Genomic DNA, 121,896 nt, shown 5'->3' with positions numbered 1-121,896 from the left:
TAGAAATGTTGGGCGTGGGGCTCCCCAGGTGATTCTGAATCCCACTAAAGTTTGAGAACCATTGTTCTTAACCACACCTCCTAATCCCATGCTCTTTACCAGTAACTGAGTCAGGGCATGGTCTTCCCCTGGCTACTGTTAATGTTCCAAAGATGGACATGTAACCTAAGTGGACCTCATCAAATGAAGGGCAGAAATTTTATTCCAAGGTTGGAAGAGAGATTTTCTATGTCTCATGGAACATGAGGAAGGAACCGCCATCTTAGAACTTGGAGAGAAACCTGAGGACAAAGTCAATGCAAGGTAGGGCCACAGACATTTCCAAGATGCAGAGCAGAGACGGCTTATACCTTCCTGCATCCAGCCCTACCTACCTCTAACTTACAGTTCTGTCCAATGCCAGGTTTCCCTATTGTTTCAGCCATCCCAAATTGAGTTTTTTCATTCTTGCAGCTGAAAGCATCCCATTAAATTTTTTTTTTTTTTGGCTGAGTTGGGTCTTCGTTGCTGTGCGCGGGCTTTCTCTAGTTGCAGAGCACAGGCTCTAGGCCTGTGGGCTCAGTAGTTGTGGCTCGCGGGCTCTAGAGCGCAGGCTCAGTAGTTGTGGTGCACGGGCTTATTTGCTCCGCGGCATGTGGGATCTTCCCAGACCACGGCTCGAACCCGTGTCCCCTGCATTGGCAGGCGGATTCTTAACCACTGTGCCACCAGGAAAGCCCCTATTAACATTTTATTACAATTTTTTAAGCTTAAATCTGAAATCTCCCAGGAGGTTATATTCCTACTATCTTGCCTCTAGTATAGCGGAGCACTCAACACTTTTTTTATTATACCAGCAAAGCAAGTTTATTTGGGAACAGAAAACAACTGCAATTCAAGACACACAACTATAGTAAACCACATGCAAGTCCAGCAAAGAAAGGAGAAGAAACTTTTTGTTGAGGAGAAGGGAAAGTTGGGAGGGGCTGTTATAAACAGAAAGTCCACTAGAGCAGGGGTCCGCAACCCCCGGGCCATGGTCTGGTACTGGTCCATGGCCTGTTAGGAACCAGGCCGCACAGCAGGAGGTGAGCGGCGGGGCGAGTGAGCCATTCATCTGTATTTACAGCCACTCCCCATCACCCTCACCACGGCCTGAGCTCCGCCCCCTGTGGGATCAACCTCGGCATTAGATTCTCATAGGAGCACAAACCTGTGAACTGCGCATGCGAGGGATCTAGGCGGCGCGCTCCTTATGAGAATCTAATGCCTGATGATCTGAGGTGGAGCTGAGGCGGCAATGCCAGCCCTGGGGAGCGGCTGCAAACACAGAGTATCATTAGCAGAGAGGTTTGACTGCACAGAGACCACAATAAATAAATTGCTTGCAGACTCATATCAAAACCCTATCAGCGAGTGGCAAGTGACAGTTAAGCCGCATCTGGTGGCAGGCTTTAAGTCAGAATTCGACACTTATTTTAGTCCACGCATGGCCTGCCCATTATTTTATTTACCACTTCCATCTGCGCCTCTTTCCCACACTGTGCACTTGTCTCAGTCACAGTTTTGGTAAGCCCACAAGCTAACCCTAGCCAAAATGAGTAAAAAAACAAATGTTGCTGGAGAGCTTCTTTGAAAAGGGGGACGACCCAATGATGAGACAGCAGAAGACTCTAGGGCTGCCAACAAAAAGAAAGCTGCATTTAAAAGAAAATACCAAGAGTCCTACTTAAGTTACAGGTTCATTGCAACAGGTGATTCACATTCTCCAAGCCCACTTTGTATAATATGTGGCAACCAGCTATCCAACAAAACCATGAAACCTTCAAAACTGCGCATCTATCTCAGCTTTCAAAAGAGTTTGAGCATTACTTCCCAAGCACAAAAGACCCCCGAACTGGGAAGGAATGGATCTGTGACTCATTTGTGAATAAACCAGGTGAATCGACTTTGTCCGTGCTAGAAGAGGATCAACTGCTTGAGATCGCAAATGACGGTGGCCTTAAAAGTATGTTTGAGACAACTTCAGATCTCCGTACGTTCTGGATTAAAGTCACGGCGGAATATCCTAAGATTGCCACAAAAGCACTGAAAAGCCTGCTTCCATTTCCATCACCCTATCTTTGTAAAGCAGGGTTTTCTGCAGTGACAGCAACCAAAACGAGATTACAGGGTAGATGGACATAAGCAACACACTTCGGGTGTCCCTGTCTCCCGTCACCCCCAAACGGGAACATATAGTTGCAGGAAGACAAGCTCAGGGCTCCCACTGATTCTGCATTATGGTGAGTTGTATAATTACTTCATTATATATTACAGTGTAATAATAATAGAAATAAAGTGCACAATAAATGTAATGCGCTTGAATCATCCCGAAACCATCCCCCTCCCCACCACGCCCGGTCCGTGGAAAAATTGTCTTCCATGAAACCAGTCCCTGGTGCCGGTTGGGGACCGCTGCACTAGAGGAAACTGGGAGTTCGAGGTATAGTGGCTTTTTTTTTTTTTAACATCTTTATTGGAGTATAATTGCCCCACAATGCTGTGCCAGTCTCCGCTGCACAACAAAGTGAATCAGCCACATGTATACATATATCCCCAGATCCCCTCCCTCTTGCGCCTCCCTCCCACCCCACCATCCACCCCTCTAGGTGGTCACAAAGCACCGAGCTGATCTCCCTGTGCCATGCGGCTGCTTCCCACTAGCTATCTATTTTACATTTGGTAGTGTATATATGTCCATGCCACTCTCTCACTTCGTCCCAGCTTACCCTTCCCCCTCCCCGTATCCTCAAGTCCATTCTCTATGTCTGCGTCTTTATTCCTGTCCTGCCCCAAGATTCATCAGAACCTTTTTTTTTTTTTTTTGGATTCCATATATATGGGAGCACTCATTATATTTGATGAGTAAATAGGAATAAACGCATGCATGTATGAATGGATAATCACATTCAAGGAGCAAGCAGACAATACCATTTTCATTACTCTTATCAAATACAATTGATTCAAAGTCATTATGAGATTCCACTAATGCAAGCAAAGAACTGACTCGTAACCGTAGTTTTAACACCATTTTTGCTGCAACTAAGTGGAATCCTTTCCAACTAGCTTAAGCAAAAATGAGGATTATCATATCGAATTCTAAAGCTACTGAAGTGTCTCATGGACTATAGATTTCACCCCCGACTCTTTGCTAACAAGAATATGTGCCTTTGGTGAGGGGAGTGTCTGAAAGTTCCCATTTCTCTATATACTAGCCAGTATTTGATATTATCATACTTCTAAACTTTTACTAGTCTGATAACTAGGAAATGGTATCCCATTATTTTAGTTTCAATTTCTCTGATTTAATTCACGTTACTTGGGATAAATCTTAACATTTATTTCTTAGCAATTCAGACTTCCTCTTGGGGGAGTGGCTTATTCTAATCCTTTTTTTTTTTTTTTTTTAATCGGGATGTATGTTTTTTCTTATAGATTTCAAGGAGTTCTTCTTCTGTTCTGGATACTGATCCCTTGCCAGATTTATGCATAGAAATTATATTCTTCCTGTATGTGACATTTTCTTCCACTTTGTTTAGTGTACCTTTTGTTGAATAAAAGTTTTTGTGAATTTTCAGTAGGTGAGTGTATCAATATTTCTTCTTTATGAGTTGAGCTTTTGTGTTTGTTTGAAAGAAATATTTTCCTACACTGAAGTCATAAATATATTCACTTATATACTTATATTTTCCTCTAAAAGATTTATAATTTTGCTTTTTCACGTGTAGGTTTTTAATTCACCTGGAATTTAATTTTGTATAAAGTGGGAAGTTTGAAATAATATGGTTTTACTATATGCTTGCTGTTTTGGAGAGAGGAGAGGAAAAAAACCCTAATTCTGACCTAAATTGCTTAAAGCATTTTTTTGGTCTGGTGGGAGATTTGCATTGCAGGAGATTTGTTATTAACAAATTATCCTCTTTCCAGCATCATCTTGCCATGGGTGCCACAACTTTGAAAGAATTAAATAAAAAATCCTTTACTTATTGAGCTAGCCAGTAGCTGACAAAGTTTTGTTATTGCCTCACATGTCACTGAGATTTCTTTCAGTTTCCATACTGAATACGCTCCAGCATTCCAAACGTGTGCAAAAGACTTTATCTCCAGTGAACGGAGAAATAAACTCCTAAAAGCTCTGGTTCAATTCTTCTTTAATGTATAGTGGAGGGGTGCGATTATTCCCCGTGTTAATGTCCCCTTTCTTTACATCGAACCTTGACTCCCAATTTAAATGTTTTGCTTAACCTCCCTTTACTGGTCTTTGCCATTTTGCATTGGGAAATCAGTGTCTACAAATATTTATTCTGTGGTCAAAAATGGTTCAGGATATCACAGTTCAGATAAGAACATTTTCCTCCCCTCTCCAAACATTTCTTTCTCTCTTCTTTTGCTTTCTGTTCTCCTGCCTACTATTTCTTCCCTTTTTTCCCCCCTCTTAACTTTACCTTGAATTTGTCAAAGGAATGAAAGATAATGTTTTGTCCCAATGGAAGTATAAAGGGTCATATTATGACTGACCTTTTCATATATGAAGAAAAGTTAAACAGTTCTGTTTTATGGTGAACAACATATCTTCTGTCAAGTGTCAGGCCTAATTTTACATTTACCAAGATGTAATTTACATTTTACATTTTTACCAAAATCTCACATTTTGGTAAAATTCCAAATTTAAAATTATATATTAAAGGTTGGAATGGGGTCAATTAGTCTATTTAAACATCACAGGACCAAGAAAAGTATCTTCACATACACCGACTGCTTAAGACAAATATTATTTGATAGCTTATGGATACCTAACCCACACACGACATATTAATACATAGACAAACGATGTCAACACATACTGTGCCAAATATAGCATCATTCTCCCTTCTCTGTCCTAACCTAAACTGCATCCAAGGCAATTCTTACCTATATTTTATTCATTGACTGAAAGGTAACCATGAAGAAATTAAATTGCAAATTTAAATGTAATTGGCAAATTCTTTAGCACTAACTACTATGGCATCTGTAATACAATTAAAATAGAACAAATTAGTCATATTAGCTCTGCTCTTTCCAAATCTGTGGCATGACTTTGAGGCTATTCATAAACTATCTGCTACTTACCTAAAAGATGTCGGGCAGTTTACATTACTATGAAGTCGCCAGTTCTTCAGTGTTCACTGTTCAAACCCGACTGCAACTTGGGTGTATTTTCTTACCTTGAGGAGAAAATAAGAGATGGGAAGAAGTGATGGACCGTGTTTCCTGATGAACGCAACCGTGATGTGACTGATTTAATGGGGCTGAGTTAGGCTTCTCTTTGCTATCAGTGGAAGAGGGAAAAGATGTTACCAGAATAGCTCACGTTTATTGAGACCTTACTGGGTTCCAGGCAGTGAATTCTTTCTAAAATGGAACATTTTAAATGGCATAGGTACTGTTATTAATCTCCCTTATCTAGATGAGGAAACCAAGCTTTAGAGAGGCTAAACACCTTGCCCAAGACCACACGCTGGGAAAACCAGGGGTCACCCCCCAGTCAGTTGACTCCAAAGCCTTTGTGCTTCATCACGGATATTTATAATTGGCGAAAACTTGGAGAAGAGCTTTTAAGATGTCCAACATGTTATTTTAGGGAAGGTAGCCAAGTACGTTAAGAGGACTGTTTCTTATACATGAAACAGCTAGCAGCAGAGTAAATGAAAACATTGGGTTAATTTCCTCTTAAATGAGTGAATGTATGTTTACCACCCAGAACATTGCCTGATACATAGTAGCACTCAATGCATGTGAGCTATGGTACCAGTTAGGATTGCAGGTAACAAAACCTGGAAACAATGGCTTAAATAAGTGAGAGTCTTATCTCAGAAGATAGAAGTCTGGAGATAGGCAGAACTCCCCTGCCAGAGGGGCTCAAGAAAATTGCTAAAGATGGGGTTCCTCTGGCTTCCTGGGCCATCATTCTTAATGGTCACAAGATGGCTGCTGCTGTCCGTCATTGCATACGCATTTCAGGCAGAAGGAAGGACAAACAGGAAAAAGAAAAGCCTTCATCTCATGAGGTTTTATCTTTTTACTTGGTAAGTGACTCCTTCCTCAAATATTTCTACCTACCTCTCATTAGATGCCCAGCAGGCTGGAGAAACAAGTATTTCAATACGCTGTTGTATAAAATAAGCTACAAGGATATACTGTACAACACAGAGAATATAGCCAATATTTTATAATAACTGTAAATGAAGTATAACCTTTAAAAATTGTGAATACTATACAGTACTGTACACCTGTAACTTATGTAATACTGTACATCAACTATACTTCAATAAAAACATTTTTAAAATAAAATAAATAAGCTAACATGTGCAGAGCACTTAGTGCAGTTTCTGGCATATAGTAAGCATTCATTAAGTATTTGCCATAAAGATAAACGTTAACATTTCTTTAACATTTATTGATTTTTTCACTCTATGCAAGGCATAGAGTTAGTTCCCACAGAGATGAAAGAATTGGAGGTAAACTGATTAAATCCTATGAATTGAAAACCCTGAAGAGACTGGAGCAATGACCCACAGGTACTATACAGACACTAAATGTTTGTTCCTGCTGTTGCTGAGGTGGTAATGAGGAGTGTACTTTCATTTAGTTACATCTGGAGACTGAAGAATGGGGAGCCATAAATCCATATTCAACTTAAAGGTTTGATTTGAGCACTAGAAAGAGATTGGCCATGAAAGAGATGGCCCATGAATCTGGAGGTAAGTTGGGAGGTCAATGAAAAATAAGTTAAAGTAATGTGGGCATGCAGCTCCTAGGGCTAATGTGGTACTCAGAGCCCACATTAAGAGCTAATGAGGAGGGGCTTCCCGGAGGGGCTTCCCTGGTGGCACAGTGGTTAAGAATCCGCCTGCCAATGCAGGGGACACGGGTTCGAGCCCTGGTCCGGGAAGATCCCACATGCCGCGGAGCAACTAAGCCCGTGCGCCCCAACTACTGAGCCTGCGCTCTAGAGCCCGCAAGGCACAACTACTGAGGCTGCGTGCTACAACTACCGAAGCCTGCGCGCCTAGAGCCCGTGCTCCGCAACAAGAGCAGCCCCCGTAATGAGAAGCCCGCGCACCGCAACAAAGAGTAGCCCCCGCTCGACACAACTAGAGAAAGCCCGCATGCAGCAACGAAGACCCAACGCAGCCAAAAATAAAATAAATAAATAAATAAAAATTTAAAAAGAGCTAACGAGGAGAGGGGTCAAGATGGAGGAATAAGAGGACGTGAAGTTCACCTCTCCCCACAAGTACATCAAGAATACATCTACAGGGACTTCCCTGGTGGTCCAGTGGTTAGGACTCCAAGCTTCCACTGCAGGGGGCGTGGGTTCATTCCCTGGTCAGGGAACTAAGATCCCACATGCTGCACATGGCTCGGCCCAAAAAAAAGAAAAAAAAATCTACAAATGGAACAATTCGCACAGAGCACCTGCTGAACACTTGAAGAGCTAATGAAATAAACTATTTAAATCATACTGCTTATTCTCAGATTTGAAAAAAAATTCAGTAAGACATTTATGAAAAACAAAACTCTGGATGATCATTAATATTTTGACAATATTTTTTCTAGGTAAGGCAAAGGAGATTCCCCTTTAAAATGCAGAACTTATTTGTTGACTCAAAGACCAATACTATCTCAAATGTCCAGCTTCTATTTCTCCCTCCCTTCACTGCACATTATTCCTCTTATCAAAACTAAACTCAGTTTCATTTGAATGCATTATTGCTATGGTTTCAAAATTTGGAAAGCTCTTGGGATTAGATTTTGAGAATGGTAAAGGTTGAGTGATAAACTCACACCTGATTCAACACCAACAAAAAGATCTTAGGTCTCTCCGGGCCTGTGGATTGCTGGTTCCCAGTTTGAAATGCCCTAACACAGGTTGGTGGAGCTCAGGGGCTAGGACCATTAGTATTCGCGATTGTGCCTTGTGTCTGGAAAGACATGATTCTGCAAAGTCCACCTAATGAAAACCAGCTACTGAACAATGGGTATCACGTCAAAAGGAATGCCTTTCTTCTACCTAATACTGGAAAGGTTTATTATAGTCAGGGAGGATTGATGTGGTGGGTCCACAGGTGTCAGGGCTCGAGAATTCTTTTTTTTTTTTTTAAATAGTTAAAGTATTTTATTTTTTTTTAACCTCTTTATTGGAGTATAATTGCTTTACACTGTTGTGTTAGCTTCTGCTTTATAACAAAGTGAATCAGCTATACATACACATATATCCCCATATCCCCTCCCTCTTGTGTCTCCCTCCCACCCTCCCTATCCCACCCCTCTAGGTGGTCACAAAGCACCAAGCTGATCTCCCTGTGCTATGCGGCTGCTTCCCACTATTTTACATTTGGTAGTATATATAAGTCCATGCCACTCTCCAATTCGTCCCAGCTTACCCTTCCCCCTCCCCATGTCCTCAAGTCCATTCTCTACATCTGCGTCTTTATTCCTGTCCTGCCCCCAGGTTCTTCAGAACCTGTTTTTTTTTTTTTTTTAAGATTCCATCTATGTGTGTTAGCATATGGTATTTGTTTTTCTCTTTCTGACTTACCTTGCTCTGTATGACAGTCTCTAGGTCCATCCACCTCACTACAAATAACTCAATTTCGTTTCTTTCTATGGCTGAATAATATTCCATTGTATATATGTGCCACATCTTCTTTATCCATTCATCTGTCCATGGACGCTTAGGCTGCTTCCATGTCAGGGCTCGAGAATTCTAAAGTATGTTAAGAGGCAGAAGGAAGCTCCTCGCCTTCGGATCTGCTCCTCCAACACTCCACATCAGGTGGGAAGGGTATGTTGCAGTCCCTTTCCCGCCCTGGGAGAGGATAGGAGGAGCGGACGGACCTTGCCGCCCCAGGCCCCGCCCACAGATGCTCTGGGTCCAGCAGCCTCCTGGACAGCGGAGGCTGGGGGCGGGGCTCACCCTTGCCCTCGGGGTCCCCCGGGCTCCGCCAATCATGGAGCGCCCTGTTGGCCGGCGGCAGCGCCCGCCCCCTCTTCCTTCCGCCGGCCTCCCGTTTCTCAGAATCCAAGATGGCGGGATCCAGGCAAAGGGGTCCCCGGGCGGGAGCTCGGCCGCTGTTCTGCGCTTTGCTGCTGTCGCTCTGTCGTTTCGTCGGGGGCGACGGCGTGGGAGGCCACCCGGCAGCTGACGGCGCCACGGGCACCCTAGGCGCGCAGCCACATCGGCGTTTCGAGTACAAATACAGCTTCAAGGGGCCGCACCTGGTGCAGAGCGACGGGACCGTGCCCTTCTGGGCCCACGCGGGGAGTAAGCCGGGGCAGAGGTCGGGGGTCCCGGGTCCCCTCCCCGCCTTGAGCCTCCTCCTCTTCACCTTCTCCCCGCTGCACCCCGTATGCGCGGTGGAGGGGACCTTTCTCAGCAGCCTCGCCTGCACGCCGGCTCTGGTCCGCAAGGTTCCCCCCGCCAGCCCCCCAGTCTTTCCCACATTCTCTCCACTCGACCTTCCTCCTCCCTTCTTTGATGTCGTCTGTTCTTTCCGTTTGGGCTAGAGGTTCTTCGTTAGTTCCCGCACTTCCAAGTACTCACTTGAGCTCGCTTCTAGGCATCACGTCTCACCCCAACGCCACGTCTCCTCCGAACCTGAGACCTGGTCTGGCAGCCCTCCACCTTCTTTCCCGCTCCCCCTCGGCCCTCCCCTGCTTTTTCTCCTCGGTGTTAGCAGTGGGTAATGCTCCAGTTTGTACCCGATGCCGCCTGACGGCTTCAGAGGTGGCATGTGTTGGCTTTAGAATAATCTTTAAGTCTTTATGTCGGAGGACATTCTTCTCACCCTCTTGGAACTGTACGTTAAGTTTGCCTTTCTCAGTGACTTGGTGTGGTCTTTGATCTTTTCTCTTGTATTAACACAGTGGGTAATTTAATAGTCACACTCGTTGCTTTATTTAGTAGAAGAAGGGATGGGGGGTTGTTGATTGAGAACTTGAGGCTAAGAATAGCATTATATATACAGCTGTTTTGTCTTTAGTTTTTTGCGGGGGGGGGGGAATTGAAATGACCTGTGCTCCATGTTTTATTGATTTTATGTGTTTGGCACTGTTAAGCACTGTTAGTGGGTAAGAGAGCCTTGCTAGGTATTTACGTATGTGAAAGGAAACATATCTGTACTTTAGTGCTGATGTGTCACCTCTGACTAAGGAATCAGCCGTAGCACTTGGCATGCTGTAAACTCTGTTCAGTGACCATCAGATGCAACCTTTGAAACAAGTGGCAAATGCCTTTATCTGGGGTAAGAAGCGCTGGCAGTTTGAATTCCATCTTGATGTGTTATTAAGCAGTCATTTATGTAAGGTTTGTGTACATCGTTTTAGATTGTTGAGTGCTTGAAACAAAATGTTCCATTTCTAGAAAGTAGTTGCTGAATAGGAAGCACACTTTTAGGAAGTGCTATTTCACTGAAATTAATGTATAATTAAAAGGCATAAATTTCAATTTGACTTAATGACCAAGTCATTAAATATTTGAAGTAGAGTGCATTTTGTTACTCAGCGGACATTTATTATATGCCCACTCATCAAGGGTATGTAGCTGGACAACTGTTATCAAGGTAGCATTGTTTTAATACACAAAGATGATGCAGGTGTACCAAACACAGGTTTGGGGGATTTTTGTTTCTTTTCTTGGAATGACGATGAATTTTTCAGTAGTGGTGGTAAATGTGTTGACATGTTTTCACTTCTGCATTTCTCCATTGCCGGCTTGCTCTTCTTTTTCTCACGCTCACACCACATACATCAGCCAATTAGGAATGTTAATCAACTACTTAAATTAGTCACGTTGACTCTCTTTTCAGAACCTGTAACCAACTAAGCTTTTCTGCTGCAGAAATGTCAGATAATGTACCTGGGTGAATGAAAGTTGTATGGCTAGATTGAATTTGAAATAAAGAGATTAGAATTTTAGCTAGTGACTTTTCTGTCTGTTGACTCTGGGAATCACTGCTTATGGGTATCCCTTGCTTTCATTATCACTGTAATTTTTACAGTCTCACAGCTTTCTTAACTCCACTGATCATTTTTTCCCCTTTCATTTTGCCCTGAGATCCATTGTTTAAAACAATTTTTTTAAATAGAGAAATTTTTAAGATTTAGTTTAAACGTGTCCCCTTACATCATCCCCAAATTAAGACCAAATCTATGGTGTTTCTTTTTCTTAACTCTCATGTTCTTTTGTACTGTCAGTACACATCCTTGGGTCCATAAGGGCAAAAATGATAACAGCAATTTGTAAGCCTTTATAGCTCTTGGAGCTCTTTCACCTTCTTCATGCTCTGATTAGATCCTTGGTAGGCAAGGCAGGTGTTATCTGTTTTATAGGTGGAAAAAAACTGATGTTCAGAAAGGTTAGGATTCTTGGAAAAGGTTACATAGATAGTGTCAGTAGAATAGTACTCAAATCCAGGTCTTCTGATTTCTATATCCAGTGCTTTTTCTGTGATGACTGCCCCAAACCTTTAAGTGTTTGAAAGTGATGGTGACAAATAGTGGCTGAACTTACTAAAATATCTCAACTTGTCTTTCAGTCAATTTTTCCTACCTGTAAAGAGACAATACAGTTATGTCCCAGCGTGGACGTCAGAACGTCAGAACTGGTTAATATCTGAAAAGGTGTGCCAGAATTGTTCAAATTTAGACCTCATAGGTGCTTTAATAATTATCTAGTCCAATAATAGGAACAGCTAACATTTATTGAAATATTTATATGCACTTATATAAGCACTTACATGCCTATGAGGTTGTTAGAGAAATGGAGTAACTTGCCTACGATCAAACAGCTAGTAAGTGAATGGAGATGCAGACCATCGTTTTGGGGATCACTGTTCTCTCTGAGAATCTCCTGATGCTGAAGAACTGATTATTGACTTGAAATTCAGTTGATTGACCCTCTCCCTAGAAGAATGTATATATGCTCAAAATTTTGCATATAACTTTTAGGGTGTATATAAGTGATTGAGCCCAGCCCCTTCATTTTACAGGTGAACATATGGTGAGCCCGAGAGAGTAAGAGAATTATTTGCTCAAAGTCACACAGCTGAACTGAGACTAGGAATAAGTCTCTTGATTCCTAGTGGTGTGTTCTTTTCACACTGTTTGAGCTTTCTAACATTTGTAAACTGGTTAAAAAAAAAAATCGCAGTTTTAAAAAAGAAAATATGCAAATTTTTCAGGTATTTGAAAAAGAATATCATGAGAATTAAATAGTTGATTTGCCTTTCAAGCTGTAATTTCCTCCCTGCTGCCCCTTGAATTTTTAGTGTTTGGTTGCAGCTTTAATTCTTTTTGCAGAGATATTGCACTCTTCAAAAGATAGGAGGGGGTATCAAAACCTGCTAAAATTTAAAAGCTGAAACTGTCAACATGAAATTTTTTCCTAACAAAATTACTGTACAGGTAACTGAGTTAAATTTAGGTCTCAGTAGGTATATGTAACAGTTTGGTGGTGACTCATTGAGTTTTATCTAATTACAACAAAACTTTTCTTCCCTGATTTCTAGATGCTATTCCAAGTTCAGATCAAATTCGAATAGCACCATCTTTAAAAAGCCAAAGAGGATCGGTGTGGACAAAGACAAAAGCAGCCTTTGAGAACTGGGAAGTTGAGGTGACATTTCGAGTGACTGGAAGAGGTCGAATTGGAGCTGATGGCCTGGTATGGTAATTTCTTTAACTTGGAAAATTTGTATAAATGCATATACCACTAGTCTCTAAATGTCCCATGTTATGTATTTACAGGCAATTTGGTATACAGAAAATCAAGGCTTGGAGGGTCCTGTGTTTGGATCAGCTGATATGTGGAATGGTGTTGGAATATTTTTTGATTCTTTTGACAATGATGGAAAGGTATATTTGTTTTCAGGACTGTTACCCATTTTAATATATTTGCTAAAAAAGTTAGGCTGTGAACAATATAGCTTATTTAACACTTTTGTCAGTTTAATAGTAGAGGACTCCCCAAACTGTATTTTAAGTGTGATGATTAGTCTTTATATAGCTGGGAATTTATAAATTTAAAGCTAGGAGTTCATGATTTGTCATCTACCAACTTGAGGTAACAGTGGAACCTCAGGCCTGAGAACTTTTCAGTACCCACCTCCCCATCACCCTGTTTATGCTTAATAATTTTGATGGATCAGCATGAGTCATTTAGATGTAGGTGGTGAGACCAGTAGTGTTTAGAAGATTATTACTGTTTGTTTTCATGAAAATATGTGCATAACTACTACTAGCTCACATGTTGATATGTTTTCATATATGTTAATCACACTTTTTGATCAGCCGATTTCTCTAAAACAGTTAAGAGCAAAATGTGCTTACGAATTGGAAACATTAACTTGTGCTTTAGCAGCCCTAAGACTGATGATCATTGTTTCAGTCAGTAGTTTGTCCACTGATTATCCGAGGGTCGTGATTAGCAATTTAAAGGAGAGCTTTAACATTGAGCTCCTTGAATGCTGAGGCCAAGTTAGTCCTCCTGTTACTGAGCTCCCATAAGTCCCACACCAGTCCCACGCTCACAGTGTCCTAGGATTTTAGCGATGTAAGAGAACTTATAGCACACCCAGAATGATCTATACTTCTTTGATCTAAGGACTTTAAAACAAATACATTCTCTTTATTTATAGAAAAATAATCCTGCAATAGTGATTATAGGCAACAATGGACAAATCCAATATGACCATCAAAAGTAAGTGTATATTTTTTACATTATTCCTAATTTCAGCTTCTTTTTAGAAACCTTATAAAATATATTGTTTCAAATCTGAACATTTTCCAGATGAAGTAAGATTATTCTTTTCCTTGAGATGTTTTTTGTAACTTAGTGGAAAGGTCTTATCTTAATTTGGTTTTGCTTTAAAGTTCTTTCTATGGACCACCTAAATTTCAAACATAAAAATGTGTGGTAGTTAACCTGAAATTAAATAGTACCTTTAAAGGTTGCTAAAACATTCCTGGCTCTCAGTGATAATAATAGTCATGTTTTTTCACCTTTATTAAGAGGGATCTTTAAAAAATAAAGTTCAGAGCCTTAACCAACCTAATGAATAAGCAATGTGTGCCATGTCATTCAACCTCTGTATTGCTGTATTGAAAAGATTCTCAGTGGGCTACAAAACTTCCGAGTGTTTAGTATATTTATAATGTGTATGAATCAGGTATGTACATTTTTAATTTTCACGTGTTTGTTGGGGGGGGGATTACCTTTTAGCCAGTCAGTCAACTGTAAGAAAAATTACTTTCCTACCTTAGTGATTTGTAACTCTGGTAGTTCATCATGATCACCCATTGAGCTATTTAAACAAGAGGTCCAGGCCTCCCCCTTGTGATTCTGCTTCAGCTGATTGAGGGTGGGATCTAGGAATCTGCGTTTTTGAAAGCACCGTATGTGACTCTGACCCTGCCCTAGTCTTGTGGAGAGGAAGAGTATCCCTTCCCCTTGCCGGCAGGCAGCCGTGGTAACATTGGCTCCTTTTGTTATCCAGAGTCCTGAAAAACTCATGTGTCAACTTGGTGTTTTCTGCATAAATAACTTCAAATATCCCAAGCTTTGTCATAACTTGATTTTGTTTTGACCTTTCTGGGCATTAATCATTTTAAATAGTGAGTTTTTAACATATCGAGAAGCTTTAAGTTTCTTGTTTGTCTTCCTTTCCCTCACACTATAGTGATGGTGCTAATCAAGCTTTAGCAAGTTGCCAAAGGGACTTTCGTAATAAACCCTATCCTGTCCGGGCAAAGATTACGTATTACCAGAAAACATTGACAGTAAGTAACATGCATTTAGAGATAATCAAATGAACAATATTCTAGATGACTTCTCATTCTGAATCTTTGATAGAAATTCAATGCATTTTAAATGTGGATCTTGTTCGCGTACTCATCAGAGTTACTCTGAGAGAGCAGAAGTGGCTTCAGAGCTCGGTGTAAGTGGTCATGTGTTGTCAAATTTGCCAGTAGGTTTGTGTTTAGTCGGTGAATGTTTAGGCATTCTACTGTGTGCCACACAAATATGAATAAGACAAAGGTCATTTTCTCCAAAGAGCTTGTCTGATGGAGGTGACATTATGTAACATTATGCTTATGTAACGTTAGTATGCTATGTGATAAATTTAAGGGATCAGGAGGTTAGAATCCTGTAACTCTGCCAGGCTGGAGAGGTGAAAGTCAGGAACAGTTTCTCAGAGTTGAGCTGCACCTTGAAGGGGAAGTAGAAGTTTCCTAGATGGGGTGCATATTCCAGGCAGAGAAAACAGGCATCGGGACTGTTGAAAGATTTGGGAAAGGCAAATAGTTGGTATGGCTGGAGGATAGAGGAGATTTGGAGAGTGAGGTTGAAAGGTTGGCAGTAACAAGTCTCATAGGCCTCTGTGTAGTTTATCCTGTAAGGAACAGTTTACAGAGTTTTAAGCAGGAATGTGAAATGATCAGGTTTACAATTGAGGAAGATGACTTAGGCAGCAGTGTTTTTATAATGGTATTTGTGAAAGGAGCAAAAAATAGGATGATTTTAGCCCCCTTGCTGTAAATGAGCCACGACCTGTACTTGGTACTTTACATGCAGTTTCTCACTTTTTCTTTTTTCTTCCAGTTTTATTGAGATATAATTGACATACAGCACTGTAGAAGTTTAAGGTGTACAGCATCATGATTTGACTTACGTACATCATGAAATGAGGACCACAATAAGTTTAGTGAACATCCATCATCTCATATAGAGAATTAAAGAAATAGAAAAAAAATTTTATATTAGAATTTTTATATTAGATTAGAATTTTTTATTAGATCATATTTCGTGCATGATTTCCAAACTGAAATAAAACTGCACATGTAAAATAAAATTTAAAAAATAAAATAGTAATGTCAAACTTTTTTTTCCTTCTGATAAGAACTCTTAGGATTTACTCTTTTAACCATTTTCATATGTAAGATACGGCAGTGTTGATTATACTTACCATGTTGTACATTACATCCCTAGTACTTATTTATCTTATAACTGGAAGTCTATCCCTTTTGACTGTCTTCATCCAATTCCCCCACCCCAATCCCCTACTGCTGGTATCCACAAATCTAGTGCTATAAGTTTGTTTGTTTGTTTTTCAAGTAAAATTGACCTATAACACTATGTTAGTTCCTGGTATACAATGTAGTGATTCAGTATTTCTGTACATTTCAAAATGACCACCGTGATAAGTCTAGTTATCTATCACCATACAAAGATATTTCATAATTATTGACTGATTTCCCTACACTGTACATTTCGTACCTGTGACTCATTTATTTTGCAACTGGAAGGTTGTACCTCTTACTCTCTCTCACCTATTTCTCTCCTCCCCCCCAGTTCCCTCCCCTCTGGCAACCACCTGTTTGTTCTCTGTGTCTGTGACTCTGTTTTGTTCTGTTTGTTCATTTGTTTTTTAGATTCCACATATAAGTGAAATCATACGGTACTTGTCTTTCTCTGTCTGACTCACTTCACTTAGCATAATACCCTCTAGGTCCATCCATGTTGTTGCAAATGGCAAGATTTCCGTCTTCTTATGGCTGAGGAATATTCTGTTGTATATATGTACTACATCTTTATCGATTCATCTCTTGGTGGGCACTTAGGTTGCTTCCATATGTTGGCTATTGTAAATAATGCTGCAGTGAACGTAGGGGTGCCTATATTTGTTCTCATTAGTGTTTTCATTTTCTTTGGATAAATACCCTGGAGTGGAGTTGCTAGATCCTATGGTAGTTCTGTTTTTAATTTTTTGAGAAATAACCTCCATGCTGCTTTCCATAGTGGTTGTACCAGTTTACATTTCTGCCGGCAGTGCACAGGGGTTCCGTTTTCTCCACACCCTCTCCAGCATCTGTTATTTGTTGTCTTTTAGATAGTAGCCATTCTGAGCAGGTGTGAGGTGATGTCTCATTGTGGTTTTGATCTGCATTTCCCTGATGATGAGTGTGGTTGAGCATCTTTTCATGTACCTGTTGACTGTCTGTATGTCTTTGGACAAATGTCTATGCAGATCCTCCACCCATTTTTTAATCTGGTTGTTTGCTTTGCTGATGTTGACTTGTATGAGTTCCTTGTATATTTTGGATATTAACCCCTTATCAGATATATCATTTGCAAATATTTCTCATCTATTCCAACAGCCCTGTGGGGAAGGCATCCCCGTTTCATAAATGGGGAAATCGAATATGGGAGAGTTTAAGTAACTTGGACAGTGTCTTACCACATAAGTAACAGAACTGTGATTTGAACCCAGCACTGTTTTAGCGGCAAGACTCCACTTGCGGTCTGAACGAGGGTAGAGGAAAGATAGAGAAGAGACGATTAGGAGGTGGAGACTGCAGAACTTACTACTAGTTGGCTTGGGGCTGGGAGAGTGAATATAGTTATGGAGTCAAAGATAGTTCCTGAATTTCTGGCCAGTGTTCAACTAAATGGTACCATTAACTAGCCAAAAAGCAGCACGTTTCTTTGTGTTTGAGGGAGGAGTGGGAAGGCAGACAGTTGGTAAGGAGTTTCGTTGTAGACAAATTGAGTCTGGGTTAATATTTAGGTTAGGTGGATATACCCAGCAGGCAGTTATAATAACTAAGGTCACTAATACCGTGTGAACATTGCATTTTTAACGATGCCATCAATACCTGGTTATATAATGCTTATAAGTAAAGAATATCTTATATACATTCTTCTTTTCCCTAAATCATGAGCTAACCTTGCACTCCTTTGTATAAACTCTGAAAAAGACAGTTATTTGGAAAACTTTGTATTGGCTCAGTCTTAAATTCCAAACTAATTTAGAGACCTCAGAATAGAGGCACTGTCCAGTCTATTATGACTAACTTGGATTTGAGTTCCGCTGGAATTATTATACATCCTGTACAGTTTCATCAGGGGCATCAGTAGGTCACGCTTACCTTCATGTGGCAGAACCCAGACACCAACCACGGCGAGTACAGACACACATCTGAGTACACAGATCACAGGGAGGCTGCCTGCACGACCCCACGCAACGAGGCCGTCAGCCCTACCAGCAGCTCGCACAACAGTAATCCTGCAGAACCCCAAAAAGAGTTCTGTGGTCAGATGAGATTGGGAGGTCTGTGCATACAAGCACGTTGAAGACGCTGGGAAGTCCCGAAATAAAGAACCTTTATTAAACCCCTCATTCTTTAGGCTTACTGGGCCATGGAATTCTCTTTTCACTTCGTATCTGTGAATGTCTATAGAGCCAGTGTTCTGAAGAATACATTTTAGAGAGACTTGGCAGGACATCTGGTTGTGACTTAACGGTCCTAGCCTTTGTGTGCTTGCTCCGTCTGCTGTCCCCTCCTGTAATACGCTCCCCTGTCCTCCCTACCTGGCAGAGTCGTGCTCATTCTTGAACATACTAGTTCAGGATCCCTTTCCATCAGATTTCCCAAACATCAGCTCGTAATGATCTGTCTCACTTAAAACTCTTAAGTGTTTTTTTTCCTCTGGTGCTTATTTGCCCTTTAAAATATGTCGTCTTGACTTGCTAGTTAGTTATGGTTTGTGTGTCTTTTCTCATCAGTATGATTGTACACATCTCAGTGCAGGCACTTTACCCTACCCTCCTCATAGTCCCTAATCTTGTGCCCGTGTTTAGTACTCAAGGAATGTTTGTTAAATGTACTTACATCTTTAGCTCCCAGTTGTTTGAGCTTTGGAGGGAAAAACAAAGTAAGGAGAAAAAGAAATGCTGTTAGTGGAGGAAATATGTCAAAACAAGGTATTATACACTTTTTTTTTTTTTTTGGCCACGCCGTGTGGCATGCGGGATTCTTAGTTCCCCCGACCAGGGATCAAACCCACGCCCTCAGCAGTGAAAGCGTGGAGTCCTGACCACTGGACCGCCAGGGAATTCCAAAACAAGATTTTAAATACTGCAAGCATGGTATTTAACGGGTCGAAACTGTAAGATGAATAAGGGATGTTATCAGTAATCTCAAAGAAGCGTTACTGGTATTAATCAGTGGACATATTGTACCTGTACAGTCACAGCCCTAAGGTTCCTCCAAACTCATTGTGCAGTGAATATATTGTACCTTTTTTTTGTTTGTTTAAAGAATTAGAATGGAAATATGTTAATATAAATGTTTCAGACATTAAAAAAAAAAAAAAAAAAAAAGAATTAGAACTGGATAGTAAATACTCCTGATGGATTTTCAATTTCTTAGGGCTCAAGGAAAAAATACTGAACAGTTGAAAGTTCTTAGTATTAATTTTAGAGTATGATTAACTTAACACTTCTTTTTTTTTAATCTCTCAAAGGCAAATGTCTTACTGATTGGCGATTTGAAAGACTGTAGGAGAATCAGTTGTACATGCTGTAAACTCAAATAGGAACATTACTGAGGAGAGGAAACAGAAATATTAATATTAGTCAACTAAATGGCAGGTGATTTTTTAAAAATTGGTAGGAGTTCCCATGTTGCCATCCTACATTATATAGAGATTAACCCTTCATATTGCCCTGTCCCTTACACTTTTGCTAAAAATTTGGATCAAGTACTGTCACATTTTACCTGTATGATTTTACCTTAACTGTCACTAACGAAACTTTTCATCTGGAGGTAATGATAGAAGTGCCCTTACTCTGGTGCCGTGTACCTACTCCCTTTGCTTCCACTCTATCTCAGTGGCTCTTCTTTACGGTGGGGCTAGTGGTTGGGTTGCTAGAAGTGAAAGGTATTGAAGAGGCCAGACCACTGCTTGACTGGGCTCATGAGAAGAATATTGATGTGCCAGGTGGATTCCTGTGCTTGCTTAGATTTCCAAAGTTCGTTTAAGACATGTAGGGTCATTATTTCAAAAATACATTCTACAACGTAGAAGCTTATGTGTCTTTCTAGTTTTTTCATTTTCTGCCTTTTTTTGTCTATATGACTTGTTACTTTTGCTGACTCTCTGCTAACTTAGTACAGTCCAGTTACCCCCCTAATTTAATGAAGAGGAGCTCACTACTTGCTGAGGCAATCTGTTTAATTCTCAACTTGCTGTAGTAAAAATTGTCAATTTAACCTATTCGTTGTAGCTCTGTCACTGGAGTTTCAGACCAAGCCTGATCCCTCTTCTGTAGGAACCATTCAGAGAAAGTAATCATGGTTGGTTCCTTAAGTCTTCTCTAGAGAAGGTGAACCACATTCTATTTTAAAAAGATTTTCATGGAAAGTTACCCGATTTTTATTTTTAAGCCTTGACACACAGTAGGGCAAAAACCATTTTCTGAAGTGAACTATCTCATTGTATAATGATACCAAATAAGTGAGTTTATTTAATGGACAAGGGATTACAGCTTTTTAATTTTTTTTATTTTCATTTTTTCTTCCAATTTTATTGAGATGTAATTGACATACAACACTGTGTAAGTTTAAGGTATACAGCATAATGATTTGAAGCTGATAGCTTTTTGGTGGTTATTAGACCAAATATAAAGATCAAATAGTCATAAACTGACTACTTGAGATTCATTTTACAAGATCTTTGTAAAAGCTATAGCTACAGTTTGTCTTTCTAGGTAATGATCAATAATGGCTTCACACCAGATAAAAATGATTATGAATTTTGCACCAAAGTAGAAAATATGATTATCCCTGCACAGGGGCATTTTGGAATATCTGCTGCAACTGGAGGTCTTGCAGGTAAAATGTTGGTATCTTTTAATATTGAAAGGTTGTGAATTGAATTTTATTGGGAATAATATATTTTGGAGATGGGTAGCGTTGTTTGCTTTTAACCTTTTAAGACTGGTTGTAACCTTCCATGATCTGCGGTGCCAGTCTTTTTGGTCTCTTGGGACTGCTGATTCTCTACTTACTTTCTGTAGGTTTACAGTTGGCTGGGGCTACGTGCAATTATGTAAATTAGACTGTCAGTTTGGGTGTGATATTTTATAGTGAAGGAGACATATTTAAAAGGTTAACTGCCAAGTGTTTTAGGATCCTGAGAGCTGTCACAGCACATTTAAATGAATTTGGTAGCCTGAGGAAATATTATTGGGGGCTAAACTTTAAAGAAGACGTACTTACCCTTTTTTTTCCATGAGTGGTGATAAATGAACTTATCATTGGATGTTAATACCATCTTGTGTTCATATTGTATAATATTTTTATTATTTTCAAATATGTGAATTTTTCTTTACAATAGAACAAGGAGGGAAGGAGAAAGGATAGATCATATTTACCCAATTTTTAGGTGACTTTGCCAAATCTTGGATTAAAGGGCTTTCTAAAGATCACATGGCCAATAAATCAGACCCAGGCAGGACTTGGTTTAGATTTCTGGCTCCTGGGTCCAGGGCTCTATTAACACTGCATGACTTCTCCTAATGTTACCTAACCTACACTATGGTATTACAATTTTCTCTTTAATCTGGCTACATATCTAGATCTCCATAAAAGTAGCAGAAAGCAAAGAGATTGCTGCAGTGGAAATTCATCTCTCTTGCTTTGTGGATGTGACACTAGCCAGGATGAGTATTGTAGTTCGGTGTTATGAGGTTTGATCTGTTAGCTGTTTTTAGCTTAAACAGCTTGAAATTCATTTGATTTTTTAATACGATTTTAGGTGAAATAAAATCTGCTGTATGAGGGAAACAAATATAAATGATATATAGAAAAGTAATCATATTATAATCGAGATGCTTTGGGAGTAACAGGAGATGCTATTAGTAATGCCAGGGCAACACAGATAAATCAGGACTGTCCCAGTAATCCAGGACAGAGCAGTGTCATGGTTAAAACAGGAAAGTAAGGCTGGGAGTGGTAAGCACTATAAGAAAGGTTCAGAGACAGATAGGAACAGGAAATACCTGAAGAACAGGATTTTGTCTCACTTGACTGGGATGCAGCGCATGAAGGAGATTTGTGGAAAAAAATAAAGGAGGATCTTGGTGCCAGAATTAGGAGTTGGGCTTGTTTTGACCCTTCATTTGTTTGTTCATTCCCTTACCAGACATTTATTAAACATCCATCATGTGTTAAACACAGCTAAATGTTCTGGTTTAGGATTTCAAAAAGTGAATTCTAACCTAGTTCTAATATAAGTCAGATGAATTTTTGTCTCTAAACTCACAGAGCACCGTTGCCTTTACCAAATTAGAGCAAATTTTTGTTATTTCCCTTATTGATTATTATTTTAAAGCAACAGATATCTATAAAGTAAATTCACAACCATAAAAATAATCCATTACAGAACTTTTTCAGATTTTTTTTTTTTTTTTTACTTTGTAGATGATCATGATGTCCTTTCTTTTCTGACTTTCCAATTGACTGAGCCTGGGAAAGAGCCAGTAAGTATACTCATTTTTTTTCCAAAAGTTTATTTGTAGTTTAGTGGTACTGCCTCGTAGCTGAAAACTTGAGAAGACTGACTTAGGTTTGGATCTTGTTTCTGCCAGTTATTGCCATTATGACCTGGTACAAGTTACTTAACCTCTGTAACGCTCCATGTCTTCACTGGTAAAACTGAGATGTTTGTACTGGCCACCTTAACGTTGTAGACATTAAAGACAGTGCCCTCTGGCAAGCAGTCAATAAGTGGTAGTGGCTATTTTTATTTTTTGTTGTAATATTAGTAGCAAGAGTAAATTAACCTTTCAACTAGTGGTAGAGTAGTTAAAATGAGAAAAAGAACATATATTGAGGTTTATTATTTTCTTACTTTTTCATTTTTTTAATGATCTGTTCTTAAACTCCAAAAAAGCCTACACCAGATAAAGAAATTTCTGAAAAAGAAAAAGAAAAGTACCAGGAGGAATTTGAGCACTTTCAACAGGAGTTGGATAAAAAAAAGGAGGAATTCCAGAAGGAGCACCCTGACCTTCAAGGGCAGCCTGGTGAGTTGGAGCAGAGCTGTCCTCCGCTGCAGCAATGGTTGTGGCGCTTACGTGTCACCCGGCACTTCATCCTTTTTATCTTTGCTCTCTGATCTGGCACGTTCCAAGCAATTTCGGGAAATAATTTTTAAACAAATCTTCAGTCTTTAAAGGGCTCAGAGATTGATGTTTTTACGGGGAAGAGTATCGCTTAGTGAAGTGTGCAGTCAGGAGTATCTGGGTGATGTGAACAGTGAACCGTTGGAGTGTAAGCTCTGTGAGTGCAGTGGTCTTTGTTTGCTGTGTTTACTTCTGTGTCCCCTAAGCCTAAAAAAACAACAGCGGTGCTGACGTAGTAGTTGAGACTCAGTAAATATTTGTTGAATGAAATCGTCCAAGGTTTATTTCTTTCCTTTTAGTGACACACAATTACCTTAGTAATATAGAGCTAATACTTGAAAACTATCAAGACTTTCAAGAGTAAGGTGAAGTAATTATCTACTTCTCTTACTACTCAACAGAATTCTGGACATTAAAGGTTGAAAATTTTTAAATATTAGTCTAAGCTAACGTAATTAAGAACTTACATGGGCTACATGTCAAAAACAAAACAAGATAAGGCCAAATAGAGGGACTGTATATAATCTGCTACTTTTATGATCTCGGTTCCCTATCAGCACAAGTGATGAAGGCTCTATTTAATAAAGCCTGGGGCTAGCTTTTGAACTAAGTAGTGTGTTAATATAAATGATTAACAGTGTGATTCAGATTTAATGAAGATAAAAATGAAAGGTAAGTTTTATTTTTTCCTTGGATTTGTTTTAAACATCACATATGATTTGTGAATATATCCTGAAGCTTATTGTAGTAAGTGTTTGAATGAAACGATCTGATTTCAGCATGGTCAGGAATAAAAGGAAAATCAGCTGTTCTCAACTCCATTTCTTAATCTTTTATGGAAGTAAAATGCATAAATTTTAAGAGAATAGTTTGATGAATTTTGACAAATGTGTATACCCCTTTAACCATCACTCAGATCAGTGTATAGAATATTTTTATCACCCCAGAAAGTTCCCTTATACCTCTTTCAAGTCAGCCCCGTTCCAGAGGTAACCACTATTCTGATTTCTATTAAGAAATTAGATTAGTTCTGCCTGCCCCTGTAAATAGAATCGCACAGTCTATTTAAAAGAGAAAATAATTTTTAGGCGAAAAAATTCAGACCTAATTTATAGTAAGTATTCAACCACCAGAGATGGTGAAAACAATTAGTAATGTAATCACGATTGAATTAATTACATGCATGTTTAACACATAACGCTGTGTTGTGGGAAGATCATAACACTGTGTTGATGATCCTCTTATCCTAGTATATGTTAGTGCTTTGGTCACTTACAGTAGTTTGAAAACTGTCTGTGTGTAGGTGATTCTAATAATTTTGATTTGTAATTTCCATTTCAGCGGATGAATTATTTGAGAGTGTAGGAGACCGTGAGCTGAGACAAGTCTTTGAAGGACAGAATCGTATTCATCTTGAAATCAAGCAGCTGAACCGACAGTTAGATATGATTCTTGATGAGCAGAGAAGGTATGTCTCTTCCTTGACGGAGGAGATCTCTAAAAGAGGAGCAGGAGTCCCAGGGCAGCATGGACAGGTGAGCTTTCAAAATATGCAGATATGCCTTAGTTAACCTTTGATGGAGGAGAGGTGGAAAAGAAAAGCTGTATGTTCTGTAGAATGGGGATTATTGAGCTGGCTGGTCATCTTTTGTTTTTTCTCCAGACCACTCAACAAGAACTGGATACTGTTGTGAACACTCAGCATGAGATTCTGAGACAAGTAAATGAAATGAAGTAAGTATACAAAAGTAATGTCTGAGTATTACGTGATACCTTTGTCCTAAATTCATGACTTCTCTAGATATGCAAGCACATTATTGTCGTAAGACTGCAGCATGAGTAAGAATCATGTTCTAGATTATTTTGTAAATAGGGGAATGTAAAGTATATGGGGACTTTTGATATTTAGGAAACCTGTCTAAATTTTTTATTTGTTCCAAGCTAGAAAAGAAAAAAATGCTTTAGCATCTTTAAAAAAAAAAAAACTAGGTTTTGTCACAGTTGTTTGACAGCATTTGTGCATTTCTAAAATATAAAAAGAATATGGGTAATACATAACAATCCTAGGAAAAATAACTGGGGGAATACGCATGCATAGTATTACAGGTCTGTAGAACAAACATACCTGATGCCGGAACTTCTTTTTGATGGAATGAAACCATTGTGAAGGAAATATGCTATGTGTGACTACCTCTTTTTTATCCTGTGTTGTACCCTAAGAGAGCCTGGGCAAAAAAGGGTAGCTGCGGAGAGGAGACACTGTGTCCTTGGAACATTGAATGATAGGTTTTTAAAAAGTATTCACTTATCAGATAATTAGCATTCAATGCCTGAAGCAGAGAAACAGCCAGACATGTCACATGTCATAAGCTAGTACGTTAGGGCACTGCCCCAGCCACTACAGCCCTTGACAAACTAGAATGTTAAGGTGAGTTCTTTAGGACTGGAAAATTAAACCGAATGAGATTAAACAGAAGGTGATAACATTTAACACCTAGAGATTAAAGGCAGCCTAACTTGTAACTGCAAATTTGTATTTCTTTCAGTTGTACTGTTTGGCATTTTTTTTAAAATCTTCAAGTTTTTTAAACTCATGATTAAAATATTTATGATGTTAAATGAATAGTTAAACTGTTTTAGAAACAGACCAGATCAATATAACATTTAAAAAAATATTTTGATCTAATTTTAGACTTTAGACATTGCAAAAAATAATAAGGACATATCCCTCATATATCCCATGTATTCCTCACTTATCTTCCCCCCGATGTTAACATCTTACATAACCACAGTACAATTGTCAGAACGGAGAAATTAACATTGGTACAGTACTATTAACTAAACTAATGATCTTACTCAAATTTCACCAGTTTTCTACCAGTGCCTTTTTTTTTTTTTTAAGTCTTCCTTGACAATGGGACGGTTTTGTTTTGCACTTTTTTTTTAAATTAATTAATTTATTTATTTATTTTATTTATGGCTGTGTTGGGTCTTCGTTTCTGTGCGATGGCTTTCTCTAGTTGCGGCAAGTGGGGGCCACTCTTCATCACGGTGCGCGGGCCTCTCATTATCGCGGCCTCTCTTGTTGCAGAGCACAGGCTCCAGACGCGCAGGCTCAGTAATTGTGGCTCACGGGCCTAGTTGCTCCGCGGCATGTGGGATCTTCCCAGACCAGGGCTCGAACACATGTCGCCTGCATTGGCAGGCGGATTCTCAACCCCTGCGCCACCAGGGAAGCCCCTACCAGTGCCTTTTTCATTCTAAGATCCTATCCAGGATTGCACATTGCATTTAGTTATTTCTCTTGACTTCTGCAGTCTGAAATAGTTCATCTTTCCTTGTCTTTGATGACCATGGCAATTTTCAAGAGCATTGATTAATTCAATTAATTAATTAATTCATTAATTCATTGGACCAATTTGGTTCCTCAGTTCGTGTTTGTCTGGTATTTACTCATGATTGAGTCATGTTCATGATGTTGGTATGTCTTATTACTGGTGATGTTGGCTGTGATCGCTTGGATATTGTTGTTTCTTCCCGGTTTCTCTACTTTAAAGTTACTATCCTTCCCTTGGTGGTTAATAAATACTTGGGGAAAGATACTTTGAGTCTTTGTAAATATCCTGTTTCACTTTAACCTTTGGCTCACTAATTTTAGCATCCATTGATGTTTTATCTGAAACAAGAATGTGGTGTTTACCAAACGCTGGTTTTTCTATTTCCATCATTCCTTCTATATCTATTTACTGGCATTCTATAAGGACCACTACTCCTTCTCCCCCATTTATTTACTTAATCTATTTATATCAGTGTGGACTCATGGATTATTTATTCTGTGGGTTATAATCCTGTACTGTCATTATTTATTTTGTTGTTCAAATTGTTCCAGCTCTGGTCGTTAGGAGCTCCTTCAGGTTGGCTTCTGTGTTCTTTCAACAAACCCCCATCTTTTTTAAGTATTTCTTTACTTTCTGGTACTGTAATATGTTTCAAACTCATCTTGTATTTTCTGTGCCCGAGCTCTAGAATCAACCACTTCTCAGTGAGCCCTGGTTCCTTTTATTGGAGAAAAGTATTTAGAAACCAAGATCTGGGCACTAGGTATGCTCATTACTACTGGGGTGCCATTGCTTCTAGGCCCTCTCAGTGGGCAGGTCTAGGGAATATGTGAATGTATACTAATCCACACATATACACATATTTTTGTATCCCTTACTCTACATTTGTATTAAAAAAACCACGAGATTATACAGATACTTTGGATTTTGGTTGGACTGGACTGAACTGAAAACTGAAGGGCTGATTTTAGCCTTCCTCCTTTCCCTAGTTGAAAATTCTTTCTCCAATAGGGAGAAACCTGGTTCTTATCTCTAATGTATTTACTTATTGGTATAGTTTTAGTGTGTGCATAAAGTATACACAAAGTGGTTTCAAATTATTAAGCCATATCCCTATGAGAAACACATATAGTGATGGATTTATGTAAAGCTCCTTTTGCCTCTAGCCTTACAGTATCTAGTCCAGACACTATTTTCCAGGTAGTTAGTTTAGTTCTTTTCTTCCCCACTCTCTTCAGTATGGTTATGATATTCATTTGTAACACAGTTAGGTTTTTTGTTAGTGTTTGCATTTCTCCTACATCCTGGTTGATTTTAATTGTTTATATTTTGGGTATACGAAGGGTATGTGAATGCTGTGGTTCTAGGAGCCAGAATATATTTATTGAGGTATCACTTCCTCTTCATCACTGCTGCCCCACTTCCATTCTCTCCTTCTTTCTAGCTGTTTCCCATCCACCCCCTGTTGGTAACTCATCCCATTTCTGGTTTGTTCTTCCTATATTTTTTCTCCACATATGTATTTTCTTAGCTCTCCTTCTTTCTGATGTAAATGGTAGCATGCTTGAGATTCTGTTTTGTGCTTGTTTTACTTAAGAGTAATACTAGAACATCTCAAGATTCAGTTAGTGGTTAGCAAAGCCTAGCCATCCAGTTGTATTATCCATGCAAACACTTACTTAGGGTAGTTAGCAATCCATGTAAATTCCCCCTTATTAATGAAGGACAAATGTCATGCATGCAATAAGTTAATGTAAAAACTGAACTCAAATTTCTGAATTTGTCCTCTAAAGCTTTTTCTTCTGAATAAGCTTCAGGATAAAATGCAAAGAGATAGGAAATATTTGCCTTTTATAGAGAGGGTGGTTTGTGTCTTTATGGATTTCCACGCTCTTAGGGGATCATGGAATTTTTTTTAGCAGAAGCATGTAGTTCAGTTGTCTCCAGTTTACAGAAAGAGGGGAGAAGGCTCTGAATGATAAAAGATCATGATATGAAAACAGAACTAGTTCTCATTGTCTCTGTACTCTCAGGTGCTATTTTTAGCATACCATAAGTCCTTGCCAATTTTTATTTAATTATAGAACATTTTAAACATACAGAAAAGTTGAGGCTAACAGAAGGGCCTTCTCTCACATCCCCATCACCCAGTCCAGCGGTTACTAATAACCAGATTTTGTCTGCCTGAGCCATTCATTATAAAGTGCCTCCATGAGCCTAAGTTTTAGCCAGTGATGGCCGTAGCCTAAATCCATCATTTCATTAGAGGTGAAGAAGGATGACACTCTTATTCTAAAATTCCCTCTCCATTTAAAAAGAACTTCTCTGATTACTTACTTGTTATCCTGAAATAGTTCAGGAAAGGCAGGATAAACACTTGATTCTTTTTTATCATTTTTTAGAATAACGAGTTGGTCCCCTGGCAGTGTCCAAGGTTAAATGATGAGATAGTGAGAGGTGATGTTTGTTTGATTGTTTTTCAACTCGGGGAGTTTAACAGATTTTGCTGTTTTACATTAGTCTTTATAACTGATGTTCAGATTGTTTCGTCTTTGGGCACTAGCTGTCCCTACAGGTTAGCTTCTGCATCCTTTTGATGCAACCGCAGTAGTCTTTGGTAGCTTCCTTCCTTTCAGGTGTAAGACTTCCCAGGCTTCTCTTGTATATTTCTGTGCCACACGTGTCACAGGCATCTTTCTTTGGAGCCCTGGTCTTTTAGTGAGAAATGGTCTGTAAAGACAGTGTCGTGCTTGATGCTGCAGCACTGCCATTGCTTCTGGGCCTTTTCCGTGGACAGAGTTACTGATGTTCTTTGAACTTTGCTATTATTATGTGTTGGCTGTGTTGTTAATTGGTTGTAATTTTTTTAATAAGTCCTTTCTGGTGAGCAGGCAGCATTTAGCATTTCATGTTTACCTTTACCTAAATTTTTGAGTACCTATTGCATTCTGGGTACTGTGCTAGGCATTTTTACATGAATATTTTCACATATTCTTCTGGGATCTTGCTCTTAATTTTCATCTTCTGTACCTTCAGCCTGTCCCTGTAATATAATATTTAAGCTATTTAGTGATCTTTATTCATTCTGTATCTTCACTGCTCTCATTCAAGATCTTCACCACTCTCTTCAAGCCCCATAACTCAGCCTGCCATTGACATTCTTCCTGGGAGATGACATTGTCTCGTCCTTCGCCTCCTCTTTGTGCTGCACCCTCCCTCCCCGCACTTGCCTCCATCTGCACAGCTGTTGCCCAGGCCAGTCCTTAGCCCTGGATCCCATTCCTTCTACTTCTCTGACCCTTGCGCTTTAGTGATCCTTTCTCTGTCTTCTCCCTTTAACTTACACCTCATACAAAAGGGCTTGCTCTTCCATTATTGAAAACTAATCAAAACAAAACAAACCTTTAATTGACACTTGCTATTATTTTTACTGTTGCTTCTCTTTTTCCTTCCTTTTTAGTGAGTTTCTAAAAAAGTAGACCAAACTGCCTGTCTTCGCTTCCAAACCACTGTAATTTGTCCTGAAAGCACCAAACTGTTCTTTCTGCAGTCAGTGGTGCCCTGTAATGAATACCTTTCCGTCCTCATCCTGCTGGACTTTCTGTAGAAATTGACACCTTTCCCACTCCCTCTATCTTGAGACATTTTTTTTTCCAAGGCTTCTAGCATACCACTCACTCTTGATGTTCTTGGCCTCTGCTTCTTCTTAGTTTTGTTCATTTGTTGGTCATCCTTCCATTATTCCTTAAAAGGTATTTTTTCTCTAGTGTTCTCTCCAGCCCTCTTCACTTGACCTATTCCCTAAGCTACATATGCCCTCCTTCCGTCACAATCCCATCCTCATAGAACCCTCCTTTATCCTTTAACACTCAGCTCTGGGTGCCCAGCTAAGTTAAATGCATCTTTCTTCACAGAACTCTAGATGTGCCTCTATCACATTGCTCTCCTGCTAGTCTATTAGTCTCAGCAGGGCAGGAATTATATTTTTCTTGCACAGTTTATATCCCTAAAAATTGCCTGGCTCGTAACATGTAGCAAATAAACGTTAGCAGAATCAACAGGCAAATGAATGAATGATGACTCAATCTTTGTGTATTAAAAAGACATTTATGTATCTGTAAGCAAGTTCATGCTCTGGGAAGCAATATTTTAAAATGCAGATATGTGAGAAGGTTGTTTATTCTGGGATGCTTTATTCTTGGTAAGTATTCTAGAGATAGTAAAATATAATTCTTAATTTGGGTTTAAGTGGAAAAGCTTAGACTCACATGAATTTCCTTGAGCATGTATGCCATTCAAAGAAGTTTTAATCAAGACATGTCATTTATTCAGAAAGCACTTGAGATATTTTGTAGCAGGTTTTTAACTCTTCATTGCTCGTATAACTCAAGTAGAATTTTTGAAGATTTTTTATTATACTTAACATTCAGCCTGACCTACTCTGTTATTTCTAAGTAATTATAATATTTGAGTTTCTTTTTTTTGTTGTTTTCTTCTAGCAAAGCTTTTATTGATAAATTTATTTATTTTTGACTGTGTTGGGTCTTCGTTGCTGCGCATGGGCTTTCTCTCGTTGCAGCGAGCGGGGGCTACTCTTTGTTGCGGTGCGCGGGCTTCTCATTGCGGTGGCTTCTCTTGTTGCGGAGCACAGGCTGTAGGCGCGCAGGCTTCAGTAGTTGTGGCACGTGGGCTCAGTAGTTGTGGCTCGCCGGCTCTAGAGCACAGGCTCAGTAGTTGTGGCGCACGGGCTTAGTTACTCCACAGCATGTGGGATCTTCCCGGACCAGGGCTTGAACCCATGTCCCCTGCATTGACAGGCAGATTCTTAACCACTGCGCCACCAGGGAAGTACAACTTTTACTGATACTTTTTAAACTAAATTTTACTTCAAGGAAATAAGTTAGATAACTTATTTATTAATTCATCCAAATTGCACTGTAACTGTTGAAGGCTGTCAGAAGATCAGAGACATTCCTGTTCTCGGATGGCTTATGCTCTATAAGGGAGAAAACCCATATACAGTATTCCTTCCATATCCATGGGATTGGTTCCAGGGCCCTGTGGATACCAAAATCCAGGGATACTCAATTCCCTTATATAAAATGGTATAGTATATGCTTGTTACCTCCTGTATACTTTAAACCATCTCTTGATTGCCTATAATACCTCATACAACATATTGCTCTGTAAATAGCTGTCAGTACAATGTAAATAGTTGTCTGTGTGGCAAATTCAAGTTTTGCTTTTGAGAACTTTCTGGAATTTTTTTTTTCTGAATATTTTTGATCTATGGTTGGTTGAATCCGTGGCTGTGGAAACCACAGAAAAGGAGGGCTGACTGTATACAGATACAAAGGAGAAAAGTATGTGTGATGTTTAGGGAATGGTTGCATTTGACAAGGAAGCCTCAGGGAGAGGAAAGTATAGGGGAAAGGCAGTCATTTGAACTGGCCCTTCCATTTTAGACCCTCCCTCTTGGAGGGAAGGGTCAGGACTAGAAGAAGCATCCCAGACACAGAGGCTTTATGTGAAGGATATTCTCAGGGAACATCAGGAGCCAAGACGGGTGAAAGGGAGCAGTAATATTTTCAGGTAAATTGAAATTCAGATATGTTCCTTTCTTTCTTAATAAATAGCCCTGTTACGTTTCTGCCATTATTTAAAAAAAAAAAAAAATTGTAGTCTCTTACACTATCATGCTTACAGACTCAGAATCCAAGTGGCATACTCAGTGGTAGAGCTCTTTCTCTTCTTACATCTGAATAGTGGAATCACATCTTACATGGGGATTATATTCTGAAGTCAGAGTGTAAGGTAAAATGTATAAAGTCAGAATTACCCTTCAAAAAAGATACCGTGGTGGAGACTACCACACCATTGCTCAGTATGCCAAACAACCAGTTTTTCCTTCATATCTGAAACAGATAGATGTTCTTTAGTTGGTGTCTGGTTGAAGCACTAGGTTTGTATATAGGGGACATCTGATAGAACTGTAAAGAGAAATTGAATTATTGATACATTTGTCTTATGAGTCCCTGAGACCGCCTCTAGATTCTGTGGTCTTCTAGAAGTGCTTACCGAACTCAGAAAAGCTGCTGTACTCACAGTCATGGTTTATTGCAATGAAAGGATATATAATAAAATCAGCAAAGAAAGAAGGTGCATACAGTGGAGTTAAGGAGAAACCAGGCACAAACTTTCAGTTGTCCTCTCCCAGTGGAGTCACACGGACAGTGTTTATTCCTCTCAGCAGTGATGCGTGACAACATGTGCAGAGTGTCGCCAACCAAGGAAATTCACCCAAGCCTTGGTGTCGGGGTTGTTTATTAGGGGTCAGTCACATAGGCATGGAGCACCCACATGACTGACCTTAACTACTCAACCTTCAGTCCCCCTAGAGGTCAGACTGGTACTGCAGCCTAAGGCCCCAGGCAAACAAACATAAATCATATTGTTGGCCTGGCCCAAGGCCCCAGGTAGACAGAGACACTCTTAACAGGCAGGATATTCCAGGGGCATAGAGATTATCTCCCAGGGGCTAGTCATGGGCCAGGTCTGAAAACCTTTGGAATGTGCGGGGTTTGGGCAGCCCAGGCCTGATGGGTTAATCCTTTACTGCACAACATTAAACACTTAGAAAGATTTAAGCTCATTAAGAGTATCATCCACTATGTTATTCAGTAGCCATTTATAATATTGGTTTTAACACAAATTATTTAGTAGTATTCTCTGTGGTTAGACAACCTTTAGTAAAAGATAAAGGCATAATATTTCTAGTTTTTATAAATTATTTTCTAATCTTGAAGACAGTTTTTTAAAATACTTATTTTGTTTCTGAGGTTTTTTTCTTTGTTTTTTTAAATGACCTGATGCATTGGGCTTAGAAATGTATCTAACCATTTGAAATCTCTGACTGTAAAAATCATCTTTCTAGTGATTCCATTGTAAAAGGATTTTCTATTTCAGGAATTCCGTGAGTGAAACTGTCAGACTGGTCAGTGGCATACAGCATCCTGGGTCTGCAGGGGGCGTTTATGAGACAAGCCAGCACTTCAGCGACATCAAAGAGCACCTCCACATAGTGAAGCGGGACATAGATAACTTAGTGCAGCGAAATTTGGTGAGCTCTCTTTTCTTCTGCTTTATGATTATCACAGTCTTCTTTTGGAAAGGAAAACCACATATTCTACTGAAAACGTTTTAACTTTTAAATTAATGCCATTGCTCCTTCTTAATATTGAAGGTAGAATTACTCCATATGATTCAAATGTCTACATGTTCCACATCATGCTTCCATAGCCTATTGAATAGAATTTTTTTAAAAATAAATTGCTATTCCAGTTAGTGGAATCATCACAATCTCAGACTTTTTTTGTTCTAGGTTCTTTTCTATAAGTTCTCTTTTAAAAACATGTCTCTTGTTATCAGTAATGATACCTTTAAATGGCTCTGAACAAGGTGAATGTCTCTCGACACACCCATTTGTTAGACGGGCACTGGGTAATTCATATTTCTCTGTCTAGGCTGTTCAGGAAGCACAGATCTAAAACTGGCTGACTGATAGCAGCTTTCTTTAGGCAAGATTTTTCTTTTTTTCCAGCTACTTTCCTGTCTTACTTGGTTCATTTTTTTAAGTTTTGTTTTATTTTGTTTTATTTACTTTATTAGGTCTTTTTTTTAGTGTAAGTCCCATCTACATTTTTGGAGATAGGCAATAAGTATTAAAAATAGGTAGCATATTTTTGAAGTTTAATATGCATAAGAGATATTATTTAGAAGACAGATCCCTGGAACTTTTAAGTTTTTAAGCTTTTCCCTAACTTATTTACTGGCTTTGAAAACCCTTATAAAATTCACAAATGTTTGTAGCATTTGCCTCTTCCCTTCCAATTTTTCAAATATAGCTTAATAGTTTTCTTATTGACCATTTTACCTCCCATCCAAAGCATTGTCATCTATTCCCTTAGTTCAGTTTGAGTTTATTTCCCCCCAACTTTTGCCTTTGTTGCAACGGCCAAGTTGATGCTGTGGGTAGTATATATCAATACATAGTGAAGACCTTTGTCCCATAGGTGTGAGCATATTGAGAACAACTAACCTTAGAAGCCATTCTGTCCGGATACCTTGATGAAATCTTTGTCCCTGGTATTTAATTACTTGCTTATAATAGAATGAATAATCATGGAAATAGGAAAAGAAACATTTTCCAAAATACTAATTAGTGTTGTTGAATGTTAGGAGATTGGGGTGGATGAGAGCTGAGAAAAGGCCGTTATCTCTGTCAGGTAGTTCATTGGTAGGGCAACCGTGTAATTGTCTGAAATAGAACACTTTTGAGAGTGAGGATGCCACCATTAATAATTACTCTAGTACAGCAAGTATAAACTGGGGGTGTCAGGGAAGTGGTGATCTGTGACCTTCAAGGACACTAAGATCATTGTCACTGTGATGAAGGCAGAAGCCAGACAGCAATGAGTTAGTGACGGGACAGTGAAAGAGTGGAGGCCTTCCCACATCGCCTGCTCTTTCAAAAAGTTTGTTGGTGAAAGTTAAGAGGGTGGAAGGCAATTATGAGATGAATTAATGAAAATACTTGAGTTTATACAGTAAACCATGAGTTTTATAAAGATTTCACATTTATTTCCTTTTCTAAAATACTGATTTGACTAATTGTAATAGAAAGTTCTTTGCCTTATAGCCATCAAATGAAAGACTGAAATGCCCAGAACTACCGCCATTTCCATCGTGTTTATCTACGGTGCACTTTGTTATATTTGTAGTGGTACAAACGGTGTTATTCATTGGTTATATCATGTATAGGTAAGTCTCTAAAATTTGACCCAACATTTTTCTGTATTTATTTAACTTGAGATATTCAATAAAGTTATCAAGGTCCCTAATAGAACTTTCAATACCTATAAAATTAGGTTCATACAAAGCGAATATTATGTCTAGTCTATTTCAGTTCACACAGGAGTACATGTATAGGACATATGTTTATCTTCATGTATTTGATACTTCAAAAGGCATTTTTAATTTTAAGCAATCCTGTTTCATTCCAATGTAAAGTATATAGAACTTCTTTCAGTTTGTTTTGTTTTTTTTTTTTTTGTTCTCTTTTTCCGTAGGACTCAGCAAGAAGCAGCTGCCAAAAAATTCTTTTGACCACCATTTTCATATGTGTACATCATGTATGTATGTACAAAATGTCTTTTTGAGGGAATTTAAGTATTTAAATTGCTTCGTAGTCTAAATTATTAAATTTTGTATAAAATAACTGTTTAAACATTGACTTGAATAAGAATAAACCTTAAAGACAACCATATGTAAATTTGTGCATAGTACATAAATCTATTTAAATTTCAGTGAATTTCCGGCCAGTAGAATACAGCCACTGAACAGAATATTGATAAGTCAGAGGGTAAATAACAGAAAGGGGGCACCCCCATATATGAAAGTTACCCCTAAGTCTCTGATGTTGGAGGTTTCTATCTTTAGCGTAAACACCCTTGCCCTCTTGCCCCCCGCCAAAATATGAGGTCTGAGAGCTACCCATCATGTTTATTTTGTAACCAAAGCCTTTTTTTAGAGGCCAGAATGTCCTACTCGAAGACTCAGTCCTGCAGTCCTTGAGTCTAATACAGCTCCCTTTGAAATCAAAGAATATTTTGTCTGAGAGTGTTAGGATCTGGATAATAGGCTTCAGAATGTTTATTGAAGTATTTTTTCCCTTCTGATTATCAATGATATATTTCACTTTTAAAGGAAATTGGAGGGGAGAATTAAGAGCTGCTCTTTGCCTGAAAAACCATTTAGGTGACAACATTCCTCTGATAATGGTTTTTATGGGTATTTTACCTGGTAATGTGTTCATTTCATGCTTGCTCATATTCTTGAATGTCTATGTTCCAACAGTGTCAGTTCAATATTATGAAAATTGCTCTGCGTTTATATCTCTAAATTCAACTCAGATTGCATGTCCTGAGTATATTTTAAGGTCATAAAAACTACCACTGCATTCTGATTTACATCACTCCATGCAACCTGGCGTTTGTGATGCTGCGTATTTGTGGAAATCAAGAAGGCAGTAGTAGAAGCAGTGTTAAAGTTTGTGAAGGCAAAATTTGAAAAATAGTGTTAGTACTTCTGATGTCTTTCTTTTAATGCCAGAACTAAGGATATTGTGAAGCACTTGTTAGTAAGTTAACTTTGAAATGTCAGGCTGGAAGGGGTTGTTGTACACAGTTCTAGGTATAGTAGAAACAATCTGTAAATGACATTTCATTTTGTTTTCACGACTGATGTAGACTTCAAAATACTCTTTTACTTTACCTCTTCTGGCTAACTAAAACGATACCTTTCATTTGTCACAGAATCGAAAATAGTACCGTTTTGTAAACAGCACTATTTATTTCTTCACAGCCTTCATAAGTTTGCTCTTAGTTGTCATTTACAGACTGGACTAACTGCCGCAAATGCATACAAAGCCTCTAAAGAACTCTGCATTATAGCAATACCTAACTAGCACTACATATGCAAACGGTCCCAGCACGGCTTTTTTACAGTAGCGTTTATCCTGGAACGCTGAACAAGAACATTCTAAAGATCACTCTCCTACCGACAGCCACTCCAACACAGAACTGCTTTGCTAGCATTTTTCCTTGTAGTGTTAGCATTTTGAAATTCATATTTCAGAGACATCATCATCACAGAATTTACTCTTATTCCATGAAAAAAAAAAATTTATACCTTCAGAAGAATGTTTCAGTTGTAGACTATGAGACTTGGAAATCCTCTTGAGATAAAAGGTTGCAAAATATCCAGTATTATAAAATCCATGGTCACGTGTGCCTGAACTTAAAGAAATGTTAGACCTATGCAGTATACATTTTCCAGGCTAAAATTCAAGAGGAATCATTCTGATCATTCCTAACACAAGCGAAGACAGCTAGGACAGAAGAGTATGAGCATGAACCTTCTTTTCTTTCGTACTGATTGAATTTGCTGAAAATCACTCAGTAAATCAGTTCATACAAGTTACCGTATTATTGGAAATTTGGTTTATTTTCCTCAAAATCGTCAACTTTAAGTAGCTCATTTCTGTAGAAAAATGTTTGCTCTATGGAAAAATCAGTCACTGCCAGGATTCTTTCATTTCTGTACTATTTTATATAATTGAATTTAACTTCTCTCACACCAGCAAGTATTTTACAGGTGCCTTGGATTACAACAAAATTGATTTTACAATTTTAGTGTAAGTCTTTGTGCTTATGCCACTTTAAAAAAGAAATGCAATTATATTCAATATAATGGTTAATACTCTTATTTAATGTACCTCTTTGTGTTCTAATTGTTTGAATGTTTTATTCAGTTTGAAACTCTATGAGGCCACAATATTTTGTTATGTATTAGATGGATAATAGTGTTTCTCAGAGTGTGGTCTGTGGTCCATCTGGATCCTGGAGTGCTTGTTAAGAACACTGATTCCAGGGCTCAGCTCCAAACCACCTGAAGCAGAACTCGGGTGGGGGCTTCAGAACATCAGTCTTCAGCAGGCGCCTCAGGTGATTCTGAGCACTGCTGTTGAGAAGCACTAAGATGGGGCGTGAACAGAATCAGTCTCTTGTTAACTTCAAAGCTGAGCTGAGAGCTGATACAACGTTTTCATTGTCAATGACATTAGCAAATGTGCACTGATTCTCTTATACTTACAATTTTTTACTTAATGTTCTTTTTACTAAACCTCTTGGTTTATTAGCAATTACAAACTAAACCCAGATTGCTGCTTGTAGCTCTTGGTACTTTGGTTGACAGCTCTTAAACGTACAAAAGCATCTTCAGATCATGATCAAGCCATGAAAACCCCCATCTTCAAGATGGCCTGCTAAAGCTTTTTGCTTTCCTGATTGTGATCTTTGTGACATTTTATCTCAGACAGTTGTACTTTTTGATAACTTGGGGAAAACAAAAATTACTTGAATAAGAGATTGCCTGACCCGCTGCATTGCAGAGATACAATCTTTGTAAAGAACATAAGTGACAGTTGTGAATATTAAGATGTGATTATCTTTTCCTGTCCATGTGCTTATCGCAGGGAGATAGTGAACAAATGGTTATATTGGGGATTTTTTAATTTATAAGATCTAATGTAAAATCACCACTTGCAACTTTTTAGATCTGTATGTTGCCTGTTTAATATATTTCTTTTAAAGTTTAAAAGGGTTTTCTATCCACTGTTAATTTCAATTGGATAACATTTTGTCAAGTGTTTTTTTCTGATTGTTAATTTGATGCTAGCTGGAATTCAAGAAATGACATTGACCTTATTCAAATAAAGAAATATTTTAGTAAATTTACTTTTTTCCTTCATCGGTCTCGGGTAATAAGTAGTTGTTTATTTCCCAAGTAGGCCCCGATTTGTGATAGTATTGCATGTGTCACCTGCTTTGCGTTCTGCCCTAGGTGGCCTACCACCTGCAGAGTCAATACGTGGAAGCGGAAGAAGAGAATAAGAAATGATAATGGATCAATGCTTACCCTTGCTGGTAATGAAAAACAGAAAATAATTAAAACAACGTATTTGATGTTTTCATCTTTAATAACCAAATACTGGTAATAGTGTGGCTAAGCTGGAACTTTTAGTCATTACTAATGGCAGTTTTTTTATAAATCTTTTCCTCTTTTTGGGAAGCACCATTCAACCAAGTAATTCCAATTCTGAGAGTCCATGTGGTATAAAAAGGAAAGAGTAGAGCTTTAGTGTCAAACAAATCAGAGTTTAAATCTTGACTTTGCCACTTACTAAAGATGACCTTCAGTTTCCTCATAATACTTCTGTCTCAGGGTTGGTAGGTTTGTAAAAGATGGTCTTTATAAAGTGGTTTCAGAAAATGGAAACTAACGTAATGGACCCTGTGCTATAAGCCCACAGAAAATAGTGAGTAATGTAAAATTAAAGAATTAAATTAGATAGGTTTGGAAGAAATCAGAGGAAACTTAAAGCCTGATCAGTGAGCCTTCTTGGGGGGGGTGGGGTGCTGGAAACTAGACACTCGTTGGGGCACTGGGGACATGGCCATAGTAAAGACTGGGGATTTTGTTCCAGTGTGATGAGAAGCCTTTGGAGGGGTAACACCTAGTTGTTCCGTTTCACCTGGGGTATTTATTTTCCCTTTCTGGAGGATTCCACACACAGCAAATAGTTGCTGAATGTCCAAGTGGAAAGGCCATTGTAATAAATTGAGGAATAAAAAGTTTTTAAAGACGTGATCCCATTTCCAATGGAATTATATTTTGGGAAGACAGTGAAAGATTTGATTTCATAAAGCACCACCAGGGAGTATTTATTTGTCACACTGATGTAGTTATCACATAAGAGTTTCTGTGATGCTTGACACCCACCCCTCCTCCCAGCCTCCCCCCGTCCCACACACACAGACAGACAGAAGAGGACTGGACAAGGAGAGGCTGCTTCACCAACTGGCTTTGGAGTTTAGAATTGAGACCCTCACCATTCATAATATTTCCTAATTCCTAATAAAATGGAATTTTAATAATTTTATAATCTAATAATTTAATAACTTAGAATAACTTATAAAATGGATTTTTATTGTAAATAATAATTTAGAGATCATGGTTTGAATGTATTAAGTCCCAGGCAACACATCTTAAGGTGGAAGTGGAGCTAAGTATGAATGTACATTCTCTATCAGAGAACACCGAGAAAAGTTTCTATTTCACCCTAAACCTTTGTTAATCTTTCAAATTGAGACCATTTTAGCAACAATTTAAAATTGGTTAGTAAGATGAAAAGCAGATCTTAAAATACATAAAAAAAGCATTTTAGGCAAAAATCCAGTTTATATAGTTCTGTACAATCTGAGGGATAGTCATCTATTTCCTGAAAGGTCTCATGCCTACAGATAAAATAATAAGCATAGGTTCCTAATAGGCTGCATCTCTCCCCTCTGCCCCACCTGCTCTTGGAGTGCTTTAATTAGAAAGATACTAACATAGATTAAAGTCTTAGCCATGCTCAAATTCCTCCCTTGACCTGGAGAAAACCACAGCCATTGAGAATCTGTGTTACAAAACATCGTCAGAAGTTTTCTCCAGGTACACCAGTGAGCTTAAATAGAGCACCCAGGAAGTGACTGCGTGTAAGAGGAAAAGGTGACCTCGATACACAGTGATGATTTGACTCATATGTTCTTACCTTCTGGATCAGAGCAGTTAAAGTATCCAGCACGTCATTTCCATGCAGAAGTGTAACCATTCAGGAGCAGGCTAGGGTAATCCAGATGTAAGCGGAGGACCCTCTGGCTTGCCCTTTTACACTTGCCTCGGTTGGGTATTTATGCACGGGACACAGTAACCGCTGAAACAGTATAGAATTCAAGCAAACCAAAAAGCAAATCCTTGCATAGTACTTAGAGTCCAATGAGATAAAATAATGGATCAAAGGATTATTTTTGCTTAATGAAGCATTTCGGGTTTTGAGTCTCACTGGACTCAGTTTTCAACCGGATGTTGTCCTCAAGGGCTGGAATTTGGAAATTCCACTACAGCCATATAATCAGTCTGCTCTGATTAATTTAATTGAACCAACTCTTGATGAAGCCCTGCTGGCTTATAATTTAAAATTTAGAAATGGGTAGGGAGAGGGATGGATAATGTGAAGGATTTTTTTCCCTCTGAAATTAGCTTAGTGTATTAGTTCAGAAAGTGGTCGGTTGCATCTGATCGTATGCCTTAGTAATCTGAGCCATCTGCCTCTCTATAGTCGGGAGTTGACCCCTTTAATCCAGCTTACAGCGCCCAGACCACTCTTCTGCATCGTTACGCCCTTGAACAGATGAACCTGTGCGAAGCCCTCTGCTTTTAAATGTCTTGCTGTCGTTGAAGATATTTGGAGGTTTTGTGGGGTTCTGTTTTTTTCCCCTTCAGGTTCTGTCTGAGTTTTTGGTATTCTTTTTCTGGGGCAGAAACAATGGCTTTCCTTATGAAAACTATGATAAGTAGTCAGGTAAAGAATTTAGGACTTGGTGGCAGGTCTGAAGAACAAAAAGAAGAAGGAGGTACATCTGATCCTGCAGCAGCTCAGGGGATGACTAGAGAGGAATATGAGGAATACCAAAAGCAAGTGATCGAGGAGAAGTGAGTACATGCAACTTCCTTTCCTTTTAAAAGCACAAAGAAATTCATTCTGGCCATACCGTCTTCAGCTCCCCAATTTCTACCTCTTTGCTCTTTAGATGCCTTTCCTCGTGCTGTTTGCTTCTAACCTGAGGAAAGTCCGTTCTGCTAAAGTGAACCATTTCCTAGCATCAGCGGTTACTATGTCCTACTTGTATGAATGGAAATGAAAAATACTAAATAAATCTGCGTGTTGGCCTGAAAGCCACTGAACACTTTCTGATCCAGACACATTTTAATTGACCTCAATTGTTCAAATGAAAAACTGTGCCTAAATAACTTTACAGTCGTCAGGAAATTCACCCTCCTAGCAAGTAGAAAGCTTTCAAATTGTGAAAATTCAGACTTTGCACTTGGAAGAGGGCCTTAAAGAACATAGGGTACAGTGTTCTAGATCTTACGTGTGCAGAAAAAAAAGCCTAGAAAGTACAACATGACAATTATGTCATAAAACTTGGCTTCTCAAAGACTGAATAAATGTGTGGAGTGCCTATTATGAAAAATTTAAAGATGCAGAAGAGTAGAACAGTGTAATGAATGCTCATATATACCTATGGCATAAAACTGACAGTTGACATTTTGCCATATTTGCTTGTAGATGATTATTTGGTTAGATCATAGATAGATACATGGAAACATAGATGGATACAGAGAACCATTTTTAAAGTAAATTACAGACATCACGATACTTTACCCCTAGATACTTTACCCCTAGATACTTTGGCTGTGTACCTCCAAAAAATAAGGACATTCTTTTGGCTATATAAAATGTAATAAAAATAAAACAGTAACATTTCAGGTGGGTATTATGGAATGTGAATATCACCAATTTTTCACCGCTGAAGACTGCTCTTTAAGTGTAATCTAGATGTAATTTTTTAAAGTTCAAGGTAGAATTAATTAGAGTCTTAATAATCAAATCAACTGAGTATTGAAGCATCAATCTTGAAGTTAAATGTACATCGTATGTTACAAAAGTATTTCTTTTTGCCACCATGGCTGTTTTGCTAATGATTAATTACATAATAGTTGCCTAAGTCCTATTGCCTAAGATGATTAGAGGTGAAAGGGTTAATGACCTGGAGGAAACTAAGCATAAAAGCCTGCATTTAATGGAAACCTTGTCTACTGTATTTTTTCCTGAAAGAAATTGTGACTTATAAAGCTACCTAGAATGTATTATGCTTGGCTCTGCGGTAAATTTAAAATCAGTTTTTTAAAAAAATGCAACTGCAAAAATAATGTTTGTGCTAAAATAATACTTAGGCAAAAAAAGGCATCATTCCTTGGCATGTTTAAAAAAGAAAAAAAGAACACATGTATAATGAAGAAACAGAAGCAGAACAGTAGCACCAAATGTTCTCAGCTCAAGGGGCCCAATAAAAAGAAAATGGTCAGAGATATAGACTATATACCTGATATTAAAATATCACTCAGTATGTCCCAGCAATAAATCTGGTCACAGATATGGCATCTGTTTGATTAACTAATGACCTTGTTTTACTTAATTTTATATGTGGACAGATGAAAGACCGAAATAGTCGGATGGTATGGTCAGTCAGTGGATTGGGTTATTTACCGGCTACTCAGCTCCGTGTGTGTGTGTGTGCGCGCGCGCGCGCGCGTGTGTGATACATTTATGTGATCGACCGATGTAAGCAACAGTAGCAGGACGGTGAGGCTGGCCTGCTTTCCCACGGCAAGAGGCGTGACTTCCGGTCCGTTGCTTGAGTTTTCATGAGCTTCATCACCTAGAATACAACATAAAGAAGTAGGCATCAGGGAACTATACTCAATATTTTATAATAACCTATAAGGGGAAAGAATCTGAAAAAGAATATGTATATGTATATATATAAAACTGAATAACTTTGCTGTACACCTGAAACTAACACAACCTTGTAAATCAATTATACTTCAATAAAAAAATAAAATGTATAAATGAGAGCAACTATTACAGTGAAAAAAAAGATGATTCCAAAACTTGGAGTCAAGAAATAGAAACCAATGTAGCCACCTGAAAATGAAAACAGGCAATTTATTTTAAGGCAAGTCATGCTTCATGCAAAGATGCTTCACCAAACCCATAACAGAAATCCCCCCGGGCCTCATATGGTCGTGAACCAGGACCAGAGCATTGCTGAGAAGCCACGAGCCCTCGTTTTCAATCTCTTGCCATGGCTTCCACCTCAGTATGGCTGCTTTGTTCTTTTGGGGCAGTCAGCCCTCTACTTGGTCCTCTACCCAAACCACGTGGCCAGTGAAAAATGGCAGCCGACATCCCCCAAGTTCACCCATTACAGCTCGAGCCACACTACTGGTCTCTTTCTCAGTCCCAAACCCGAATTCCCAGAGAAGAAAGTCCATTTATCCAGCTTGGTCCAATCCTGTACAGCCAGAGGGCGGGGCCAGGTATATAAATATAGCCTCCAATAATGCACTTCTTTGGGCAGGTGGGAGAGGAGGTGGTGAACGTGAGCTTCACAGACGTCCCCGAAGGCGTCCACTTCTCTCTGGCTCATCATGAGCAAGGGAGCCCGTTTCAAACCAGCACCATCACAAGTCCAATTAGGCCACCCGCAGAGCATTATGGAAATCCATACCCTACCTTGTTTGAGGATGCCTCCCTCCAAACAGGGAAGGGAACACTGAACCTAAATTCGGGCTTAGAAGGTGACCTTGTTTATTTTATTTTATGTTTTTAAATTTTTACTGGAGTCTGGTTGATTGACAGTGTTGTGAAGGTGACCCTCTTTAGCTTGTGTAAGAATCGCCGAGGGAGCTTGTTTAAGGTGTTGCTTCTCAATTGTGGGGCTATGATGGAAGCAGGGAGATCATTTAAATGGCCAGGGCCTCTCCAATCAAGTGGCCCGGCATAGTATTTATGATAGAGAAAAGTGGACAGACCATATCTGCTGTTTCCATGCCGGGCAGCAGAGGCCCAGGGAGATTGCTGAATTCAAGAGTAGCTGATTTAAACAGTGCTTGAGAAAAATTAATCTTCCAGCCAGCGACATGCTGGAGCTGACCTGCGGCAGCCTGCACTGACTCATGAAAGCTGATTGTGTTCATCTCTCCCCAATTCCTCATTCAACGACATCAAGTTGATAGTTTGAAATCAGCCTGGGTGGGAGTATTTACACCATGGAAATTGGCAAGTTCTACAAACAGCTTCTTTCCCCAAAGAGCTGGTTGTGATACGTTTGCCAGCACACCACTGCTTCCAGCTCTTTTGATAGAATACTTGAGTCAACAGACTACTATTTAAAGAATCACTGCACAAGATACGGTATGGAGTAATGGAACATTCGTGAGGCTGCTATAGTTAAAATGAAGGGGATGGTTATGAGAGTCTACACGGGGAAGAAAAAGTCTGCAAGACTTGGTGGTTTATAACTGGCAACAATGGGAAGAGAGGAGCAGATGTGTTTTCTCCCCTGGACGAAGGCATCGTTTCCAGAACACATGTCTCTTTGGTAAGATTACAGAGAGAACGTTTCACAATTGGATTCCCTGCCGTATGTTTTTCAAATGTCCCTGCTTCAGCTGTCAAGGATTTCAAGTGCTTTTTAAAAGTTCCACATTATTGTAGCTCAGAGTTCTGAATTCTATCACAATTTATTGGTGAAATGAAATGAACAGAGTAATAACTGAATCTCAGACTCTCAGTCACTGAGTGTAACTGTCTTGTGGAAACACAGCTCTGCAGAGATCTGGAGGAGAACATCCTTTAAAACTCAAAACTGGGGACTTCCCTGGTGGTCCAGCGGTTAAGACTCCAAGCTTCCACTGCAGGGGGCGTGGGTTCGATCCCTGGTCGGAGAACTAAGGTCCCGCGTGCCGCATGGTGTGGCCAAAAAAAAAAAAAAAACTCAAAAATGTCTTCCACTTTGGGAATGTTGCAGAATCAAGGCAGCATGGGCGGAGATGGACCCGGACCTTAAATAGATACGTGGAAAGTCCACATAAGGGTTTAATAAAGGGCATCAAGAAAGGAAGTAGAAGGAGTTGCTAGGGGTTTGCTCCAAACATTTTTTTCCATAAAAATAAGTGTTCTGTAGAACTTAAAACTTATGTCCCAGGTACAAACTATTATGTATAAAATAAGCTACAAGGACATATTGTAACACAACACAGGGAACACGGCTAATATGTTATAATAACTATAAATGGAATATAACCTTTAAAAATTGTGGGAAAAAAGGGGGAGGGGGAAATTCCCTGGAGGTCCAGTGGTTAGGACTCTGCGCTTCCACTGCAGGGGGCACGGGTTCGATCCCTTGTCAGGGAACTAAGATTCCACATGCCACATGGTACAGCCAAAAAAATAAAAATTGTGAATCACAATATTGTACACCTGTAACACAATATTGTTCAGCAACTATATTTCAATTTTTTTAATTTAAAAAATAAATAAAACTTATGTCCCAAGAATAACACTCAACATCCTTTGTCATCAGCTCATACACCTAGCATTTCAGAAGAACTAAATGTGTTAACCCCTAATAAACATAATAAAATAAGAAACAAAAGGATTTTTAAAATGTAGCTTCTCTCCACAATGCAGTTGGACTGGGAAGCTGCATTCTTAACGAGCGCTCCGGGTGATTCTCACGCTTGTGGTCCCAGGTCGTACTTAGAGAAACATAGCGAGGTCAGGTCTACATCAGGAGTAATCACCCTGCCCCTCTCCCGGGGTGCCTCAGAAAGAGATTCCCAGAACTGAGCTGTCTTTGGGATTTAGGGTCTGTACTGAGTTATGATAGTGAATGACAGACAGAGAGGCAGAAATTTGGGGAGGTAGGAAAAACTCCCCTATTTCCCATTTGTCTGCCGGCAGTGGGAACTCAGAAGGTGTGTCCCAGTGTCTGGCTCCTCTGAGCAGGGGCTGGAATGGCCTTAGCTCTCTTCGTCCTTTGATCCTTTATTCTATTCTTTTACTTTTAGGATGGAAAGAGATGCTGCATTTACACAAAAAAAGGCAGAGAGGGCGTGCCTCAGAGTTCACCTCAGAGAAAAGTACAGACTCCCAAAGGTGAGACACTCAACACAGTAAACATCCAGTCATTTTTACGTAATAAGAAATGGAGAGTGTTTGATTATCAGCAAAGGGTCGCACTCATGGGTACATATATATATATATATAAAACATGTATATACACACACATAGATGTACATATATATACATATATAATACATAAATATATTTATATGCCTTAATTGTAATTGAGGTATCTGATATAGTGAAAATAGCATTGAACTTGTTCATAAAAACTAGATTCCAGTCTTTTAACCTCTGAACTTCCATTTCCTCTCAACAAAATGGAGTAATACCTGTTTATGTAAATTTATCTAAAGACTATAGAACGTCTATATATAAATGCACAATGGGGATAATCATCACAGCTGACATTTCTTGAGCTCCTTCCTAAGTGCCAGGCACTGTTCTAAGTGCTTTGCACGTGTCAATTCATTTAATCCTCAGGACAGTCTTGTAAGGTAGCTTTCTTAGAAGAAACAGAGGCAGAAAGAGAGTAACTACCCTCTGGCCAAGGGCCATGCTGCCAGGCAAAGCAGAGCCCAGGGTCTTAACTTCTATGACATTCTTCCTCCACTTCAGAGGAACAATCCGTTCCTTCCTTTTGGAGATGATGTGGCAGTGATGGTCGTCACCGAGCACCATCTTCTCCTTCTTGGCTGAGAGGACAAACACCTGTGGGCTTTGGTCAAGTAGCTGGTTTCCAAAAGTCATGGGTCTGACTCATTGTAAACTAAAAACTGCTTGCAGGGACTTCCCTGGTGGTGCAGTGGTTAAGAATCCGCCTGCCAATGCAGGGGACACGGGTTCGAGCCCTGGTCCGGAAAGATCCCACATGCCGCGGAGCAACTAAGCCCGTGCGCCACAACTACTGAGCCTGTGCTCTAGAGCCCGTGAGCCACAACTACTGAGCCCATGTGCCACAACTACTGAAGCCTGTGTGCCTAGAGCCTGTGCTCTGCAACAAGAGAAGCCACCGCAACGAGAAGCCCGCGCGCTGCAACAAAGAGTAGCCCTCGTTCACCGCAACTAGAGAAAGCCCACGCACAGCAACGAAGACCCAACGCAGCCATAAATAAATAAATAAATAAATAAATAAATAAATAAATAAATAAATAAATAAATAAAATTAAAAAAAAAAACAACTGCTTGCAGTGCCCTCTACTGCACAACTGTTTTACCTTTGCTGGCTGGGAGGTGGGAACAGGATATGTTGACATGATCTGGCACAGGGCTCAGATGCACTGCTGCAGGGCTTGTATCCAGGGGTGACCAAGGGCCCAGTTCCCTGCTCCCGACTCACTTCTCATTTCCCCCTACGTGGGGATCGCCCAGCTCCTCTAAATGACTCCACCTCCACCTTCTGGGTTGGCTGTCCAACTCCCCCTTCCAGAGGGGCACCCTCCCTGAGAGAAATCTTCCACCTGGAGAAGCCAAAGTGATCCTTCCAAAGCACATGGTCCTCTCGCAGGGATGAGAGCCAGCTTCAGCAGGCTGGGCGGTTTAGAAAGTGCCGCTAAACCAGTTGCTTCAGTGGGTCCCCTGCAGATCCCTGGAAAAACTGACTTCAGAAACTTCAAGCTCTAAACAAAGGGAGTGAGCCCATTGCCCATGCAAGGTCACTGCTGAAGCCACTGAAGAGGTATAGAGCCCTGCGTCCGGGAGACCTTGATCCTAAGACGGACGTGCTCACTGAGGGGGGAATACTCACAATAAAATTTAAACTCATGTTCATTTGCAACCAATGAATTTCGAAAAGAGTGCCTTGCTTTTTGCCCACCTTATTCCAGGTTAGTACTTTTTCCCACAGGGACTGCATTTTGGGAGTGTGGAGCACTCCTAACACGGTCCCTCCCGCTCCTGTTGCCTGAATTTCCTGAAGCTCTCTGGGATGGCCGGGGTGTGTTTAGCAATGTGGCAGCAGATTCACGCCGCTCAACTGAAGCCCCGGCCTCCCGCCTCTGGTGCATCTGATGAAAGCACCACACATCTCGTTTGGAAGGAAGCAGAAATTAAGTGCATTTGCATGCTTGCGCACACACCCACACACACCATCAGCTGGCTGTGTCTCTTCCAGAAAGGTGGGGCTTTTTCGTGTTTTTTAAATTTTATTTATTTTTGGCTGCTTTGGGTCTTCGTTGCTGCGCCCGGGCTTTCTCTAGTTGCGGCGAGCAGGCGCTACGCTTCCCTGAGGTGCATGAGCTTCTCATTGCGGTGGCTTCTCTTGTCGCGGAGCCCGGCCTGTAGGCGCGCGGGCTTCGGGAGTTGTGGCTCGTGGGCTCTAGAGCGCAGGCTCAGTAGTTGTGGCACATGGGCTTAGTTGCTCCGCGGCATTTGGGATCTTCCCGGGCCAGGGCTGGAACCCGTGTCCCCTGCACTGGCAGGCGGATTCTTAACCATTGCACCACCAGGGAAGCCCCAAAGGCGGGGCTTTTTAAGAATACATATATATCTGTTGTTGTTGAGGATATATTTTTGACGACTGTTCTGTTGTTTGGTGAAGATATAAGGAGAACTGGCTCTCAATTCTGGCTCTGACGTCTGCAGTCTCAGATGGTTTTTTAATATATCTGAGCCTCCATTTCCTCATCTATAAAATGGGGGCAGTGATACCTACTTCCTGAGGTCTTTGTCTGAGATAATAAGGTGTGCCTGACAAGGTGAGTGCCTGACGAGTGGAAAGAGCTCCATGGATGATCGCTCTAATTGCTGTTATTATCTCTATGCACAGAAGTTTTATTTCTTGATAATAACAACCAACAACCAGGGGTCTTGGAGGCCTGGGGTGGGCACACTGATGTTTGTAAACAAAGCAAGAATTGGATGTCCCTGAACCACAAGCGTCTGAGCTTTGCTGGTGAGTCCACGGTCTTGCTCACCTCAATTCTCAGGGGTGGACACCTTCAGGCTTTGTAAAATGAGTTTGATGCTCTTCAGAGAAAAAATAATTCCCAAATCTCTGAGCCAAGCTGTCCTTTGAAACAAGAGCCTTTCCAACAGAAACTATGGGAAGAGGAGAGAATTATAGCCACGTAACGTACAGATTCATACCCTCCCTGGAGCGATAGTGACTCTATCTGCGTAGGCCACTGCTCACTAAAGCCAGCTAGAGGAGGGGGACCCCAAAGAAATCTGTACATTGTTAACGATGGAGCCCAGTGTCTTTCGTCACATGGGTTACTGTACCCATTTTTCTACAGCTGTTTCAAATGCACAGTGCATATGAGAGCCCACCTGATTTTTTCATAGGCCCTGAAGGAGACCTTTGAGTTCATCTAAGAATCTAATGCCGCAGCCTCACTTTAGACCTGAGGAAACTGCAGCCAATGGGGGATTGGGGTAGGGGTGCTGTGGCTAAGGGACTTCGCAAAACCCCACAGCTGTGGAGTGACAGAGCCAGGATTGGAACTTGGGCCTCTCAACCACGCAAAAGAGCATCTTAACACACAAAAGGATTTGAACGTAGCTCCTTCTGGCCCCAAGGTCTCTGCTATTTCTACTCTTAATATTTGAGGTGTCCCAAAAGTTTTAGAGCGGTTTGGAGTTCCATGTGGTTTAAAATTATCCTGAGACTTCGGGGGAAACCGGCACTGCTCACTATTTCAGCAAAGCGTCGCAGAATCCGTCCCCCAGAGGACCAGGCGCATCAATTTCCTGCCCCTGTGTCAGCTGATGGCTTGACCGGAGACCTGTGAGTTGCTGACGCAGTTCCAACACAATTCAAGTAAACAGTGATAGTGTGACTTGAAAGCATTCCACGCGTCATCCTTCACCGCAGAGTTTACTTTCTGGTGGAGGCCTCCCTAGGGCGCTTGTATAACATGGCTGGATTTTGTAAAAATGCATGCTACACATAATGTTGCAAGACTTTGCTTACGGTGTGAAAAACCCCAACAATACAACTGCCTGCTTTTTTGTAAGCACATGGATATTCTATCTACTCCAATGTGCACTATTCATAGCAATGGTAATTAATAGGAAGAATGCCATAAAACGTCACCTGGATCATATCATATGCTTTGTCCAGTTCTCACCAGATGTGGCCGACACCCCAACCTCAATGCAGGCCTCGGGCTTGGAGTGCAGACCTGCCCCACTTCCTTTGCCTTGAGTGGCTGTCACAGGTTACATGCTCTCCTCCCACCCCTCTGAGGCACAGGGTGAAGGGGGCCTTCAACAGCAGCCATGGCTGGAAAGGGGCAAAGAGGGACAGACACTTTTCCCAGGCCGAGATCAGCCCAAGGGTGGCAGCTTCCTGTCTGTGCAGACAGGTCACTCCTGTCCAAGCCAGATTCTGGCTTCGGTGTGGTACTCGGCGGTAGGAGCCGCTGCCTGCACAGGGGCAGGAATCTGGGTCCTTCCAGGCCCCTGGCGTCCCCAGACGCAGCCACAGGGAAATGCACCCGGGCTGCCCCAGAAGAACCGCCCCTCAGATGTTCTCAGTTCTTCCCCGGGGACTGTGTGCTGTAGCAAGGGCCGTGCTGGTGCTGAGGAACAGAAATAAATGTCTGGACATGACTTTTTTTTTTTTTAAGCCCATTCTTTTGATATTAAGGACCAGATTGTGCATTTTGTTCTAAAGCGGTCGCTGCACTAGCAAGCCTGGAAAGGCCTGGTGGGCTCTGCTATGAGCACCTGTCACAAAGCAGGAGGTGGCAGCACACTTGAGGGACAGTGGCGGGTACAGGCTGGGGGGGGGGGCAGTGTCTGAGCAGCGGCATCCTCCCCTGGCACGCTGGGAAAGAGCTAGAAAACCAAGCGTTGTAGCTGTCTCCGCAGCAACCAGGATGGTGAGAGCTTTTGAAACGACTGACTGTAATTGAGGAAGCATTGAAGGAATTGGAATATTCAGCCTTGAGAGGAGATGACTTTGGGGAAATGACGACCATGGGGGATAGTCATTTCCCAGGCCCAGAATGTCATGCTTTGGTTCTAATATTTGTATCAAGCCAGCTTCTCTAGAGGGGCCCATGCTGCTGGCTGGTATGGAACCGCCTGTAACTCTTAGGTCTTTCTTTAATTATTCAGAGGAACCCTTCATAGTGGAACCTTTAGAAAGCCTTCTTAAAAGCATGCCAGGAATATAAGTGGTAGGTTTTCATCTCCTAGTTGTTCCAATAAGGAGCAAAGAGGCCCAGGAAGGCCAGGCAGTGCCCGTGGGCATCCCTGTGATCGGGAAAGGCCAAGGCCACGGCAATGTGTACAGTGAATTGGAGGCAAAGGGATGAGGGGCTGGCTGGTCAGTACTGGACCCTCATGGCAGCCTGGACAGGGCTGAGGGAGGCCTGGGCCAGCGAGGAGGTGGGGCAACAGATTCCCAAGTCATTCCTTGTATCCCCTTCATGGGGCTTGCCATCTTGGTTACTGCACTTATTGGATTACTCATCTGATTACCACGATTAAAAAATGGTCATCATGGTATATATATGTATATACAATGGATTATTATCCGGCCATAAAAAAGAAGGAAATCCTGCCATTTGCGACAACACGTATGGACCTTGGTGACACGATGCTAAATGAAATAAGTCGGACAGAGAAAGATGAATGGAGATCTCACTTATACGGAGAACCTAAAAAATCCAAGCTCATAGATACAGAGAACAGGTTCGTGGTTGCCAGAGGCAAGGTGGGGAGGGGGGACGTGGAAAAAAATAGGTGAAGAGGGTCAAAACTACAAGCTTCCAATTAGAAGGTAAGTAAGTCCTGGGGATGTAATGTATAGCATGGTGACTATTTAAAAATAAAAAAAGGGACTTCCCTGGTGGCGCAGTGGTTAAGAGTCCGCCTGCCAGTGCAGGGCACACGAGTTCGAGCCCTGGTCCGGGAAGATCCCACATGCTGCAGGGCAACTAAGCCCGTGTGCCACAACTACTGAGCCCGTGTGCTGCAACTACTGAAGCCCGAGCGCCTAAGGCCTGTGCTCCACAACAAGAGAAGCCACCGCAATGAGAAGCCCGTGCACTGCAACAAAGAGTAGCCCCCGCTCGCCGCAACTAGAGAAAGCCCACGCACAGCAACGAAGACCCAACACAGCCAAAAATAAATAAATAAATTAATTAATTAAAAAAAAGAAAAAAAAGGTCATCAAAAGACATGAGTAGGACAGACATGGTATCGTCATTAGCAACGAGCATGACCTCAGGATTAGGCGGGCGCATGGGAGGAGCACACACTCCGCCCCTTCCTCTGGCCTCTAAACTGTGCCCAGGGCAGGTGTGGGTTCCTGCGCTGCCGCGGCGCTTTGGCTGCTTGGTCCCAGGGTCTGAGCTGCATTTCTCTTTCTATTAAACATTTTTGATATACAGAAAAGCACATATCATAGGTGTACACTCAATGCATCATCATGAAACTCATGCAAATCAAGGGACTTGCCCAAGGACTCAAAGTTCCCCTGAGCCTCTTTGGTCTTTTCCCAGTACTTCTTCATGCTCCATTCTTCCCCCACCCCCTCCAAACCGTGTGTCTCCACCCAGGATGGCAGACTTGAGAACTGAACACAACCGTCTAACAAAGAAAATGGTGCTGGGCGGAAAGCAAGGCTCACCAGGACCTTATTGGGCTCCTGATAACAACCTTCCCTCCCCTCGTGGTTTGCAGAATCCTCAGCCCTGGTGCCGTCTTATAAAGTCCATGTTGGGTAAACAGCCGAACTAATAGTATTAACAGCCCACAGGAGGCTGGACACATTCACCAGGTCCTCCAGCTAACGAGGGGGGACCCCTGGGGGCCTCATTCACAGTTCCCCACGGTCACTCGCAGCGGTTACATAACCAGCAGGATTCTGGGCCCATCCCCTCGCCCAGGCCCAACGGAGAGCAGATTTGAGGAAAATGTCCTCCCGGGAGCTGTCAGGTCTAATGAGGGTAACTATGTCACATTTTGGAATTAGAACTGCATTTTCTAAAGAAATTATTTGGCTGGTGTTTCCTGTGAAAAAGAGTTTCAGTCGATTGCCGACGGGGCAAAGGAAATGTGGCCTCTGAAAGGAGGAGTGTAGCCCTGGTGCCCGGCAAACACCACAGGCCTCCTCTCTGGGTTTATTGTTCACCGTCAAGGTCAACCCTGTTGGTTGTACCCTTGTCTTTTGATGACCACTTTTCATTGCAGTCATCATATAAGGAGTCAAATAAGTGCAAGCGTCAAATCGCAGTAACCGGACGTGTAGGTAGGAAAGTATATCCGTCGTGAGAACGTTCACGTCCACTCTTATGTTGGATTCCTCTGGTTTTCAAATTCCAGGTAATCAGGGGACCTAACTGCCTAAAGTAACCCATGATGCTCATGTTAGATTTGGGTCTCATTCCACTAATTATCGTCTGTCCTGTATCTTCAGCGTTTCCTGCCTACGGGCCTCTCCTTTATAAAAGAGGTCAAGTCTCTCCCAACTAAAGCAAACAGCACTCTGAACGTGGCTTTCTGGGCATCTTCCTAAATGACTGGTTCCCACTGCTCTGCCGAAGCCTTCCTCCTGCCGATGCTCGGCGGTCGGTCTCAACGCGGTAGATGGTTCCGCTCTTTCCTTCGGGGACCTCTTCCGGGAGCAGTTCTTCCTGGGGCAGAAATTTCTTTGCCTCCTTTAGCTCATTGCTTCCTCCTTGGAGCCCTCTCTCTCCTCAGCTTCTGGATACCATCCTTCTCCTTCTCCTTCTCCTGAAACTGTTTCTTCTCTGTCTCTTTCAAGGGTCACCCTTCCCCTGCCCGCCCCCAAATTGCCGAATAGCCCAGGGTGTTTCCTCCGTCTGCTCTTTGTCCCACTCAGGCCGTCATGTTCTCCCTGAATGGCTGCGTCTTCTGCTGCTTTCAGCTGCCACTCAGGTGTGTGCTGATGGCTCCAATCTATATGGCCTTCCTATACCTCCTCCCTAAATTTCACTGCTGCGTCCGCCTCTGCTCGGGCACCTCTTAGCTCGGGTCCAGGACAGACACCCGTCCTCCCCCAGCCCTGCCTCTCCTGCAGGCTCCCCCTCCACCGAGGGCTCCCCCGCAGCACTCCCCCTGGAGTCACCCTTGCCTCGTCCCTCCTCCTCCAGCGCCACATGCAGCAAATCACCAGGTCACTGTCACCTCACCTCATAAATCATTCTCAGCTCATCCCCAAGCGCAGGGCTCGTCACTTCTCAGCAATTTTACTACAATACGTCGAGTAGATTGTTGACTTTGTCTTGCTCCCCTCAAAATTGCAGAGTGAGGTTTCCAAACTGCAGACTGATTCTGTTCCTCCCGTTTTTTTTAATATATATATATATTTTTAATTAATTTATTTTTTATTTTATTTATTTATTTATTTTGGCTGCGTTGGGCCTTCGTTGCTGTGCATGGGCTTTCTCTAGTTGCAGTGAGCGGGGGCTGCTCTTCGTTGCGGTGCGCGGGCTTCTCACTGCGGTGGCTTCTCTTGTTGTGGAGCACGGGCTCTAGGCGCGAGGGCTTCAGTAGTTGTGGCATGCGGGCTCAGTAGTTGTGGCTCTCGGGCCCTAGAGCGCAGTCTCAGTAGTTGTGGCTCGCGGGCTTAGCTGCTCTGAGGCATGTGGGATCTTCCCGGACCAGGGCTCGAACCCATGTCCCCTGCATTGGCAGGCGGATTCTTAACCACTGTGCCACCAGGGAAGTCCCCTCCTCCCCTGTTTTTTTTTTTGAAAAAAAAAAAACAACGAAGGTTTACCATGACTTTTCAGAACAAAGTCCAACCCCCTTGGCCTGTACACCACGATGTGGCTCGTAACTTCCCGGCCTCGCTTCTGGCTACCCCTTGCCTGGACTATACTCCTCTCCTCCTGCTTCGCGTCCCCTACACCCTGCTCCCTGTGACCTCTCTCCTTCCTGTAAGACGTTGGTCTAGTGCCACTTCTTCCAGAAACTTCCATGACCTCCCTCCCCTCCCCCTCCTCCATGCTCGTGTAATACCTGAGTGCATGTCTCTTATGCCATCTTTCCAACCTGAATACTCTCACCTGCTGGATCGTGTGCTTCTTAACAAAGGGGCTGAGGTTTTGTCTCTGTCATCAGGGCCTTGCATGGTGTCTGACATGTAGAAGCTGCACATACACACACACACATGCACGCACACACACACCACGCACACATACATATGCACATACTACACACAAACACATAGACACACACACACACACACACAAAAGGTTTGCTGAATGATCGATGTTACTGGGAAAAAAGAAAAACAAAAACACTCCCAAAGAACAAAGTATCAAAAATAGCAGAAGGAATCTATCAGCCATAAGAGTTATATTAAAATCAGTTTTCATGGAAAGAACAAGACTGGATTCGACATTATGATTTTGTATAAAATACAGAGTTACTTTTTATAATAATTAAGATGTCATATTTTTTTGCAAATAGAGGAAGTAATACATTTTAAATAAAGCCACAAGATTTTTCTCTAAAAACAAAGGTGCCCCTCTTTCTAGCCAATTCAAAATGTATATGTAAGTCAAGCCAAATTAATAAGAGAAAACAGTTCCACAGTGAACCCTAATCCTATTAACAGAATTGTCAGTCTAGGTTAGTCATTGAAAAATAATGTCGTGCTCCCTGCTGAGCTATATGATTTAGTTACACCTGGTGTTTGTCTGCTGTATTAAGGGCATCGTTCACTTTGAACAAAGATGAAGATAGAAGAAAATCTATCAGTAGAGCTTCTTTAAATGTAGTACTTTGACAGCTCCATTAGAACTGAATTTGAAAGTTGCCTCTTAAAAACAGATACGATTTTGTGAAGCTTTCTTTGCCTGCCTCCTTCAGATCAGGAGCTCTCAGGGCTGCCTGGCAGGGTCCCAGACACTGAAACCTCCTGCTTCTGAGCAGCTGTTTCTGGTGGCAGCACAGGGAGGCCATCAGAGGCCCGTTAGGGGCTGTCCCTTCCTACTCCCCCCTCTGCTGCCCTAGTTCAGTTTGCTCCCTCTACTGACGCCCTTGAAAGAGCCATGGATTGAAGGTCCTGGGGGGAACCTGGGAAGGGAAGAAAGAGTCATCGGATTGGGATGTGTCACTTAGCCACACCAGCTTTCTCACCTAATCCTCACAGCCACCCTGGAAGGTAGGTAGATATCATTTCCCCTTCATAGATAAGAAGAGCGGCTCAGAGAGGGAATGGGACTTCCCAAGGTCACACAGCCGGTAAATGGCAAGATTCAACTCCAAGCCGATCCGACCCACTGGCCACATTTTCCTGCGAGACCTGGCAGCAGGGCTGGTTTCTTGTCCCCTAACAAGCAGAATGACATTTATGCAAGTATCTTCACCTCCCAGGACCGCGGTTTCCTCATCTGTAAAGGAGAGGCTTGGACAAGAGGCCTCTAAGAGCTTTTTGAGTCCCTCCCTCTGGAACGCCTGCGTAAAGGAAAGAAGTTTAAGATGTACACAGTGGGAACGTTTCATCCCACAAGGGGCCCTATGTGTGCACACTCTCAATCAAACATTAAAAACTGACAGCTGGGAGACTTCCCTGATGGCGCAGTGGTTAAGACTCTGCACTCCCAATGTAGGGGGCCCGGGTTTGATCCCTGGCCAGGGAACTAGATCCCACATGCATGCTGCAACTAAGGAGCCCGCCTGCTGCAGCTAAGACCTGGCGCAACCAAATTAATTAATTAATTTTAAAAAACCCTGAAAACTGTATTCGAGGAGTCAAATCCACAGCCTCTGTCCCATTCTGGGTGTGCTGAGGGCTCTTTAAGTAGCTAAAGAGGGAAAGATGATGTGGTATAGCAGAAGTTGCAGCTAGCCAGCCCCGGACAAGGTCTCAACACCAACTCATGAGCTAGAATCACCCGGGGAAGCTTTTTAAAAATTCTATTGCCTCGGTCTCTGCCACAGATCCCTAGAGCCAAATCTGGGGGTCGGGCCTGACCATCGTGTTTTTCGACACTTTACAAAGGATTCAGAGGTACAGAGAGGGTTGAGAACCACTGTCCCCAGGGAGAAAACATAAACTCAGTTCTTCAGCAGCATCTGGTCAGAGCAAGGATGAGGCTTTCTGCTGAAGCCTAGCCCCCAAGGGCCTCACACCCACCTCCCTCCTGGTCCAGCCCGAATTCCTCCTTACTTTCGGCAAAGCAGGCCATGCCCCCTTTTCCTCTCTATAGAGGCGTTTGTTGACCGGCTGTATTCTTCTATCTACACCCCACCCTGCCAATGTCTTGTAAGCCCCGGCAGGATGGGAGCCAGGGGATGCTGTCACCTTGCCTAGGGGCCAGCGTGGCTGCCTCACTCATCACCAGGACAGTGAGGGGTGGGTTGTGAAAACAGGCAACTGCTGACGTTGGTGATCCACAGAAATAGGTAAAACATCAAATATTAGATCAACTCGTCCCCGGGAAAGAAATCCATTAATCCAGCTGTTTGGTATCCTGTAGACCAAAGATAAGGAAACAAACCAAAACCAAAATCAAATCTATCTTGTATCAAACAAACTGGTGTGTGCTTGTACACCAAGCTTGACTGACTGGACTCTTAAGTGGTAAATACTCAGCTTTTTGATCATATAACCACGTCAGATAGTTTATCATCATATCTCCAGTTTGGTACAAGATGAAGGCCAGTTTATCAAGATTAGGATGTAGGAAGTCTGAATCCAGGGTCGTGCTTACCCTTCAGTGAAAGGTCAGAAATCAGTCACAGGGAATAACAATGCAGGCTATGGGGCTATTTAAATAATGGGGCATTCAGCACTGGCAATTAAGATTATAAATCTGGTTAAAAAGCAAGAGATTAAAACTGATTCTGGTCAGCCAGCATAAAAATAATTAGTTCTTAACTGCATAAACAATATCGCAAGTTGATAAGCTTTCTAGAAAAGAGAAGACTTCTGAAACAGAACCCCGAAGAATGAAGTATAGCCTATAAGTTCCTCTTTATATGCTAGTTCACTTCACTTTTTCCCTCACTCATTCATTCATTCATTCATTTATTCACCTACACCACGGTTCTCAGCGCCAAACTTCCCCTCCCTCCCTGGAGCTGATTTGTATGGGCTGTAACTGCATTTGTGCTCATGGGCTGTGATGAGGCATTGCTGCCTTTTCTTGATGCCTGAACTCTGTCAAAATATTCCTAGCATTCCCAACCTGCAGCAGCAGAAAGTCAGGAAAAGACTTTCATTGTGTGGATTGTAGACAAGGTCCTATCAGCAGGGTGGTTTGTCATGCAAGGGAGAGACAAGGCCCAGGGTCCACTGTATAAATCCCATAGACGGGCCTGAATTGCTTGCTCTGTCCCCATCTTTCTCTTACAGGCTGGTACTCTCCCACCCTCTCTTTCACTGTGCACGCCTTCTTTCTCCCAGGGATCCTTTCAGCAGGGATCTTGACGCCGTGCTGCGCTTTTTCCTCTAAAATATTAATAACCACAGCTACTGTTTGTCCAGAGCTAAGACGCTTACAAGGCCGTTTCACAATATGTCTCGTTCAATCTGCTGAGTAATCCTCTGAGGGTCCCTCCTGGTGGGCATCAAATTGTAAGGTGACTTGCCCAAGGTCATGCAGTGGGCGAAGGACAGAACCAGGTCTCCCGACTCTAAATCCCACAGTCTTCCCACTGTCACAGCCACCTCTGCACGATAGTGGTCTGGGTTGGCTGCAGCTTTTTGCAAATGGGAGGGACCCTAACCCTTGGCCTGTCCTAGGTCTGCAGCTGACCCACAGTGCTAATGAGTCCAGGGGTTCAGGTTTGGTTCCAGAGGACTTCATTTCGTCCTCTAGCCACTCACTAGCCCTGCCTGGTTGTCCTACGCTTAGTTACAATGTGCCCAGGGCACAGGCTGCAGCCCAAGAAAATTGAGTCCAGTGCTAGAATCATCACTTGCAGCAATGGTGCTTCTGATAGACAGTCAGTAGCGTTGTCCTTCTAGAAGGATGGTGGTCATAGGACTCTCTGACCACAGCCATTGACCACACCCAGTGCTGCCCTTAGACTGGACAACCAGTGCCACATGCCCCGGGCCCTGTGCTTTAGAAGATTCTCCTCTGTCCCCCCACCGGCCACACTCCCTCACAAGGGGTGAGAAGTCTGCGGCCAAAGGGACAGGCCTGCCCACACCCCTCTTGTAGACCACACTCTGGCTGCCCAGTGCCCTGAACTCCCTGCCTAAATGCATTCTGGGGCCTGCCCAGGCCTCTGCACCAGGTCTGTCCTCTCGAGGGTACACTGAGCTGCTGGCCTGAGTACCACTGGGCCTGAAAAGTAGGGTGGCGGTCTGCATACTGGGAACCACATACACAAGCGTCCCATGGAAGGATGGAACCAGGGATTGGGGAAAAAAGAGGTACAAGCCAGTACCTTAGACAAGAGGTCTAAGCCAGGGACCTCTATCAGTATTTATCCTCTGTGTCCCACAAACATTAGGGTGAGCCTGACAAGGGGTAAAGGGAGCTGGACCCTCTGGGCAGGTTTCTCCCAAAATTGAGGGCCTAGTGCTAAAAGGGAAATGAATAGGCCCAGTTTGCTAGGAACGCTGAGGCTCTGGAGTGAAGGTAGGGAGGGTTCATTCCCAGGCCAGAGGTAAGGGGCCGAGAGAGCGAGGCCTTCTGCTGAGGCTGAGCACCATGTGCAGAGTCAAGACTATCCAGCGCAAATCCCCCTCCCCCTCCCTCTGAAGGTTATTACATTCAGGAGCATCTACCTTTAATTATATGTAATATAATTATATATATGCTTAATATATTCCAAATAATTCAGTTATCATTTAATTACTCTTCTGTGACTCTTAGGCAAATAACATAACCCCAATTTATAAATAAGGAAATAAAGCTCAGAGAGGTAGTGTTCAGTGCCCAAGGTCACACAGCCTGTAAGTGGTGGCAGTAACCTTCAGCTCAGGTAATCTGATTCTCAAACCAACACTTGACCTCTAGGCTGCACTGCCTCCACGGGAGTGTAAAGATAAACAAGTCAGTAGCTATGAAACAGAGCTCTTGACAATAAAGAGGGCACATTCAAGTGTTGTTAAGGCTGGTATAGTCCCTGACAATGGGCTCACCGAGTCATTCAATAAACATCTATTGTCTGTGGCGACACGCCAGACACTCCGCTGGGTTCTGAGACTTACTGATGAGTAAGTTACAGCCTCCTGTCTTCAAGGGATGTGGAGCGGGGCTTCTTAAACTTTAGCAAGCACCAGAATCACCAGGAGGGCTTGCTAAATCACAGATGGCTCGGCCCACGCCCCCAGCACCTGAATCAGCAGGTCTGGGTGAGAATGTGCATTTCTAACAAGATTCCAGGAGATGCTGCTGTGGCTGGCCCCGGGACCCCACTTTGAGAACCACTTGGCTAGAAGTTGTGCCGATGCAGATCCCCTCTGTGAGTTGGGAGACAAAGTGGAACCCCACTACTCTCCCTTCCCTGGGCCAGTGGAAGGAGGTAAAAATAAACCCGAACTGGTCCAAAGCAGCAGAGGCAGAACACTGAGTTGCCTGGTGAAGAGGGAGCTGGGGAGCACCGGCCCGGGAGCCCTCCTGAGTGCTTCGGGCCTCTTTGGGCACCAACTGGCTGGCTCGCTGGCCCTTTGGCCCCTCTAGCTGCCTGTCCCTCCAGGCCCCCAGCAGCTACTCTGTCCAGGTTTGAACCTGGTGACATGTGCAGAGATCTTATTACCAACCAGAGGGGCGGGGGTGCCAGATTTCTCAGCAATGCCTTTGCAAATCGTGTATGTGCGGGCAGGGGTCCCGCATTTACGTGAACTGAGAATCTCCAGGCGGCCCTGCTTTCCCTCCCGTCCCTGTAAAAACGCCCTGAGGACCATCCTCAAAGGGAGGCAACCTCGAGGGTAGGTAAATAAAAAATAAACAGAAATGGAGGATTGGCTGGGAGCCCCTGGGGATTAACTAATTAATCCCCACACCAGTTTGACGAGGAACTAATTAATCCGTTAAGCGCCTTGAGGGGAAGAGGCCTGGCCAAGTGCACAGAGAAGCTTCTCTCACCTGGGGAGTCGACACCGAGAGTCGCCATTCCCAGGGGTCTCCAGGGAGGGCCTGGTGAGGACCACGCCGCCCAAAGGCATCCTCGTGTTCTCAGCATCAGAAGTCTGCCTCCCGAGGTGGGAAAAGAAAGCAAGGAAGTAAATACGAAGAGGGAACTCTGTGTAGGGCAGGGCAGGTAATCTAGAAGTTTCACGTTGGAAGGTGAGCCGCTGAGCTCCACGACTGTGTGTGGACAACACAAAAAAAGAGCGCAGAGCTGGTGAACAGTATCTGCAGAGACACCACGTCAGATCATTCCAGACAAAACTGAGACTTCTCTCTTTGGCTGGCTAACTGCCTCTGTGAAGCTAGCTCAACTGTGTTTGCAAAAGGAAAATAACTGAGCAGGGGCCAGCGATGGGGGAACCTGTCCATCACGGCTGAGCCGAGGCATCTGCCCGTGGGCCTCACATCCTCATCTGTCGATGGTGCCCTGGATGGTGCCCTGGGGCTGCAAACATGATGGCATTCCCTGCCTAGAGGGGGGTTTTACAACCTCATCCTGACTGAAGTTCACATTGTTTTTGCCTAAACTGAAGTTTGGTTTGGGGGAAAATATCAAAAGCCCTTTGCTGCATTTTGTAACAAATTATGTCAACTTTCAATGTTTAGAATAAATCTTTTTGAGTAAAAACAAAAAAACAAAAAAAAGAAAGTCAGCCTCTCAACCTGTTTCTGGAGCCAGGCTTGCTGTCACTTTACCCAGAGAACCAAACAAAAGAAGGAGCTCTGGGGAAAGGCTGTGGCCTCCAGCCTCTCCAAGGCCATTGGAGAAGTCTGGAGCTACAGAGCATCAGAAGTGGGGACTTGGCAGGTGCCCAGATCTTTCTCAAATCAGATCAATGCAGTCTGATTAAGACTAAGATGATCATTTTGCCTTTGTGTGGTTTTTCATGCCCTTTGGTAACAAATTCCAGGCTGGTCACAACATCCTTGAGGTGGGCCCTACAGTCTGCTTAGATCTTTCCCACCACTTAGACCACAAGATCACTTAGATCTTTCCCATCACTCGCTTTTCTGGTGCTCTTTTTAATCTTCTGTGTCCCCAAAGCCCAGTTTGCCTCATGTTACAACCTCAGAAATTTATATCTGAGAACTCTCAGAAAATTATATCCGAGAGCAGCCATCTGAGAAAGGAAACCTTTGCCTTTCCCAGAGAAACTTTTTCTCTAGATTCTTCTCTGTTACAAAACAAAGGGCTCTGCAGCCTGAGGGTAAAGGGATTTCAGAGGCCAGGCGGCAGGAACTAAGAGATCCTGGGACAGCCACCACTAGGACCACAAAAGGAAGTTGTACGGCATCGGCGACACGCAAGGCTAGACGGTGTGGACGATTCACTTAATAAGCTGGTCTGTGCGCCAGACTCGCTTCCAGGTGACAAGGATGTAAAGTTGAGTTTGAGGTGATTCCGTGTCTGGTAGAAGGGAGGGAAGGGGCGATGGTTAAACAGACGCTGCCACTGAAGAGAGATGGCTGGATTGAGGGAGCACTGTCTGGCCCTGTGAACCCAAACCCCACCCTCCAGAGTGGGATCCCTGAGTCACAACAGCCGGGGGCTGATAGACAACAAAGCTTGCAGAGCTGCCCTGAGGCGGAGTTGGTTAAACTTTTTGGGCATCAGCACAATAGAGAGGGATTCTTAAAATGCAGATTGCTAGACCCCACCCCGGAGTTTCTGATTCAGTAGGCCTGGGGTGGAGCCGGAGAATTTGTCTTTCTAACATGTTCCTGGATGATGCTAATATTGCCCGGTCCAGGGACCACACTTTGAGAACCACTGTGCTAGAAGGTTCCAATCGACCCAAGTGCAGTGAAAGGGGCGGGGGGGTGTGTCAACCGGGATGTCTGGCCTCCATAACTGGTACCAGGCCCAGGCTCTGCTGCGAGATGGCCAAATGTGCCATTCCCTCCGTCCATCCTCAACAGACCTCTATCTCCCTGCTGCTTTCAGGACTTGTTTGTTTGTTTTAGAATGGTTTCTAAATGTTTGTTTTTGGTTTCTCCATGTTTGTTTTTCCACACAGAGTGAAATGGATGAGAACCAAATTCAGATGGCTGGAGATGATGTGGATTTGCCTGAAGATCTCCGGAAAATGGTAGATGAGGATCAAGAAGAGGAAGAAGATAAGGATTCTATTCTCGGGCAGTTACAGAATCTTCAGAACATGGACTTGGATACCATAAAAGAAAAGGCCCAGGCCACTTTCACGGAAATCAAGCAAACAGCGGAGCAGAAGTGTTCTGTGATGTGAAGGGCAGGGCAGGCATGGAGGAGGGGGCCAGGTCAGGGTGGAGATGACCACTCCCCTGCGGGGCATTTCAAACCACATAGGCTTTAACGCAGTGAACAGTTAGGAAAACCATAACGAAAAGCTCTCTACAAACACATAGCTTGGTTGTTCTAAATGTTCCTGGTAGAACGATTAACTAGCACCTTACAGCAGGAATCATACTGTCCTTTTAGTTATAAATGTGGTGAAGCATGACCTTTCAGCTGTGAATGATGCAGAAGATACATCTGCTTAAAGATCTTCAGGATAGTCAGGAAGAAACAAAAGCAAATGGCATTTCATCTGTGACTCCCTTCTTAGAGGGCAGCGTCTCACCCTGTCCAACAATTAGCAAGACTCCAGGTCCCCTCAGAGAAAGATGTGGAAGGTCAGGGTGCCCACTGGGGAACCCAGGCTGCAGGCTCAAGGGCTGTCAAAGATCACACCACCTCTCACTCCAGGCTTCTTGATGTTGTTGATGCTTCTCATCAAGTTTTGCATGAAGCCAAGGAGCAGGAGCAGGGATGGGGTAGAAGATGAGAAGGAGGCAGAGACCAGACTTCGCCAGCATCTGCATTGTAGACCATCATTCTAGAAGCATGTGAAGAATGGATTTGGGTGGAGGTGGGAAGCTGGGGGGAAGGGGAGGTAGAAGCTAGAGGCAGGGGGGCAACTGGAAAGGCTACTGCTGTTTCTGTATTCAGTGTCCTCTCCTCTTGAACTTGGTGATAGCATGGGGACCAGAAGGGTGGACAAATAGCATTGCGATGTTAAACCCATCTCTGTGTGTGTGTCTCTTTATCTCTCTCTTCCCCTTTTCTCTCTCATCCTCTTCTCCCCTTCTTGCGCCTCTCCCTACCTCTCCTCCTTCTTTTTCTTTCCTGTCCCTCCACGTTCCACCCCTTCAGACTGGATTCCAATAAACCATGCTATTGTCATTCTGTGCCGCAGTCTTCCAGGCTACAGTCAACCCTCCGTATCCACAGATGCGGAACCCGTGGATGCGGAACCCAGGGATATGGAAGCCGTGTGTACTATGCCATTTTATGTAAGGGACTTAGCATCCTTGGATTTTGTATACACGGCAGGTCCTGGAACCAATCCCTGGCAGATACCCAGGCACGACTGTATACATGGATTTCTTTTGCCCAACATTTGCTCTCTTTCAAAGGAAATTACCCAGAAGACTTAGAACTTTTACCTCTGAGGCACTTAGAGCTGTTTAACCAAACCCAACCCAACCAAAACAAAATACTGTTTTCTCAATGAACCTTCACAGAATAAATAATTCTCAAAGACCAATTTTATCAAGAAGAACTGCTCTATCAGAGGAAAAAGGAACTAAGACCAAAAAGTTAGGGGCTAATCTGTTCTCTACCCAGAGTTCCTGAATGTGTTGTATAAGAAAAAGTTTCACGTTATGAAAATATGTAAATAAAACAGATTATTAGGGGTCCAGAATCCATGGTCTTGGGCAAAGTGTAGCCCCTCTCAGAAGTTCCTGGGAGAATACTGGTGCAGTGTTTAAGGGTAATTAGTCCTCAAGTCCACTTAGTCTGTTCAGGCTTAGTCCATTGTAATCAAATACCAATAGACTGGGTGGCTTATAAATGACAAACATTATTTCTCATAGTTCTTGAGGTTGGAAGGCTGAGATCAGCATGCCAGCATGGTTGGGTAAAGGCCTACTACTGGGTAGTAGAATTCTCATTTTATCCTTACATGGTGGAAGGGGCAGGGGAGCTTTGGATGGGGGGGGTCTCTTTTATAAGAATGCTAATCTCATTCATAAGGTTCTCTACCCTCATGACCTAAGCGCCTTCCAAAGGTCCCACATCCTAATACCTTCTCCTTGGGGGTTAGGACTCAACATGTGAATTTTGGGGGGACACAAATTCAGACCATAGCTATCCATGAACCCCAGATACCATGAACATATTTTAAAATCATGCTCATCTTTTTTTTTTTTTTTTTTTTAATATTTATTTATTTATTTATTTATTTTTGGCTGTGTTGGGTCTTCGTTTCTGTGCGAGCGCTTTCTCCAGTTGCGGCGAGCGGGGGCCACTCTTCATCGCAGTGCGCGGGCCTCTCACTACCACGGCCTCTCTTGTTGCGGAGCACAGGCTCCAGACACGCAGGCTCAGCAGTTGTGGCTCACGGGCCCAGTTGCTCCGCGGCATGTGGGATCTTCCCAGACCAGGGATCGAACCCGTGTCCCCTGCATTGGCAGGCAGATTCTCAACCACTGCGCCACCAGGGAAGCCCCATGCTCATCTTTTATCAGAACTGGCATGTGAGTTGTGATTTGTTTTATACCAGAAACTTTAAAACACTCACAATTTTTTTTAAGACAATTTTTTAGAGCAGTTTAAAGTTCACAGCAAAATTGGGAGGAAGGTACAGAGATTTCCCAGATGCCCCCTGCCCCTCCCCCAGACACACAGCTCCCCCAGCATCAGCAGCCCCAGAGTGTGGACATTCAAAACATTCACAATTTTAAAACTATAAATAATAGATAAGATTTATTTTCAGTTCAATACCTGACTCTGCCCTATAATTGATGACGTGGATGAATGGGTGATGCACGTGACCCTATTTTGTACCCTTTGTTGTGACATAAAATACTGTGACTGCCAAATTATTCCCAGACCAGTTGCAGGATGATGTAGAAGACTTGCTTTCTTGTCAAAGATGTAGCCAATGCTGCTCAGAAAAATCACTAAATCGGCAACCACTTCATCTTGACAACCCAAATTACTCCAATACCATTTGGTCCCTGCCCCAGTGGGGCTGTATAACTGCTAGAAGACTCTGGCCATGGATTATCTGATTCCTATCATATGACAACACAACACACCACTTTACACCACACAGCCCCACACCATGGCGTATCACACCATACCACAGCACTCCAGACACCACCACCCCATCAATACAGTGTCACAGGTGTATGGGGTCGGGGCACGGAAGGGCCAGTATTAGGGCATTCAGAAGGCCTTTTTCCCTCTAAAGGGTAGATGTGTCTATGCCATGGGATGGACACAAAACATAGACTCCAACAATTGTAAAGGACCAGGAGGGAATCTATTCTAAACTCCCACCCAGTAAAGGGGCCTCTTCTACAACAGCCTAGTTGAGGCTTATCTGAAAGCTCCCAGTGGTACAGAATTCACCGTCTGCTGCTCCAAGGGAATTCAGCCACCACCCCTTCCATCTGTGGACACCTTTAATTGTTAGAAAATCCTTCCTTGTCTTTAGCTGAAATTGGCTGCTTCTTCGGCCCCTTGGTCGTGATTCTGTTGTATGGCGCTCCACAGCTCTGCCTCAGTTCTCACTCAGTTTCCTCTTTTCCAGTGATGACATCCTCAGGTCTTTGCTCAATTCTCATCACACAGTATCGACACTGTTAACCCACCAGGTAATCCTGCTCTGACTGTCACGTCCACTAGTGAAGCCAACCTTGCAGAAGACTCTGATGCTATCGCTCTCCACACCTTGCCACCGGACTTGATGCTTGCAGCCATTCCTTTGAGCCAACTGGTAGTCAGGAATTGGGATTCTAGCACAAATTCTGCTAGTGTGTGACCTTGAACAAGTCATTGATCGTCTCTGGAAATTCATTTTCTCAATAGTAAAAATGAAGGGGCTGGGTTACTTTACATTCTATGATTCATACTATGGTTTCAGGGGTGGTCAATATCCAATGCAGATTTATCTTGTGAAAGAGAGCAGATTGCCAACAGTCACCGTCACAGAACTAGGTTTCTGTCCCTTTACTAACTCCAGGTGAGCAAAGAGACAACAGGCCCCAGGGGTGGTGAGGGGACACAGTTTTGGTAGGTACTAGAAGGGAGAAGAGCCAGGAACACAGAGGGTTGCCTGTGGAGAGAAAATCTGGAGGTCAGGTAGCATTTCTAGCTGGGTGGAAGGAACCACAGTGGCTCTGGGGAGCGGTGCAGAAGAACGAATTCCAAGAAGACAAATTAAATGGACTTTCCAGTTTACCAGGAGTTAGTCTAGTCCTCAATTAGACATGCACTCTTACAGCATAATGAAACAGGAGGTCTTCTTTTGAAAGAATATTGACATAGTGAGCTCAGCCATTCAGAGGCCAACTAATCCAGTCTGTGAGTTATATAAGCACTTCAGTTTTCGCTCCTGATGCTAGAAATCTGCCAAATCACTGCTTACAAACAGAAACATCAGAGAAAGGGAGAGGAGTAAGATTAAAAATGAATAAACTGGGACTTCCCTGGTGGCGCAGTGGTTAAGAATCTGCCTGCCAATGCAGGGGACACGGGTTTGAGTCCTGGTCCAGGAAGATCCCACATGCCGCGGAGCAACTAAGCCTGTGTGCCACAACTACTGAGCCTGCGCTCTAGAGCCCACGAGCCACAACTACTGAGCCCACGTGCCACAACTACTGGAGCCTGCGTGCCTAGAGCCCATGCTCCGCAACAAACAGTAGCCCCCGCTTGCGCAACTAGAGAAAGCCCGCGTGAAGCAACGAAGACCCAACGCAGCCAAAAATAAAATAAATTTAAAAATAAAAATATATAAATATTAAAAAAAAGTTTTAAAAAAAAACAAACTATTGAACTCTAGCCAGTGATATGCTTGCATTTGTGTATTTGGGGCTGAAATGCACTGAAACCTGCAACTTATAAGAAATACAAAACAAACAAACAAACAAAAAATAAGAGATTGATGGGTAGAGGGATGGGTAGATAAATAGATATAATAGAACAATATAGCAAAATATTAATTTTAAAATCTAGGTGGTGGATACATGGTGTTTACAATCCCTTCAACTTTATTATATGTTTTTAAATTTTCTAAATATATGTTTCATATTTTATAATTAAATTTTGGGGGCAGAATGAATAAACTTCTCTACTTTAGCAGCTCTAGTGAAAAATGTATGACGGGAAGAAAGGCTGAAACAAACGAGTGAAACAAAGTTGGAATGTAAATTGATCCAGCCACTGTGGAGAACAGTAGGGATGTTCCTTAAAAAACTAAAAATAGAACTACCATACAACCCAGCAATCCCACTACTGGGCATATACCCTGAGAAAACCATAATTTGAAAAGAGACATGTACCCCAATGTTCATTGCAACACTATTTACAATAGCCAGGACATGGAAGCAACCTAAATGTCCATCAACAGAGAAATGGATAAAGAAGATGTGGTACATATATACAATGGAATATTACTCAGCCATAAAAATGAACTAAATTGTGCCATTTGCAGAGACGTGGATGGACCTAGGGATTGTCATACAGAGTGAACTAAGTCAGAAAGACAAAAACAAATATCGTATATTAACACGTATATGTGGAATTTAGAAAAATGGTATAGATGAACTTATTTGCAAAGCAGAAATAGAGACACAGACATAGAGAACAAACGTATGGATACCAAGGGGGGATGTGGGGGCGGTGGGATGGATTGGGAGATTGGGATTGACATATACACACTACTATGTACAAAATAGATAACTAATGAGAACCTGCTGTATAGCACAGGGAACTCTACTCAGCGCTCTGTGGTGACCTAAATGGGAAGGAAATCCAAAAAAGAAGAGATATATGTATATATATAGCTGATTCATTTTGCTGTACAGCAGAAACTAACACAACATTGTAAAGCAACTATACGCCAATAAATAAATAAATAAATAAATAAATAAATAAATAAAATACACTCAATGAAAAAAATAAAGTTTAAAAAAAAAAGTTTGGGATTCTCCATGCATTTTAAGTTTTCACTTTCTTCTCTGCCCAAATATTCAAATAAAGGACAGATATTTGTTTCATACTCTTGTGTTCATATGTAGGACTTTCATTTAAGAGTTCAAAGCATTGAAAAATGTGTAAATATCGCTCCCACAAAAAATGAAAGTTTCTACAAGAATTTCATATCTCTTAATGCAATTAAAATATAAAAGTTAATTCACCCCAATGTTCATAGCAGCACTATTTACAATAGCCAAGACATGGAAGCAACCTAAATGTCCATCGACAGATGCATGGGTAAAGAAGATGTGGTACTTATATACAATGGAATATTACTCAGCCATAAAAAAAGAATGAAATAATGCCACTTGCAGCAACATGGATGGACCTCGAGATTATCATACTAAGTGAAGTAAGTCAGAGGAAGACAAATATCATATGATGTCGCTTATATGTAGAATCTAAAAAAATGATACAAATGAACTTATTTACAAAACAGAAATAGAATCACAGATGTAGAAAACAAACTTATGGTTACTGGGGGGGAAGGTAGGGGAGGGATAAATTGGGAGATTGGGATTGACATATACACACTACTGTATATAAAATAGATAACTAATAAGAACCTACTGTAGAGCACAGGGAATGCTACTCAATACTCTGTAATACCTATATGGGAAAAGAATCTAAAAAAGAGTGGATATATGTATATGTATAACTGATTCACTTTGCTGTACAGAAATTAACACAACATTGTAAATCAACGATACTCCAATAAAAATTTTAAAAAAAGAAAGAAAGAAAGTAAGGGTTCTAAGAGATAGATGAAGGGTCCTGAGTAGAATCTGAGTAGAATATGTCTGCTACATAATAGGTATTCAAGTTACATTTGATGAATAAATGGATGAAAGAATGGATAAACATTATATATATATGTTAAAATGAAATAAATATACTCACTGTCTAACCACAGGAATTCTGGAAGGAAAATTCATGTCTTCTTGTTCTCTTAGGGATTTAAAAGACTAGCGCTTCTAGGTGTTCAAGTCAAAAGTCGTGTTTTGTGTGGACTTTCAGATCCAGTGCAACGATAAATGCAGAATGTGGCTACTGCAGTCTTTCTGTTTCCCCCTCCTCCTCCTCCCCCTCCTCCCCCTCCTCCGGACTGGCTTATTTCACTTAGCATAATGTCCTCAAGCATGTGTCAGAATTTCCTTCCTTTTACGGCTGAATAATATTCTGTTGTACGTAGATACCACATTTTGCTTATCCATTCATCCACTGATGGACACTGGCTTGATTCCACATTTTGGCTATTGTGAATAATGCTACTATGAAAATAAATATCTATTTTAGTCCCTGCTTTCATTTTTTTTCAGTGAAATTGGGTGGAATTCCCCCCAGAAGTGGAATTGCTGGATCTTCCTTACATTTTTGTCTACATTAGAAATGGCAGTTTGGGGAGCCACAAAAATTGTTTGGAGGAGGTAATAAAATTTAATCTGAAATTAAATTCAGATTCAGAAATCTTGAAATTTTTTTTGCCTCTTCAAAAATCTTTTATTATGGAAAATTTTCAAACCTAACCAAAAGTAGAAATATAAGTACAACAAATCCACTTGGACCCAAGTTTAGCCTCTTTACCCTACTCTAAAGTGTTGCTATTCTTGGAAAACTCTATATTGTCACAATTTCATCTATAAACTGAAGACATCATTCTTAGATGGGGTCTAAGTCCTTGAGCTACAGAAGGATAACACAAGTGTACACAGTGATGCTTGCTTGTTTTCTTAGGTCATTTTAGAAACCTTAAAAGATTTCCAGGTTGTGTTTCTTTAAAGCTCATTCCTTTAACTTACAATGCATACACCCTGCAGTAAGCGTGGGTCAGCTCCTGACATTTGAATAAAGATAACTTCTGGGGAGCATCTTGAAAACCCTATTGAAAGCATCTGGTGGTTAAAAGGGGCTAATTAGATTGGTCAGGACATATAAGATCAGCATTTTTAGGGCTTAAGGGGTCAAAGGAGAAAGTACAACAAAAATTGACAAACAAATGTCCATAAAGTTGCAGTCAACTGTAAAAGCTAATAGTCTGCAGTAAAGATGCAGGGGCCACTCTGGAAGAAGAATGGCATTCCCCAAGATGGTGCACCCCGGCAAGAGAGAAGCGGGGTGGCGCGGGCTCTCAGCAGACGGCAGAGGCGCTGCTGGAGCCCTGTCTCCTCATGTGATGGACACTCACATCAAAGGCCTTGGAGGCAACCCCGGTCAGAGCTGATGCTAACAAGACTGGAGTGGACTGAACTGACTTTTGAAAGCGATCAAATGACTTCTGTGGACTATTTGGGAAGGAAAGCAAAGCAGTCTGACATTTCCCAACATCTGGGAAATAATATTTTAGAAAAGCTCCAGAGGACTGATCAAAAGAATGTGAAAAAAAAAATGTATACTCATGCTAATTAATAGCTGTGTGAAATGAGACAACTTACTTAATCTGTTTCCTCATCTGTGAAATAGAGTTCCTGGCAGTTATTCATCAAATCAGCCACCACTACGCGCCACATATGTTCTAGGTGCTAGGGATCTAAAAACAAGATCCCCCGTTCTCATGCAGCTTAGATTCTAATGAGGGGAGACAGGTAACGAACAAATAAACAAATAATAAGTTAAGATAGTTTTGGAGAGGTGCTATGAGACAAATAAAATGGCAAGAAGGATCATGTGAACATTTGGGAGAGGGTATTGCAGGCAGTGAGAATAGTCAGGGCAAAAGTCCCGAGGCAGCAAGGGGCTTGGGTGATTTCAAGAAGAGAAAAAAGGCCAATATGGCTATAGCTCAGTGAGCAAGTTGGAGCAGATAGGCGAGTGGTCAGAAGTATTCAAGGAGGCCATGTGAAAAGTGGGGAAGAGGTAAGTCTTACAGAGATAAACGGGCTTATGGATTACGGGTGGTACAGGGGAAAAAAGCATTACAATAATATTGACCTTACAGGGTGCTGTGAAGATAAAATGAGAATTGGCTCCCTGGTAACTGTCCTTTCGAAAAGAGGAGGAGAGAAGAATCCTGGAGATGGCCAAACTCTGGGTGGGAGATGGGTCAATTCTGCTGCAAAATGGGCATTCTCAGCTTTGCCGTCTTAGCACTCTAAGAGGATTGAGGGCCTTCAAGACCATCATCCCCTGGAGATAAATGTCTCTTGTACTTCCCCTAGGCACTCCGAATTCAATTAGTTTAATTAGAAAACAAGTAAAGAGGAATTATCTTAATATAGCTTTGCTTCTAACAACTCAAAAAAGGCCATTTCTTTGGCAGAAATCCAAGTTTCCCCTTATTGACATATTCTGAGATAATGATGTAAATGTCCCATTTTTTGGCAAAAAGGTGGACATCTCTTGCCCAAGAGATCATATTTTAGTTTTAATAGTAATGATACTTTCTGATTTCTTCACTCCTTAATGGAGTAGGAATATTGATACGCTAGTAAATATTTTTAAAACATTAACGGGGGTTGGGGAGGGGGGAGAATGTCCTGATTTTTATCGCTTGCTAATTTCAGTGGTAAAAATACTCCCACTATGGCTGATTTCAAGCTACTAATGTGAACTCAGAGCTGGGAAGAGATGCTAACTGTTGGCTCTCACAAGCCAGGAAGAGCTGATTCCGGCACACCAGTGGGGAGAAATATCAGTTGTTTGCCCAAACGCCCTGCAAATCTATTGCCAAGGGAATTTTTCTCCTCCACAGAGGCTACTTGAATCTGCATCAGCTGCAAAAGCAAGCTCAGGACCAAGGTAATTGTGTTGATAAATGACTGCGGAGTAGTGTGAGGAGTAACTTCATTGTATGTGTACAACAAGCATATTCCTCAGGGTTCAAGCACAGTCTTGGTCTGCGTGCAAGCATGGGACATCCAGTGAAGGATCCTGAGAGCTGAGCAGCAGTGGGAAAGCCACAGCAGCCTGGTGGAGTCTGGGAGTCTGGAGACTGGCCTCTAGCCCAAGCCCTGCCACAGATGCCCTGTCTCATCTGGGGCAAATCACTTAACTTTTCTGGGTCCACATTTCCACGTCAACAAAGGAAAAGTGGAGGCTAGAAGTGAAAGAGCAGACACGATCCTCTCCAAGCTTCCTCTTATAATTCTTAAGCCTATGGTCCTCTGAAATAACAGAAAACTAAATCAGAGGCGAATTTTAAGTGATGTTGTTCCCAAAATATTGCAGTTGGGCAACAAGGGGAGTGCCAGAGGAGGACAGACATCTTGCTAATTACCGGCTGGTCTGCAGAGAGCTGTGGTCCCTGTTCTTACACCAAAGGAAGCCTTGCAAACGGGACATTACTGCCGGGAAACACAACCACTCCCAGCTGCCCTACGTTTCATTTTTGTTATTAGATGAAATGTCTGTTTCCATATGCTCTTCCAATAGGGCTCTCAATTCAGCCAGAGATGCCCGTGAGGCCCGTCTCTTCACTGATTTATGTATTTTAGCCACAATTATGTTATGGGATTTTTATTCACTGCAGATCAGCTTGCGTGATCTTTGTTCCCAGGTCGAACCCATGCCCCGTGCAGTGGAAGCCTGGAGTCCTAACCACTGAACGGCCAGGGAATTCCCAATACTTATTTCAATTTAGTCTGAAAATAGTAGAGAAGATTCAGGTGTTCATATTAACTGATTAATAAACTGGTATATAGGAAGGGTGTTGATCATTTGTGCCAATTTTATGGAAGTGACAAGGGATATAAGTTGTCTACTTATAAATATGGAGTTTCTGATAAGCATCTCCAAGGACATTTTCTTGATATACCCTCTATCCTGCTTCAAGTAGGGAAACGTTTCATCAGTTGGGAAGATCTGATAGTGAGAGATGAACAAGCATAGTATATTTTATCTCTGGACTCAATATGTCAGTATTATTTTTTTTTTAAAGCCAACTAATTTCTCTCTAGCTTTTTTTTTTTTTAATTTTAGTTATTTATTTATTTTTGGCTGTGTTGGGTCTTCGTTGCTGTGCGAGGGCTTTCTCCAGTTGCGGCGGGCGGGGGGCCACTCTTCATCGCGGTGCGCGGGCCTCTCACCATCGCGGCCTCTCTTGTTGCGGAGCACAGGCTCCAGACACGCAGGCTCAGTAATCGTGGCTCACGGGCCCAGTCGCTCCGCGGCATGTGGGATCTTCCCAGACCAGGGCTCGAACCCGTGTCCCCTGCATTAGCAGGCAGACTCCCAACCACTGCGCCACCAGGGAAGCCCCAATATGTCAGTATTAAAGAGAGTTTAGCTATTGATTTTTTTTTTTTTTTTGCAAAGACTGTCAGCAGCTTGTATACTGTGCTCATGACATACAATAATAGACAGTAAAGGGACTTCCCTGGTGGCACAGTGGTTAAGACTCCATGCTCCCAACGCAGGTGGCCCGGGTTCGATCCCTGGTCAGGGAACTAGATCCCACATGTATGCCACTAAGAGTTTGCATGCCACAACTAAGGAGCCCATGTGCCACAACTAAGGAGGCCTTGAGCCGCAAATAAGGAGCCCTTGAGCTGCAACTAAGGAGCCCTCGAGCCGCAACTGACCCGATGCAACCAAATTAATTAACTAATTTAAAAAAATAGACAGTAGAGTATAGAGGAGAATACATTGAGTCAAAGAAGGACAAAATAAATGACACATGGTAGATGCTTAAACATATATTGTTCACAAAACACTAAGAGTGAATTGGAACTCCGGGAACAGAGAGAGAATTCCCTAAACTTTATAAGGCAGCCTTGGGAAGTTGAATGGTATACTTATTTTTTAAGCATATCTGGAATCATTATAATTGACCAAATAAATTATTGACTGCCCATCACATCTTTTTCACTCCCACCTCCCTCAAACTCTGAACCACATTATTCCTGCACCCTTTGACTCCTAAATTTTTTTACTTTATCTGCTAGTTCTCATATAGCCACAGGAGAATCAACTGTGAATATGTATATACACACACCGTATTGGGAGGTGGTATACGCAGTGATTAGATGGATATTCCTGAAAAAACACCAAGGTTCAAGTCCTGGCTCCACCTGAAACCAGCTGTACAACCTTAGGTGAGTGACTTATCCTCTCTGTGTCTCAGACTCCTCATCTGTAAAGTGGAGATAATAATCGTGTCTACCTCACAGGGTTATTGTGAGAACTAATTAGGTAATCTACGTAAAGGACTCGGAAGAGTGCTCACTGGCATATTGTTAGTATTCAATAAGTAATAACTGTTATTATATATACATATATTTTGTTTAACTCTTGACAGCTGAATTTGTTGAACTTCAGTGTGTGTGTGTTTAATGATTGTATGAGTTGAGTTTTGCTTTGGCTACAACTAAAGTTAAGTTGCTTTGCCCGAATGAACGTGTATCAGCTTGTGGGAGGAGATGGTCCTCCAGTGTGGTATGAGACAGACGGAGTTATTCCAGGATTAAAATACATCTACTAAGAGGATAGTCTCCATGCAGACATCGAGTTGGTTTTATACACTTTATGGAGTGATAACCCGTAAGTCCTCCAATAGACACTTTTCTCGCCCAAACCTCAAACATTGCTTCAAGGTGAAATTACTAGATTCAAATGCCATGAGCTCACTTTGTGAGTATGCCCCCTGCCCACCCAGTGTACAGAAAATTCACTCCATATATGCCCATTTTCTCAAGAGTGCTGTGGGTGAAGCAGTCCACCTCGAATGCTTCTAGAAAGGGGACCTCCTGTACACATCCAAGAAAAAAGAGCCACCCTGATTGCTGGTTATGTTTAGACTTTGTTTTCTTCGCGCTAGCCAGTCCCTATCCCCTTTCTCCTCAAAATCTCCCCGATCCAGTTGTCATTCTAGATTGTCTACCCCACATCAAGCTGAGCCTCCCCCTCTTAAACATCCCCGCAAGCCTCAACCACTCTCGTTCTCCTCACTTCTGGAAATGTTTCTCCAAACCATGCCAAGTTGAAAGGGGCTCTAGCTGCGTAAAGTTCAGCCCGCGTTTTGGGGGCTGTGAGGAGGGAGTTTTCTTTGATCCACCTAATGAATTAATGAATTAAACAGAGGTGGAGTTCAGAAGCCAGGCTCCTTGCTTTTGCCGAAGCTGGGTTGGGTATGAGCTGGCGTAACTGCCGGAAAAATGCAGCTTTGGGCTAGAAGAATTAAGGACATGGCCGAGTCCATTCATCTTCCCTAATCGAGTTCTTGGGAAATACACATGTAGATTAGCCCCTAACAATGACCCCCGGCTGATTGCTTGGAGTACCCTCCACTGTGCCCACAATAGTATTGACTAGCTCTTTATGTCACGTACAAAAGAAGTCCCAACCTCCCCTTGTCCTGCTTTGCCCTGTTTCTCCCGTGGTCCCTCGCCAGTGGCTGTTGAAGTCTTTGCTGCTTTTCTCCTGAGACTCTGAAATAAACAGTAAATAAAAGCTAACCTCACCTGGGCCTATTAGGGAGAGCTGGGCATTTCCAGAGGGAATTAACTTTGGAAAACAAGGCCATAAGCCCCTTAGCGTGTGGGCAGGAGCTTAAGAAAATGCTGCCAATCTTTGTTTAGCAGTGATTATAGAGATCAATTTAATATTGGGCGAGTTTACATAAAAAGCATACTCAGAGGGGAAACAACAAATACCAATTAATTATCCCTATGGCTGCCCTCTGGTCACCAAGGCGGCAGCACCTCAACCACCTGGCCTTTGTAACTGGTTCGTGGGACCTTGTGGGGTGCCACCAGATCGTTTTTGGGGAGAGTGCCTTTGACAGCCTAGAAAATGCGAAAAGAGGCCAAGTGGCAGGCTTCCCCTGCACTGGGGCGGGAACCTCCAGAGGGTTTGTCCTGTCGTCCTGGACACCAGCGCCCAAAGGCCGCTGTCTACGAGCTCTGACTGCATTTCTTTGGAAAATTAAGCTGCCTCTTCCTCAGCCTCTTACGTGCAGGATTCAGTCTCTGGGAAGGATTAAAGACGGACTGCAGACTAAGATGTGTTTTGATTCTGTTCAAAAATATCACACTCTGCCGTAAGAATTACAAGTGAGGGGCAGCCAGAGAGCATTGGACAAGGAGTTGGCCAGTCTGAGTTCCAGTCCTGTCCCTTCCACTTAATAGCCGTATCACTTTGGGCCTCAGTTTTCTCTTCTGTAAAATGGGGACAAATATATTTGTCCTGCTCACCTCACAGGGTTGTGAGGATAGGATGGCATGAAGAATGTGCTGAAAACCATAAAGTGATATGCAAAAACTGTAAACTGTGTATTGATTTTCATTAATTTAGCTTTTACTTGAAAAATAATTTCTCACTTGAATCAGTAGCTCAATTCTACCTACTGTAAACTCACATGTTTGCTGTTTTAATACACCTTTTTACAGTTTTATTAAAAAGAGAGAAATTGGTGTACTGAAGCCCTCCCATGTGCCCATCACGGAGAATTAACCATTTCCATTTAAAGATCCTTAACATAGTTACATGTCCTTTTAAATGTCCTTCTAACATTAATTTAAAGGTGGAGGACCCTAAGATACAGGTTTTTCTTTGGTTTCTTCCTTTGTCTTGGCTCTCCGGCTGGACGTTAAACTCCTTAAGGCCTGTGGCCCCAGCCTCTCCTTTCTTTTGTGATGTTGACAAGGCCCACATCAGTGCCCGACCCTCAGAAGGGACTCATGAACTGCCTGTCTCAATGCAAAATGAAGCCAACCAACCTTGTAGAGGCAGGGGTGGGGGGGAGGCGAGACACCCCTGCGTGGAGATCAGAGGGCCCCTGCAAAGGAGATTTTAAAAATCTCTGTTTTGTATCTCTATGAGATGATGGATGGATGGTAACTAAACTTACTGTGGTCATCATTTACGTGTGTATGTATGTGTATATGTGTCAAATCATCACGCGGCACACCTTAAACTTATACAGTGCAGTATCTCAATAAAACCAGGAAACAAAAGAAAAAGAATCTCTGGGTCCTGAAGCTTTTATTAGGAAAGCATTTTGGTTCACATTTCCCGCCAACATTTCAGTGAGGGCAGGGGCTGCCTGGGGTCTGGCATCAGCTTTGAGAAGAGCCGGCGTTTACAGTGCTATTCACAGCACTGGGGGGGATGTGAAAACACAAAACAAAACAAAACCATCCGCCCGCACAAATCATCGTCCCACTTGGCCTATGAGTCACTCTGGGCCTCGGAAGCCTCGTGGGGTCCCCTTTGCCAGAGGATTGTGCCTGTAGCCCCCAGAGAAGGGCGAGGCCTTGCACCCTGACGAAGGTCCTTCCCCCCTCAGCCTGAGGTTGGGTCATCTCCTTGGCCTGGAAGATGGTTTGGTGGGGAGGGTTCCCTCAGGACAAATAGTCTGCGAGGGTGACAACCCCTAGCGGGTCTCCCACCGGCTTGAGCCGGGCAGCGTGTCCGATTCGGCGCCTCCCAGCCTCCTGCTGGGCCGTGGGACCCTTGAAGTCGCCGGGCCTGCGGGCACAGATGGTCCCACCGTCTCCGGGGGCGGGCGCCGGGGTCAGGGGGCCTGCGGGCGCGCAAGTCCGAGGGGACAGGAAAGAGTAGTTAAATCAGATATAGACAAACAAAATAAACCCGAAGTCCGAGGCTTCGGACTACAGAGCCTAAAGAGGATTGCCGGTGGGGCTAAAAAGAGGAAGAAAGAGGGGAAAATTCAAACTGGGAAGAAGCGTGGACTGACTTCCAAAGCCAGAAAGCCAGGGAGCCTTCTCTCGGTCTTTCCAAGGGTCGCCCCTGGCGCTCAGCCCGGCGGAGGAAGCGAGCCTCGGGGCAGAAGGCGAGCCTGGGCTGAAGGAGAGGAGCCGAAGGAGGGAGGCAAGCCCGAGGGGGAGGTGGGACCGAGGGCGTCGGCCCCACTGAGGCAGGACTGGGGGGAGCGGACCCTCGGACCCGGGTCCCCGGGCCCGTCAAACATGCCCCCGCGGGTCTCCGGAGTGTTCGGAGCTGATCGAGAGGTGGGAGGTGGAAGGTTCGGAGTGCCGGCCCCGCCCGGGGTGGGTGGGCGAGGACCCCGAGGCTGGGAGAGGGAAGGACCCGCCCCGCTGCGAGGGGAGGGACCAGGGAAGAGGCTGGGTCCCGGGCGAGAGGGGAGGAGCCGGGGCGACCCGGCTTGGAGCCTTCAGCGCCCGGAGACCGAGCCACCGGGAGTTGAAACTCCGACTCCCGCCGGGACCGAGGCGGCCGCGGGCCGAGCGCTCACCCTCCTCTAGCGCGCGCGGCCGGGGCCCGCATCACCCGCGGAGCTTGACCTTGAGTCAGGACCCCTCGGGTTGGACGACCGCACCCGGGAGGGGCCGACTTCCAGCCTCTGCTCTCGGTCTTCCAAGCAGGCGGCGCTGCCGAGAGCGCGGGCCGCGCCCTCCGGCGTCCCGGCGCTCCCCATGCACCTGCCCGGCTGCGCCCCAGCCATGGCCGACGGCAGCTTCTCGCTCGCCGGCCACCTGCTCCGCAGCCCGGGCGGGAGCACCTCGCGGCTGCATAGCATCGAAGCCATCCTGGGATTTACCAAGGACGACGGGATCCTCGGCTCCTTCCCGGAGGAGCGGGTCGCCCGGGATGCGAAAGAGCGGGATAGAAGGCCGGGCGCGCGGACCTCCTGCCCTAAGGCGCCTGCAGGAGGCGCCGAGCCCTCCACACCGCCCGCCCCGGCACCGGCTCCCGAGTACGAAGGTGAGTGCGCACCCCGGCTGCTCCGAGACCGTTAGGGCTCCCAAACTTAGGAGCTCTGCAAGAGGAGAGAGCCCTGCCTTAACTTTTATAAAGGCATCTGGGCGCAGGGGTGGGGGCTATGTGCGTAGCAGGAGCTTCCAACGTGCGTTCAGGGAAAGCTAAGGGGCCCCTCGCAGCCCTGACTCCCGACCTCCCTGGGCCATCTCGGAGCCCGCATGGGTAGGCGGGGTGGCCCTCGGATACTCCGGGGAGTGTCTCTGACCGTCCGGGGTCTCGTCGTCCCAGCCCCTCGCCCCTACTGCCCCAAGGAGACCGGGGAGGCGCGGCCGAGCCCTGGGCTGCCTGTCGGACCCCCAGCCCCCGGCGACTCGAAGCTGTCAGAGGAGGAGCAGCCCAAGAAGAAGCATCGACGGAATCGCACGACCTTCACCACATACCAGCTGCACGAGCTGGAGCGCGCGTTCGAGAAGTCCCACTACCCCGACGTGTACAGTCGCGAGGAGCTGGCCGGCAAGGTCAACTTACCCGAAGTCCGGGTCCAGGTAAAGCGCCCAGATGGGCCCACGGGAGGGCCGGAAGCTCAAGCTGCAGCCAAAGCTCCCTTGAATCCCTGGGCGTCCACGCGTTTATTATGGCACTTTTCCCACGGGCCCTCCTGCGCTTGGTTCTCCCAGAACCCCACAGGAGCGTCACAGATTTTCCATGCGCCCCATGCCCCGTCCCTTGGACAGTCTGTTCCAATTTGTAGTAGCATCTCCCCTTTGGGGGCTCCCTCGTTCTAAGCTAAAAGAGAGGAACTGGCAATAGCTGGCAAGATGAAGAGGCGACAGCATCCAGGACCGGGGCGGGGGCCGGGAAGCACTGAGTGGAGAGGGAATGTAGGCAGCGGCTCGAGGGTAACTGGATTGCAGCCCCAAATGCCACCATAGTCAGTTACGGCGCGCACCTTCTTGAAGACGAAAACCCTATCTTCTTAAGGAGAGCCTGGCGCCTCTCAGTTGAAACTTTCGGTGGATTTGTTTAAGAAACTGACTTTTGCTTCTCGGGTGCACATCCAGCCAAACTTCCCACTGCTGCAGAGGCCTTTTCTTTTTATTTAAAGGGGTTTTCGCTTTAATTAAAGCTGAATTATCTTTAATCCCTGATCATTAAAATATTTGAAAGCCTTAAATATTTGCTAGTCATCTGTGAAAAATCCGGGAGAATTTCCAAATTGGGAGAGTTTACAGAGGCCTGAAAGGGAGACATTGGGAACAAATTTCACCGCATCTGAAAGGCAGTGGAACTAAGATGGGATTTTTGTGTGTGTCTAATGAATTAGATTTCCAGGAAGTGAGGATACTCAGATGTTTGGGGCTTTTAGCCTTGTCTTAAAAGTAAAAGCGGACAGGCTCTTGCCTTTTGTCTTTTCTGTTTAGTTTAAGGGGTTAAAGTAATGAGTGAATGTCATGGTTTTAAAAAATAGTTCCCTAATGTGACTCAGGATTAACTGGCAAGGACAGTTCAATTTCTTCTAATTTGGGGCAGTAGAGCTGCAAGGATTTCATTGAAGAGGTGGACATTTTAGCACCTGCTTTTCAGGGAGGAAGGATGGGGTAGGGAGAGGGAAAGAAAACAAGTGAAAGATGAAGAAAGAGGCAAGGGCAAAGCCCTCCAGTGCCCCTCCAGGCACAGCCCACTCAGGGGCTGCCTTCATGCCTCTGTCCCACGTTCCTTCCTCTTTACTTGTTCCTTCCCTCTCTACTTGTTTGGGGATGTTTGCTTCTTGTTTAAGACGTGAGCTTCTTGAGAACAGTGTCTGACTTCTCTGTGATCACAGGGCCAGCACAGTGGCCCAGCATATGGTGGGTTCTTAACACATGGGTATGATGTAATCAGGTTGGGGGGTGGGTAGGCAGAGTCTCCCACTGTGTTGAGGACAGCAGTAGAACAGGAGAAGAGCAGACTATCCCAGGTTTTAGCCCTCTGACTCTGGATACTGGATCTGAAGCCTATAGCTGATATTTTGGGGGATGGAGTGGGATGTTGGTGGGGGGGAGGGAGGGGCAGTGGGATGGAAGCCCTCACCCGTGCCAGTGTTTCTCTATATAGCTAACGTTTCTGGGAAAATCAGGGCCTCAGATATGCTGATGAATCTTTTATTGAAAGGGGCCCGGGGTACCTGCATTTTTGTTCTTTCTCTCTTCCCCCCCCTCCCCCAAATCCCAGCTTTGCAGACAGTTGCCCTGCTCTGCTCAGGTGCTGGATGGCTTTTTCTCAGTTCTCCTATGAGGTCCCCTCTCCCTATTATTAACTCAGAACTGCTGTCTCCCTTCTGACGTGGCAATTATTCCCACATTTTCCTTCATAAATTTAACACCGAAGCCCCCCCCCAGTTTGGCCAAAGTTCTTTCTAGATTCCCCACTAAACTACACCAGTTCTCTCTGTTCTGTTCCTGAGGGTGGTAACTTGGTAGTGAAACCTTAATTACACCCTTTCTTGTGCTTTTATCAAATCAGTAATGGAAGTTGCAGCCTTAAGAGACCAGACTTCACTCTTGGTGTGGACTTTCTCTATGTAAAGAAAAAAAGAAAAACTTGAACTCATTGAATTCATCTTAGGGTAACGTTAAAACTAACTCCACAGAGTAAAAGTAGGTTATTAAACTTGAACTATTGTAATCATTGAAAGCCATTTTTAGGAAATATCAGAAACACTAGTCAGATATCGATTAAATAAAAACGAAAATCTTACGAACAGTAATATGCATATTAAATATGCCTGGGATAAAATCAACCCACTTTGTTCTATCAGTAATTTGTGGAAATAGCTCTATTTTAACAGCCAATGTTTCCAGTTACAGTACTTAGAGTATTTGTTTATACGTATGTTTATAACAGGCAAAATGTGGGTAAAGCACAGAAAGTCTGCGACAAAAGCGCAGCCACTGTACCACACAGGGAGGAAGCCGGGTCTAAAGTGAAGGGTCGGGAGGGGCTGCCAACCAGCAGGTCACAGAAATTTGGTGAGATCTGGCTTCCCAAGTCCCACTGTCCGATTCCAGGGTTAACTTCATTTTTTTTTTCTGCCTGTTCGGTGCCAGGAGTTGGAAACAGATACAACCACAGCTAAGGGTGAGGTAAACAGGGACAAGGGTGGGAACACCACGGAGGACAGGGATGGGACAAAGAGACTCGACGCGAGAGAGGAGGAGGGAGGAGACTGGAGCAAACGGGACAGAGAAGAAGGATAAGGCGGGTGGGGAGCGGGGGGTGGCGGCGGGGATGAAAGGAGCAGGTGAAACAGTCGAGCCCCGGTCCTTCTCGGGGGTGGGGAGTCCTGCCCCCGCCGCAGCCCGACGGCGCTGTGCTGCCTTCCGCAGGTGTGGTTCCAGAACCGACGGGCCAAGTGGCGGCGGCAGGAGAAGCTGGAGGTGTCGTCCATGAAGCTGCAGGACTCGCCCCTGCTCTCCTTCAGCCGCTCCCCGCCCGCCGCGGCCCTGGCGCCCCTCGGGGCGGGCCCGGGCGGCGGCGGCGGCGGCGGCGGGCCTGCGGGGGGCGCCCTGCCGCTCGAGTCGTGGCTCGGGCCGCCGCTGCCGGGCGGGGGCGCCACGGCGCTGCAGAGCTTGCCAGGCTTCGGGCCGCCGGCGCAGAGCCTGCCCGCCAGCTACACGCCGCCGCCGCCGCCGCCGCCCTTCTTGAACTCCCCGCCCCTCGGCCCCGGCCTGCAGCCCCTCGGGCCGCCGCCGCCGCCGCCGCCCGCCTACCCGTGCGGGCCCGGCTTCGGGGACAAGTTCCCGCTGGACGAGGCGGACCCGCGCAACAGCAGCATCGCGGCGCTGCGCCTGAAGGCCAAGGAGCACATCCAGGCCATCGGGAAGCCGTGGCAGGCCCTCTAGGGGCACCGGGGACCAAATCAGGCCGGACGCCCGTCCTAGCAGCCGACCCCGAGCCGCAGGCGCTCACGCCTTCTCCCTGGGTCCCCCGGACTCGGCCACTCTTGCCCTGCGCCGCCTGAAGACCTGGGTCTCGGATGTTCATCTGCGCCCGACTCACCGCGGAGGGCTGACCCCGCAGGCCAGCCGAGACCTTCTGGCCACACCCACACTCCCATGGACCCCGGGCCTTGCTGCTGGAAGGGGACAGGCGGCCTCGCTGCTGCCACCCCGGCGGGCGCCGGAGCCTCCAAGTTCAAGGGACCCAAAGCGCCTGACCTCGGCCGCTCCCGGGCGGCGTGGCAACCCCAGAAAAGGCCGACTGGGAGGAAGGGGAGGCGGAGAAAGGGTTTGAGGAACTGTCTGTACAAGTAGTTTCGAAGAATTGAGGAGGAGAATTAAAGATTTACCTGTTTTGGTTTGACTCTGGTTAAGCGCGCTCAGGACTGCGGTGGCGGGGAGGAAGACGTGCGTATGAAGGCGGGTTCTGGAGGGGCTGCCGTGATGCACGTGGAGGGTGCGGGAAAGCAGCGGGCTGCGCAGGAGCTGGGGCTCCCTCCTGCGCATCCTCGGGGAGCTGTGCTGCAGCGGAGAATCGCCAGCGTCCCAGACACAGCGACGCCCTAGACCAGAGCGCCGCTCTCCTGGCACGGCGGGCGCCGCCGAGTGTGTGGGGTTCCGGGTGTTTGGAGCCGAAGGCTCAGCTGCCTGCGCGTTCCCGGCCCCTCGATACCCCAACAGCCGAGCTGCAGCTGCTACTTTGAAGGACAGACCCTAGGAAGCGTCTGCACCACCTTCCCAGGGTAAGAGTTGAACTCCCCGAAGCTCCTGGCGGCCCCGCCTCCCTCTTTCCAGCCCGCCGCGGCCCCAGGCCCCTCTCAGATCATTGTGCAGGTCACCGGCTCGGGGCCCGCCCCTGCTACCCAGGGTTGATGACATTAGTGCTCCGAAGACTGGGGCATGGCGACTTTTCCTTTTGTAAGCCCCGCGCCACCCTCTCTCCTCCCCAACTCGCTCCGCACCCGGCAGCCCAGTGGTTCTGCTTGACGCGCGTCGGGCTGGCAGTCGCGCTCGGGGAGAGCGTCCTGGAGCGCTCTGAGCCGCGACCCGGAGGGCACATTCTCGCGGGCGCGTGGTGGACAGTATTGCGGCTGTTTGGCGCCGTCTCTGGGGGGCGGGAAAGGAATCCAGAAGTCTCCGCGGGCTTCAGAAGCTCCCGGGGTACTCGCGGCGTCCCCGGGGCGAAGGAGAGCCCGGAAGTCCCAGCCTGAGAGGCCGCGGTATGAATAACCCGGATTCCCGCCGCGCAGGTCCTTCTGGCCTCCTGTCTTTGAGTGCTCCCGGGAAGGCGCGGCCAGAGCCTTAGCGTCAACCAGCTACTTACTGTCTATAGGTCGTTAGCACGTTAGTGAACCACCCCAGCCCCCTTTCCTCCTGTAAATGAGCCCCACCTCCCTGGGAAATGGGAAAGATGGGTAGTTTACCGCATTGTGTAAACTATACCAATGATGTGGCATGAAGCAATACACATCGTGATCCCGATTCTCCGATCCCGAGTATCCCTGTGCTGTTCTTGGGTTCCTGAAACCTACCTGGGAAAAGGAGGACTATCCCGGGGCTGGGAGTAGAGGGAGTGTCATCACAGGGTTCAATCCCTGCCATGTGGGTCCTTAGAGGCTGTGGCATAACCAGAGCTGTGTACCCCTAGACCTTCATCTGGAGCCGAACACATAGTAGGCTGGTCAGGAAGAATTTATTGAATGGGTTATTTCCCCCAATAGGTAGGGAGTAATATACTGATACTTGCGCTTTTCTCTGACAAGGAGGTTCCATAGGGAAATGAATGGAGTGGCCCAAGCAATATCAGATCTTGGCATGAAAAAAATAGGTAAACTCAGGATGGATGTGTAAGTAAATTTCTTTCACTTTGGCCTATCTTCTCTTTCATCCTTTAATGCCCTCGTTTTACTAGGAATGGTTTATTCAGAGAACTTCCAGATTCAGTGGCCCTGGGTGAGTACCACACTTGCTCTGCCCTCTTTCTCCTTAGCCCTGGGCACCTCTGACCTTGTGCATCTCATCATCAGCAACTTCTTCGATTCCCTTAGATCATTTCCATTATTCATTCTGTCTCCTTCTCTCTGCCATTTTTCTTCCTATCTTTTTGCGTCTGCAGCTTTCCACCATTTTCCTCTCCTCTTTTACTAGTTTAGTCTGAGAATGGATATTCTAAACGATCTCTTTAGGCAACAACAGAGTGAACCATACCTGGACTTCAGGGACAAGTCCTTGGAAAATGATCAAAATGCTAATAGCTAATGATCATTGAAAACTTACTATGTGCCTGCACTCTTCTAAGTGGTTTCATCTCAGTTAAGCCTCATAAGGACTCTACTAGGAAGATTCAACTAGCCCCATTTTATAGATGAGGAGACTGAGGCACAGAGAGGTTGCACCAATTAACTCTGCTTGTAAGCGTTGGAGCTGGAATAACTAGAAGTCCCGTCAGTTCACGATCATACTGCATATTCGGGAAATATTGCTGAATAAGTGCTCCTTAATTCCAATTCCCAAGAACAGCTCGTTAGGCCACATTGGGAATTCAGATGCTGAGGAATGGGTGCTCGTTGTGAGTGCCTTCCTGGGCTACCTGGGGGAGGCCTGGACAAAGCATCAGCCCCAGCGTCCCTCCCCGCCCTCTTCCTAAGGGCTGCCTAGTAGGGCAGCTCCACTGGGCCTGCGGTGAGTCAAGCTCCCAGCTCCAGGAGGAGGGGTGCAGGTGAGGCGGGCAGGCGGTACTGTCCTTAACTCCGGTAGGAGGTGAGAATGGCTTGTGATAAAGAGCGTTAAAGCCCCAGACGATCCAGAAATACCTGGGGCCGCTGCTCAAGCTCACGGCTACAGAAAGCAGTTTGCAGAGGTGCCGGTCAAGGTGCGGCACTGCCTTCTGAAACTAGACCGTGCTGGCTCTGATTTGGGGCGGACACACGCCTTTCAGGGACTCTGGGGGAAAGGACTCCCCCAGTAAACCTTCATCCCTTGGGAAATGGTTCTTAAGTCTTCCATGACGAGGCTGCGGGTTTGGCTCAGGTTACCACTGTCCACTGAAGGGGAACAGGAACCAGTTGGGAGTGGTCTTACGGGGTTCGGGGAGAAGAAACACTGTGTTGCTCTAAGCAGGCCTTGCTTCAGGGCGACGTGGATCCTGTCAGACTAGGAGGGAGGCCCTGGGGACTCTCTCGCAGGAAGACGACCCCAGTTCTGAACGGCAGCCGGAGGGGGAGGGGGTGGGGTGGGGGGTGGGAAGAAGGTGGGACGTCAAAACCGCTCCTCCGGGCTCCTGCGAGCTGGGGTGGGAGCCGCCGGGGGCCAGGCTGTGAGACCGCGGGGGCGGGGCGGAGAAGGGCGCCTCGGATTGGACGGCTCCGAGGGAAGGGCGGAGTCAGGCACGGCCAGCGGTGCCGCGGGCGCAGACTGTCTGGCGCTCCCCCTGGACCGAGGGCGAATGCAGAGATCCCGGGCCGGCGCGGAGCTGGGCGCCCCGCTAGCCTGGCCGCCATCAGCCACCCCCGCCGCGCTGGGGGCATTTCAGTTTTCGCATTTCTCCCTTTACGGAGGAGTCTCTTCCTGCCCGTGAGCGTGGCGTGACCGTCCTGCGCGCCGTGGCTCCAGACTTCTGGTGGTGATTTTTCTCTTCCTTGGGGACGCAGGGCACTGAGGGCTCCGCCTCTCCAGACCGCCGGTCTCCAGAGTCACGGGGTCCAGAGGCGGCCGTAGCCGCGGAGGGTCTCCCTCCCTCGGTGTCCTGGAGCCGCGCGCTGCGACCCCAGGCCGGTCCCGGCTGTTCATCCGACGTGGGTTTCCCGCTCTCGGAACCCAGTTCTGCCTCCTGCGGACCCGAGCTCCCACCTCTGCTGCCGGGAGGGTGATCAGGACGGGTGTGGGTGAGAGGGGGTGGGAGGGCTGGGAGAGACCCCTTGGGAGGGGCAGGATTCGGCCCAGAGGTCAGCAACTGAACGGGGGCGGCCCCGCTGTCTTTACTTATTTTAAACGTATAGTTACTGTTTGGGGAGATGGGAAATGTTACACCAGGGGAGACAGTCCCTGCCCGTCCCCGACAATCTCGAATCCGACGAGAGGAGGCAGGGGATCCTCATCCTTCCTGCTCTTGGCCAAGTTCATCGGTTACTTGAAAGCCTAGGCGGAGAGCCCTCGGTGTAGCCAGGTTCGGGAAGCGAGGGCAGCGCGGGACTCCGCTTCCCGTGAGCCGCGTCGTCCCCGCGGGAGGTGCACGGAAGGGACACCAGGAGTCCGGACACAGCCGCCCCCAGGAACCTAGCATTTAACGTGACGCCTCCCGCCCGCGCCCCCAGCCTCGCTGAGCACCCTTCTCTGTCTCAGGTCCAAGCGCGCCTTTCCGCCGACAGAACCTTGCTACACGAATGGAATTCCAGCCTCCAGGAGGCCAGCAAAAAAAAAAAAAAAGATTTTCTGGGAAGATAATATTAATTAAAAGCTGGCCTCTCCTTTCCGCTCAGCAAGCGCGAGCTCCGCCTGCGTCCTGACCCGCCTGGGAAAGGGGAGGCCCGGCAGCCGCAGGCAGGCCCTCCCGACTCTTCAAGAGGCCGATGGTGCGCTTTCTGGCCAATGTCGTCCCCTTAATTGGGAACTGGCTCCAATAATCTGGCCTCGGCTTGTTAGCTGTACAATAGGAGGCAGAGTTAATGACTCATTAGTGATTAATTCCTTAACTGTGCCTTAATTGCTCTCTGTAAAACTCCTTTCGTAAAACTGGATTAAATAGTCTAGATCCTTGGCCACGTCTCTCACAGGCCTGCAAGACACGGAGTGGGCCATGTTCCCTTACCTTTGGCGGGTCATCTTCTTAAGGGCAGGTGCAGTGTCACCCCTCAGCCTGGAAGTCAGGAGATCTCTGGTCCAGTCAAGGCTGTGACACTGCCTGGTCATGTGACCCCGAACAGGTCCCCCTGTACAGCTATATCTCCAAAATCTCCCTTTATCCCTCATTACCCACCATAGACTCCTGAAACAGAACACATTTTATTTTATTCTATTCTATTCTATTTTTTAAATTTGGCCGGGCCACACTGCATGCGGGATCTTAGTTCCTCGACCAGGGATAGAATCCATGTCCCCTGCATTGGGAGCGTGGAGTCTTAAACATTGGACTGCCAGGGAATTCCCCGGAACACCTCATTTTTAAAAGCAGTGTTCTGCTCTATACATGGTATAAGTGTGTGTGTGTTTAGGTTAGTAGGTTCTGAATGAACTGCGTAGGAGGCTACCTTCCTGTCCAAAGTGGTCTGAGAAAGCTCTTTCCCGTGCTAACAGTGGCTGGGTTCTATAGTCTCCCCATTTGTACTTTAAAAACTTAGCTGTTTGTTTTTTTCACCTTCTTAATTTTCCTGTCATCTTTATCCATTCCTGAAACTTGCAAGGCGTGGTGGACATGTAATGATGAATAAACAAGAGTCTCCACCCTCAAGGAGCATAGCCTAAGTAGAGGAAATAAGAATGAAACTGTACACACGTTTGCAAGTGCCTACTGGTTTTCTCCACCTGGGGTCCCACAGGCCACCCCAAACCAGATATGTTCAAAACAAAACTTATTTGTCTTTACTGTGTGGCTTCCTAAAAACCTTCTTAAAACTCTCCTCTCTCTTTCTGCATTCGTAGCCACCCAACGGATGCGATGAAATTGTTCTTGAGCCCTTGAGGCAAGCTATTTTCCAGTTTCCTTTCTACCTTATTTCTCAGCCATACATCTTCCAAATTTTAGCTGCCCAGAACAGAGACATCGCCCAGCCTCCCTTTCAATTAGATATGATTAAATAATGACCAATGTCATGGAACAGAAAACACTTTTAGGATGTAAGTTCTTAAAGGTCACCAGCACACCCTGTTCTTGTCTCTTTCCTGTAGTCTGTTGGCTACAAGACAGGTGTGACGCTGGAGCCCCCATCTTGGACCATGTCATGACGCCACATGTTGAGGACGCTGAGTAACATGATGGAAGGGACCATATGCGATAAGTCCCTGACACTGGTGCACCATGCTAGCTCTTGACTGCTACCTGGGCTCTCTGTTTTAAGTCTAATTTTTTGGTCACTGTTAGCCAAACCTAACCCTAATTCGTCCATCCCTTTTCTTCAATGCCTGTATGCAGTTAACTACTTAGCCCCATTGATTTTGCTTCAGAATGTCTCTTAAATTCACCTAGCCCTGTTTTTCCAGCAAGCTCTCTAGCTCAGGGCTTTATCAACTCTCACTCACGCTGCATGGCCTCCCATGGCATACAGCGCTTCTCATGGCCCCATTTTATGGTTGTTTCTTCGTTGATTCACTTACCCATTACATTTATTGGATTATTTCACCATTGATTCATTTCCCTATTATATTTATTGGGTTCTGTTTTTGATAAGCTCTGGAGCTAGAAAGATACAGCTTCCATATTATCTTCCTGACCCTAAATCCTTTCAATCTATCCTTCACACTGTAGTCAGAATTAGGTGCTTCAAATAATTCCTCTGCTTAAAACAATTCCTTATGGCTCATGGGACAAAAGCCAAGCACCTGATGAGTATGGCATCTGAGCCGCTTCTGAATCTGACCCCACCCATCTTTCCAGGCTTGCCTCTAGCCTTCCTCCTCACCCCCCTTCCCTCCTCATCCTCTGCTTAAGTGACACCAGAGTACTCTGCATTTCACTGGTCCACCATGTGCTTTTTCACTTTGCGGCTTTGAGTGTGAATGTTCCTTCTGCCTGGAAGGACTTCCCACCCTCCCCCTCCTGGCAAACTCCTTCAGGACCTGGCCCAGATGCCACTGCCTTCTGTGCAGCTGGCCCGCTTTCTTGCAACAGTCGGTTCCTTGTTCTTCTTCCCCCCCAGAGCACTTTGTTGATGGAGTGCTACTCCAGCACTCATCCCATAGTGATGTCCACGGCCCCAAGGGAGACTGTGGGCTCCTTGAAGGCAGCTGTCTGGTCCTCCCCTGCATATTCAGTGCCTGACCCAACAGAAGCACCCAGTAACTAGTACAGGGGTATGTGAGGCCCAGAGAAAACATCCCATCCTATAAGAGCTTATAACAAAGAATCTGTCCTAGACCACGAAGTCACAGAAGACTTCTCTGAAGAAGTGACACTCAATCTGAACTCTGAAAGGAAAACAAGTTAGCCAGGCAAGAGGAGAGGGGCACGGCATGTGTGAAGGAGGAGGGACCGGGGCCAGTCTGACGCTCTGGAACAAGGCTGGTCTGGCAGAGGCCAAAGGAAACTTAGAGAAGCAAGAGTCTACGTGGCTAAAAACAATTTTAGGAGGCAAGTTCTGCATCCAACCAAGACTCATAAGGAAGGGAATTTTCCAACATAGGAAGTGTGTTCACCTGCTGGATGGCCAAAAATTAACTAATGTCTGCTATAGGTGGGGATATAGTCATTTCAAATAAATCATCTCGTCTGCAGTATGAAGAGCTGGGAAGGCGGCAAGAGAGAGTTCTAGAAGACCAGTTAGAAGGCTATTGCAGTAATTGAGGGAAGAGAGCATGAAAGCCCCTTGTGGTGACAAGGAGGCCAGGTCTGAGGTTGAGTGAGGAGATTGTGAGTTCAGTCTTGAGCAAATGAGTTTGAGTAGAGATATTGGGTAGGCAACTCCTAGTACTGGCTTGGAGCTCAGAGCAGAGCTGGCTGCTATCCGAGCTCTGAGATCGGTGCACAGATGATAATCAAAGCCATGGGCAGAGATGAGATGAGATTGCCAAGAGAGACGGAGTGTGGAGTGAGAAGAGGAGACCGATGTCAGAGCCTTGAGAGGCTCCAGCGTTTCATGGACAGTGTTGGAGGAGGGCAGGGGAGTGAGAGAAGAAAAATCAGGAAAGTGTGGTGACATGGAAGCTAAAGAAAGAGAGTTTCAAAAGGGAAAGAACGGGCAACAAGACTGTTAGAATTTTCAAAACTTAAAACTTAGCCAGTGATGAAACAAGGATATACAATTTTTGCTTCCTACAGCGGGACGGGATGCAGCTATTTTGGAAACACTGCCAGTGTTTCCTCCTGCCTGGGAAGTAATCACAGTGGTGGCCGGACCCCACCAGCCACTTCTCTAAGACGGGGACAGCAGGGCAGGAATTGCACAGACTTTGCCTATTTTTGTGTTTGTATTGACCCTATTCCTGTCCTTCCTTCTAAACTTTCCCCCACCTGTCTTCTGCACCTTCAGAAAGCCACTCATTCCACATCTAGAAAGAAAGTGAAATAAAGCAATTGTCCTAGAAACGCCAACTGATTATGTAAAATCCATTCAGAATAAACTCTTTAGTCCTTCATACAAGATGACTCCAACTTACCTTTCTCCATCACTCAAACTCTTCTGCACACACCCTCTGCTCTTGCCAAACTCAACTGCCCACCAAGCTTGACCCAAGTTTTCCTACCTTTATGCCTTTATCCAAGCTCTTCCTTCTACCTGCAATATCTTCCCCCACAGAAAATACTTTAAGATGAGTGAAAATGAAGATGCAGCATACCACAACTTATGGGATGCAGCTAAAGCAGTGCTTAGAGGGAATGTTATAGCGTAAATGCTGTCTATATTAAAAAAAGAAGATCGCAAATCAATAACCTAACCTTTCATTTTAACACACTAGAAAAAGAAGAACAAACGAAACTTGAAGTGAGCAGAAAGAAGGAAATAGTAAAGATTAGAGTGGAAATGAATAAAATAGAGAAGAGAAAAACAACAGAGAAAAAATACTTGATATAATTAGGTATCAGGGAAATGAAAAATAAAACCACGATGAAATACCACTTCACATGCATTAGGATGACTAGAGTCAGAAAGTCAGCAGCAAGAAACGCTGGTGAGAAAGCGAAGAAATCAGAACCCAACATACGCTCATGGGGAAATGTAAAAATGTTGCAGCCACTTTGGAAAACAATCTGGCCGTCCTTCAAATGATTAAATATAGAATTACCATAGGAACCATCAATTCTGGCCAAGAGAAATGAAAACATACATCCACACAGAAACCTGTACATGAAAGTTTATAACATGCATTCTTCATAATAGCTAAAAAATGGAAACAACCCAAATGCCCATCGACAGATGAATTAATAAACAAAATGTGATATATATATATATATACAATGAGATATTATTCAGCCATAAAAAGGAATGGGATACTAATACATGCTCCAACATGGGTGGGCCTTGAAAACATTATGTTAAGGGAAAGAAGCCAGACACAAAAGACCACGTACCAAGTAAATGGAAATTCATATGACATTCCAGAATAGGGTAATCTATACACACAGAAAATAGACTCATGGTTGCTTTGTGCTGGGGGACAGGGGGATGGGGACACAGCGGGGGATAAAGGATATGGGATTTCTTCTCGATGTGATGAAAATGTTCTAAAATCAGCTGTGGTGATGAATGGTTGCCTATATCTTTGAATATACTAAAAGCTATTGAATGAGGCACTTTAAATGGGTGAATTGTATGGTATGTGAATTATATCTCAGTAAAGCTGTCGTTTTGTTTTGTTTTTCTTTTTTTAAGTCTTCCCACTAAACTCCATCCATTTCAGGATAGAAGAATTTTTTACTCACGTTGGAAGAATTTTCCTAAATACCATGTTCATCGTGTTGCTCCCTTGCCAGGGAGCCTTTTCAAATTCAATAAGGACGTATCAATTCAGCTAACAGATAATGAGCGCCTACTGTCCTAGGCACAGTGATCAAAGCATCCACACACTTCTTCTGCAGTTTCAAATCTCAACTTCTCTTTCTGCCTTCAAGGCTCCACCCGCATGTCTCACTCACCCATTTCCTTTCCCGTTGACCTTCTGGGTAATAGAAAGCCTCTGCTCTAAACCGCTGACTTTGACAGCAACTCGCTCTCCCCAAGCCCCTCTTCTATACTGTTGCTTAAGGTGGACAACACCTTTTTATCCAAAAGGAGAGACCAGCCTAAAATGCCAACTGTCCTGGGAAAGAGAACGGTCACTGAAATTCACTCTGTGATGTCAGCTCCTGGCTGGAGAACGTTTTCTGCAGTGATAGGTTGGTGAGGTGGGGATGGGGAGGAGCAAGTGTGACAAGAGAGAGGCCTTGGGTGCCAGGGAAGCTGGGCTTACATGCCATTTGCATCGGGCCTGCCCTGCTGCAGTGGTGGACACAGTCCTGTTCTTTCACTGAGCGTCCTCTGTCTAAATTGCCTTTTCTCCTCTCCTTGCATCGTTCTGTCCCTAGTGCAAAGCTCATCTCCAGGCATCGCTCCTTGGTTTTCCCTGCCTGTTGTCCTCTTACTTTCCCGGGATCAGTCTGTCTTGTTGTATCTCCGAATCCCACTGCTTTGTGTTCCCCCCACCCCACCCCAGACTCATTTCTAGAGCAAACAAGCCCACAGTAAATGGGACTGCCTGATACTTGGCCAAAAATCTGCTTAAGCAAGACTTTGTCCTCAGACTCAAACAGCAGCTCCTTGTGTCTTTTTTTTTTTTTTTTAAATTTATTTATTTATTTATTTTTGGCTGTGTTGGGTCTTCGTTTTCTGTGTGAGGGCTTTCTCTAGTTGTGGCGAGCGGGGGCCACTCTTCATCACGGTGCGCGGGCCTCTCACTGTCGCGGCCTCTCTTGTTGCGGAGCACAGGCTCCAGACGCGCAGGCTCAGTAGTTGTGGCTTACGGGCCCAGTTGCTCCGCAGCATGTGGGACCTTCCCAGACCAGGGCTCGAACCCGTGTCCCCTGCATTGGCAGGCAGATTCTCAACCACTGCGCCACCAGGGAAGCCCTCCTCGTGTCTTTTTTGTATTTTGTTCCATGTGGGGTGAGGAGCATTCCTTCAGATTACTGTCATAGAGACATGATTGGATTCCTTGTCAAGGGGTCACAGGAACCCCCATTCTGCCACCGACTTGATATGTGGCTTCCGGCAAGGTAGTTTCACCCAGGCCGAGGTCCCTTGGTTGTAAAATAAAAGGGTTAGACCAGGGAGTTCCCTCGTGGCCTAGTGGTTAGGATTCCGGGCTTTCACTGCCGCGGCCTAAACATGAAAAGGAATGGAATGGAATGGGATAGAATAGACTGGAATGGAATGGAATAGAATAGAATAGAATAGAATAGAATAGAATAGAATAGAATAGAATAGAATAGAATAGAATAGAATAGAATAGAAACGGTTAGACCAGAGGACTTCAAAAATCCTCCCAGCTGCAACATTCTGATCCAGCAGAGTACTTCAGTAATTTGGCTGAGGGTGCCATCTGGTGGTCATTCTGAGAACTTCACCTTCTAATTGGGCACTAGGAGTTTTCTAACAGAACCTTACTTCCCAGAACCGCCAGCTATGAGAAGGGCATTTTCTCAGCCAGGGAATGGCCTTCCTTTCTGAGTCTGCCCAAGTCCATGGGCTTCACGCTGCCCCTGTGATGGAAAGCTCTTCCTTTTCTACTCAGATTCCCACTTAGGCCAAGTCAACCCAACCCCGGGGATTCTTATGTCATTAAAGCCACTAGGAGGCCAAGAAATGTTATGCTTTCAAGTTTCTCATGCCCCTCCATAATTCAGGTTAGGAAGGAATTAGTTCTAAATCAATTTATTCAAAGCATGAGTGAGGAACTATTTGCACGTTTTAATAAAATGAACCCTGAAGTAGGGAAATTCTTTTTTTTTTAATTGAATATGTTTGACATATAGCATTGTGTAAATTTAAGATGTACAATGTGTTAATTTGATGCATTTAAATATTGCAATATTATTGCCATCATAGTGATATTTAGCACCTCTATCACATTACATAATTTCCTCTCTTTTTAGTGGTTGATGTAATTAAGATGTAGTCTCTTAGCAAATTTGACAATTGTAGTACAATATTGTTGTCGATATTGAAATAAGGCAATTCTTAATTCAACTTTAGTTAATTAGAAGTTATACTAAAGGCAGAATTTTAGAATTATACTAAAAGTAAAATTTTAGAATTTTACGGCCTGTGCAGTAAAAAATATTTGATACATGGTATTTTCTTCCTGGTATCCTTCAAATGACAACAAATAGATAATAAGTTTAGTCCTACCATTAGACATTATATGCTATAGGATTTCCACTCAGGTTAGTTTCTAATACCTGGTATTTAATACCAGGGTATTAATGACTTAAATATCCTAATATATCACCCACCTAGAAATATATATGTTTTAAGAGTCAATTTCTGGGGGTACAATGACCAACCCAAAAAATTAACAGAATTTAAGCATGTAAGAAATCTGGTGAGGAGATACTTTGAAGCTCTGTGATCTTTTTGGCCACCCTCCAATGACTGAGATGCTGATGATATTTAAGGCTCATGATATTTAAGAGATGGGAAAGGAGATTAAGAATTGTTCTATTCATTCTTCCTTCCTAGAAGAACAGACATTAACTGTGCCAGGAAGGGAATTATCATTTTGACTCCGGGGTATTTGTAGGAGACAGCTGTGGTATATTAAACAAGAACTTGGCTCGGAGTTTAAAGGATGGGTTTTATTCCACTTTTTCCAGTTTATAAGCTAGGTGCCCTTGAGCTAGTTGTTAACTTGTATACCACAAGTTACTAATCTGCATATAATTGGCATAGTATCATCTATGTTACGGATTGTTCTGAAAAACTGAACGAGATCATCTATTTGGAGTTTCCAAGTTTGACTTCTATTCATGCTAAAGCGGTGTCTACCCCCCACTCCCCCCGCCCCGGTAAAGGAAAAGTCAAAGGCATGTCTTTCTGCCCTCCTTCCTCCCCCCAAACCCCACCCCCGGCGCCCCATGGCTTTCGGGATCTTAGTTCCCCGACCAGGGATTGAATCCGGGCCACAACAGTGAAAGCATCGAGTCTTAACCACCGGATCACAGGGAACTCCGCTCTACCTTCTTTTTTAAGTCCCATGGGCCAGACTTCTTGTATGAACTTAGTACTGGGACACTGCATCTTCCCATTTCCTCACTACTCTTCCTGGATAGTATGCAAAGAAACAAGAGCTTCAAACACCAATGGCAATGTCACTAGAAGATAGTTATGACTTGAAGATGAAAAGAAAATATATAAATCCTGCTCCAAATAGCTGAGATTGTCATGGAAGCTGTGAGGAATCTCTTTACGATACTCAAGGAAAGATTTTGAGTCTAGATGGAATTTCCTCCAGGAATAGATGCTGTGGACAAATAGTTTTTGAACGAGAAAGAATTCAAGGAACATTATTCTTTCTTAAGAGCCTTTATTAAGATAAATATTAGAGGATGTTTTTCATCTACTCAAGAGATAACAGAGAAAACCACAGCAAAACAACTGTGTATACCTATAACTGAGTCACTTTGCTATACAGCGGAAATTAACACAACATCGTAAATCAACTATATTTCAATTAAAAAAAAGATTTTAAAAAAGAACTGTGGATGAGCATGAATATATGCAGTTTATAAAACTAGGATGAAACAAATGTGGGACTTAGTGTGACAAAACAGAACGTAAATGTCATCTACACGAATATTATCAAAATGATGTGGGACTTCCCTGGCGGTCCAATGGTTAAGACTTCGCCTTCCAATGCAGGGGGTAACGGTTCGATCCATAGTCAGGGAACTAAGATCCCACACGGCTCGTGGCCAAAAAACCAAAAACGTAAAACAGAAGCAATATTGTAACAATTTTACAATTCAATTGTAAATTTACAATTCAATAAAAACTTTAAAAAATGGTCCACATAAAAAAAATCTTAAAAAAAAAAAGAAATGATGCAACAAACAAAAAAAGAGAGAATGAAGGAATAAAGACCAGAACTAGAGTAAATTTGAGGCTTGCTTTATATGTAATAACTGGACGTCAAATAGTCTTGTTCAGTTTAAAAGAAAATTCAGAGGAGAAATCTGTGCTGAGCAGGAATCTGGGGTTACTGTGGTGTCATGTGAGTAGTTTGCTACAGAGAAGGTCAAAGATGAGAAGAAAGCCTGAAAGGGAGTCTTGGAGAACTCCCAGGACTCAACAGGAACCAGAAGGAGGAGGCTGTGAAGGAGACACAGAGAAGGAGGCGGAGAGGCAGGAAGAAAGCCAAGACAATGAGGAGGCCAGAAGCCAAGGGGAAGTAGTTCACGGTAAAGTGCCCAACGGCGAAGAAGGTGACCTTATGACCCTAGTGATGGAGGAGACAGGAGGATTGGTGCTGGAAAAAGGAAGAAATAAAAACAGGGAAGGGAGCTACACAGTCAGGTGTATGTCAGGAAGATGGAGAGGCAGACAGAAGGCAAGTCTGGGAGCCGCTCCTCCTGGGGGCTGAGTGGGGACTGAGAAAGAAGGCTCTCATCAGAGAATGAAAGTGTGGGGCAGGAGAAGGGGGCAGGGGCAGCCTGTTCCCGTGGCGACCTCCTTACCTTTGCAGGTCTTCTCCGCCTGGGCTATGGGGTTAACACATTAAGGGCAAATAATTTTCTTTCCCCAGACTAGTTGCTTTTTAATAGGGGCATGCTGAAATACCAAATAGCATGCTGAGTGTCACAGATTAGCACAGGAGTGATGGGCTGACAGGTTCTGTGCATCCTCTCAGCTCTCACTGGGCAGGCAGGTAATGTAAACAAATGTAGCAGGCGAGGGGGGGCACTAGGGCATGGTGGGGACTGTGGCAAAGTGGAGAATGTGAGCCCCTCCTTGCCACAGGGAGATTCGTATGTGAAATCCCTTGACATTGAAATTTCTGTCACTAATTCTCATTTTTAAGACACTGCCCAGGCAAACATCTAACCAGCAGGCTGCCAGTTCCTGACTACTAAGTTAAATTGTTTTTCACATTATTCACTTTTCTTTTCTCCCTCCATCCCCAGGAGTTAAGTGAAAAGAAAAGAGCTCCTTCTACAATATGGTCTGGGCGGTTTGTATTTTTTTTATTTTTAATTTTTTTTCAAATTCCAGTTCAACCCCCAGCCTATCCATGGAAGCTATCTCTAGCTGAGGCATCTTGGGAAATTGCCAGGTAGAGGAGAGTACAATTCGATTTCCTTTCCATTTCTGTTAATTTCAGTGGTAGAGTCAGAGGAACTATTATGTGGTTAGTCACGGCCACTTGTCTTGCAAGGCAAGGAAGGAGTAAAGTATGAGAAAGGCTCAGTCAAAAGCCAGGAGCGACCTGTCAACTGCAGTCACAACCTAAGTGCTTCCAGCAAGAGAAACGGACTGTCGCTTGCTCTAACGGACTCGTGGCCTTAAAACTATTGAAAGGACTTTACATGAGCATCTGAGAATGGAATAAAACCCAGCATGTTTACACTTAATAGCAGTGACAAATGTTTGAAATTGTTATCCTGCTAGAACCAGGGTTGTGTGAGGTCACATGAAATGAGGTTCATGCCTGTTTAAGACGCTGTTGAAAGTTCCTCCCACATCCATTCCATCCTCCTTCCTTACTGAGAGAGTCTTTGCTTAGGTTCCTGACACTCCTCCCACGTGACTCAATGGGTAAATCCAAATCGATGAGGTCAGTCATAGTGGTCTGGTTCTCTTCATTAGTGGTAAGATTAGGGCAAGCATGTGACCCAGCTGGTCACTGAGGTGTGAGGGACTTATCACTATTAATAAGGAGAAGACTGAAAAGAAGTGGCCTTTCTTCTTCTTTTGAATTTTGTCTTGTCTGGATGTGACAGCTGGAACTCCAGCAGCCATCTTGTGACCATGAGAGAAGTCAGCTTAAGGATAAATCTGAACCCTGGTGGCAGAGTGGAAGACAGAAAGACCCCTATCCTTGACGATATATTTGGGTCACTGAATTAAACTGAACTCAACAACCTTGAATACTACCTCCCTCTGGAGTTCTGGTATATGAAATAATAAATCGATCTTTTATGCCAATTTGAGTTGAGGGCTTTCAGTTACGAACATCCAAAGGTATCCTAACTGGTACAGTGGTCATTCCTGAAGGTCTACAAAATAGTCTCTTTTCCATCTAGAGTCATGTGGAATCATCTATTCATCATCCATTAATTAGTTTAATGGGTCTGATCACAGGGCAAAGAGTAGCAGAGCCATGGTTAGAACTACCATATGATCCAGCAATCCCACTTCTGGGTACACAAAGGAAATGAAATCAGTATCTTGAAGAGATATCTGCATTCTCACGTTCATTGCAGCGGTATTCACACAGTCTTTCTGCTTTGGGAATGGCAATAGTTTATCACTGTGGATATCCCTTGAAGAGCTATCTCATACTCTCTGATTAAAGCAGCCTGTGGTTAAGGAAATGAATTATGTAAATCCCACATTTTACTTAGATTACTCCCTACACATCTGAGCTAGGTTAAGATGCTCTGTGGTGATCATATATCCCCAATAGGAATGGGAAGGTGGGCATTGTGGGGCTAGAAATGGTACTGCACTGCTTGAAATGTCTGCTGAGTGTGTTACTGAACCTCTGATCATAAGCAAAGACCGCTAACTTACCCGGAGCAATCCACCCTGTGACGCTTAAAAAAAATAAAAAGACTGTGTTTTTAAAAGAGCAAATTTGAAGGCAATTATTATTGCTTTCTTCCCTTTCGGATTCTTCCTCTTGATTATCCCACTTCGCTGCAAGGATTCCTAAATATTGTCACCTCTTGAAAGCAATCTCCTCTCTTTGCTGTATGCACACACCTAGGCTGTGTGCTGGAGACAACAGCCACCAGGGTCTTCCCTTCCCAGAATCCCAGGCTGGGTGTTAACTCTTCTCTAGAATAGGAATGGTCAGAAATCAAAGAGGAAATTCTTTTTTGAGCACAAGGAGCAGGGGACATCTGTAACCTGTGGCTGACCATATCTTTTAAACACCCTCTCTTCTTTTTGATAGGGTCTGTCGACTGAAAAAAAAAAGAAGTGCAATGTGAAAGTTGTGAGTTAAGTTTTATTTGGGGCAAAATGAGGACTATATCCTGGAAGACAGCCTCTCAGACGCTCTGAGGAACTGCTCCGAAGACGTAAGCGGAGAGGCCGGTATGTATGTGATTTTGGTGAAGAAGGATAAGGACAATCAAGCAAACATTTTGGCAGAAGGTAGCTGCGAGTCACAAGAAGGTTACTGCTGGTCACGAGGAGCAGGTGTTTCCATTAATGATTTTAGTGTTTTTATAGATATGAGGAAATGCAAGAGTTGGGCTCATAAAAATCTTCTCCTGAAAATATCTATCTAAAAACCTGTTCTTCCAGTTTTTCCCAGAGCACAGAGTGCCTCATTCCTGAACTCCTTGCAGGGTGTGTTGAAGGTCAGCAACTGCAGTGGCTAGTCACCTAATCCTTGTAGAAGCAGATGGCAAGTGCCAATTTTTAGTTGGCTGGTCCCACAATTTTCGTCCCATGTTCCCAAAGTAGAACCCTAAAAACTACATTTCCCAGCTTCCCTCACTGCTAGATGCAGGCTAGCTTCCACCAATCAGACGCAGACATTCAAAACTCTGATATGGAAGTAAACCAAGGGCAGAAGAGAGTTTGGGGGGCATAATTCCAGGGGCACAGGTAGTGGCAGAGGCAATGGAAGAGAGTGCTAACTCCGGCAGTTCTGCAGAACGCTGTAGGGGTAGCAGAGCACGTGGCAGCCATCTCATCAGCCTATCGGACACCTGGCTTTTTTGGAGTTTTCCTTTTCTACTTAAACAACTCAAGGTGGATGCTATTATCTGCAGCTGAAAATTCCCTGACCCAATAAGCCCACACAGATAGGTGACGGGACTACACTTGCAAACAAGTGTTCAGGAAAGCTCTCCGTGTAGGGAAAGCTATATCTCTTAAGTAAAGGGATTCTAATCGTTTTTCTTTTTCTTTTTTTTTTGGGGGGGGGGGGCGGGTATAGTTGATTTACAATGTTGTTTGGTTTCAGGTGTACAGCAAAGTGATTCAGCTACACATATACATATATCTATTCTTTTTCAGGTTCTTTTCCCATATAGGTTATTGCAGAGTATTGCTATACAGTAGGTCCTTGTTGATTATCTATTATATAGAGTAGTATGTATATATTAATCCCAAACTTCTAATTTATCCCTCCCCCTCACCTTTCCCCTTTGGTAACCATAAGTTTGTTTTCTATGCCTGTGAGTCTGTTTCTGTTTTGTAAATAAGTTCATTTGTATCTTTTTTTTTTTTTTCCGGCCACGCCACGCGGCTTGTGGGATCTTAGTTCTTTGACCAGGGATCGAACCCAGGCCCCCCACAGTGGAAGCGCAGGGTCCTAACCACTGGACCACCAGGGAATTCCCCATTTGTATCATTTTTAAAGATTTCACATATAAGTGATATCATATGATATTTGTCTTTCTTTGTCTGACTTACTTCACTTAGTATGATAATCTCCAGGTCCATCCATGTTGCTGCAAATGGCATTATTTCATTCTCTTTTATGGCTGAGTAATATTCCAATGTATATATGTACCACATCTTCTTTATCCATTCAAGGACAGATAAATGGATAAAGGGATTCTAGTCTTGACCAGGGCTTGGTACTTAGGCGCCTGCAAGGGTCAAGGGATTCAAGTGAGCAGTTCTTGTGTCTTGGTCAGGGCACATGAGGGAAAAATGATTGCAATTGAAACACAGGATCACATCTACTCTCATGAAACAACCAAACAAGTGACTGTCTAGATGGGGTTATTCCAGAAGCACTGTCTTCCTCGCCCCACCTGAAATGCCACCCTTGGAGAAATGTCCCCTGGGTCTGGAAGCTTGTTTTCATCTTTATGAGTGTCCTACTGGAGGGTGAATCCTGGTGATAGGGCTTCCCCTTCATCATCAGCTGCATGGCAGGCTTTAGTGCACTCAGCTCAGGATCGAGTTCTTGGGAAAGAGGCCCAGGGCGTCCCGAGAAGAGGAAGGTGGCAGGACACTGAAAACACACCTCACATATTTTCCCTGGTCTGGCTCTGGATAAGTTGGGAATCAACGTGATTTTAAAAGAAATTAGAACACCTCACATCTTATGTGGTTCTTTGATAATCAGAACAAAGGCAAGATAAATCTCTTCACCATTTCATATGTGATTTCCCCAAATGAAGGAAATCCAGACATATGGCAAAGAAGCTTTAAAATCTGTTAATGTGTGAATGTCATGATAAAAATGGAACTGGGGAGTGTTGTGAACCGCCAGGCCATGTTCTCTGAGAATGGAAGGGAATCTCTGGAACCCATTATCTCTCTTTGCTGTGGAGCTGACTAAATCTGGCTCCGGGGACTACTTCTCTCAGGCTGGCAATGGAATTTTGAAGAAACAGTGCTACTTGCTAGGCTTAAATATACTGAAAGAGGGGCTCAAAATGAGGTAATAGAAAAACTGTCAAATGCTACAGAAAATCTGGTGACTTTAGGTGTTTGAATCCCAGTTCCATCTACTATGTGACCTTGGACAAGTCAGCTGACCTAACTCTGTTTCCTTAGCTATTAAGTGAGAAGGGTCATTTTCAGCTTATGAAACTATTCTGAGGAGAATATCAGTAACATCAGCAAAATACCTAGTCATGGTAAGGGCTGAAGAGATGGGAATTATTATGTGATGAGGAAGGCCAGCCTCTATGTTCAACTTAGCCCATCCGCCTGGGTAACGATAAAGCAAGTCTGAGCTTCTGGGCTTCCCTGGTGGCGCAGTGGTTGAGAATCTGCCTGCCAATGCAGGGGACACGGGTTCGAGCCCTGGTCTGGGAAGATCCCACATGCCGCAGAGCAACTAGGCCCATGAGCCACAACTACTGAGCCTACGCGTCTGGAGCCTGTGCTCCGCAACAAGAGAGGCCGCGATAGTGAGAGGCCCACGCGCTGCGATGAAGAGCAGCTCCCACTTGCTGCAACTAGAGAAAGCCCTCGCACAGAAACGAAGACCCAACACAGCCAAAAATAAATAAATAAATAAATAAATAAATTTTTTTAAAAAAAGAAAACTTTAAAAAAAAAAAGTCTGAGCTTCTAGTAAGTGGCCTCTTATAAAGGCTCTAAGTCACTACAAGGAATCAGTCAGTGGCTTTCAGAGAGCAAAGCTAAAAATTCAGCCTGCTTTCATCAATGAGCACACAAGTTCACTGTCAACCTGTTTGCTAATCTCAGTATTAATTACTGTCCTCTCATTTGGAATTGAAATAAGAAAACTACCTGCCTTTTGGACAATATGTTTAAGCTTTTATTGTGAATAGTAACAAGGACTGGAATCTAATAGACAAATAACCTAGATGTAAAGAACATTAATCAGAACACTCTTTATGGACAATTATTCACAGCAAACAAGTTCAAACCAGAAGATGCTGCTTGAAAATCATGACTTTAGTCAAAGTTGAAAGATACAAGAATAGTTAAGTATTTTGCATAAAGGAAACTTGATGACCCAGTAGAACTGATGCCCATAGAACGCAGTCTCTTGAGGATTTTGTTTTGCTTCTTTGAGGGAGGCCACCATTGTCAGTATCAGTTCAGCTGGGGGTTCCTTCCTTCACGCTGAGAACCTGGAGTAGAGAGTCCACCAACTTAAAAAATATTAGAAAGAGTTAAGCAAACGTAGTTAGTGATGCCAAAGTCTAATGCTAAAAGTAAATCCATCCCAGCAAAGCATCAGTATCGCTTGGGAGACTGGTAGAAAGGTAGATTCCTAGGTCTACCCCAGACCTACAGAACTGGAAACGCTGGGGATGGGACCCAGCCATCTGTGCTCTCACAAGTCCTCCAGGTGACTCTGAGCACGTTAACGCTTGAGAACAACAGCTGCTCCCCCGAGATAAATTAACTTCCTCCTTTTGGGGAGCCACTATATTTCCGGGTCTTTTTGTTATATTAGCTTAACTTGTGTCCTGATATGACTACATATGTATATATATATATATATTTTTTTTTAAGGAAAACTTTATTTTTTTAAATTCCTTTTATTGAAGCATAGTTGATTTACAATGTTGTGTTAATTTCTGCTGTATAGCAAAGTGATTCAGTTATACATGCACATATATTCTTTTTCATATTCTCTTCCTCTATAGTTTATCACAGGATATTGAATATAGTTCCCTGTGCTGTACAGTAGGACCTATTCTATGGATAATAGTTTGCATCTGCTAATCCCAAACTCCCAATCCATCCCTCCCCCACCCCCTCCCCATCCTGGCAACCACAAGTCTGTTCTCTATGTCTGTGAGTCTGTTTCTGTTTCGTAAGTTCATTTACACAGGTATAGTTTGACCAAAGTTGGAAATTAAATGTATTATCCCCAGGAATTTGTTACTAAAGTAGCAGCTGGGTAGGAAGACTGCTAAGGAATGTGGGATCTTAATTGTTACTTTGCTTCTTTGGCAATGCCTCATTCCACAAATCAAAGCTAGTTTATGAATTACACAATTCAGCATTATAAACCCATGACTGTAAATGGTAGTCGTGTGGGCAACTTGGGAAGAGGAGCTAATTTGGGTTTCTGCCAGTTCTAAATTTATTGTGGTTGGCTTGTTGTGGCTTCTGTTCAAATTAACTAAGACTGAAGGAAGAATGAGTAGCTCTACTTTTAAAACACTTCTTTGTTCCCATATAGCACCCTTTACCCTCTGAGATGAGAAAACACTTTTCATCCAGATGAGAGCTTATTACACTTTCCAAGATTCTCTGGCAATTCAGGTTCCCCAACGTCCAGACCAGCCATTTGTTTCTAATAAAGGAATTACTGAGATTCTCAGACCAGTTATCATCTGCTCTGTGGCTCAATTGTTTTGACCAGGTGATAATGAAACCAGGGCCTGGGGTTCAATTCCCACACAGACCAATTAGCTTCATTTTTCTCCAGGAGCCCGGGCTGCACTATTAAGGGTCACCAGGCTGCCTGAAGATGCTGCCATACATCTCACAATATGAGCCACTGGTCACAAAAGGGGCCAGCTGAGGATACGGGACAAGATGCATGGAAGTCCCCTATGTTGGCTCAAAATATTGAATCTGTGAGTTTGACTCAAGAGAATGGAAGTAAAGTGACAAGGAAAAGACAAATTCTGTAACCTAGGAAGATCAAGGACTTGGAGGCAGGAGAGGGGTCCATGGTTAGGGGTGGGCAGGAGCTGTTTTATTTATTTATTTATTTTTGATAGGTTCTTAATTTTATTTTATTTATTTTTTAAACATCTTTATTGGAATATAATTGTTTTACAATGGTGTGTTAGTTTCTGCTTTATAACAAAGTGAATCTGCTATACATATACATATATCCCCATATCTCCTCCCTCTTGCGTCTCCCTCCTATCCTCCCTATCCCACCCCTCTAGGTGGTCACAAAGCACCGAGCTGATCTCACTGTGCTATGCAGCTGCTTCCCACTAGCTATCTATTTTACGTTTGGTAGTGTATATATGTCCATGCCCCCTCTCTCACTTCGTCCCAGCTTACACTTCTCACTCCCCGTGTCCTCAAGTCCATTCTCTACGTCTGTGTCTTTATCCCTGTCCTGCCCCTAGGTTCTTCAGAACCGTTTTTTGTTTTGTTTTTTTTTTAGATTCCATATATATGTGTTGGCATATGGTATTTGTTTTTCTCTTTCTGACTTACTTCACTCTGTATGACAGACTGTAGGTCTATCCACCTCACTACAAATAACTCCATTTCATTTCTTTTTATGGCTGAGTAATATTCCATTGTATATATGTGCCACATCTTCTTTATCCATTCATCTGTCGATGGACACTTAGGTTGTTTCCATGTCCTGGCTATTGTAAATAGAGCTGCAATGAACATTTTGGTACATGACTCTTTTTGAATTATGGTTTTCTCAGGGTATATGCCAGTAGTGGCATTGCTGGGTTGTATGGTAATTCTATTTTTAGTTTTTTAAGGAACCTCCACACTGTTCTGCATAGTGGCTGCATCAATTTACATTCCCACTGACAGTGCCAGAGGGTGCCGTTTTCTCCACACCCGCTCCAGCATTTATTGTGTGTAGATTTTTTGATGCTGGCCATTGTGATTGCGAGGCGGTGTTTCTGAGGTGGGAGGCAGCAGAGTGAAGCTGACCCCCGCCTTCACAGAAACGGGGTAACCAGCAGCTTTTTAGTTACTCTTGACCGTATGTTGCTTTCCCTATATTTGGAGCTTCCGTTGGAGCATTTCACATATTAATAAATAAAACCTTTCTATTCTCTGTGCTGATCTGATGGGACAGTGGGATCTCTCCCTTAAAAATGAGAGCAAATTTGTACATTTACTTCCTTTCCGTAACACCTCCCGCAATGCATTCCCCAGTTCCCTTTCCTCATGCTCACCAAATAAGAGAAAAAATCCTAGGCTTCAAAAAACAATGAACTGGGGCTTCCTCGATGGCACAGTGGTTAAGAATCCACCTGCCAATGCAGGGGACACGGGTTCGAGCCCTGGTCCAGGAAGATCCCACATGCCGCAGAGCAACTAAGCCCATGCGCCACAACTACTGAGCCTGCGCTCTAGAGCCTGCAAGCCACAACTACTGAGCCCGCGCACCACAACTACTGAAGCCTGCGCGTGCCTAGAGCCCAGGCTCCGCAACAAGAGAAGCCACGACAATGAGAAGCCCGCGCACCGCAACGAAGAGTAGCCCCTGCTCGCCGCAACTGGAGAAAGCCCGTGCTCAGCAACGAAGACCCAACACAGCCAAAAATAAGAACAAAAAAATAAATTAATTTAAAAAAAAAACAAAACAAAAAACAATGAACTGGGTCCCAATTACAAAAGGAACCCAAAGGCCAACCTCAACCTTCACTGAAACTCAGGACAATCCACAGCCGCATCCAGGATTATGGATTAGGACCGGGAGCTGAGCTAAACACTGTTTCATGTTAGAGAAACCACAGGGTAAAAGTTCCATCAACTTTTGTGAGAAGGGTAAAGTTAAAAGATTTAGGTTCACCTTGAAAATTGTTGGCCGTAATTGTTGCTAAAAACTTCCTGTTTGCCGTGACATAGGAGTCTAGATTCAGTGCACATTTACATGAATCTTTTCTGAATCAAGTAAATATCTTTGTCATCAAAATGTAGGAAGATGCTCAGTTTCTAACCGGCTCTGGGAGATTTGGCCACAGGACTTGATGTTTTATTACTAAAATGGGAGAGGGGAGTATATGTGGATAGTTTTTAAGTTTAAGAAAAGTCCGCAGCCTCTGAAAATCCCTGCCGCTAGTTCTGATAATGCTCAGCTAAATTATTAAACTTCTTTCTAACACTGAGAGATATAAGGATTTCTAACAGAATGATTCTCTTGGTACTTCCTCCTTGTGAATAAGATAATTGTAGGATGTTTTCAGTTTTCATATCAACATACTTTCATTGAGGTGGAATTTCCAAAGCAAGAGAAGTGATAAACTGTTTTGGTTTCTGCAAAGACTAAACAAAGTGTTCGATTTGTTTTTCATACTGCTGGGAAATACATCCAAAAGAATGGTACCAATGTGTGCCATAGCTAGTTATTCAATCTGAGGTGGAATTAAATGAGATGGGCTTTCTGAGCTTGTAAAAAGAGGAACAAAGCATAAAGAGATAAAATAGAAAAGCAAGGCCTGATTAGAAGAAGATGACTTTTCCAGCTCACACTGTATACTGATAAATATTGTCCCCTTATAGCTGTCACTTTCTGTGACTCCCCACCCACTCCATCTTATAGAACTGCTGCTCGGAGACCTTTTTGGAGCTATTCTTTTGCAATTGCCTTCGAAGTTTACAGAATGTCCTTCTGAAGATGGCAGAAAAATTTTGACCCTTGAGGAAGGAGTTGCATTTTTCAAAACATTCCAAAGTTATGCAGAGCTAAGTTTGGGGGAATAAAGCAATTCAAAGTGGGTATTGTTTGGGTCAAAATGAAGCACTATAGATTAATAACATGATAGGGCGTGGGGGGCTATTTTATGAATGAGCTATGAGAGTAAGTCCATTTCAGTGTTTGTCAAGTTATTTTAGAGGGTTTTGTGGTGGTGATCATTATTACTCTTCAGACCAAGGAGAAGGCACTGCTGTTGGACGTCCACCCACAGGAAGTCCAGCAAAGCACTTGGCCAAGAATAGGCCAGGCCAGCCGGGGCCCAAGAAGTCAATCACAAATTCCAAGAGCCTTTAGAAGCACGTGATCTATTCACAGACAAGGGTGTGGACAAGAGAATCAGTCATTCAGGGCTCTGTACAAAGTTGATACTTATTTCTGTATTGCTTGATTTAATCCTGATTTTCTTTCTGAATAAAGGCTACCAGAGACTTTCTCTCTAGGTGCTTAATGCAACAAAGGAACTTTTTTGGCTCTGCATTTAGCACAGAGAATCCACAGTAGACCGAAGAGCGGTGACACATAAAGCCTCCCTCTGGAGAAACCATCCGAGGCTTGGCCACGCCAGCCCTGAGCCTCTGTTAAGCGGTCATCAATCAGATTTAACCACCATGAAAGAGGGACGGCGTGAACTCCCCGAGGTCTGTGAGTGAAACACAATATTATTTATTGCCAGAAACATCGAGAGGGAAAGCTGCTACTGCATCCTGCATCCTTCATATTTAAGATCAATGAGGTCTATTCCCAGAAGATGCCTCACATGGCAGTGGACTGTCCAAGGCAGACAGCACGGGCTTTTCCCTTGAAAAGCTACACGACTGGTCTCAGTTTCCTCACCTCTAAAATGGAGAGAATAATAGAATCGTCCTGAATCTTTCTCCTAAGACTGCTGTGAGCATTACCCGAGGAAATGGATGAAGGTAAGGTGTTTCACCCAGTACTTGGATTATAAAAAATACTCACTAAAACTAGCAGTTGTTATTATTAGGAGTATTGTAATGATTATTTTTGCCTTTTATCATAAATTTCATGGAAACTTCTTAAAAGTTAATGAGAATCACATCATTTTCAGTTGCCTTGCTTTCTTCCTATAAATTTTATTCTCTCTTTTATCTCATTTACTGTCTTTGTAGCTAAACAATGCCAATTTGGTACAATTCTTTCCCCCTATCCTCTATAAAATCATACACTGAACAGATCAGTTGGCCTGAGATATTTTCACCAAGTTTTAAAATATTAGGATGAGACCCAAACTAGGTAATCTGGGAACAAATATGAAGGAGTACTATTTTGCATCAAAAGTAGCAAACAAGAATGCTCTCTTCCAAAAGCATCTGTGAATAGGCCCTTCCACTAGTGTTCATCAAAAATAAACATATCTATAGATCCACAGGGATCAACTCAAATAATCTATGGCCTCACTATCAAAATATATTGGAAGGGTCTGGTAGGCTAAAAAATCCTATCAATGCACAATTGCTAACAAAACTCCTAAATTGGAGTTTGATGTGTTAAGAGGAAAAATCATTTATGATATGCTGAAAAGAAAAGCTAGCATGAGGACTGGCCACTCATTTTCTGAGTGTGTACTGATGCCAGCCCGATGTAGTTGCTGTGAAGTCTTACCTCTGAACAGTTTTATTCTTCCCTGCTCAAATCTCCCCTCCTTCCAACTCTCCCCAAACACCTCCTACCCCCCGACCCCTCCTCACCCCGCTCCCACTTCCCCAGTATGTTCATTATACCTTTGAGTCTTGATCCCACGTCTTTAAAGTTGCTGCTGTCCTCTGAATCCCAAGTAGACTGGAGAATGCCCAGGGGCTCGCGTTGAGGTGGCTGATGGCTTCTGGTCCCCTTTGCTTCTAGGAGGCTTAGCAAATTCCTTGCAGCTTCCTCCCAGCGAATGTACTCCCTCAGCTGCTCCGTCAGGCTCCCTCCCTCATAAACATACGGGGACTCTGCTGTGCTCTTTTTTCCCATTAAGTGTCCTGTTCAAAAACAGAAACAATATATAGCCAATATTTTATAATAACTGTAAATGGAGTATAACCTTTAAAAATTATGAATCACTATGTTGTACACCTGTAACTTAGATAATTTTGTATGTCAATTATACTTCAATTTAAAAAAAAATTCAATGCCACATTCATAAAAAAATAAAATAAGCATATACTCTGGTTCAAAACAAACCCAACAAAAATAGAATGCCACAAATTGAACCCAGGGGAATGAATGAACAAGAAATTTAAAAGGGCACCAATTGTGTTTGTGCTGCTTTCTCCTAAATGCGGGATAAATAGCATTTTATTGATATTATTAGGAGTTAGTTCATAAACGACTGACAGATTTTGATCCCTGCTCAGAACGCCTAATGAATGGACAGAATTCAGAACTGCAGCTCAGAAGCCCTGGGTCTGGTCCCAGCCCCTCTGCGAACTAGCCAGGTGACCTCTCTCAAGTCATTTAGCATCCCGAACCTTCAATTTTATCAGCAATAAAATGAACGTGTTGGACCAGATGACATCGAAAGAACCCTCCATATCTAAAATTCTATCACCATTTCTGTGTGCACCGAATTCTATTCCCAGCTGAATGATGGCGTTCGAATATCTACCCCAGTCAATCTTGAATTGCTCCCGAAAAGAAAAGTCTCCGTGCTTTTCTTTGTGTGATTAAAAAGGTGTCGCTCGGACTTCCCTGGTAGAGCAGTGGTTAAGAATCCGCCTGCCAATGCAGGGAACACGGGTTCGAGCCCTGGTCCAGGAAGATCCCACATTCCGCGGAGCAACTAAGCCTGTGCACCACAACTGCTCTAGAGCCCGCGAGCCACAACTACTGAGCCCACGTGCCACACTACTGAAGCCTGAGCGCCTAGAGCCCTTGCTCCGCAACAAGAGAAGCCAGCCACCGCAATGAGAAGCCCGCGCATCACAACGAAGAGTAGCCCCAGCTCGCGGCAGCTAGAGAAAGCCCGCGCGCAGCAACGAAGACCCAAAGCAGCCAAAAATAAATAAATAAATAAAGTTTTAAAAAATAAAAATAAATTAATTAATTAAAAGGTGTTGCTTTCCTCTTATCTGTAATACAAATGTAGCAAAGGAATTTTTCATTTAAACTTTCTTAGAATTTTAGCTGAGACTGAACCTATAGAAATTGCACCTAGAAATTACAGTTTGTAATGAAACACAGGTTGAAGACAAGTTTTGGCCAACACTTTTCAGCCATATAAATGCAGAATTTTCTCTTGGAGGTCTAAAATGGTCACCAAAGTTTATCATTAGCTCCAGAGATGAGCATTTGCCATATAAACAAATAAAAGTTGCTGTGCAGGAGGCCAAACCACTAAAAACACGGAAATTCATGTATGCAAACGGGGATAGCCTTAGGGTCAGAAGGGCATGGAATTTAAGGTCTGTATTCTTTACATTTTAGCCCATTGCTTGAATATACTCACATTATCTTATTTACTTTCCTCAGTTGATTTTCTCCATTTCTCTGTAATTGGGTTTTATAGCATTTTCAAATTTCTAACACTAATAAAACTATGGTGCTTTTGATTTAAAGCTCACAAGGAAAGAGCTCTCTGTGGCTCCAGGGTTGACTGGCATTAGAAGTATGTAAGGCAAGCATCATGAAAATAGTATGTGGCAGACCTCAGTCACTGCAAATGGAAGGAGGCCCCTTCCCAGCTGCTCTGTCCACCAAGAGAGAAGCCCTCACGGTAACTTTATTGCTTGTGTGTGTATTTACAGTTCACAGGATGTTTAAATGCATATTATTTCATTTGATCCACACTGTAATAAATTTGATGAAAACGAGACTTGCCAAAAGTCACATACATGCAAGTAAAGATGCTGGGATTAAAATCAACTCACAGTCCGGACCCTACGATGTTATACTGCTTTGAAGTGTCTTTGAACTTCCTAAGGATATAAGGCAGTTAGAAATCATTCTGGGGTCTGGAAATAAGGATAAGGTCTGCCAAAGGCTTTCTAATGTTATCAAAAGGAATGGAGATCATATATCACTATGCCATGACTCAGTTATGCGGCTCAGAAAAATTAGTTCTGTGTGTATTAGGGAGCCTGAAAATGAGGTCTTCCTGCATTGAAGTGTGAGCTTTGCCAAGTCACTTAGGACCTGACACGTCACACAATTTTAAGACTCTATTAAGGACACCGTCCCAACTGAAGCATTGGAATCTTGAAACACTGGCTCCTCACTTATCTGCTTGGTGAACTTGGTGCCCAGATATCCACTAAATAACTTTGCATTTAGCCATCACAATGATTATGTTCCACAACTTCCCAGGAAGTAGCAAATCATTTGGCTTTATATATATGGAGGAAATTGAATCATGATAATGGGAAAGTGGGATTAGAATCTGATGCTCCCAGTAATGACCTCAGTTGCTCTTGTCCTCGGTTATTGCCTATCATCTGGTTAGGATGCTGGAAATGAGAAAGGCGTTATTGGCAATGAAGCAGAGGGATGATGGAGATGTTTTTACAAATAACTTCATTTTTGTCATGCTTGAAGAATTCTGTGACTTTTCTACAATGGAAGGCTAAAATGGGCCTCCATTCTGTGGGTGATTTAACATAGATCTTTGGGACCTTGTACTGAATTTCAGTATTTGCATATTTGGTGGATGGGTGTTCAGACTCCCTCCCCTAGACCACAGATGTTTTTCTTTTTTCTAAGGAAAGTGCGCCATCTATAACATCCCAGGGAAGCACACATTCCCTGGGTCCTAATGCACTTCTTAGCTAGCTACCGTCAACCAAATAATCGTCTCCATGGCAATGTGGACGATATGCCCACTTCCATCTCTTCTCCCATCATCATTTGTTATGTATCCATATAATAATAATGGAGATCAAAAGATAGGCACTTAAAAAAAGAAAACCTTGCCAGGGGTGGGGGGGAAGCTTTTGTCCTTTTTAATCACTTAAAAATACCACTAAAATGGCAGGTTTGCAACAGAAAAGAATTTTCTTGAGCTCCATACTTGAAGATTATCCTAACTTCAGAAAATATCCATTAAGACAGAAAGTGTTCAGTATTAAGAGCTAGTTTTTCTGGAGTGATACTTCAGCTGTATTTCACAGTAGCTCGGGTAGCACAATCATGTAAAGCCATTCTGCAGCTGAACACTGGTGCTCAGCATTCAACCCTCCACGGCACGCTCCACGTCAGAGTTAGAACCATGACCAGAAACATTTCATGGGTGCACAGGGGATAGTTACCAGTTTTAGTGTTGACCTATATTTTCATCGCACACAAAACATGTCCATGAACATCGAGACAGATAAGAATTGGTTACGTTTTCAGTCTGTTAACTTGTTTTTCCACGGAACTTGTTTTTCCATGGCCACATCACGTTTCTCTCAGCTGGAAGAAGCAATTCACTTAACAAACCTGCAAATTTGTGCTGACAGCTTCTTCACGGACAGCAATATGTAGCTTTCATTTGCATTAATTAAAACTAACCTCCATGCCTTCAGTGATTGAGGAGGACAGGCATTTACTTAGAGCAGAAAGCTCAATTTAAAATCTAACATGGCATTCATGCTTGTGAATGCTCACATTCCAACAGAGGGCATGTCCACCCAAAGCAAACTTTTGCACAACTGCAACGTCATTTTCAATCTAAATGCGATTTTCTATGTCACCTCCCTCTTTTCCTTGTTCTTCATCAACTCTGCACAGTTAGTCAAGGGAGAAAAAGGAAAAAGAGTGTGTTCAAGAACAAATAAGAGAATAAGACAATTTGGGGGTGTCACTGGACAGTACACTTTGGGGCTAGGAATGCCCAAGTACCACCATGAAGGGTGATTAAATGGCCGACCTGGGGACTGATGTTCTCTGGAACCACAGCAATCAGGGTTGGCTTGCATCAGAAATACCATGGTTACAGCTTCCCAGCTAACTCTCTTGGCCTGCGTTTAGCCTGCAAGGGTTACCTTAACAATAAGTCTTTTTAGTACAAAAACATGGATGAGCAAAAAGAGGCTGGAAGTCTGGAAGTTTCATTCTACCTTCCCAGCCCACCGGCTGCTGGCCGCACTGGACAATGACCGCTTGATCTAAACTCCCAGGAGCCCTTTTTAAGTATCGATTCTAGGTTTGGCTTCTTTAACATCTTCTAAGTATCCTTCTCTCTGGAAGTGCAAGGGTTTTCACCCATCCCAACCCTTCCTCTCTATACCAGGCTCCTGGGTTCCGGGTGTCCCTCAAAGATGACAAATACTTTCATCCCTGGGGTTGCCAAGACTTGGCAAATGATTCTTTCAGTAATAATGAAAACTAGTCTATTGCAACCCAGAGCGCTCCATTTCGCTGAGGGAAACCTACACAACTCACAGGAGCTGAGGACGTGCAGTTCTAGCTTCACCCCATCTTCTAAATTCATCCTAGTCTTCACGCTGAGAGTCTGTAAATCCTCTGAGAGTTGAATTAGCAAGTATCTTTCCAACACACCCTCCCCTACTTCTAAGTAGGTGACTAAGGAAATCGTGAAACACACACACACACACACACACACACACACACACACACACACACACACCGCCTTAAATCTCTCTAGGGACCGACCAGCTTCCCGGGAAATGCTAGGGTTGTCGTAGATGGCTGTGTGGGGAGCTGTCTGAGGAAGTCGAACGCTTGGCACCATTTGCCAGAGGCTCTGCTCGGCGCGGCCCAGAGCCCCGGGGTGACGCTGGAGCAGCGAGAAGCAGCGGGGCTGCTACCTGCCTCCCAGCTGCGGGGAAGCAGCGGGTGCGCGCTCCGCGGCCCGCGACCCGGTCCAAGCCGCTGCGGTTCCGGGGGCCGGGACGAGCGAACCTCCAAGCCCGTGCCTGGAAAGCAGGACTTGTAGGCAGGGGAAAGAGGGAAGGAGCTAGGCGAGAGGGTGAGGTCTCGGGTCAAGAGAGCCGGAGAAAAGCGAGGACTCAGGGCACAGAGACCCGGGATCAGCGTGGAGACCAGGTGTGATTCCCGGAGCACCGAGCCTGCCGGATGGAAGGAGGGAGGGTTGGGCAAAAGGGCAGGGAAAAGAAAATCGCTGCAAGGCAAAGAAGGACTGAGGAAATTCAGGCGAGCCCCAAATAGAGGTGGGATTCAGGCACTGCTTGCCGAACAGATTTGAAACCCAGGGTGGGCGCTGCGCCCCGCGTCCCACACCTGTGGCTTTGCCGGGGGTAAAGGCGCAGCCGCCAGGCTGGACCAGGGCCCCGAGAGGCGCTCGGGGACCCAGCTTCCCAAAGTTGCTCAGGGAGAGAACCGTGCCAGACAGGGTTGTGATTAGACGGATAAAAGGAGGTGCTGGGAGATGCGGAGGGAGGTTGACCTCCGCGTACGGTTGGGATTTTGGAGAGCTGCGTGCTGGCTCGGGTGTCCTGGGGGGGGGGGGGGGAGGGAAGAGAGCGGGAAAGGACCGAGGGACCAGCCGGAGGCTGCCGAGGGACCGACAGCTTCCCGGGATACTGAAGGGCAGGGTGGAGTTTTGGGAGAACGGGGTTGGCGTCTGAGTAGAAAGGTCGGAGCAAACCCAGCCCCCAACGCAGAGCCGCAGAAAAGCTGAGAGATGGGGAGACTGGCCCCCTCGGCTGGCTGCTCCCGCCAGCACTAGAGCGCGCCGGACACTCACCCACCGCCCAGTGGTTGCCGCGCGGGTACATCTTGGCCAGCATGGTCCCTGCGCCCGCCGACACCGGGGCGGCCGGCCCCCGGGGCGCCTGGCAGAGGACCAGAGCCAGCAGGACGAGCGCGAAGTCGCGGCCGCGCATGGTCCCGGCGGGAAGCCCTCGGAGCGCCGCGGCGAGGCTGGGCGGAGAGCGCGCTTTCACCGCAGAGGCGAGACGGAGGACCAGGACCTCAGAGGAGCGCCGCCGCCGCCGCCGCCCGCGCCACTGCTGCTCCACGACGCCCCGACTTTATATGCAAGCCCGGGCGGGGGGGCGGGGGGGCTCCTCCACCGCCGACCCCAGCGCTCTGACGTCTCCCTGGAGCGAGCTGGAGCGCTGGGACAACGGTCTCCGAAAATCATGCATCTTCCTGCTGAGTGCTGAAAAGGCTGAGCGTACCTTGTCCCCTCTCTCTCTTCCTCGGAGTCCCGTCCGCCTTCCCCACCCTGGGTTAGTTCTTCCTATCCTCGACGCCTTCGCTCCAGCACAATTTAGGGGACTCCTCCCTCCGCAGCCTCACCGGGGCGCCTCCCGCCTTAGCTGCCTTCGGGTCCTGCAAGGGGGAGCAGTGACCCCGCGGCCTGACCCCAGGGGCGAGGGGCGCAGCTGGGGTGGGGGAGATAGAGAGGGGTGTGCGCCAAGGATGGAGGCTTTTAGGCTGGGCTTTGCTGGAGGGGACCGGAGCCCGGATTGCAAAGGACCTCTGATTCTCAGACTTTCCCCCTTTGTGGACCATCTCCCTCCTCGCGGTCCCTGCCCATGAACCTCCCGACCTTTGCCTGCCTCCCACAGGGCGCCGCCGCTTCACCGCCGCCAGTAAGACCCTCACCCCACCTGGGGTTTCGGAGGCGTCCCTGCCCATTTGTAGGGTGCGACGGAGGCTGGAGAGGGAAAGGCATGTAACGTGATCGGAGTTAACAATACTAACAATAGTTTTACTATACTCCTGGTTCCTTGCACCAGCATGCGGCATCCACATAATAGATGAAGCGTTTGTGGCAATTTCCCTAGGCTGCCTCTACCAGAAAGCTCAAACTGTCCCTAAACTGCCATTTACACACTTCTCTAGAGCTGCCCAACCTTCCCCAGCTCCTTCTGTTCTCAGATATGAGGAATGGTCACCGGCCCAACCCCCGAGGTTCTCAATGCCATGGATACAAAGGGGGTGGGCACCATAGCAATGCAACAGTGAATAGAAGCTGGTAGGACGCTGTTGCCCACGATTCGGCTGTCAGAGCTGGGGGTGTGCTGGCGTGCTCCTGCATGCCTATTCCTCACCGAGTGCTGGTGAACTGTCTCGCTGGTTCCTGCTGGTGTTCCATGTCAGTACTGGGCGTTGATACCAATTAGGTTGAAATCATACATCTTTCGGGATATCTGGTGATTCAATACATCTGTGCCGTTCTTAGAGGATATGTGCATATTGCATGACTGAGTATTCTTGGGCTTGGAAGAGTATTTCCATGCATGTGTCTGGCTAGAAGGTTAAATGCTAATTTCAAGATCACTATTATTAGCCAAGCGATAGAGTAATACTATCCTGAGGGAATACCCCGGGTGAAAATCAAGGGGAAAAAAAACCTACAATTGGCTTGGACTCCATCCTTCTGGGTTCCCAGGCTCTGCTCATTAGTAGGCAAATGTTCCACAGTCAGGTGATCATCCGTAGGCTTACCACTTCCCACTTGGCCGTGAGCTTGCAGGAACACAGGGACTTGGTCTTGTTCCCTTGTGTGTCTGCAAAGAGCCTGGCTCACAGTGGTGTTCAACAACGATTTGATGAATGAACAACTAACCTAAGAAATGCTTGGGTCTAAATGGCTTTTGCAACCTTGGGCCTTTGGAGGGGCATTAAACCTTTAGCTCTCGAGACTAAGTTATAGAAAAATGTCCTTTCCCCTTAGTTTAACCAAGATTATTTTAGAATCTTTTAATGAAGTTTTTCCCACTATGAAACCAAGGGAAAACTACTGTAAATACAATGAAGTGTGGGAACAACTCTGCAGAAATTGCAACTCTCCTGCAAATTCAGGCAACACACTCTTGGGTCTATTGCAGACCAGGAGCTACCCAGGTTCCTCCATTCACTTCAGCTCTTGCTCTAAGCACCCTAGTCTACAGGCTTTCTGCACCCGGTCTCGGGCTTAGACTTGTCATTTGCTTTGGCATCCCACAAGGGCAGAGAGTGTGTCAGTCTTGCTCAGGGCTGAATCCACAGCGTCTGACCCAGTCCAAGGTACAGAACAGGGACTCAAGAGATGTGAATGGCCGCATTGTCCTCCGGGTATAGCAGCCTGAGTCCAGTCCTCTAACCAGAAAAGACAATGGATTGTTACAAGTAAGAGAAAGAAACCATTGCAGGTTTCATTCAGCCAGTACTGAATGAGCCCCAGTAGATCCTGGCTGGGTATCTTTTCATATCGCTTTTAAAATCTTAACCACAGCCCTGCCAGATAGGGATGACTTGTTCCTCTTTTTTGTTATAGTCTAGCGCTCTGTTCCACGTAGATATTCAGGAACCCAGGTTCATTCCATCTTGTGCCTCTACCCCTCCCTAGTGCTCTGCTCCTCAAAGGGATGCTCTGTAAGGAGATAAGGAGCTTGTGGCAGCATGTAAATCAATGCATTGCTTCCTTCATCGAGAATATCTTGCTTTGTCAGCTGAACACTGTGTTTAATGATTTGTGTTTAGTGCTGTTGATTTGCATTCCGGCATAAACTCTTTATCTTGTTGTGGATGGGTTACAAACGGTTCAAGGATGAGCAGCTGATGCATGGACCACACTTAATTAGCAGTGTCCTAAGTGTACTGTCCCTGCCTGCATGGCCTAGATAGCAGCTGGCACGACAGGGCAAATGGGGAGGCATGCCACTCTCTTAATATACCAGCCCAAATGTACCACTCATCTTTTCTGCTCATAATTTATTGGTAAAAACTCAGCCACAGGGTCACAGGGAGCTGCAAGAGAGGCTGGGAGCTGTAGCCCTGATAATCAGTCAGGTGCCTGGCTCTGATTGCACCACTGCGGAAGAAGGAATAAGTGGAGTTTGGTGGACGGCTGATAAACTGCCAGAACCAGCCTAGTGTGCCTCAGGCACGTGGAGATCTTACAAATTCTATTTAATAAAGTAAAACCTCCCCTCATGGGGAGGAAAGACTGGGTTTCCAGCCCATCTCCTCTGCCCCAGAGTTCTACGTCCCTTAGAGAATCTCTTGCTAACTACCATACCAGCACCCCTTAGGCTCAGTGGGGCATTGCACCCTCTTATCACTGTGGCACAAATTAGGGTCCCCCTTCGTTGGATTCCCCATTTGGGAACGTTTAGTCTAGTCTTTCTATAATAAATGGATCTTAACCCTTCAGCTATTTCCACAAAAGATCTATGTAGCCAGCAGCCATGATATTTCAGTGGCATTTTTTGCACCTATGTGGGGTGGGCTGGGGTCCTGGCCTCCTGTCTTCCACCTCTGCTGGAAACTGCCTCCATCTCTCAGTTTCCCAACTCCTGGTTTCCAAGAGAGAAACACGATAGACCCAGCTCATTATTGTGACCCAGCTATACGTGCTCTAGATTGCCCAACAGCTTAAAGATGAGTGAGTCCACAGTGTCCAATCCACTCTTCTAGAGGCTAGGACACATGGTGGCGGATATGGCAGCGTCCACTCCACAGGGCTCTGGGCAAGACAGTGTTCCCTGAAAAGAAGGTGTGGGTAGGGTGGGCACCCTGATGTCTCATACACAATGGCCCTGCTCCCCAGGTCCTCAGGCACATGCTGTCTTGTTCCTGATATTTCATGACGTCTGCTGTTTCTTTTTAGGTCAGTGACTCCCAGACATCAGTAAGGGCATTTTTTTTAAAAACATCTTTATTGGAGTATAATTTCTTTACAACGGTGTGTTAGTTTCTGCTGTATAACAAAGTGAATCAGCTATACATATACATATATCCCTGTATCTCCTCCTTCTTGCATCTCCCTCCCAGCCTCCCTATCCCACCCCTCTAGGTGGTCACAAAGCACCGAGCTGATCTCCCTGTGCTATGCGGCTGCTTCCCACTAGCTATCTATTTTACATTTGGTAGTGTATATATGTCCAAGTAAGGGCATTTTTTAAATTATTCTCTTCCATGGAGTTTAGGTTTTGATGGACTTTTTACTGTGAAACAAGCCATATTGCTTAGATTTCTCATTTTTACTCATCAAAGACATAGGAACTGTCTGTCCATCAGAATTTCTAATCAGGTTGAAGTCACCAGTATTACCTAGAGAGTAGATGTCATTCCAGCTTAAATCAGTGAAACATTGCATCTTAATTAATTTTTTCAGCTTCATCAGGGGTAAATGTATGGCTTCTTTTTTTGCCACACCACGCGACTTACGGGATTTTAGTTCGCCGACCAGGGATGGAACCCAGGGCCCCGGCAGTGAGAGCACCAAGTCCTAACCACTGGACTGCCAGGAAATTCCCCAAATGTATGGCTTTTTGAAATATTGAAAATAGCTCATGCATCTCTATCTTTGCCCTAAGTGGAGTCTAGGTTAGGTTAGGAGTCTTAAGGTTTAGGGGGCTGTTTTTGCTGTCACTGGTCATTTATACCTTGGTGCCTATGAAGGCTTTGAGGACAAGTCTTGCTGCAGTGAGATGCTCCAAGATCCCCAGATCCAGTCCAAAGCCAAGGAAGCAGGCTGTGAAGGCAAATGGAAAGGAACAAGGAGGCATTGGTGTCCTGCAAGCACATGGGTTCTGATTCTGCCTCTGCCACTTAGGAGCTACTATGTTACCAGGCCAGTGACTTAACATCTGCATCTCAGTTTCTTCATCTATAAATTGGTAATATCTCCCTCTCTAGGGTGTGTGTCTGTTGACTGACAGCTACTTATTTGTTTTAATTAATTATAGTGGAGAACTATAATAAGGGCAAGCTAATTTTTATCTTAGATGTGAGTGTCAAGATGGCATACTTTTCTTGCTCAATGCCTAACCCGATGTCACATGCTATTTAGATCTCCCGAAGAGGTAATCATACAAATAATAGCTGCCACTCAGTGAGCGTCTGGCATGTACCAGGCGTTGTGCACTTACTCGTGTAACCCTCACAGCTGTCCTATGACATAGATATTATTTGTCCTGTTTTTTAGATGAGGAAACTGAGACATCGGAGTGTTAAATAACTTGCCAAATGACCCGCTGGTAACCGACAGAGTCGAGAGTCAACCTCAGAGCCATCTGATT

At 44.1% G+C, this 121,896-nt stretch overlaps 4 protein-coding genes across 6 annotated transcripts; 3 read left to right on the top strand and 1 right to left on the bottom strand.

Annotated features, from left to right (window-relative positions):
• The first annotated feature begins 9,059 nt into the window (after positions 1-9,059).
• On the top strand, positions 9,060-35,696 carry LMAN1 (lectin, mannose binding 1). The gene is made up of 13 exons (XM_068562213.1): positions 9,060-9,328; positions 12,573-12,727; positions 12,811-12,918; positions 13,701-13,762; positions 14,742-14,841; positions 20,616-20,739; positions 22,330-22,388; positions 22,802-22,934; positions 24,375-24,568; positions 24,697-24,767; positions 33,338-33,491; positions 35,070-35,191; positions 35,500-35,696. Exons 1-13 carry the CDS (start codon positions 9,091-9,093, stop codon positions 35,534-35,536), a joined length of 1,557 nt encoding a protein of 518 aa, XP_068418314.1. The 5' UTR covers positions 9,060-9,090; the 3' UTR covers positions 35,537-35,696.
• Positions 35,697-40,949: 5,253 nt separating this feature from the next.
• On the top strand, positions 40,950-63,834 carry CPLX4 (complexin 4). Its single transcript, XM_068562215.1, has 3 exons — positions 40,950-41,527; positions 46,514-46,601; positions 63,607-63,834. The coding sequence occupies exons 1-3, from the start codon at positions 41,361-41,363 to the stop codon at positions 63,832-63,834; spliced, it is 483 nt and encodes a 160-aa protein (XP_068418316.1). The 5' UTR covers positions 40,950-41,360.
• A 16,153-nt stretch (positions 63,835-79,987) lies between these two features.
• On the top strand, positions 79,988-84,806 carry RAX (retina and anterior neural fold homeobox). The gene is made up of 3 exons (XM_068562214.1): positions 79,988-80,276; positions 80,562-80,818; positions 83,639-84,806. The coding sequence occupies exons 1-3, from the start codon at positions 79,988-79,990 to the stop codon at positions 84,152-84,154; spliced, it is 1,062 nt and encodes a 353-aa protein (XP_068418315.1). The 3' UTR covers positions 84,155-84,806.
• A 19,831-nt stretch (positions 84,807-104,637) lies between these two features.
• On the bottom strand, positions 104,638-116,763 carry GRP (gastrin releasing peptide). 3 transcript variants are annotated; one of them, XM_068562216.1, is made up of 3 exons: positions 116,625-116,763; positions 110,719-110,961; positions 104,638-104,696 (listed from the first exon to the last, which is right to left on the bottom strand). In XM_068562216.1, the coding sequence occupies exons 1-3, from the start codon at positions 116,761-116,763 to the stop codon at positions 104,638-104,640; spliced, it is 441 nt and encodes a 146-aa protein (XP_068418317.1). The 3 variants fall into 3 exon arrangements, with proteins under 3 accessions (XP_068418317.1, XP_068418318.1, XP_068418319.1); XM_068562217.1 differs by having other exon boundaries at positions 104,638-104,675; XM_068562218.1 differs by having other exon boundaries at positions 104,643-104,696; positions 110,738-110,961.
• Between the last annotated feature and the right edge of the window lie 5,133 nt (positions 116,764-121,896).

Source organism: Eschrichtius robustus, chromosome 14 (assembly GCF_028021215.1).
Source record: "Eschrichtius robustus isolate mEscRob2 chromosome 14, mEscRob2.pri, whole genome shotgun sequence".
Lineage (NCBI taxonomy): Eukaryota > Metazoa > Chordata > Mammalia > Artiodactyla > Eschrichtiidae > Eschrichtius > Eschrichtius robustus.
Note: the sequence above shows the minus strand (reverse complement) of the source record. Positions and strands in the feature narration are given on the sequence as shown.

What these genes read in the sequence shown, in the direction of transcription:
- LMAN1 (XM_068562213.1), top strand. Translation starts at nt 9,091, where the DNA reads ATGGCGGGATCCAGGCAAAGGGGTCCCCGGGCGGGAGCTCGGCCGCTG. An exon ending in TGCAACTGGAGGTCTTGCAG is followed by an intron (nt 20,740 to 22,329) that starts GTAAAATGTTGG and finishes TTTACTTTGTAG; the next exon opens with ATGATCATGATGTCCTTTCT. An exon ending in CTGAGCCTGGGAAAGAGCCA is followed by an intron (nt 22,389 to 22,801) that starts GTAAGTATACTC and finishes ACTCCAAAAAAG; the next exon opens with CCTACACCAGATAAAGAAAT.
- CPLX4 (XM_068562215.1), top strand. Translation starts at nt 41,361, where the DNA reads ATGGCTTTCCTTATGAAAACTATGATAAGTAGTCAGGTAAAGAATTTA. An exon ending in AAGCAAGTGATCGAGGAGAA is followed by an intron (nt 41,528 to 46,513) that starts GTGAGTACATGC and finishes TTTTACTTTTAG; the next exon opens with GATGGAAAGAGATGCTGCAT. An exon ending in AAAAGTACAGACTCCCAAAG is followed by an intron (nt 46,602 to 63,606) that starts GTGAGACACTCA and finishes TTTTCCACACAG; the next exon opens with AGTGAAATGGATGAGAACCA.
- RAX (XM_068562214.1), top strand. Translation starts at nt 79,988, where the DNA reads ATGCACCTGCCCGGCTGCGCCCCAGCCATGGCCGACGGCAGCTTCTCG. An exon ending in ACCGGCTCCCGAGTACGAAG is followed by an intron (nt 80,277 to 80,561) that starts GTGAGTGCGCAC and finishes TCGTCGTCCCAG; the next exon opens with CCCCTCGCCCCTACTGCCCC. An exon ending in TACCCGAAGTCCGGGTCCAG is followed by an intron (nt 80,819 to 83,638) that starts GTAAAGCGCCCA and finishes TGCCTTCCGCAG; the next exon opens with GTGTGGTTCCAGAACCGACG.
- GRP (XM_068562216.1), bottom strand. Translation starts at nt 116,763, where the DNA reads ATGCGCGGCCGCGACTTCGCGCTCGTCCTGCTGGCTCTGGTCCTCTGC. An exon ending in CGGCAACCACTGGGCGGTGG is followed by an intron (nt 110,962 to 116,624) that starts GTGAGTGTCCGG and finishes GTTTTTGAACAG; the next exon opens with GACACTTAATGGGAAAAAAG. An exon ending in CGTGGGATCAAGACTCAAAG is followed by an intron (nt 104,697 to 110,718) that starts GTATAATGAACA and finishes ATATTTTTTAAG; the next exon opens with TTGGTGGACTCTCTACTCCA.